Below are 144,179 nucleotides of genomic sequence, written 5' to 3' on the forward strand. Positions count from 1 at the left end.
ATTCACTGACTTCAGCCTCCCGTGGAAAAGAGGCCTAACAGAACTGCTTAAAAGCATATGGTGCACAGGTTTACCATGCAGCTCCAAATCTGTGGAACACACTCCCACCATTATTCTGAGAAAATCCAATGCTGAACATCTTTTTTTAAAAAATAATCTAATTCCATTCATTTGCTGGTGCCTATGAGAGGTTAACACTTTAGTTTAAAAAAACTATTGTCTCCCACCACCTTTGTCAGGGGGAGCAATAACAACACAAACTGTGATACAATCTCTTTATATGACAGGTTTGTAAGTAGCCAGTCGAATATGACCCATTATTTTGTCAATAAACCTATTCCAAGTCTTCCTCCCAACCTTTTGGTCACACTAAATGCTTTTGCAATGTATTTTCCAGAGTATGTCCACATTTCTGCGTATACTGTCCAGAAACAAATCCGTTAGAGAGCTATACAAGGAAATGCCCATTGAACAACATGGGGAGTGTGTTAGCATGCATTGGTATGTAGCTATACCTTAGATTTCACCCCTCCATAAACCTACAACCCCCCCCCCCCCTCTTCCCCTGAACTGAACCACAAGTGTGTTGGCTGGCCCAGCTCTTACTTCTCTCTTACTTCCCTTGCCCGTCATAGGTAGCTACAGATACCCCTTAGTATTAGGTGGCCAGGTGTACCCTCAATATTAAGTAGCTAGAAGTGCCCCAAGTATTAGATAGCTAGGGGACCCTCAGTATTGAGCAGCTAGAGGTGCCTCTGACTGAAGGGAGATCTTGTCAGTGGAATGCCGAGAGCTGGACTCTTCATAGGGAAAGATGGAGGCGCTCAGGAAAGGGAACATGTAGACTAGTGATTACAGTGCCTTATGGTGAATTTGGCACTGCATAACAGGCCTTACGATGTCACCTAAGAATAGAATTTGCCCCTTTTGAAAGCTTTGTAAAGCAATTTAATAAGGGAATAGTGTTACTTGGCTGTATATTCTTCACTCACACTGCAAAGCCTAGAAGGCAATGCTGCTACTGATGATGGCAGGTCTGCACTTTCCGCTAGCACCTGTCTGCTTACTGGACTATAAATGAGTCTGATGCCCTTCAGTTAAATGTCTGAAAACATTAGATTTGCAGAATTACATGCAACAACAGAAACTCAGCTGATTCTTCCTGTGCAGAGGATTATGGGAAGGCGACTGAGAGACTCCAGGCAGTTACTAGCAGCAATTTAAAATACATTTAATTATTTTATTTATGGATACATAACTGGATCAAATAATGTTGGTGTTTTTATATTTTCCCTAGGAATCACTTTAACCGTCAAATGCAATGTAAAAGCTACTATCTGACATAAATGAAGTTATACATTGGAACATTTCTGACCAGATGTAGAGTGCAGCTAAATAAAGGTTATTATACCTGCAGCAGAAGTCCAATAATGCTTAGAAAAGTTCCAGAAATGCCAGCAGCTACGCCCAGAGGCCCTGCATTACCTGTACCTGCTTGTCCAGTGCATTCACCACATCCACATGCAAGTCCACACAATGATACCCTAAGCTTCACCCGGTACACCACTGGTTCAGCACCTTTGCCTGCAGTGCAGAAAGGGCCACAGTACATTGCAAAACATCACCAAACTTTCAGTTCATGCCAGGAATATATTACAAGAGGGATTCATATAAAGCATTAGGCAGCAGTTTCCACATGTACAACTGGATCGCTTTCTTATCCTGTGAGTTGGAATAAAAAAAAAATAATCTTTATGCACAGTTATCAGTACAGGGAAGTCTCAAAGACCAACTTTTGTAATGATGTGCCTCGTAGAAGCCAATGATTAAACCTGCTTACAATACTTAAAGCAATAACTGTGAGGAAAAATAAGGAAAAAGTTAGGTACTTACCTCCCTACAGGAAAGTCTCTGGATGATCCAGAGGTCTTTCGATTCCTCCTCCACCCCACCGCTGCTCTTTGGGACCCTCTTCTGCTTTGCGGCTGCGCTCCAGTCTGTGTACAAGAACATGTACAAGTACAGCCAGCACAGCGACAAAAAAACCGCTCACGCACAGCTTTTACCTAGGTGCACAATCGGCTTCATGGTCCCCATGCATGCACAGTGCGACCACGCTTGTACATGGATGGGAGTGCAGCCGTAGGAACATGTTTTTGACGAATATGTTCAGACTATCCCAGCGTTGGAATGGTGAGGTTGAGGCGGATAGGGGAAGCCTCTGAACTATCCAGAGTTATGTTACTATCTACTGAGCTATGTATCTATCTTTTCCCTTTTCTTGTCACAGGTACACTTTTATCCTGTTACAGGCTTGCAGGGGGAATGACGTGAGGGAGAGGGAGGCGCCCCGCTTCAATAGCATTGAAATGAGGAAGTGTATATGGCGCAGTCACCGGCCTCCCTGCACCCCTTAGCAAACCACCTCTGATGATGTGAGTACAACTCGCTAAACAGCTGTTAAGTTAGGGGGGAGCATTTCCCAGCGGGGGGCTCTTCTGCATGAATCTGATACTAGAATAAAGGTAAAAGGTAACTTTAGCCTGTGCCCGTCTTAGTTTCTTATTGGTGAATGAAACAAAACTAGACTCCCGTAGATTTAAAAAAAGGGTGAATTATGTAGCAGAATTCCCACCAGTGCAGTATAGTAGGCCCAATACCTGAGTACATACTGTATGTTCCCAGCGGCTACAATTTGGGCGCAGGGAAAAGCCGAGAGATGGTTCTCCCTGTGCTAAGTAATCTCGGGGAATATAACCAATATATTTACCTACTGATTACCTAGCCTACTCCTTTAGTGGCATAATCAGGGGTCCGGCCATTGCAGGTGTTCCAACGGCTGGTAACTCTGGTTGCAAGGTTAGTGCTGCTGGTGTGTATTATGAGGTTAATTTATGACTTTGCACATGCTCAGTAGCATTTCTATGCTATTTTAATGGGTATGCTAAAATGTTGAAACACCTGTACCTGAATTACAGTGTCCTATAGATTGTAAGCCTTCAGGCAGGGTCCTCCTCCTTATGTCTCCTACCTGTTCATGCACCTCCATTACTGTACACCCATCCTATGGGTCTGAGTGAATTCATGAGTGAACTCAACTTGCCTAATCTCCATGCTCCCATCCAGTGACTGATTAAGCATTACCTTGTACTCATACTGTGCTGCATGATCTGGTTTGCATGTATTCCTGTATTGTCGTATTGCTGTATATCACCGCTAAATATTGTCTGTCACCATAACTATGTCCAGCGCAGCGTAATATGTTGGTACTTTATAAATACAATAAATAAATAACATTTTGTGTTTTTTCCCCCTGCATTGTTATAGCTGTAATTAACATTATGGTTTATGGTAGCGGTGAAAGAACCTGACTAGAATTACCTGGTGTTCATGATATACATCACAATATTTTGCGCCAGTTTTGTACTCAGTTTTCTTGTGTATTCCAGTCAATTTACTTCTGTGAATATTATATAATTATGTGCATGGTAAAGGGTTTATATGAGCACAAAATAGATTTGTGTCATCACAGTGAATTATGCTTTATTATTCCCCCTTTTGTTCTACAGGAGTCTAGTTTTTGTTTTCTTTTTTTTGTCTGACTTTGCTCTGCAGAAGCAGGTATTGAGAATTTGGTGCTCTTTTTTTAAACACAATTTTTGCAAGAAGTCACTCTATACTTCAGCTGTGTGCACTAAATTCCATTCACAATCCATTCTCACGGCAGTAGTGGGAGGGCTGTAATGTGAGGCAATCTATCTCTACTATCAGATAAATGGCTGATGAGGTAAGCTTGGAAAATCCATCAGTTAGCTGGTAACCTGCTTGTCTTGTCAGCAAACAGGGGTGCAGCTATGGTGCTATGGACCCCAGTGCAGATTTTACAATGCACCCTCAGCAGAATTTTAGTCCACAGCATTGTGCTTCCAGCCAGAATCTGATTCATTTAGGCAGCCACAGCAAGAGATGCTAGAGAACAGCTAGAGAACAGATTAAGGCCTCTTTTCCACAGGCATTTGAAGGTGGTCAGCTGCTCCGGTTTACTGGCCAGGTGCTTTCTAGTGCTTGACATGGGCGGTGGACTGACAGGCCCCCCCCCATGGAGTTGCATCTGAGCACAGCAGTTGCCAATCTGTGTATCAGGGCAACCTGGATCGCTTCACTAGCTTAATAAAACTGCAAATCTTCTAGCAGGCATCTTTGTATTTAGTTGTCTCCAAAATTTCAGCTAACGCGTGTTTTCAGGTTACTGGCCAATTCTTGTAATGTGAAGTTTTCTATAAACATTAGATAATTGTCACCTAATCTAGATATTTATGTTTGGATCAAGTGTTAGCTTTTACCAGCTGGGGCAACCTACAGGTTTTCAAATGTGTTTGACCATTTTTTGAAATGCCTGCTCTTGTTGTCAACTCCATCTGTGTATATAAGCAGGCTGGGATAACTGCTGTGTTTTTGAATCAGGTATTAGTCTAATGCCTGTACAGCTGTTGCCCATCCAACTATTTGAGATTGTAGCACCCGTTTCCTCCCCTTTCACAGCAAATTACTTATGCACACTGAGCCAGGCTTGGCAGGCATATCTTTACTGTGGCCACTGCTCAGACTAAAAAGTTGGACAGTGAATATGCCCCTCCATTAGGTGTAGAAACAGAGGCACTTGGCTTTCTTAGTACCGAATATAGTTGCTCCCTTATTTGCCTGATGAAGCAGGATTGCACCTGCGAAATGCATTGCATTGTGGAGTAGGCGAATAAAGCTAATTGTTAACTGAAATCAACAGTGCCTTTTTGGCACCTCTGTTTAAATATCTGGTGTGTATAACTAAACATCTGTATTATTGCACAGCTCATGCAGCTTTCTGCAATACGAAAAGCAAGATCTGAACCAATGTGTGTGTCCTCGGGTTATCTTTGTCATGCAGAACTACTGTATGGAGGATTCTATGGTATGGCAGTGAAAAAAAATATGCAACACAAAATAATTCAAAGAATGAGGGTGGACTGTAGAGAGGGAATGAATCTGTATTTTACATAAATGTATGGTATATATGACAAATAACTGCTACATTTTTTTCTCATTAGTGCTTAGAGTCACTAATAGATCCTTATATAATAACACAGTGCAAAAAGCCTAGATATGCAGCAACCAATCGTACTTCAACAGCTGACAGATGTAAAGCCCACTGCTGGTTGAGGTTGCAGCACACCACCACTGCTTTTTCTGCTATGTTGCTATAGAAGTCTAATAGTGCTTCCTGGAACACTGGATCACTTCACATACTCCTTATTGCTCCATACTCACAGCCTTATGGTTACTGTCATTGCTAAGGTGAGCAAACCTATATAGTGTTGATTCGTATAGCACACACACATCACACAACATGTACTTTGGTCACGCAGGAGATGAGAGAGAGGAGGCTGCTCTGGGTTTTGGCTTTGAAGTGGTAATAAGAGGGATGCTTAACACCTAGATTAACTTTCTAGTGTTTAGATAAACCAAGGCATGGCACTTTGCCATAGAACTCAATGCCAACCACTTGTCAAGAAATGAATGGGTGGCATGTGGCATATTAGTCTAACGCCCAAAGTTCTGCACAGCTTGGTAAAGGAGCTCTGCTTCTTCTGTATTCATTGAGTAAAAGCAACTTGCTTGCAATCAGACTGGTTTTGTCCCAGAATTATCATGCTTTGTAGGGTGATACTTTGCTACTTGCACTGCCGGTGCGGCCTGAGATGCTGTTAAGAGTGCTTCCATGCTTCTCTGACATACAAGTGATGCTGCATTTTTCTTATGCTCTGCAAAACATCACATATTTGCCCTTTTAATAATCAAGGCAGTATGGTGGAGTTTCCACTTCTGGTAGGATTATATCCCCTGAAAAAAAGGGGTTCTTGCCAGCAGAGCAAAGGTGATAAGGCTCTAAACCTAGTGTTGGCCCCACAGTTAAGGGAGGGTCCCGCAGACTGAGTACTAGAGACGATCATCAAGGACCCCTTGCAACGTAAGTTCAGCTATCACATTGTCCAAGTAGTTGGGATCTGGGTAGCCATGACCAGTTAGGTTTGATCCAAACTCAGTCTTGTGGTGAATCTCATTCCATACCACTGTATTGGATTCCCCCGTCGTACTGGATGTTCCAATAGAAAATATGAGACGTCTATCCCAGGCTGCTACTAGCATCCGTAATACCTAGAAACAAAGAGGACAGAGGAAAGCTTATATTAGGCTAAATATACAGTAGATGTATAGCGGGCAAACATATTTTTAACAAGCTTTAAGAGTGATTTACATGTAGATATTTTGACAGTCCTTGCCCATTTGTTGGGTCCAAGACAAGCTCAGCTTTATTTCTCAAGCGGGCAGCACACCAGCAGATGCTTCATAGCTCCATAGTTTGGTTGAAAGAAGACATCTATCCATCAAGTTCAACCAGGAAAAAAAAAAAAATCACCGTCTTGAACTCGCACATATCCCAGTTGATCCAGATAAAGGTAAAAAACCTTTACAGGCTTGGGCCAATTGGCCTTCAAGTGCACTGAGCACCATATGTATAAAAATATTTTAAATTAACCATTTGGTAATTCTTGTAGGCTACAACGTCACTCCAGTGTTTCATTTTACATGAGGCAAAATATTTGTGCTTGTCATCTTAGCATTTGTTTCTGTACACTAGTAATAAGCTGAAAACAGCCTGTACCTTATTGGCACTCTTTGGACTTGATTCACTAAGACAAATAGCACGCCTTATCAAAGTTAACACGCCTTATCAAAGTTAACACACCTTATCAGAGTAGCATAGCGAACTTATGCCTGCTAATTGGCAATGACGAGAGCTCCACTTGTCCTACCCTGAGCCCCTGCGTGTTCGTAGCGCTTGCTATGCTACTCTTATAAGGTGCGTTAACTTTGATAAGGTATGCTATTTGTCTTAGTGAATCAAGCCCTTTATCACTTATAAACACCAGTCTTCCTCTGTATAGCTGGCCAATGAGATACTTATTCTGACTCGCATGTAAATTTTATGTGAATTGCAAACTGAGCCAAAATTCATTTGCTGAAGATTTTGATTGGCCTAAACCAAACTGTATGCTATAATATTTGCTTTATTTTGCATGTAAGCTGTGGTTATTATTGCCTATCTCTATTCCTGTGTATAATGGTCACCACAGTACTCACCTTCCTCCCTTTATCATTATCCGGCAGGTAACAGTGGCGTGGGAATCCTCTGGCTGTGAACTTCCGGCCTGGGTTGGGATGCTCGGGTCCCTGGCAAGAGTGACAACAGTTAATAAATGTTACATAAAAATAACAGCCCTGGATGAGTTGAAAAGATAAGATTCATAATAACACTGATGTAATGTAACACTTTTGTAATTATTAGAATTTATTCTAACATATATGGTAAATATCTGCACACTGCCTATGTGAGTATATTCACAGTAAAAAAAATGTTTTTTACTAGAATTCACATGGAACAGTTTGTTGTGTCTCATAAGCGCCAATGCAAATGCCAGCTAACAAGCACCCAGTTAGTGATTTAAGCACATGATGCGCAACGGTGTGCACCAGATAGTAGACAGTCAGCTAGTAGGAGCTATACGCCAGCTATAAATACAGATTAAATAATAGGTACTTTGAGTAGCCAATCGCCCATTAGTAGACGATCGGTTACATTGGCTACTTTAGAGTCCATTGTTTGAACATTGGTAGTTAGTGTAAGGGGATAGGAAGGGAGAATAGAGTTAGGCACTAGGAGGGTGGGTTAGTGTTAGGCACTAGGAGGGTGGGTTAGTGTTAGGCACTAGTGTGTGTGTGGGGAGGGGGGGGGGGGGAGGTAGTGAGAACAGACGCTGGGCGAGTCTATAGTAATCCAGGAAAAGAACTAGTCCCGGCAGAACTCAACCCTTCTGCCGGGACTAGTTCTTTTCCTGGATGATTGAAGCTGAGGAGTGATGGACCTCTAACCCGGATAGGACTCCCCAACAGATATACCATTTTTATCCCAGAGGCGGGCAGATACCATACAGATTGCGAGTCTATAGTAAATCATCAGTAATATGACATTATCGATATTTGAACTATCAAAGCAAATGTGATCAGCATTGAAACCCCCTCAGTGTGCTATGATACCTTTTCAAGCATACACTATGGCCCTTATTCAATTCACTTTTTCTCTTAAGTTTTCTTCTATGTGATATTTTCACATGTTATCAATAAAATGCCTTTTAAGCCACCAGTGAGCAAGACAATGCTCAGAATAATTTTTACACTACTTCTTCACCTACTCTTTGGTTTCAATTACAGGGTTCTCCTAGGAGAAAAGTCAAGAGAAAAAGTGGATTGAATGAAGGTCTATGACATAGTTAAGGGCTCTGCCTTTGACATGGGAGACCAGTGGTTGAATCCTGACTAGGGTCAGTTCCTATTCAGTAAGGAGTCCTTGAGCAAGACTCCCTAGCACTGCAGGGTGGCCTCTATAAAACTTTGACACAATGAACTCAATTCACATACATAAGGAATCATACACATTATTATACAGCAAAGGATCATAAACATAAATCTAAAAAGAAAATGGAAAATGAAAGCAGGAATGGATTTTGTATGTCTGTGAATTATCCTGACAAAGGAGGGGTACCTGCATCCCGCTGGGGATGTCATACACAATGCGGATAGTCTTGTACTCTGGGTACCCCGGCAAAGAGTGTGGAATGACATGGAACTCCATCTTCCCTGGAGGCTGTGTGCCCGTCTTCTCTCCATAGATTGCTTTACAGGTGGGGCACTGCAAGCTGCCATCCTGCACAGGAAAACATCACAAGTGTGAGGAGGATGACAATAACATACAGCTCGGGTATTGCATACAGTAGATGATTTGCTTACAGACATCAGATGAGAGAAGCATACAAGAACCACAAATGTATTGAGATGTTAGATAGTTCTCTTATGGACTGGACCATTTCATGCACGCTATGTACAAGCATCCCCCCACTATAACTCTGCTCTGGGAGAATATAATCAGCCTGGTAGTATTTTTCTTCTTCCTTGAATCAGAATCATATTACCCCTTACTTGGCCCCTCTGCCTCTGTAGCAATGAATAGGTCTGCTGGGCCAAGCCCAGGCTGCTATACGGTCATCCATATTCACTGGCAGCAAACTCTATCTGGCTGCTTGATTGAGTCTGATGTCTCACACCGAGTCTTTACCAAGCGTAAAAACTGTGTTGTTCAGAAGCACCCAAAGACCAATCATCTACTGTATATTCTTTACATAGAGCCATAGCTCCCAACTGATTGTCCCTCTTTTGGAGGGACAGTCCCTCTTTGGGAACCAAATTTCTCTGTCCCTCTTCCTTATTTTTCCCACTTTCAGGACTGATGTACAGATCTGTGATAATATATGTATTTTTCTACAGCAATAATTGTTTTACTGACTCTAAACTTTCTATTCCCATCAATTAAATTGATACATTTCTTGTTTTTAAAAGTTAAAATGAAGAAAAACGAAAGATAATAGGTAGGATCAATGTGGTTTGAATAATAAAATGACATCCTTTGATACTGAATTCTTTGTGATATGCAAGGAGAGGGGTGTGCTGGGGGCGTGGTTAGGGGTGTGACAGAGGCATGTCTTAAAGAGACTGAAGCCTCATTAAATCACAGTTTTTTCTTCACAATGCTGTTAAGCATGATTGCCCCCTCTGAAACGCCGCATTCCCGCGGCTGAAATCTCAATTAATCCCCTTAAAACCCCAGGGCAAAAATCGAAGACTTTCCTGGTCCTGGATTTTGCTGCCAGGGGAGGCAGAGCTTTGGGCTGTAGCTCTGCCTCCATTCATGTCAATCTGCGCTGATCACTGCCTCTCCCCGCCCCTCTCTGTGAAGGAAGACTGAGAGAGGCGGGGAGAGGCGGAGATCCACACAGATTGACAGAGTAGAGGCAGAGCTACAACCCAAAGCTCTGCCTCTACATGGAATCGCTGCCCTAATCTCCCCCTGGGGATTTTGGTAGGATTAATTGGGACTGCAGCCACGGGGATGTGGCGTTTCAGGTAGGACAATCATGCCTGAAAGGATTGTGAAGAAAAAACAGTGATTTAGGGCCGCTTCAGACTCTCTTTAAAGTGTACCTCCTTCTTATCTCAAAAAGTTGGGAGGTATGATAGAGCTGTTAACTTCACAGAGACCAGATATTCCTACAATTTTACAAATCAATTCTCTGCTTTCAAATGATTGCTGCATAAACTCTAACCACAGAAAAGCTCTAAAAATATAATCTTTAAAGAACCACTATCATGAAAACCTATAAATATAAGCCCTCCCCAGAATGTAAGCCCTAGCAGCAGCTTACATGACACCAACAGTCCTGTATATGTGTCAGGCAATTTGTGTTTTTGTTGGAGCCAGCCCTCCTGATCTGTGGTGATAAGCATCAGCAGCACTTCACCTCTTCACCTTTTCCCAGGACACACAGCTTATCCTAGCATAGCTCTGGGGAGCCTGACAGAGTTCTCTGTCTGCAAGAAATAGACTCTTACCAACATGATCAGCATAATCAATTTCTGTATTGTATTGTATAGAATTCACATGATTTACCGTGCTTTATTTTCGAAAGCAGAAGTTGCATAGTCCAACTGCCAGAATTGTGTGCATAGGTATAGGCATGCTGCCTGGCATCTTTGTGTAGGTCCTTTCCAGGGAATGCTTTTGAAAACACACTACCGCAATCATGAAAAATTGCAAATTGTAAGATTTAAGCACCCCAGGACAGTAAGGGTGGGGGGGGTTAAGGGTCAGGCGCCACCAGGAGGTTTTAGTCCCCAAATTCTAGACCAAAATTTCAGGTTAGCAATGTTACTGTGGAAACTGTTTAAAACTTTTTTTCTTGTTTGGCGTTATTCTTGGGTGTCCCCTCGGAGAGATCTGACATCCTGTCTCTGGGACCTCAATGGATCTCCGTGACTTGGTAGTCTTGGGGACCAGAAATTGAGCCCAGTAATTAAAACTAGTTGGGTATTCTAACTTGTCCCACACTACAAAAATGTTTTAAAAACTGGCTTTAAAGGCACCAATTTTCCTGTAGTTTAACTGAATATATTATTACTGGTAGGTAGTCCCTAAAAGTTAATAGATGGGTTTTATTGTTCTGTCAGAATGCCAACATTGTTTCTGTTACTATGGAAGGATAGTTGACTTAATGAATTATTTTGCATTGAGGGTAGAGGGGATTCTCCTTTCCTGAGCATTCCTCTCCTTACCTTGTTGCCATTGTTATACATGGCCACCAGGCACAGAACGTGATACATGTGATTACATTTCCCCAGCTTTCCGACCAGGTCTGCGCGGATCCCTTTGTGAGTGAGGACGCCCTCATAGCCAGACGCAGTGACCAGACGTTCCATACAGATGGTGCAGTCCTAAAACAGCAAAAGAAAATTGTAATGATATGAAGCATCATGCAAACTTTTGTGATCATTTTAGGGGATGTGAGATGTATGCTGGTGGCGTCTGAGAGGGACCACACTGGCCAGGCTCTGCTGGGACATATTTTTCAGGCCTCCTATTACTTCATATTATACTAAGTATCACCTCCACTATGTTTGTAGTTTGAGTTTTCCATCTGTGCTGCTCTTATATACATCCTAATGTTTGGACACTTGTTATACCAAGGATGGCCAAGAAAATGCAAATAATTTAGAGTTGATGCAAACTTTATTGTAATTGTATGCAAATGTATCTAGCTTAAAAATTGACCAATCAAATGCAACCACTGTTTATCTGGTGCATTTTCAAGCTACATGAATTTGCATAAAATTAACACATCTGCATCAGCTTGGAATTATTTGCATCTCATTAACATAGCCCTGGTTATCACTTACGTTTTTTTATTTGGCACTGAACAATAGGGTCAAGCAAGATTAGCTATGTGAGAAGCAAAACTGTCCCCGAGCGAGAGAAGGCCTGGGCTGTGGCACAGAGGGCTAACTTACCTACATCACTTCCTCTAGCCATTGCACTGCACACTGCTCTCCATCCTCCCGACTGTGAAAGCAGAAGTGCTGGGAAGATGGAGAGCTTCCCGCAAATCTTGCTCATCCCTACTGAAGACTTTTGGAGACTGGGATAAGGTAGAGTATTTTGATTCATTTATGCTCTGTTCATTCTTTTTTATATGGATAGGTGCACTTTTTGAATTATTTGTTTGCATTGTGCATTTGAATGATAGTTCATGGTCAGTGGACACACCGGATCACTAAACCCAGGTTCCACTTGTTCTGGGGACCTTTTGTGTCCCAATGATTGTGAATATGAATATTTATCTCATGTTTGCATTATTGTGATAGGTGTTTTTTTCCTGCATACTTGTACACGGTACAGCCCACACATATAGCTGATTAAACTATACCTGAGATTGGTAAATATGGAATACATGTCATATGGTTCTTACGGCAGCTGCCAGTTGGGTTGGGTTTTTTTTGGGTGGGAAGGGGGGTTGCAATAAAGATTATTAGATGTATTAGTAGAGCAGTTGTCAAGATATCATTCCTTGTTTAGAAACCGAGGAAAAAAAGGCTGGGGCACTGTCCGTGTTCAACAGCTTCTGAATGACAACTAATTGCAGTGACAAGGACCCTTGTTCACACGTTCACTTGGACAGAGCCCGGACCCATTTTCCTTTGGTTTCTCAGGCTAAATCTGCTTTTCCAGCAAATGCTCTGTAAACAGGGAGACCTGCCTTCAGCAGCAATGAGTTAAGATTAACTATTTTGCTGCCATGCCCCATCCCCAGCTCCATGGAGTGCCAGGTATCCTTCTTTTGATTTATCCCCTTATTCAGTTTCAAAATATGAATGTGACCTGCAGTTAGCTATGAACAGGCCAGTCCAGCTGTTGCACTTACCTCATCTGGTGGAGACTTCACTTTCTGTATGTATCGTCGCACAACTTCTTCTGGATTCTTGCCTGTTAATGTTAGGGAGATACTTTTATTGACCACACTGGACCAACAGAAATTTGCCTTCTTAAAACAGAAGGTACATGAGATTATTCAGGATGGAGTGAGCATGTGAGGTCTCCCACAATGCAGCACTCCTGTCCTCTTCAGCCCCCTACACACTCCTAAAGGTGGCCACACACGACACAATAAAATGATCCGATTTTACGGCAATTCGATAAAAATGATCAGATCTCCCAAAAAAATCGAAAGCTTTTTTTTCATTCGACTGAAAAATCCGATCGCCCGATTACCCGTTTTCTTCGATTTTTATCGATCTGGAATGCCAGATATTTTTCTTCAATCTTTCTAAAGATTGTATGGTGTGTGTTAGATTGTCAACTTATTAATATACACACCCTAGCAATTTTGTCAGCGTTTTCAATCATTTTTATCATAACTGGGGAAAAATGTAACATACGTGTGTGGTACATTGGTCAGATCTTTGAAATGTTACAATCAGTGAGAAAAAATGATTGCAATTCTTACATTGAACAGATATTTAAAAAATTGTATGGTGTGTTGCCACCTTAAGAGTTCTGGTTCACCATGAGCTTGCTTAGCAATCTGTCACACTGAATTACTGCATTTTAACTCAGAAGCTTTCCTATGCACTCCAGCCAAGGAGATCGGTGGTACTGCATTAGGCTTATTTATCGTAGGAACTACCAGACAGACTATCATTGGAAGATAAACGTAATTATTTAAGCTTGGACTGAATTGTTAGCGTACACTTTATATTTCAAATAGGGCAAAAAAACCTGAAAATATTCTCAATCAGGTTAAACTACACTGAGGAACTTTTTTTTTCTTTTTTTTACCAACTAGACTGGATTGATTGTTGTCTTTGTGCCTTGTGCAGAGCCTTCACCTCATTTCCCAGTAAACTATGCCACATAGGGAACAGGAAGTAAATAGAAAGCCCACAAATCAGGAAACAGCAATAAAGGCTGTTTCACATTGCAAGAGCTTTTGATTTTAAAAGCTACTGCTAATGCAATGCTATGAGATTGTTCTCACTTGAGCGATGTACTTTTATAAAAATCCCCCATAGCATTGCATTAGCAAGAGCTATTAAAATCACTAGCTCTTAAAAAGCTCTTGCAGTGTGAACCAGGCATAAAAAGCAATTTCTAGCAGGATCTTTTTTGTGTTTTTATTGCTGTTTGTGACATTCTCCTGTACTTCCCATCATAGTGAAATGTGTTACAGAAATTGTAAGGAAATCCTAACAACAAGAACACAGATAACAGTATAAAAAGTTTTCTAAAATTTCCTTTATGAATAACTAAAAAGCTCTTATTAAAGTTCCAACTGCAATCACAAACACTGGTGCGCACGACAGCCGGGGGCCCCAGCCTCTCTTAGGCTGCCACTTGGAACAAAGCTTTCTCAAAAAAATCATCTTATTCCAGAATAGAAATGTCTAAATAAGACATTAGACTAAACACTATATTGTGCACATTTGCACATAACTGCATGTTCTATCTACCATAATACGTTTTGCTGGGCACCCTCTCAACAGACACAACTATTGTCTCTACCTTCACCGCTTAAAAGCCTCTGGCAGGGCCCACTCCCCTAGAGTTTCCAGCTTGATTATGCAACCTCACTATCTGACAACCCTCTAGTGCAGGGCTTTTCAACCTTTTCACTGTACCACTTGTATCGCCTAAAAAATTTCACGTACCACCAGTGTGCTTGCGCAGTAGATCTAACCTGATCAGGCTCAGCTGTTTCCACCGGACCCCGAGCGGAAAGTCGCTACTGTGCACGTGCTCGCACAGAGAAGGAGATCTTCGGGGGTTCCCGGAGGCTTCCCCCTCACGAGGTAAGTACCACCCAGGGGCACTTTTTTCTTACAGGTACACTTTAAGAAAATGAGGGCATATGGGAGGAGAATTGCAGGAGGCATTGGTGGGGAAAAGGATTCAATTTATATTGATAGCCTACAGATTGCCATTACTGGCAGTCTGCAGGTAGACAGCCAATATCGGTAGCCTCCCCCTCCACCAGAGAGCTGGGCAGTGACTCACCACAAAGTTTGGTTCTCCCTTGCTCGCTCCTTGCAGTGCTGCCCTGCGGAATAGTTCACACCTCAGATCAGTGGTAATCTGGCCGCAGTGAAGAGATAGCCAGGCAAACGGTGCACAGTGATGGCACGTCTACTTCAAATACAATAAAGTGACATCACTGTTCACTTCCAGTATTTGAAGTATACTACTTCTGTATTTGAAGTATACCTGCCGTCATTGTGCACCATTCGCCTGTCTGTCTCCATATGTCGCAGGGCAGCACAGCAAGGAGCAGGACAGGACCAGGACAAGTGGCAGGCGGGCAAATAAGTGACAGGCAAACTTGGAGTGTACCACCTGGCCAACAGCAAAGTACCACTGGTGGTATGCGTACCACAGGTTGAAAAGCCCTGCTCTAGTGGACTAGAAGAGACTCTATTTCGAAAAAATACACTGAACTACTGTTATCAAAGACATTTGCATGATATAGTTTTGTTGTGAGTTCCTTGTATGTCCTACCTTGTATATTAACCCATTTATCTATTGTGCAACTCTGCATAATATGTTGGCGCCTTATAAATACAATAAATACAATAAATAATAATATCTCCTACTACTACGGGGAACCAAAGGCCGACCAGGGAAAGCTATATAGTGATGGGGGACCACTAGACCACCAGGGAATGCATACATTAGTAAGGAATTGATCACTCACGTTTTGGTTTAACAAACATTTTTTTGGAACTCTGTTCACAATATTTTGGAACATTGTCACGTTTTTCAACAATTCAGACAAAACAGCATCAATAAGGTTAGGCAAAAATATTGAGTGATAGGACCAGGTCATTGTTTTGACTTATTCCAAAGGTGTTCAGGGAGGTAAGGGTCTGGGCCCTGTACAGGCAAGTCATTTTTTTTCACCTAACGCACTGTATACCATTTCCTCATGCAGCTAGTTTTGTGCATAGCAGAATGGTTGAGTAAAATAAGAGACCATGCTAAAACAATGTGTAATCCAATTCATTTTTTCTCCTAGGGGATATTTTCACATCTCATCAATCAAATGTTTTTTAAGTCACCAGCAAGCAAGAAAATAGAATAATTTTTGACAGTACTTTTAACCTACTGTTTGGTATTTTTTCAAATACAGAGTGCTGAAAACTTATTTTAAACAGAAGATTAAAAATTTCTCCTAGGTGAAAATTTAGGGTAAAAAGTTCATTGAATAAAGGTCCTATGACTTATACTTCTACACATTAGGTAAAAGAAAAATTATTTTAAGCAGAAGATGAAAAAATATCTCCTTGGAGAAAACTGAGTGAATTGGATTGGGCCAAAAGCTGGACGCACAATTCTCTAGAACGTCACTGGATGCTAACATAAATGAACAAACCACGAAAAACAACTCCCTATCATTAATAATCCACCACCAAACTTTACAGTTGGCACTATTAATGCAAACAGGCAGCGTTATGCTGGCAGTAGATAAACCCATATTAGTCTGTCATACTCAACACTTATTGTTTCTTCACTCCAGAGAACATGTTTCCAATGCACCAGAGTCTTAGGACTCTTTTATAGTGTACGCTGAAAAACTGATCTGTTTTTACTGATCAGATGTTCCATAGCAGTGCATTGTGAAAAAGCTTCATTTTTCCAGTGTACAGCGTGAAAGAGGCCATAGGGGAAACATGGACAATACCATCACCTGGGCTGAACCTCAGTTGTCCTTTCAGTTATAACTGAAAGCAACAGATGCAGTGTGAAAAGTGAAAGGAGTCTTCTGTTGTGTGTTCTACATTGTCCATGGTGATTTTATGTGCAACTGCTCAGCCATAGAAAATCATGAAACTCATGACAGACAGTTTTTAGCCTGATGTTGTTGGAAAGGGGCATTTTTTTGTGTGCAAAATGCTTCAGAGAAAGCACTGGAGCTCCCCATGCTGTAAGTCTGTGTGGTCACATGACTGACCTGTTGCACATAGAGGTTCTGTTCCACATTAACAGAGCTCACTAATGGCCCATACTCACGAGGGACTTTTGTCGCCTCAACACGCGGCGCGCGCGTCTTGCGGGACAGGTCGCCCGTGAATATGGGCCGCGCGCACCCCGAACTGTCGCCTGGAACGGGCGCGCAACCCGAACTGTCGCCCGTCGCTGATGTCGCCAGGCGATTGAAATGTTCAATCGCCTGGCGAAGGTCGCCGCCGCAACTCCGCCGCAGCTGTCGCTAGTCCGCGTGAGTACGCGGACTAGCGACAGCAACCTCCATTGGGATACGCATAGCTTCCGGCGGGGGGAGGAGGAACGTCGGCGACAGCTTCCGTCGCGGCCGCTGGTCCCTCTTCCGCGTGTGTATGCGGAGGGACGTGGCGACGAGCTGTCGCCGGCCTGTCGCCCACACGCTCACGTGTGCTGGCGACAGGCTACTTTTGCTGCCCGTGAGTATGGGCCATAACAGTTGACTGGGGCCTGTCCAGCAGACCAAATATTTGATGAACTGAATTGCTGAAAAGGTGGCATCCTTCCACATTGCCACAGTGACTGCCACTAAGCTCCTCAGTATTCTACTTCAAATGCTCATGTAAAGTAACTACTCACTTGGTTTCTACGCAAGCAGAGTGATCATACTTGTGGCCAAGCAGTGCAACTGAATATGTTTTGTAGCATAAACAGTGCAGAAGTTCTGTAGCGTAAACAATACAGAATCAGCAGTTTGGAACTCTCACTAGAATCCTTTTGTTTCCTCTTCCAAATAGTGATTTGTTAAATCATGTTGTAAAGCTGTGCTTCAAAAGAAGAAATCCTCTTTGCAATGTTGAGTTTAAGTATAGGTAATCCTCAGGACAGATTAGAAACCATCCCTAAAGATCTAAACTGCCAAATGTTTTTGAAGCTTAAATGCGCTATGCAAGTCTGTAAACCTGCATGAGAAACAAAGCGGTCTGAAGTGCTTCCAACTAGCCTCCCTATATAGGTAAGCAATAGGGAGAGTTCCCCATGTCTGGTACACTGTGCAGAGATATTCATAATGCCAGTGCTCAGACTCCCGAGAATCTGCTCCTGACAAGTGGTACAAGGGAGGATTTTAATTATATCCACATCTGCATAGAAAGAGTGAGCAGACTTTATAGATTGCAGAGAAGGAATCTGTATCTGTACTATCCTATAGTCAAATGTCTCCACTGTGCATTGTCAGTTACGAGCAATTAATACAACAGTACTCCTATAGCTCCAGGGTAGCCAACAATTTTATTAACCTGATGGCCTACTCCCCTCCCAGTAAGTGTAAGATTTGTTGTTTTTTGTTGTAAACAGTGGTGGTCTCTTAATGCAGAGCTTTGTAGTTCCCTGGTCACCTGCGTAGCACTGCCTTCTGGGAGGGGAGGCATAGCTAAGATGGCACTTTAAACCTCACCCAACAACAAGAACAATGGTGACGCATGTTAATGAGGTGTCACTTAACTCTCCCTATCTTCTGATGCTGCCATAAACTTATTTTAGACCTCTACCAATAACATACGGTGTTGTCAAGATACACTCATCAATGGCAGTCAAAGGTTTAACCTTCCTGGCGGTAACCCCGAATGTAGTTCGGGGTCAGCCGCGCAGGAGGATTTCTCAGGCCCTGCTGGGCCGATTTGCATAATTTTTTTTTGTTACATGCAGCTAGCACTTTTCTAGCTGCGTGTGCATACCGATCGACGCCGCTCCGCGCTGATTCGCCGCTACCAAGACGCCGCCCCTTCCCCCTCAGACCCCTTGCGCAGCCTGGCCTATCAGCGCTAGGCAGCGCTGAGGGGTGGATCGGGACTCCCAATGACGTCACAACGTCAATGACGTCAGTGACATCATCCTGCCCGTCGCCATGGCGATGGGGGAAGCCCTCCAGGAAATCATGTTCTTTGAACGGGATTTCCTGATCGCAGATCGCCGGAGGCAATCGCAGCGGGTGGGGGGATGCCGCTGCACAGCGGCTATAATGTAGCGAGCCCTGGGCTCGATACATGATTTAAAAAAAAAAAAAATTTAAAAAATGCTGCGCTGCCCCCTGCCGGTTTTTAATAGACCGCCAGGAGGGTTAAAGGACAACTGAAGTGAGAAGAATATGGAGGCTGCCATATCGATTTCCTTTTAAACCATACCAGTTAGTTGCCTGGCAGCCTTGCTGATCTATTTGGCTCCGGTGGTATCTGAATAACACCGGAAACAAGCATGTGGCTAATCTTGTCAGATCTGACAATAATGTCAGAAACTCCTGATCTGCTGCATGCTTGTTCAGGGTCTATGGCTAAAAGTAAAAGTATTAGAGGCAAAGCATCAGCAGGGCAGCCAGTCAACTGGTATTTTTTTTAAAAGGAAATAAATATGGCAGCCTTCTTATCCCTCTCAGTTCAGTTGTCCTTTAAAGACAACACTCTTGACCCCATAGCTGTAAATCTGTCCCTATAATTATCTCCTACAAAAATAAGCCAGTATCCTAGAGAATGATGAAAACGTCTGCAGCTGATAATCTGCAAAAAAAAATTTCTTGAAGAAAAGATCCATTCCAAAGGTTATTCCAGGGCCCAATCCCCAGACACCGCATAGAGTTCTCATTTAAGAGCAACATCGCAGGAGTGGGGAAGTTCAGCTCTGAAGAGAAGGCTGCAGATTTTCCTAATAACACTCTGCTATTTCACTGGCATGGATGAGCCCACTTTAGTGCAGCACTGAGGTGACATATAGTGACATATACAGTAGGTGACATAAAGAAGAATGTACTAAATCAGTGTTTCTCAACATTTTATTGGTATGTACCCCTTTTAAAACCCTGTACTCACCAAGTACCCCCTAACATAGTAAACATTATCACAAGTACCCCCTTGACAAATATATATTTAATTGTAGTACATGATAATTGGTTCTAAACAATTTCCAAGCATTTACCATTGCTTTTAATTAGCCAAAACACTAATTTGGTGCTGTTTAAATAAGATTTTATAATTTTCTAAGACTCTTAATTTGTTATTCTTGGTTAAGTATAATCAAGCCTGAGTACCCCCTGGCACCATCAGAAGTACCCCCTGGGGTACGCGTACCACACGTTGAGAACCTAGGTACTAAATTACTCAGGATACCCGCTTTTACGTTATCCTGGTTTCAGCATTAGTAACACTTATTTACAGTATATTTCTATATTACTGTATGTTGGTATATAGCCCCACCCTCCTAGTGATGTTTTAGCCTAGGCTATGATGTCATGAATCATTAGCAGAGACAACGTAACACCTTGGTCAAACTTCAAAGAAATTGATGAAGAAGTCACATCAAGCATCCTCCTTCACGTCCGCCTAACTACCTGTGACCTGGATCCTGGCCCAACACAGTTCATGTTGAACTGCCCCGACCTGTTCGTACCGGTATTCCTCAAAATTGTTAACTGTTCCTTACAATCAGGGATATTTCCTGCTTTACTGAAGGAAGCAATCATCAGGCCTCTCCTCAAAAAAACCCTCCCTGGACCCAGATGCAATGACCAGCTACAGACCTGTCTCTAACCTCCCCTTTCTGGGCAAGCTAATTGAAAAAGCTGTATACCTCCAGTTAGAAGCCAGAATCCTACAAAATAACAGTTATGACCCATTCCAGTCTGGCTTCAGGAAACACCACAGCACTGAAACTGCCCTCATCCAAATATGCAACCACCTGCTCATGGCAAGAGACAGAGGAGAGTGCTTGATCCTCATACTGCTAGACCTTTCTGCAGCCTTTGACACAGTTGACCATGACATCTTGATAAACAGGCTACAGGAATACTGCGGCATTGATGGCATAGTATTCAGTGGTTCCAATCCTTCTTGAGTGGCAGAACCCACAAAGTGTCTATGGGGCCCTTCCTGTCCACCCCTGTAACACTTAAGTATGGGGTGCCCCAGGGCTCAATCCTCTCTCCCCTGCTTTTCACGATTTACATGCTACCGTTGGGAAAACTAATCCAAAAACATGGCCTGACATACCACTGCTATGCAGATGACACCCAACTATATCTTTCCTTCAAGCCTGGTGTGACAGACCCAACTCTAACTATAAACGCCTGCTTACGTGAACTACAGCAATGGATGAATGACAACTGGCTGAAACTAAATGCAGACAAAACTGAAGTCCTTCTGATTGGAGGGCAGAGCATGATAACAAAACAACTTAACTTGCAGTCTTCACCACTGGGAATAGGAGGCACGGATCTACGCAGCTCTGATCATGTGCGTAGCCTGGGAGTTCTAATTGATGGGGATTTAAACTTCAGAACTCAAATCTCTGCTGTGGTGAAATCATCCTATTTTCACCTGAAGAACATTGCAAAAATCAAGCACCTCATACCCCCAGAAGATCTGCCAACGCCTGTCCACGCCTTCATCACATCCCGACTAGACTACTGCAATGCTCTCTACACTGGCCTTCCACAAAAGGTCTTGTACCGCCTACAGCTGATACAGAATACTGCTGCCAGACTGCTAACCAACCAACCCCGTCACTGCCACATAACGCCAGTCCTGCATTCCCTTCACTGGCTACCTATAGAATGGAGGGTCCTATTCAAGATCGGCCTACTGACATTTAAATCCCTGAATAATCTAGGCCCTGGATACATGAAAGATATGTTACAGCTGCGTAGCAATCCCCGCATTCTCAGATCCACAGGTTCTAATAATCTAGTCATACCCAGAGTCCACTTGAAAACTTTTGGTCCCAGAGCCTTCTGTCATGCTGCCCCTACGTTTTGGAACTCCTTACCTCAACAGATCAGGACAGCCCCATCCCTGGACGTGTTTAAATCCAGACTGAAAACCCACCTGTTCAGTCTGGCATTTGCAGAAATATAACTTTTGTTGTGTGAATACTTCATCCTACTAATTACTGAATCTGAGAGGGCCTAAGCGCTTTGAGTCCTATGGGAGAAAAGCGCTATAGAAATGTTATTGTATTGTATTGTATGAATCAGTCTCCTTCTAGTGCACTCTGGGAGACCAGGTATTGTTTCTGTTCTCTTTGGAACGCACAGTAAACAAACATATCACCATGATGCACCTTGTCAGCAGTAAAGATGTTGCCACCAGTCATAAATGTATGAATGTAAATCAGGGTGAGGAAAGATGTTACAATAGGCAAACACTGACTAAATAATTTATAAATTAATATTGTAAAAATAAGTGATTTTATTCATTACGTTATATTCAGTAAAGTACCTCTTTAAGGATAGAGTAATATATAACCCCTCTAGACCAGAAGCTGCTTTCACTGTCTGGTGTCAGCGTATTATCTGACTGTCCATTAATCAAACCCCTCATACTCCCTAGATAAGCGAAAGTGGTCATACTTTTCTTCAGATGCTTCTTCTTGGTCTTTCTGCAGATACCGCTGATGCCACTGACAGGTTTGATATCCTCTTTGCTGACGGGAGGGGGGTGCAGAATGGGTTTAGGGGCTCTGGTTAGGCAAACCGGCAATCCAGCAGCACACATCAGAATTCCAGTCATACCTGCGAAAAGGAAAAAGGTGCTCAACAAATCTGTACACAGAATGAACTCCACAGATATATGCTCTCATACTCAAATAGCTACTGCTAAGTTTCTATTCACATGAGGGCAATATGACGTCTGTATCGTCCACATGCCTGCAGGCCAGATAGGGATGTGCTTCTCTCCCAGGGACCCCTTCTCTCCCCACCTCACTTTCCTCCATCAGTGAGATTTAATACAGGGAAATATGATTTGCACAGCTCATTTAGAAGATCCACAAGAGCATGGTGGGGAACTGGACATTGCCTGCAGGGCAAAATCTGGCAAGAAGACTTGCATCAGATTGTGTATATAACCCTTATATAGCAGAAATGCAGCTTACACAGTAATTCTTCATGACAGTATGGTGAAGACTATATATAGCAGAACAAGGCTTGCATATGTATACATATTTTATTTATACTGGAAACCAAATTATCTAAATTATTTTAAAATACTATGGGTTTTTAGTATTATATGCACTTTTTATTATATGCACAATTGTTTGATATTCTCATATTCTCACATGACTACCTTCCTGTCTTATAAACCTCTGCTCATTTCACATACTGGTAATGGTACATATACAGTCCATGCTGCTTATATATGGTCTGTGATGTATAGTAATATCAATCAATCCAGTGGGAACCACTTCTTTGGGTCATTCCGCTACTGTGGTGACATAGAAGTTATATGAAAAGCGTAGGGCGATGCAAATCACTCCTTATCCCCATGGAGGTGAAGAATGCTTCCTGAAGTGTTGGATTATTGCCCTCTGATATCCTACATTTTACAAAGTCATTTATACTAATCTGCATAGTCCTGATTCAGTCCAAAGCATGACTCTGTGAGGTGTGCTATGAACTAGCAGTTCTGGTTTATACAAAAACCACACTAAAACAAATAGTTAATTCAGTTCCACCCCAAAAAAATGCACTATGTATGCCAAAGTCCAAACAAGGAAAAACACAGGGTTTTTTAGGAACAAATTCACGGTTTATTCTCCAATCATAAATCTTCTAAGTTGCACATATACAGTATGGACACGATTCAGAAATCCAATTTCACAAGAGAGACTGCCTTGAGTTCTGGATTCATGCTTGGTCTATGTGGTCATAAATGAAAGATTTACATGACTACAGCTGTGTATTATGAATGATCCTGCTTTCTGTACCTGTACTGGAAGTAATGACCTGAAGTTATCTTCTGTATTGTGTGTTTTTTAGTAAGGCTCAATAAGGCCAGTCTTACTTTGCTTTTCTGGATGGTTACCCCTCTTCTTACCCTCCTGGAAGCTGCTCTGGCCCCCTATTGCACACCTCCTTATGTTGGAATGTGCATGCACATGATGACATAATAGCCCACAATATGTAAGGGAACTAGGCTGTTCCAACAAGCCCAACCAGCCTTGTGCACCAATCCAGGTGAGGGGGAGGATGTGTAGAGGAGGAGGGAGACTATGTACATGTCACCCCCCCCCCCCCACCCTCAACACTAAGTGAACTGTAATTCAAGGTTTTAGTAACCTCAGCCATATAGTCACATGATATGATACAACAGGATCAGTATTCAGCAGATCTCAACCATGGAATCAACCGCAGAAGAAAAGCAAAGCAATTGATCATAGCATACCAAAAAGAAACAGGGATTGCACTCACAAATGTAGATCATATATCAGCTTTGTACGATATGTGTTTTCATCTGGCCTGGGCTGATAAATTAATATGGAATTCCACCAGTCCAATCCAGGAGCTATCAGGAAGTTCTTAGGAGCTGGTTAGGGATAACCTTAGGAGCCAGCGATAATTTTAAGGAGCTGTGCATAACTGATTCATCCAGCCCTCTGCTTGTAAGAGTATAAATCAGGCACATTCCTTTCTGGTGCAAGGTAGTGAATGATATACAGTATGTAGGATGATGAGTAAGAGTCAGAATCACAGCTAGCTACTACTGATGTGTATTTCTATTAAAAAAACATGTGTATACAGGTCCTTCTCAAAAAATTTGCATATTGTGATAAAGTTCATTATTTACTGTAATGTACAGCGTTTTCTGGCACACTTTTTCCTTCCCACAGACTTCCCACTGAGGTGCCTTGATACAGCACTCTGGGAACAGCCTATTCATTCAGAAATTTATTTCTGTGTCTTACCTTGTTGCTTGAGGGTGTCAACGATGGCCTTCTGGACAGCAGTCAGATTGGCAGTCTTACCCATGATTGCGGTTTTGAGTAATGAACCAGGCTGGGAGTTTTTAAAAGCCTCAGGAATCTTTTGCAGGTGTTTAGAGTTAATTAGATGATTCAGCTGATTAGGTTAATAGCTCATTTAGAGAACCTTTTCATTATATGCTAATTTTTTGAGATAGGAATTTTGGGTTTTCATGAGCTGTATGCCAAAATCATCAATATTAAAACAATAAAAGGCTTTGAACTACTTCAGTTGTGTGTAATGAATCTAAAATCTATGAAAGTCTAAAGTTTATCAGTACATTACAGAAAATAATGAACTTTATCACAATATGCTAATTTTTTGAGAAGGACTTGTACATTCATGAGGTTAAGCTCTGAGTTGACAATACCCCCATCCCACCTCTCTCTCCAGTATGCCTGTGCTCTGACTGGGAAAGTTCTGTATAGGTGTTACTGTCCCATGGTCCAGTGAAGTGGCCTGTTCTCATTGGCTGTGTAAGCATCCTGTCTCCCCCTCCCCACATCATTGTGTCACTCGAGGTGCAGGAATGCAAACATTAGTGTGTGCCAATCAGCAGCTATCTCTGTGGTCTGCACTCCTACATGGCACATAGTATTGAAGGGGTACTCCACTACCATTGTTTGGCAGCACTCCATCTCAATGAAAGATGGTGTTCTACTGAAGAAGTGTATTTAAACCAATGTCTGGTTACAGCTTAGTGCTGTGACTTCTGAACAGCATGTGGTTGCTTGAGACTTTGCTCTTGACTTCCAGGTTTCACCCTTGTTGCGAAACCAACTTCACCTGATATCCATCTGCCTTGACCCTAGCTACAAGTCCTGACATAGCTTATTACCAGCAGCCTTGACCTCAGCAACCTTGATTTGTCCTGATATCTCCTACTGTGGCTTGCCTGTCACTTTCCTCTAGTGAAATAAGCCTGGGGCTATGGGAAGCAAAAAATATGGTGTCCACTAGGAGTCCTAGCCCATTATCTCAAGCAGATTGCTCAGATAAAAAAAGACGAGGGGCTCCTTAGACTTCACACCTTGCGTAAAACCCATGTAGGTATGTAAAAGTTAATGATTCAGTAAGCACTTCACGATAGTACAAATGTATACATTTACTGTAGACATTTTAAGTCCAACATTCTGGGGCCTCTCAAGGACCTCTTTCTGAAGAACCAAAAATTGGAGTACGGCTGCAACTGCTTGCAGCGGGCTTCACATTCCTATTGGGCAAGCGCGTCTGGCTACATCTCTGCGCCATTTTTTAATAGGTCCTTGTGAGGTCTCTGAAACATACAATAAATATATCAAGTGTTCACTATTGTGGCTTGCTTACTGAATCATATGCAATTAACTTTTTCTCCTGAGTTTTCTACTATGAGATAATTTTTCATCTTCTCTTTAAAATAACCTTTCAGCACTTTGTAATTGAAAAATCAAAAAGTAGGTGAAAAAGTACTGTCAAAACTATTTGAGTATTTCCTTGCTTGCTGGTGGTTTAAAAAAACATTATATTGACAAGGTCTGAAAATATCATGTAACAGAAAACTCAGGAGAAACCGTGAATTGATGGACCCTTAACTTCTTAACTTTTACATACTGAATGAGGATGACACCATCTACTCTTTGATTATGAGTACCCACCAGGGCCAAACACCATTAGGATTGTAGGACACAAAACCCAAGCTTCTAGACGCTAAATGGGGTCACCCAGGACATTTCATACAATTGGTGGGTGGCTGTGTTTTGTTTTGTTTTAATGGCGGGGGGGGGGGGGGGGGCATTTGTCTCTGCCCCCAATAGGAGAATACCAAAGAGTGACTTAGAAGGGTGTAATATAGAACTCAACTTTCTCAATGTAGTTTATTTGAATTTCAAGCAGTTATAAGATGCTTCTGAGGGAATGGAGTTGCCAAGATTTTGCATATTATTTGAGGTCACTGTGAATAGCTAGGCATAAGAGTATGGGCTTGTTACTCTTTTTTTTTTTACACATCTGGACCAATACTGTGACTGGTAGAAAACCTGAGCACTCCCCTATTACAGTAACTGTTAGGAACCATGTGGAATAACTGTGTTACATGTATGTTTTACATGCTTGCATACAAGCTGGAATAGGATTTGCCATTAATTCCAGCAATTTATAGCACTGAACTAGTGGTATTGCCTTTTTCTCAACAACAGTGCAGTTTCTCCTGGGAGAAACACAGCATCATTAGGGGGCTTCACTCATCATCTACCAAAAGCTAAAATATCAGATTTCAGTGGAAAGAGTCTAGGTGGCCACAGTCCAGTATCTGCATGGGGCCTATCCACAGTCATCACACACATTTCCAGCAGTAAGGCTCCATATAACTGACCTGCCAGAGCCGGGTGCACAGGGCCTGTTCCATTAAGATTCTTCACAGGGAGAGCAGGTACGCTGCAAGAGAATAAACAACAACATAAACTTTGCATATATGAGGAATGAGTGACAGCAAATAAGTATTTCTGAATGAGGAAATAAGTTGTACAGAATTTGTCAATTCTTTTTTTTTACCCCAGGTCAGTTGAAGCCATCAAATAAATACTGTAATCACTCAACAGATAGCAGTGTCACTCACAGAAAAGACAGTGAGAATATTACTATTATTATTTAGTATTTATATAGTGTCGACATCTTCCGCAGCGCTGTACAGAGTATATTGTCTTGCCATTTAACTGTCCCTCAGACAGGCTCACAATATAATCCCTACCATACCCATATGTCTATGTATGTACCGTGTAGTGTATGTATTGTAGTCTAGGGCCAGTTTTAGGAAAAGCCAATTAACGTATCTGTACATTTTTGGGAGGTGGGAGGAAACTGGAGTGCCCAGAGGAAACCCACACAGATACAGAGAGAACATACAAACCCCATGCAGATGGTGTCCTGACTGGGATTCAAACCAAGGACCCAGTACTGCTAAACGAGAGCGCTAACCATTACGCCACTGTGCTGCCCATATGAATATGTTAAAAAGGATACTGAAATAGCATGTGCATAAGCTCTTACAGGTTTTTGATGCTAAATAATGTGGAGAAAAAAGTGGAGGGTGTTCTAGCCTGGCAGGGTGATGAACATCACCTGGCAGTCAAGGACCAGCTAGAGGAACTCACCAGTGGTCATGTGACAACTTTTTTAGATGAACCAATCACTAGCAGCTGCAGTATACAGCACCCAGTGCATTCAAGATGATAGAGAGTTATTGTTCTGCCCCAGACCTCAACACACTACTATCTAAAGTCCCTGACTTTCTATCCACTGTATCTATATTCATGTCATCCCGTTTCCTATAACTCAAATCATCATAAGATTTGAGGGACAAATAGTGCCTTTCCTTTGGCACCAAAATGGCAGAAATGTCTCTGGCTCACGGTGACTATCAACAGGTACTTTACTACCCTAGGAATGTTATAGATGTTAGCTAGCCATACAATCGTTAATAATGGCCTTCTGGAAAGCAATCAATCACTCCCTGATCAAAAGTCAACCATCTAGTACTAATTGATATAACTACCTTGTCCACTCAATCTTAGATTCCTGTGGAAAACTGCTTTAAGGCTGTTGATTCCTTTTTTTACGTACTCGCTTAACAATCATTTTCCTACACACCGGATCACCCTTCCAAATGATAAACAGCCTGAAATCAGTTGAAATATGACTGAGCATGATGGTGGCTATAGGCCACCAATATATTTGATTAAATTGGCCAGTTAAATCAACTCATGCATGACCAGTCTTAGTGCCACAGAATGGCATCCTCCATGAGATGCGTGTCCAGCTTAAAGACAAGTTCAATTTAAGGGCTCATTATTTTCTCTATAATTTTGAAACTATGCAATTAATCTCTGCTTAGGGGAGATAAATAACAATGCCGCCATTGTCACATAACACCAACTATGTCACACCGCCCACAACCTCAGATCAAAAGGATCCAATAACTTGACCACCCCAGAGTTCAACTAAAAACCTTTGGAGCCAGAGCTTTCTGTCATGCTGCCTCAACCCTGTGGAACGCCATGCCAAACTTAATCAAGACAGCGCTAACCCTGGACATGTTTAAATCAAAACTAAAAATGTATCTGTTTAGTCTGGCATTTATGATCACATTACTTTTTGTACTGTATGCATCACTAAGTACTGATATGAGAGAAGCTAGAAAGCTCATGCTCTTTGGGTCCTACAGAAGAAAAGTGCTTTATAAATGTTTCATTGTTGTTGCTGTCGTCTTTGTCTGGATATAAAAACATACTGAAAATGAAACGTTTTTGCAGTAGTAAAAAAAAAAAAACACCAGCAGACATGACCTACTGCATGAGACTGGAGATGAGGTAGATATTACATTTAATAATTTATTGTTATAGGTGCACTATATATGACAAGAACTACCTCCCGTTGCAGAGAAGACCTTTCTCAAGTTCAGCTTTCTTTTTAGTTCTACACAGTAGCAGATAAGTGGTGGCAATTTCTCTTACCGTCCTCGCAGTGTAATCTTCATACTGGTCAGGTTGTGCAGGCATAGATCCAGGTGAGGCTTTCTAGTAGGACTCAATACTGGAAAGTCTAAGCTGGATATATATATTTATACCTGTGTCTGATCGCTTGTCCCCCCCCCCCCCCTCTCCTCGGTGTGACATCACACAGTGCGTAAAGCCAGCTTCCTGACAAAGACACCACCTGCTCACCCCATTGATAAACCAGGATTATGGGAGATTAAGGGCTGAACGCTGGATCGCAGACACGTAGCAGATACACAGCTATTTATATACACAAATGTACAGACAAATGATCAGAATTGCCTCTCCCGTCATAAGTCAGGAAACTGTGCTCAGTATATTCCTCTGCACACAAAACTGCTTACGGAAGAGACTATTGGCCCTGAGGAACTCACAGAGTACAGCTGACGTTATTCCAGAAACCGGCAAAGTCCGGTAATCAGAATCACTTTTTACCCGATATGACTCCAGGAAGCTGAAATCTGATTGCATGCTATGGGTTACTCTTTGCTCTGGTTATTGGATAAAACTACACATAGATTTCAGATGGTAAGATGAGCAAAGCGCAATACAACATCAGAATATCCTACTTAGGAAAGAGCTGTATAGGGACATGCATGCTCAGCTTGGGTATGCATACAAGTTCATTTCTATTCAGGAGTGAGGGGGAGTAGACAAGAAACATCTGCCACCAGCCTAACCTTGAGGAAACACATATCCAATATTGTCCATTTCATTTTCGTCATATTTAGGGGTTAGGGAAGGGATGTCAAATGGCCAAGTAGAGATCTGATCGTTTACCATCCTAATTGTAAAAGATTGGGAGGAGATCCTCTGATACCTATATTACAGCTGAAGATACCTATATTAAACTCACTGGAGACAGTGTGACATTTGTTGCATCTTGCTAGGCAGTGCTGATGTTTATCTTTGTTCCTTCAGCTGCCTGAAAAACTGGCTAAAGGTGCCCATACACTCGTCAGATTGGCAGCAGATAGATAAGAAATGCATCTGATGATCTATCTGATGCGTTTTTAGTACATTTTTTACCAGGATAGAATTCCGAATAGATTTCAGTTTGAAATCTATTGGAATTCTATCTGATGGCATTTGTTTGCCATCAGATTTCCATTAAGGCCAATGCAAACTGATAAGCAATCTCATCAGATCGACCTAGATTTTCCATCCTGCCAGCTCAATGGAAATCCATCGAAATCGATCGAAATCGGCCATCGATCGGTCGATTGGCCAACCGATTTGCAAACGATCAATCGATCGATCGATCGGTCGGCCAGAAAATTGGCTGAGTGTATGGGCCCCTTAAACGGACCTTTGGTCCCGGTAAACTACAGTACTCTGATCTCCATAGGTTACAAAAAGATGTCTTACAATTCACATGGGCAAATAAAGGGGCACTTATACCTGCTAAAGCTATGTATTGGAATAAGCAACTAGGGAGTCTCTTGGTCCACAACTTTTTTTAAATACTATCCTGCATCTTAATTGGCACCATTCCATATGATATATACAGGCCGTCACTTTCCTCTCTGGGTCACCTTAGAAAATGAGAGACTTCAACCCCTCATATGGAAAGGATTGCTTTGGTCAACTTTCTTGAATCCCACTTCCTACAAATAAGCCTCATCTCTGACAGCCCATACTCTAGCATTATGGAAACACCTAAGGCAGTGATGGCTAACCTTGGCACTCCAGCTGTGACAAAACTACAAATCCCATCATGCCTCTGCCTTCCTGAGTTATGCTTAGAGTTGTCAGAGTATTGCAACGCCTCATGGGACTTGTAGTTCCACCACAGCTGGAGTGCCAAGGTTAGCCATTACTAGCCTAAGGCATACTTACCCCCTACGGTTAAGCCCTTCTCCCAGCCTTGAGAAATACAAAAATCCTGATTTTCCGGCTGGCCTCGATTCTCTTAGTTTTCTCTGGTGAAAAATTACTAAATGTACTATATATAGGCATGTGGCACCTTCGGGTAAGCTACCTGGTATACAGCAAATCGCTTCTAACTGCTCTATTCCTATAGCTGAATACTTTAGATTTCAGAAAATAAGACTACCCAACAAGAAATGGTTTGTATCCATGATACAACCAGAAAAGGAGTTCTGTCTCTCCGATATGCCCTGTAACCTGCAACTACAATCTACCTATCATTACCTGCTGGTCACTAGAATTTAGCTATCACTACCTGCTGTCCGGTAAAGTCTAATGATTGTTACCTCCTGTTCTCTGCAATTTAACGATCATTACCAGCCTGCCACTAGAATCTATCTATCACTATATGCTTGTCACTGGTATTATCCAACATTGGCATTTACTTGTTATTCTTGCTTAGTAAGTTACTATGTTCATAATAGTTTTTTTTATAGATTTTTAGAACAACTGTATTTTGATGTGTGACGTTGTGGTGTGTATGATTCTGGCTTAGTAATGGACGGGTAAAAGAAGTGTGGCACATTAATGCAGTTCACATAGGTTTGTATTACACCCAGGATTTGGCCCTGTCCGTGTCATAGGTTGTTGTGTGTATATTTTTTAGTTCAAATAGATAAATATGGGTTTGTATTTGCCTATATCCCTTAGCATCTGCTCTTCCTCGGTACCATAGCTGCTTACTAAATTTTAGTAAATATTTAGTAAGAAGCATGATGGCAATTTGAAATAAAGCCTTTTTTACTATAGGCTACCTTATTACAAATAGGGAAAGGATCAAGCTGCCAGGCATACAATATTTATTGTGAACAGACCACGTGGCCAAGCTGTAGTTAATGAAAGAAGGCACTCATACTGTATGTAACCAATATCTTTAAGATTTCTCCAAAGACGTAAATATATTATTGTAAGAAAGTTGATGAACCTGATAAATGCCTTGATGCTGTCGCCTCATTGAGAATTTGAGTTTATCCATTTCAGACAGGACCAGGTTATCCCATCAGAGTGTACAGGAGGTAAATCCGACAACACCTGAATTCACTTATGAACAGTCCAATGAGGAGTCCTGAACACTACAGATAACTAGAGGAGATCATGGCAATAACATACAATAAAATTTAGAATGCAGAATGTAGCAGTCTTTACCCAGTGGCATAGAAATGGGGCGGAGCAGAGGTTTTTGTGACTGCACCGGCCCCCTGAACCAAAGGGGCCCTTCTTCAGCCACTGTATTAACTCTTCATTGATGTTTTGTTAGTAGTTATCACCTCTATATGTGCTTTGAATAGTAGTAGCAAACTGTTCTTCTCCCCTGAATACAGGTCTCTGACACTGACTGTCCTTGGCAGATGTTGATGCTCAATATCAATTGTTCTGTATCTCTATGCTTGAGGGGGCCCCATGTAAAACTTGTACTTGGGCCCATAGCTCCTTAGCTACGCCACTGAATTTACCTATAAACAGCTTGTACAGAATAGCTTGTTCACTCACATGCTGTAGGGTTGGGGTTACCCCACAGCACATTTTCATTTATTATAAACATGTAAACAGTAACACTAGGTGCTTCTTGTATGGCCCTCCTGTATTCTGGCATGGCACCTGATCCAGTGCTCCTTTGCATCTCATCGTTTTCCCTGCTTTGTGAAATCCATTTCCTCGCCCTGCAATACTTTATAAGTAACGGGGCCGCTTTAAACCGCAGTCTATTCCTCAGAACTTCCACGTCTCCTGCTGAGCAAAGCCTTACTTGCAAAATGCAAAGTGTACTGCAGAGACTGCTGGCTTCTCACCTACAGCTAGCGATCACACATCAGACCAGTACACACTGCATGTTATTATTATTGCTTCACACTGCAGGAGAGATGTCTTATTCACAGGCTCTGCCACACAGGCTCTGCACTCTCCTCCAGCTTCCAGGCTACAGAAATGGTTTTTTAACACAGAAGCACCTGTGCTACAGTGGCAATTATTAAAGTGATAAGCTACATTTTCATAGGTTGTCAGAGAACCTCTCACTGACACTGTTCCTTCTACATTCCCAAACACAGGCTGCAGCCACTGTGAGAAGAAGCAGATTAGATTTGCATGCGGTAACTAAACAACTGAAAGCTAATGCAGGGAAAACACACAAAGTAAGCACTTTGAGTCTGTTTTGGAGGGGTCACTTTTTAAATGCATTTTTGATGCACATCAACAGAACAACCTCCCTACCTACCCCCAAGGAACACTTGGTGCCCCTGTCCCCCATGCTTAACTCCTCTCGACTCAGACTTCCCTCTCTGTAGTGAACCCCACAGCCAGGGGAATCATCTGCAGTGTTCTCCCCAGGTTTTTTTTTAGCCGGTTGCTCCACCCAGCTAATTCTGGTGAGCACCCAGCTGTCATCGGCTTGCCTCCTCCTCCCATGCTGTAAGCAGAGTTGCACTGGCCCTCCATTCCCCCCTTGCACCCCACCCGGCTACTTTTTCATGCCACCCGGCTGGAAGAAAATTCTGGGAGGAACACTGATCTGTTAAAGGTCATATCAATCACAAGTGAGGCCACAATGATCACCACATAACTGTACAATAACCACGACTCCCCTCACCCATAAGTGTGGCCACCCTGACACCCATCCTCCTTTCACAGCAACGATCATTTCACCCCAGTATAGCCATGTCTCTCCCATACAGCCTTGCCCTCCTCAGTTGTACAGTCCTTCCTTGCATAGGCAGGATACTCTGGACAGCCACTGTCCAGAGTATCCTGCCTATGCAAGGAAGGACTGTACACACATGAGTGTCAAATGCAGGAGATGGACACAAAATGAGAAGGGAGGTGGCAGCAGGGTAGAAGTGAGACTACAGTACACACTGTGACCAACAACTATGATGATGCCTTATCCCCTGCGCCACGCAGGGGATAAGGCATCATCATAGTTGTTGGTCACAGTGTGTACTGTAGTCTCACTTCTACCCTGCTGCCACCTCCCTTCTCATTTTGTGTCCATCTCCTGCATTTGACACTCATGTGATGTCAAAGTAGGCCTGATAGTAAGTTGATGTGAGGAGAAATTGGGAGAGGGGGGGGGGGTACACGAGTACATGAAAAATAGAGGCAGCAGGCAGAAGCGGCACAAAAGTGTGGTCGCATTAGCTTGGTATGCTATCCTCCAGTGCCTTCCTATGTCCTCCAATAGACCACGTCTGCACTCCTCATGCGAGATTACAGCCACAACCGCGCAGTAGCACAGAGCGGCTCGTGCACCAGCGGCTCCATCTTACAGCACAGGCGTGTCCATGCTCACAGAGTTGAAGGGGAGTGCAGTCACAATCAGAAATCCGACAAGCTCTTCTTGAATTTCTTTTGGGGGTCCGTGTGCACCAACAATGGGGGCAAAGAGGACATGAGAAGCTTCTGCAGGATTCAGAGGCTTCCTTCTTAGGTAAGTATTTATTAACCTGAAGTTTGCCTTGGGCACACTTTCAGATGCCCATTGAGAGCCCTTTTCCACAGATAGCATTCTGATCTGAAAATTGTATAGGATGTGATTTCCCAGCACTCAGGAAATTGCAGGGGTACAATGTAATCGCAATACCACTTACCTACTGCGGCAATGAGGCACAATGCAATTTTTAACACAATTTCAGTGCTTGCTGCACATAGCAAGTGTGGTCATCTTATTTGTGTGTGATTCACATATGCAGCGACTCACATATGCACCCCTTTCTCCCACAAATTGCAATTGTGCCGTACATAACGATGATCACAAGAAATCGTGCCACAATGTACAGGAAAACGCATTTGGAGAATGGAATGTGCAGTGGAAAAGGACTCTAAGGGTACAATGTCTTAGGTGATTGACTTTCCAATCTGATAATAGCAACCGGAAGGAAACATTGGACATCATCCATCAAGGTTATTAATGGGATGAAAATCTGATCATTTCAAATGGAATCAATCAACTGTACTGATAGACCACTGTCAGCCTGGGAAATACATCGAGAATACAATCAATTGTTGTTGATCAGCAACATCAACATCCTCTAATTTCAACCAATGTAATCACTATTATTTGATGGAAAATGTTACTGTTAGTGGGCACCTTTAGCAAATACGCTGCAAGGATTTGGATCACAGCTCTGTGGAGCAGCAGACAGAGACACTGTAGAAAGTGATAAAATGGAATATTCAGTGATGTTTATGCTTCTGGGAACTTAATATAAATAAAACGTAAAATAAAAAAGAACATAACTGTATGCATGAAAATATTACAAACTAATACTTCAGTGAAAAATGTCTGAAACGTTAAGAGCATGCAGAGCCCCTTAATTGAGGTATGAAGCACACGCAGTCTGGGCATAGTCTGTTTAATCATCAGATGTTAAACAAAGCTGCATACAGTCAGAGTGCTTGGCACCACTTTGCTGCAGGTGTGCCATGAAGCCTTGCATGTCTACAACACAAAAGAGGTGATTTACTAAAGCTGCAGTAAGCCAGGATGAACTGTGAGGTGGGGAAAATATGGAGCGCATCATTTATTGAGAGAGAAAGTCTGCAAACACGCTTGTTCGTGGACACTCATTGTCTCAATGCAGATGTAATAACGTTCTCTGGCCAACGCTATGGGTTTATATGCCCCAGAGGTAAAAGCAGTCATCACAAGCAAAAAGCAGCCAATCTTGCTTTACAACCATGAATTTTGTCATAAAAATGCAGATAAATCACCTGAGCCTGAAATAAATATTATAATAATATGTGAATACTATGAAAAAAAAGAATAGCTCCCTTCTCCCCCAAGGTAGCACTCCTGATATTCACATTGGGGGTCAGGGGGTAAATACTAGGGAACGTATGACTGGGGACGGTGGAGGGGGGTATAGAAAATCTTCCTCTTTCTGAAGCAAACTTGTACTAATTTAGAAGGCAAGGACCTCTTTCCCACTTCAATGTCCCCCAAAAAGGAATTGGAGTAATAGATTTGGGGCTTATAGTGCTGCCTGGTCACTCCCTTTTTTTTTTTCCAACAAAATACATTTATCGAAGCCCAAAAATGTACAATCACATCTTCATACATGAGTAAGAGTTATTTTTGGTCTCTTTGACTCCCTTATATTTTCCAAGTGGTTCTAGGTCACCATGAGCTATCTGTGAAACTCCGACTGAAATAAAAACACACATAACTGACGTTACCCTAAATTTCTGCACAAGGATATCTCTAAAGTCAGATGCTGCATAAAGCCAGGAATATAAGAAATCAAATCCATCATGTTTTCGCAGCCATAACATAAGACAAACCTATATTTAATAGATAAAAGAAGCTTTCATGGAGTCTTATGATGTGGGGTCTTACTACGGTATGTGCTCTGGTTAGGGCCAAATGTAGGCAATGAATTCCGCTTGGTAGGGAACGGCAAGAAACAAGGAGTAGCAGATATGACTCAAATAAACTGGTGAAGGATAAAAATACCCAACAAGTCTTACGTCAGCATTCAAAAGGTAGCTAGTTGCTAAAAAAAAAATCTGAAGTATCAGGGGAGACTACCATAGGTGAAGAATATAAATATACAATTCAATTTCCAGAAAAGCTGGGACACTGCATACAATTAAAGAAAACAACAACAACAAAAAACAACAACAATGTGAATAGTCAACCTATTAGATCTTTGAACTGAGGAATGTTATTGTTTTATGAAAATATATGCTTATTCTGATTTTGATGTCAGCAATAAATAAAAAAAAAACTTGGGATAGGGGCAACCAAAGACTGAAACAGTTAATAATATGAAGAAGAAAACTTGGTGTAAAATCCCACAACTAATTAGATTAATTATTGGCAACTGGACAGTAACATGACTAAGAATAAAAAAGAAGAGCAGTAAAGATTGGAAAGGTTGTGCCGTTATGTGAAACACTGTGTGGGCAGTTACTGCAACGACATAAAACTAAAAAAAAATGAAATAAAATAAAATTAGGGAATTCATAGTCTACATAATAACAAATACTTCTACTTAGTATTAGCATATTGTGAGAATCTGTAGATATCTCTGCATGCAAAGTGGCTGAATAATGTTCTGTTAAGGGCACCGCCTCTGGCAGAAGACCAGGGTTCGATTACTGGCTACCTATTCAGTAAGGAGTCCTTGGGCAAGGTTCCCTAACACTAATGGTCTATTAAAGAGAACCCGAGGTGGGTTTGAAGAATGTTATCTGCATACAGAGGCTGGATCTGCCTATACAGCCCAGCCTCTGTTGCTATCCCAAACCCCCCTAAGGTCCTCCTGCACTCTGCAATCCCTCATAAATCACAGCCACGCTGCTGACAAACAGCTTGTCAAAGCTGGCTGTGTTTATCTCTATAGTGTCAGTCTGCTGCTCTCCCCGCCTCCTGCAGAACTCCGGTCCCCGCCTGCATCCCTTCCCTCCCTGCTGATTGGAGGGAAGGGATGGGGGCAGGGACCGGAGCTATGCAGGAGGCGGGGGAGCAGCAGAGACTGACACTACAGATGTAAACACAGCCTCACAGCACGGCTGTGAATTATGGGGGATTGCAGAGTGCAGGGGGACCTTAGGGGGGTTTGGGATAGCAACAGAGGCTGGGCTGTATAGGCAGATCCAGCCTCTGTATGCAGATAACATTCTTTAAACTCACCTCGTGTTCTCTTTAAGCAAACCCCTACTGGATGCTGCTCTCAAGCGCTTTTGAGTCAAACAGGAGAAAAGCTCTATATGAATTTCAGCATTATCAGTGTTCTCCTCAGGCTCTTTTAGCCGGGTGCTCCACCCGGCTAGTTTTGTTGAGCACCCGGCAGTCATCAGCTCACCTCCTCCTATTCTGTAAGCAGAGTTGCACATAGAAGCACCGGCCCTGCATTATCTCATCTCGCCCCACCCGGCTACTTTTTCATGCCACCCGGCTACTATTTCCTGCCACCCGACTGGAAAAAATTTCTGGGGAGGACACTGCATTATTATTCATTACTATTTAAATACAAAGCTAAAAAAGTATTGTATGGCCACAATCTTGGCACTGCATTAAAAACAGACATAACTCTGCATTGTATGGTAACACAGTTCAATCCCCCCCAAAAATCTATCATACAAATATGAAACCACAATGATCCAGAAACACAGACCCCTTCTCTGGACCTGAACTAACTTAGGTTGGACTGAGGTGAGGTGGTAAAATATCTTCTGGTCTGATGAATCAAAATTTACATTTCTTTTTTGAAATCATAGACTCAATGTGATTCAGGCACTGAGACAAAGTGATTCCCTGTCCTGTATGTTTGTCATGTCAGAGATAATAATAATTAGAACAACTGGTATAAAACCAGGTATGACATTAATAAATAAAATAGAAGAAAGGCGCCATCCAATTTGAATAAGCTCTTTCATTTCTTGATATCAGCAAACAGTTGTCATAGCGACGTTTCAGGGCAGCCGCCCCTTTATCAAGCTAAGCTGTCTGTGAGCATACATACACTGACTTATAATCTCTATATACACTCACCTAAAGGATTATTAGGAACACCATACTTATATACTTTGACCCCCTTTCGCCTTCAGAACTGCCTTAATTCTACATGGCATTGATATAACAAGGTGCTGAAAGCATTCTTTAGAAATACTTAAACCCAAGAGGTAGCGCTCACAGTGACAGCTGAAAGACACCTGTTCGCCTCCTCTTAATCAATCACAAATCTTAACCCAAGAGGTGGCGCTCAAGGTGCATATATAGAGTTAACACATATAGATATACAGGCAAAATTATATCAATACAAAAATCAATGAGTCCTTGATATTAAATAAAGTCCACAATCAGTAGTAGATATTTCCAGTTCAAATGATGACCAGAGTAAGTTCCAGCAATTCAATATCTCAGGCATTGACCACCACCAGCACCCTTTTGTGTGCCACTCACCGAATTGACTGACCACCAGGTCAATATGAGCCTTGGGACAATTCCCAGGTCGTCCCCCACCTTTCCGACCACACCAACAATCCACTTTAGTCCCAGAAGGTTTCTTCAGTTTCAATCACCTCAAAGAAAGCTCCACATAGTGTGATACCGTATAAAAATGTATTTATTTTAAAACCATATTGCACTCACATGTTTAGAAGGAATAAAATCGCATAGAGTTTGAAACGGGCTCTCCCCCGTGAGGTTGGCCAAGGCTGGCAGGCTGCAGATCCGCCGGGCTCTCTCCCACCACCGCCGCGCGCTCGGTGTATAGTGGATTCCCTTCCGCGTTCCGCCTCGCCGCCTCCACGCCAGTCCGTTTCGCTTCAGTCCCGCTTCCGCATCAGGCTCCGCCCTATCGATTTCGTCACACAGTGACTCATCAGGGGCATGGAGCCTGATGCGTACTGCGGGGATTCTTATGGGACAATGCGCATTTCGCGCATGCTCCCTCCATAGTTCCCTTAGCCTGCAAGCCCGCCATCTAGTGTTCAATTTGTATATTACACCAAATACAAATACTATTACAGGCCTCATCTACTAATACTGTCCTATTAATACAATAATTAAAATCAAAATTCCTAAAACAAGAAACATTACATGTACCCCATCTGAGGTGAGAAAAAACCTTCAATTGAAGCATACTACAATGCCTGCGTGTGCTAAAGATAATTATCTGCATAAAATTGTCTGCGGGGTTGCATGTATTGTGTGGTAATCCACTCCTGCCATCTACCAAATTATTAGGCTACACCCCTCCCCTCTACCCCCACCCTCATCTACCCTTCAATCCCTAACCTATGGGCTTTCCCGACCAGAAAAAACAGGATAGGATACCGACACACCCATGCACACCCCTTTCACTATATATTCCCCACAGAATACAAAACAACTCCGATCCAATCCTATGGTCACCATAAACGTCAATGTACCCTTCAGGGCAGAGATGCATGATTGCATCTATACCCCTACAAGACCATGAGCATGAATATACCCTCCAGGACAGGAGTGCACGAAGATACATGCACCCCTAATGACATCATAACCGGCCCGATTTTGGCCATACCAGGTTTTAGAGTGCATGCACACACATCACACTCCTAGTCACCTAGAAAACAGACCAGATCAATGTCTATATTCAGGCCATCAGGTCTAAGTGTACCCATCCTATGGATCCACCTAGTTTCTTCCTGCGATACCCTTTTAAGTTTGTTACACCCCCTCCAGTTAGGGATAATTTTCTGAAGTCCACAGAAGGATAATTCTTTGGGGTTGCAGTCATGATGACTACCAAAGTGAGCTGATACCCCATGATTGGGATATCCTTTATTAATGTTGCGAACATGCTCCCCCATCCTTTCCTTGAGGGTTCGGGTGGTCCTACCTATGTACTGCCATCCACATCTGCACCAGGCAAGGTATACGACAAATCGGTCATTACAAGTGATGAATTCCTGAATCTTAAAGCTCCTCCCATTACTGAATGATACGACCCTATCGGTTTTTACCCCTTTAGCCTCCCTGCAGGCCTTACATGCCCTGCATGGAAAGAACCCCGCTGTTTGCCACCCCTGCATGCGTGGAGTCTTTTTTGGCTCCACACAGCTCGGTGCTAGTATTTGTTTTAAATTTTGGGCCTTTCTATAGATGAATTTTGGCCTATTTGGGATAATATTCCTAAGAGTGAGGTCTGTCTCCAAAATCCCCCAATGATGTTGTATTATATTTTGAAGTTGTCTATACTGGGTATTAAATCCTGTGATGAAGGCCAAATCAAATTCACCCCCATTCTTTTCCCCTTCCTTTTCTCCCAGCAAGACCTGTCTATCCATGGCTCCAATCCTTTCTATTTCACTCTCCAGTACATCTTTCATATACCCCTTCTCCATGAATCTATTTTTCAAAATCTCCGCCTGCATGAAGTAATCCTGTGTCTTTGAGCAATTTCGCTTCATCCTTAGGAATTGTCCCTTAGGGATTGCCTTAATCCAGGCTGGATGATGGCAGCTACTTGTGGATATATAACCATTTCTATCAGTTTCTTTGAAGAAACTTTTGGTACCCATAAAATGCCCATCCCGCATTATCTCTAGATCCAGGAATTTTATCGAATCCCTACCAGATTGCATAGTGAGGGAAATACCCAGGTTGTTGTTGTTGAGTTTATTAAGGAAAAGTTCCAAATTTGCCTCTCCACCCCCCCATATAAAAAACAGGTCATCAATAAATCTCCGCCATATTCTGACCGGCCCCCCATTCTCCAGCACAGATTGTTCCCATTTCCCCATGAATAAATTGGCCAGACTTGGGGCATAACTTGCCCCCATGGCGCATCCTTTTGTCTGACTGTAAAAAACGCCATCATGCCAAAAATAATTGCGTTCTAAAGCGAATTTAAGTAACCTCAGGATATATATTCTCTGGTCATCTTTGATTTTCCCCTGTCGTTTAAAGAAATAATCAACCGCCTCCAGTCCAAGTTCATGCCTAATGTTAGTGTACAATGATGATACATCCATTGTCACCATAATATCCTCCTCATTCAGTTCTTCCCCCTGTATAACCTGAAGCATGTGCTTCGTGTCCCTGAGTATATTGGGCAGGTCCTCCACCAAGGGTTTTAAAAACTCATCCAGGTATTGTCCCAACCTATGTGTGACCGATCCTATCCCGCTAATTATGGGACGTCCAGGGGGTTCAGTTTTATTTTTATGCATTTTTGGAACCTGATAGATAATAGGTATCCTCGGTACATCAGGTACAATATATTTAAATTCCTCATCAGTGATAAGCCCCCTGTCCATCCCCTCCCTGAGTATTTCCCTCAACTCTCCCATGTACTTACCTGTAGGGTCTCCCTTCATGCGGGCATAGGCCTCTTTATCTCCTACCAACTTATCTAATTCAGTTTTGTATTGGGTCTTGTTTAGAACCACCACCCCTCCCCCCTTATCAGCTGGTCTTACAACCAGCCCTTTACCCTCCAACATTTCCTTTGCCATTTCCCTAATCTGTCCATTTTTTTGCTCAGGTATTTTGTTCATGTCCCTGATAACCATGTTTTTGAATACTTCAATAGCATTATAGTTTGTATCCTGTGGATTAAATGTAGATCTAGTTTGCAAATTGGTGTGTACATAGCCATCAGAGACATTCGTGGGGTTTCGTTGAGGGCGTCCTGCAAAATATTTTTTTAAATGCAATTTACGTGCAAATTTGTTTATGTCAATATACGTTGTGAATTTGTCCATACCTTGCCTGGGTGCATGTTTCAATCCCTTGTCCAAAATTTCTAACTCTTTGGTGCTCAAGTCTGTGCCACTGATATTGAACACCCCCTCCCCTATTATTGTCTCATCCGTTTTGCCCCTCTTACCCCCCCTTGTGCCTCGTCTTGCTCTCTTTTTCCATAGTGACTTTGATGCATGTTGTACCCTCCCCCCTCTAGCCTCCATTCCCTCTCCCTGAACATGTGAGTGCAATATGGTTTTAAAATAAATACATTTTTATACGGTATCACACTATGTGGAGCTTTCTTTGAGGTGATTGAAACTGAAGAAACCTTCTGGGACTAAAGTGGATTGTTGGTGTGGTCGGAAAGGTGGGGGACGACCTGGGAATTGTCCCAAGGCTCATATTGACCTGGTGGTCAGTCAATTCGGTGAGTGGCACACAAAAGGGTGCTGGTGGTGGTCAATGCCTGAGATATTGAATTGCTGGAACTTACTCTGGTCATCATTTGAACTGGAAATATCTACTACTGATTGTGGACTTTATTTAATATCAAGGACTCATTGATTTTTGTATTGATATAATTTTGCCTGTATATCTATATGTGTTAACTCTAGGGGCTTGATTCACAAAGCGGTGATAACTCAGTTATCACGCCTAAAAGACTTTAGGCGTGATAACCTTTGCACCACTGAGTTATCACCGATTTTTGCTCTAACTCGCGCGAAGTTTCCGCGCGTACGTGCGCGCGCAAAGTCTCATAGGGCTTAATGGGAGCTTCGCGCGAAGCGGGGACGCTGCGCGCGCGCGCGTGCGCGGTTGCGCGCACAAAACTTTGCACGCGGAAAATTCGCGCGAGTTGCTTCTTATCATGCCTAAAGTGAGTTTAGGCGTGATAAGGGGCTTTTCACTGGCGTGCAAACACTTTGCACCGCTTTGTGAATCAGGCCCAATATATGCACCTTGAGCGCCACCTCTTGGGTTAAGATTTGTGATTGATTAAGAGGAGGCGAACAGGTGTCTTTCAGCTGTCACTGTGAGCGCTACCTCTTGGGTTTAAGTATTTGATTGTGAAGAGGGGCGAACCAGTATTTTTTTCTCCCTGCAGACGCAAATAGCAGAAGCTCATCCCACTGTAATATAGAACATTTTTATATTCTGATCACAAGTTTAGAGTATTTGCAGGGATGGATGCCTTTGAGCATAGAGAGCGTAGAATTATCAATCTTGATGAGATCTTTATTGATAGTGGCGAAATAGGGGGCACTATGGAACAGGAGTTTAGGAAACTCCAGACGGTCATGATGAAGGAACAAAGCACTTGGTGGGACCTGGCCGCACTTACAAAGTATGATAAAGAGGGTATTATACCCAAGAGGCTGAGATGGGATATGACAGCTAATGATGGTGAGGATGATGAAGAAAATGATAAGGAGTGGGAGGAATTCTTTGATAAGTGCGGGCAGGGCCTAGTGAAGTTGCTGATGAAAAGGAAAAATAAGAGACTGGAGAGATTGGGAGGGGAGATAGAGGGAATAAAAACCAAGATGACCCCTCTAAATAACTCAGAGGAGTATAAAACTAGATCAAAAAAGTTAGGGGAGTTTCTGGAAAAGAATGAAAAAGAAATCAGAGTAGAGAAACAAAAAAAGTTCCAAAGGGATGCTGACGCCACACGGAAAAAGGAAACCTATAGATGGCAAATAAAGAAAAAAGAAGAGGTAAAAGCTGCAGAGCTATTGGCTAAGGCAGAGCAGATCACACAACAGAAACAAAGGGTACACATAGAGGAACAGCAAGGTGAACATAGACCAGGACCAAAAATTACACATGGACCAAACACAGAACAGGGGGTGGGATATGGTCACTATGGGGAGGAGGGTAGGGGAGGGTGGGGTGGCAATAGGGGATGGGGGGGGGGGGAGTAGGGGGACACATAGAAGTCCGTACAGAGCACCGGATAGGGGACAGGGGAGAGGGTATAGAAATGTGTCTAATAATCAGTATAATGTACCTGTCTTCAATCGATATGACCCCATAAGGCAGCAACAACAAATGGAGCCTTTTTTAGAGATGGCCCCCAGATACGGGGAGAGGGAATGGAGGCTAGAGGGGGGAGGGTACAACATGCATCAAAGTCACTATGGAAAAAGAGAGCAAGACGAGGCACAAGGGGGGGTAAGAGGGGCAAAACGGATGAGACAATAATAGGGGAGGGGGTGTTCAATATCAGTGGCACAGACTTGAGCACCAAAGAGTTAGAAATTTTGGACAAGGGATTGAAACATGCACCCAGGCAAGGTATGGACAAATTCACAACGTATATTGACATAAACAAATTTGCACGTAAATTGCATTTAAAAAAATATTTTGCAGGACGCCCTCAACGAAACCCCACGAATGTCTCTGATGGCTATGTACACACCAATTTGCAAACTAGATCTACATTTAATCCACAGGATACAAACTATAATGCTATTGAAGTATTCAAAAACATGGTTATCAGGGACATGAACAAAATACCTGAGCAAAAAAATGGACAGATTAGGGAAATGGCAAAGGAAATGTTGGAGGGTAAAGGGCTGGTTGTAAGACCAGCTGATAAGGGGGGAGGGGTGGTGGTTCTAAACAAGACCCAATACAAAACTGAATTAGATAAGTTGGTAGGAGATAAAGAGGCCTATGCCCGCAAGAAGGGAGACCCTACAGGTAAGTACATGGGAGAGTTGAGGGAAATACTCAGGGAGGGGATGGACAGGGGGCTTATCACTGATGAGGAATTTAAATATATTGTACCTGATGTACCGAGGATACCTATTATCTATCAGGTTCCAAAAATGCATAAAAATAAAACTGAACCCCCTGGACGTCCCATAATTAGCGGGATAGGATCGGTCACACATAGGTTGGGACAATACCTGGATGAGTTTTTAAAACCCTTGGTGGAGGACCTGCCCAATATACTCAGGGACACGAAGCACATGCTTCAGGTTATACAGGGGGAAGAACTGAATGAGGAGGATATTATGGTGACAATGGATGTATCATCATTGTACACTAACATTAGGCATGAACTTGGACTGGAGGCGGTTGATTATTTCTTTAAACGACAGGGGAAAATCAAAGATGACCAGAGAATATATATCCTGAGGTTACTTAAATTCGCTTTAGAACGCAATTATTTTTGGCATGATGGCGTTTTTTACAGTCAGACAAAAGGATGCGCCATGGGGGCAAGTTATGCCCCAAGTCTGGCCAATTTATTCATGGGGAAATGGGAACAATCTGTGCTGGAGAATGGGGGGCCGGTCAGAATATGGCGGAGATTTATTGATGACCTGTTTTTTATATGGGGGGGTGGAGAGGCAAATTTGGAACTTTTCCTTACTCAACTCAACAACAACAACCTGGGTATTTCCCTCACTATGCAATCTGGTAGGGATTCGATAAAATTCCTGGATCTAGAGATAATGCGGGATGGGCATTTTATGGGTACCAAAAGTTTCTTCAAAGAAACTGATAGAAATGGTTATATATCCACAAGTAGCTGCCACCATCCAGCCTGGATTAAGGCAATCCCTAAGGGACAATTCCTAAGGATGAAGCGAAATTGCTCAAAGACACAGGATTACTTCATGCAGGCGGAGATTTTAAAAAATAGATTCATGGAGAAGGGGTATATGAAAGATGTACTGGAGAGTGAAATAGAAAGGATTGGAGCCATGGATAGACAGGTCTTGCTGGGAGAAAAGGAAGGGGAAAAGAATGGGGGTGAATTTGATTTGGCCTTCATCACAGGATTTAATACCCAGTATAGACAACTTCAAAATATAATACAACATCATTGGGGGATTTTGGAGACAGACCTCACTCTTAGGAATATTATCCCAAATAGGCCAAAATTCATCTATAGAAAGGCCCAAAATTTAAAACAAATACTAGCACCGAGCTGTGTGGAGCCAAAAAAGACTCCACGCATGCAGGGGTGGCAAACAGCGGGGTTCTTTCCATGCAGGGCATGTAAGGCCTGCAGGGAGGCTAAAGGGGTAAAAACCGATAGGGTCGTATCATTCAGTAATGGGAGGAGCTTTAGGATTCAGGAATTCATCACTTGTAATGACCGATTTGTCGTATACCTTGCCTGGTGCAGATGTGGATGGCAGTACATAGGTAGGACCACCCGAACCCTCAAGGAAAGGATGGGGGAGCATGTTCGCAACATTAATAAAGGATATCCCAATCATGGGGTATCAGCTCACTTTGGTAGTCATCATGACTGCAACCCCAAAGAATTATCCTTCTGTGGACTTCAGAAATTATCCCTAACTGGAGGGGGTGTAACAAACTTAAAAGGGTATCGCAGGAAGAAACTAGGTGGATCCATAGGATGGGTACACTTAGACCTGATGGCCTGAATATAGACATTGATCTGGTCTGTTTTCTAGGTGACTAGGAGTGTGATGTGTGTGCATGCACTCTAAAACCTGGTATGGCCAAAATCGGGCCGGTTATGATGTCATTAGGGGTGTATGTATCTTCGTGCACTCCTGTCCTGGAGGGTATATTCATGCTCATGGTCTTGTAGGGGTATAGATGCAATCATGCATCTCTGCCCTGAAGGGTACATTGACGTTTATGGTGACCATAGGATTGGATCGGAGTTGTTTTGTATTCTGTGGGGAATATATAGTGAAAGGGGTGTGCATGGGTGTGTGGGTATCCTATCCTGTTTTTTCTGGTCAGGAAAGCCCATAGGTTAGGGATTGAAGGGTAGATGAAGGTGGGGGTAGAGGGGAGGGGTGTAGCCTAATAATTTGGTAGATGGCAGGAGTGGATTACCACACAATACATGCAACCCCGCAGACAATTTTATGCAGATAATTATCTTTAGCACACGCAGGCATTGTAGTATGCTTCAATTGAAGGTTTTTTCTCACCTCAGATGGGGTACATGTAATGTTTCTTGTTTTAGGAATTTTGATTTTAATTATTGTATTGATAGGACAGTATTAGTAGATGAGGCCTGTAATAGTATTTGTATTTGGTGTAATATACAAATTGAACACTAGATGGCGGGCTTGCAGGCTAAGGGAACTATGGAGGGAGCATGCGCGAAATGCGCATTGTCCCATAAGAATCCCCGCAGTACGCATCAGGCTCCATGCCCCTGATGAGTCACTGTGTGACGAAATCGATAGGGCGGAGCCTGATGCGGAAGCGGGACTGAAGCGAAACGGACTGGCGTGGAGGCGGCGAGGCGGAACGCGGAAGGGAATCCACTATACACCGAGCGCGCGGCGGTGGTGGGAGAGAGCCCGGCGGATCTGCAGCCTGCCAGCCTTGGCCAACCTCACGGGGGAGAGCCCGTTTCAAACTCTATGCGATTTTATTCCTTCTGAACATGTGAGTGCAATATAGTTTTAAAATAAATACATTTTTATACGGTATCACACTATGTGGAGCTTTCTTTGAGGTGATTGAAACTGAAGAAACCTTCTGGGACTAAAGTGGATTGTTGGTGTGGTCGGAAAGGTGGGGGACGACCTGGGAATTGTCCCAAGGCTCATATTGACCTGGTGGTCAGTCAATTCGGTGAGTGGCACACAAAAGGGTGCTGGTGGTGGTCAATGCCTGAGATATTGAATTGCTGGAACTTACTCTGGTCATCATTTGAACTGGAAATATCTACTACTGATTGTGGACTTTATTTTAATATCAAGGACTCATTGATTTTTGTATTGATATAATTTTGCCTGTATATCTATATGTGTTAACTCTATATATGCACCTTGAGCGCCACCTCTTGGGTTAAGATTCTTTAGAAATGTTGGCCCATTTTGATAGGATAGCATCTTGCAGTTGATGGGAGATTTGTGGGATGCACATCCAGGGCACAAAGCTCCTGTTCCATGACATCCCAAATATGCTGTATTGGTTTGAGATCTGGTGACTGTGGGGGCCATTTTAGTATAGTGAACTCATTGTGATGTTCAAGAAACCAATTTGAAATGAATCGAGCTTTATGACATGGTGCATTATCCTGCTGGAAGTAGCCATCAGAGGGTGGGTACATGGTGATCATGAAGGGATGGACATGGTCAGAAACAATGCTCAGGTAGCCCGTGGCATTTAAACGATGCCCATTTGGCACTAAGGGCCCTAAAGTGTGCCAAGAAAACATCTCCCACACCATTACACCACCACCACCGCCAGCCTGCATAGTGATAACAAGGCATGAAGGATTCATGTTCTCATTCTGTTTACACCAAATTCTGACTCTATCGAGACTCATCAGACCAGGCAACATTTTTTCCAGTTTTCAACTGTGCAATTTTAGTGAGCTCGTGCAAATTGTAGCCTCTTTTTCCTATTTGTAGTGGAGATGAGTGGTACCCGGTGGGGTCTTCTGCTGTTGTAGCCCATCCGCCTCAAGGTTGTGCGTGTTGTGGCTTCACAAATGCTTTGCTTTATACCTCAGTTGTAACAAGTGGTTATTTCAGTAGACGTTGCTCTTCTATCAGCTTGAATCAGTCGGCCCATTCTCCTCTGACCACTAGTATCAACAAGGCATTTTCGCCCACAGGACTGCCGCATACTGGATGTTTTTCCCTTTTCACAACATTCATTGTAAACCCTAGAAATGGCTGTATGTGAAAATCCAAGTAACTGAGCAGATTGTGAAATACTCAGACCGGCCCATCTGGCACCAACAACCATGCCACGCTCAAAACTGCTTAAATCATCTTTCTTTCCCATTCTGACATTCAGTTTGTAGTTCAGGAGATTGTCTTGACCAGGACCACACCTCTAAATGCACTGAAGCAACTGCCATGTGATTGATTGATTGATTAGATAATTGCATTCATGAGAAATTGAACAGGTGTTCATAATAATCCTTTAGGTGAGTGTATACCCAGCATGCAGAGTTAGCGACCAATCACCATTGTGCGAATCATAAATCATATGGTCCATCCTCAGAGCGGACCTGATGGGATACTACATTGGTCGCACTGTATAGGTACGTTTGAATGGAACAAACCCACACCTTCCACTCACCAATGGCTGAAACTCTCCCAAGATGCCTCCTAGCCAAGAATATGCAGCTAGTGGAGACAAGCCCTTAGGTAGCTAGTGGGGGGGTTAGATAGTTAGTTTGTGGGGGGTTAAGGGTTAGGTAGGTAGTTTGTGTGTGTGTGGGGGGGGGGGTTAAGAGTTAAGTGTTAGGAAGGTAGTTTGTGTGTGTGTGTGCGTGGGGGGTTAAAGGTTAAGTGTTAGGAAGGTAGTTTGTGAGGTGGGGGGTTTAAGGGTTAGTTGTCAGGTGGGGAGGGTTTTGTGTGAGAGTAGGGTTAGGTTTGGACATAGTAAAATAACGGTATTTAATATTTTACTATCAGCATTACCAGGCACCCAAATTTCCAGGCACTTTTATTTGACAGACGCATCTTAAAAGTGCACCCAAAATCAGTACACATGGGGAAGGATCTCTTCTGAACAAGATATCATGTACCAATCCCTGCCCTGCTGGGAGACAGAGCATTGCCGACACTGTACAGAAGCGGCATCAGCCTCTGCATGTTGCTATGTGGGGAGGTGTTTAGGGACAAGTGTCATGTGGCCGAGCGCAATGAGATCGTGCGATGCTCATGAGATGGGGATTGCTAAAGATCCATCATGCCAGATCTTTGTCAGATGTTATGTGGCCGCTCTGCACAAGCTGGTCTGACTCCAGATTCTCGGCCATAGTGGTCACTATCGTCCACCATGCCCGGGTTCATACCAGTGTGTGTACGTAGCTTTGTAGTGTTGCTACCCAATCTCTTTATTCAGTATATCACACTACCTGACAGTTCTTTTTAGCAGGAACACTGGATCATTGCTTGACAACCTTAAGCTTCCTGTAAAGCTGGATTATGCATTAAACTTGGAAAAAGTAAATGCATGATAATAACACATCACAGCGACACACGAGAACCTTTTGTTATTTATAATAAAGAGTATGGAGGAGTGTCAGACTTCAAATAACTTATACCTAGATCTATTCTGATCAAATTAAATACGCTTAGCATATAGATACAAGCAGGCATGAGCGTTGGCAACAGAAGGTATTTTGGCCTACAGCACAAGTAAGAAAGTTATATATAAATCTATCATTCATCCAGTTGTCACCTACACCAACAAAGTATGAGTAATCACAAAGAAAGATGAAGAGGCCTTTATTAGAAATGCAGTGTGCTAAGAATACCCCATGGACCTGTGCAGGCCCATCAAGCATGGCAAATTTAAACAAACACTAAGCTGTATTGAGTAAATGATGGACTTCTCATTTTCACCAAAGTTAGAAGAGTAAACAATTATGCTGTATTGGCAAGTTAGACCCCATGATAAAGATTGGGAATGTTTTCTGTTAAAAACAAGAAGGAACAGTTCTGGCTGACCACATAAAATATGACATCCTAAGATCTCAGCAACTAATGAACTTGATGGTGCAGCCACAGCTAATGAGCCATAGGGTGGGGCAGGGGTGTCAAACTCAAATACAAAGTGGGCCGAAATTGTACACTGGGATCTAACCGCGGGTCAACCTCAGTGTCTACTGGCCACCTTCTTCTCTTATAAAGTTCCCAGGTGTCTAATGGCCCCCCGCCAACTCCTATACAGTTCCCTGGTGTCTAGTGGTCCTCCCTTCCCTATATAGTTCCCTGTTGTCTAGAGCCCCCCCACCCTCCCCTATACAGTTCCCTAGTGTTTAGTGCTTTAGTAACTCCCCCTACCTCCCCCTTATGGCATCCCTGGTGTTCTACGGCTTCAACTCCAATATAGCTTTCCTGGTGGTCTAGAGTCGGCCAAACCTAATGCAAATTGGGGAAACCACTTGTGGGCCAAATTTAATGTCTCTGAGGGCCAGATTTGGCCTGCAGGACAGAGTTTGACATGTATGGGGTAGGGGTATTTCTGGCTTTTCTTTTTGGTTCTTGCTAATTAGGTGCTTATCCTAAAGAAAACATGAGCTAGCCTCAGCTGGACTCTAGAATTTAGTGTTCTAGAAGATGTCTCACAAGGAACTTATACATTTTTAATGAATTGAAGATTCCCAGAAATGTATAAATATAAGGTAATCCATTTATCCTCAGCAAACAGCCCCACTAGTATACACTCATTATGCAGATGTTAATTATTTAAAGGGAACCCCAGGTAATAGTGATGTGGAGGCTGCCATATTTATTTCCTTTTAAACAATGCAAGTTGCCTGGTTGTGATGCTGATCCTGTGGCTCTACAGGTGCCCATTAACGGTACAACCTCCCAAACAATCAATCAGATTAAGTGCCGATCGATCGACAAATGAACGATCATTTTATTGATTGTTTCATCAATTTGAATTTCAGAGTGATTCCTTTGGTCTGATAGAATTGCTTATTATTTTCTCTCCGTTGGTGGGCCCGGACAATCATTTATGATTGATCACAAAAATCAGATGGTTGATTGTTCGGAAGATAGTACTGTTAATGGGCACCTTAATAGTCTTATCCATAGACCCTGAACAAGCATGGAGATCTGATGCTCTGACTCAAGTCTGACAAGATTAGCTGCTTGTTTGTTTCAGGGTTGTGACTCAGGCACTACTGTTGCCAGAAGGAATAATGGGATGCCATGCCAGGCAGCTGGTAATGTGTAAAAGGAAATAAATGTGGCAGCCACGATATCCCTCACACTTCCGGTTCACTTTAAGTACATGATGAAATTGTGCTTTGTCTTCAAAACCTCTATGTAAGCATACAATAATGAACCAAGACAATACTGTACAATATAATATTCATTAAAGACAATACTCGCTGTGGGCCTGGCACATAAACAATTCACCTCTGCATAGTGGCTGTCTATTCACTAGAGTCATTCCACATGAGTCTTGTTGAATCCTCTCCCTGAACACTAAAGAGCGTTCTGTTGAATCATATTTTTTGGGCTATCACTCCCCCCATGTGATTTCAAGAGGACCATGGTCATGACATCACACTGTGGGTTGGGGTTTCACCACAATATCAGCCATACAGACGCTCTGATGATCTGTTTGAGAAAAGGTAAATATTTTTCATGGGAAAGGGGTTACCAGCTAATGATTGGAATGAAGTTCAATCCTTGGTTACAGTTCCTCTTTCAACCTCCCATCCCAAGCCTTCTAGCTGAAGTTAACTCCGTTTTATGGGATACGGCTGGTTTTGAGATAATTGTATTAAAATATGATTATTTTTTTATGGAAAAACCACCAGGAAAACAAGTGCCAAGTTGCTTGTGTAATTGAGTGCTTAGACTTATAATGCCTTATGTCTGCAGTGCTGTAAAATATTTTACCATCGCAAGTCACAAGCTTGTAACATTTTACGAATGCAGCATTGCTTAAAGACCACAGGAAACCCTGAGCACTGCACCCGCAGTACGCTGAGCAGAACGAGGATCAGGCAATGCTGTGTGAAGGATTCAGCTTGTATGAAACCAGATATAGGACAGCAAAGCAATTCCCATATGAGTAGCCATCTGCTTTAAACAATACCCAAAACTGCGTATCACTCTATGCTACAGCCTTCTGTATATAGGTTACACTGTGTTTTATGATAATACAAGGGACCTTTACAGCCTGCGGTGGGGATTCAGTTGCTATGTGCTGCACCTGAGCTCTGCTACCATGGCAACAAGCAGCAAACAGTGAGCAATGTTTGAGCGTGCGTGTGTCTATGTATATGTGCATCGTGTGTGTTGTGCTTTGTGCGTTTGTGTAGAAGAAGAGAACATAATTCTTGGCAGCCTTATACCATGAAAAATAAGATGCCAACAGTGAATTTCATGAATGCAAAAATGTGAGCTGTAACCTGTTTCTGGGGAAGTCCATCTAAAAAGGACTTCTAAGCAACTACCAAAGAAAATCTGAAAACCACCTGCGAATGTATAGGGAAATCTAGGAACATGCACACATACTGATGTCCTTTGCAGAAATTAGCACCTGAAATCCTGATACAGAATAATAGCAGCAATATCTAACACCACACCAGCGTAAAGACAGGGAGATGTGCTTTGTAAATAACTATTTGTTTTACACATCTCAGGTCGATCAAAGGGATGATTTACTGCAGAATGATGCTGCAAACCTAAACCTCTCTACCTATTTTACAGCTAATGTAGTTAAAGTGGCAAACATAAAACAACAGGGTTGATTTACTGAAGTGCTCCTGCATAGCTTAGACCATCCATGTTCAACTCTGGCAGTCAATTATGGCCGTCAGAGCCATCAAAGTTGGCCCTCAAGTGGTTTACCCACTTTGCATTATGTTTGATCCACTCTAGACTACTAGACTACCAGAGAAGCTATGTTGGAGATGAAGCCCTAGCTCACCAGGGAATCCATATAGGAAGTAGTGAGAAAGCACTAGACACCAGGGAACTGTTTCATGGTAGGAAGGGGACCACTAGACACCAGGGAACTATTTAAGGGTGGGAGGGGGCCACTAGACACCAAGAAACTGTTTATAGGTGGGAGGGGGACCCCTAGATACTGGGGGACTGTTTAGAGGTGGGACGGTGGACCACTAGACACCAGTGAACTATATAGGGGAGGGAGGGGCCACTAGACAATAGGGAACTGTATAGGGGAGGGTGGACCACTAAACACACCAGGGAACTGTATAGGGAAGGGAATAGGGCCGCTAAACACCAGGGAACTGTATCGGGGAGGGAGGAGGACCACTAGACGCCAGTGAACTATATAGGGGAGGGAGGGGCCACTAGACAATAGGGAACTGTATAGGGGAGGGTGGACCACTAAACACACCAGGGAACTGTATAGAGAAGGAAATAGGGCCGCTAAACACCAGGGAACTGTATAGGGGAGGGAGGAGGTCCACTAGACACCAACAAACTGTAAAGGGGAGGAAGGGGGCCATTAAATACCACAATATAAGGGAAGGAGGTTATTTTAAGGGTTGGCCCGCGTGAGAGAGTACACAGAACTGCAATAACTCTAAGTCGCTAGCCTTTCAGCAATCCATACTGCATTCTGAAATTACCTATGACTGACAGAGGTGCAAACTTTGGCTAACTAATAAACAATTAAAAAAATCCACTCCATGTTTTCTGGATATTGACCGCTACATTCATAGTGTATATGGTGTATGTACTGTAAGCTGCAAAGTAAATAATACAGACTGGCCTGTGTCACTTATAACCAGAAACAGATTTACCCTGAACCTTAAGTGGGTCCCGAAAATCTTGCTGGACTTCCAGCTATAAAAGTACACACTATGCACTTTTACCAACAGTTTTATCTGTGAAATAAAGCGAAACAGTGCACCGGATGGGTCGTTTGGAAACGGCGTGGGCACAGGACAGCTGCACGGGGCTGGCAGAAGCCCCAAGTAATTGAAACTTTTTGTTTTTACATACTTCAGGTTCCCTTTAAGTTTGGTTTGGTAAATAATTAACTAGGCAGGGTTTATACTGAATGGGACTGAAGGCAGCACTGTATCTTATCACTCTATACGATATAAAACACACGTTTCTTCAGTGGAATAAAATGGCCTTGGTGCTTTATTATAGGTTTTTCATATATATAACTACTGTAATTAATAAATTTACTGTGATGAACTTTATCCACAGCACATCAACTCAACATGTAAACACATTCTTCACCTGCCTAGACTTCATAGGCAGTTCACGTGTCAGACCAGTACACCCCAATTGAAAAAGTGACAAACCCCCATAATTTACAGCACCACAACAAAAATGTAGGGCTGGGACTGGGAGTGCGTCTTCCACGGTTGTCTGGCAGAAACTAAGGGACCTCAGCAACCTGCAGTCTGACCTTAGCACCGACTCCTGCCCTCCTGGCTGACCATTCACCTGTGAGTGTTGATCCGATGGATGGCTCCACAGGATGCTACTTGACTGAGGAATATACAACAGTTCGCTAGGAGCGAAAAATAGCCCACAACTATTTTCCCTCAGGCTGCCTCAATCCCATGCTAATGTGCCCTTTTTCTCACTGTGATGGGCATGATGAGCTCCTTGCAAACTTGACAGTATTTTGTTTTACTTACACTTTAAATCATTTATAATAGACTTTTTATGGGTAGAACCTTGCCTTCCTGGCTTACCGTACATATGCATACTGTATATACTCTCTTTGTCCTTCTCTACCCTTGGACATTTATCAGCAGGACTGACTACCTGCCTTAGTTCTGCAGTGTGTTTGCCTCTGCATACAAGTCAACAATTTTTCATTCCAATGTAGGTGACCCCTTTTCTGCAGGATCTTGCAAGTGAAACAGAATTAATTATTTGCAAGCCTTCATTAGAAAACGTTGTGTATGGCCTTCAGTCCTGCTATTCCTTGCTGAAATATCAGATTTTCCTGTTCTGTTTATTATAATACTGGCTCATGCATATTCATCATATGCTTAGGCTTATTTATTCATAATTTATTATGAACCCATACCAGTGAAGCAGCTGCACTCTATCCTGTTCAGTTTACAGGACATTAAAGCCATGTCAAGGATTTTTCTCTAATTCAGTGTATAAAGGTATATATATATATATACACAGTGGGTTACAAAAGAGTTCGGCCCCCTTGAAGTTTTCCACATTTTGTCACATTACTGCCACAAACATGCATCAATTTTATTGGAATTCCATGTGAAAGACCAATACAAAGTGGTGTACACAGGAGAAGTGGAACGAAAACCGAACATGATTCCAAACATTTTTTTTACAAATCAATAGCTGCAAAGTGGGGTGTGCGTAATTATTCGGCCCCCTGAGTCAATACTTTGTAGAACCACCTTTTGCTGCAATTACAGCTGCCACTCTTTTAGGGTATGTCTCTACCAGCTTTGCACATCTAGAAACTGAAATCCTTGCCCATTCTTCTTTGAAAAACAGCTCCAGCTCAGTCAGATTAGATGGACAGAGTTTGTGAACAGCAGTTTTCAGATCTTGCCACAGATTCTCGATTGGATTTAGATCTGGATTTTGACTGGGCCATTCTAACACATGAATATGTTTTGTTTTAAACTATTCCATTGTTGCCCTGGCTTTATGTTTAGGGTCATTGTCCTGCTGGAAGGTGAACCTCCGCCCCAGTCTCAAGTCTTTTGCAGTCTCCAAGAGGTCTTCTTCCAAGTTTGCCCTATATTTGGCTCCATCCACCTTCCCATCAACTCTGACCAGCTTCCCTGTCCCTGCTGAAGAGATGCACCCCCCGAGCATGATGCTGCCACCACCATATTTGACAGTGGGGATGGTGTGTTCAGAGTGATGTGCAGTGTTAGTTTTCCGCCACACATAGCGTTTTGCATTTTGGCCTTATAGGGATAGAGCCGCCTAACGCAGCTCACTCTACCGTCCTTTCTTGCAGCACCATACGTTGTGTTAGGTGCACGTTATGCGACCTTAACGTGGCACCTAACGCAACGTCTTGGTGTGCAAGTAGCCTTACAGTTGTGCCATACTCCTTCCATTTCTGAATGATCGCTTGAACAGTGCTCTGTGGGATGTTCAAGGCTTTGGAAATCTTTTTGTAGTCTAAGCCTGCTTTAAATTTCTCAATAACTTGATCCCTGACCCGTCTGGTGTGTTCTTTGGACTTCATGGTGTTGTTGCTCCCAATATTCTCTTAGACAACCTCTGAGGCCCTCACAGAGCAGCTGTATTTGTACTGACATTAGATTACACACAGGTGCACTCTATTTAGTCATTAGCACTCATCAAGCAATGTCTATCAGATCAAAGGGGGCCGAATAATTATGCACACACCACTTTGCAGTTATTTATTTGTAAAAAATGTTTGGAATCATGTATGATTTTCGTTCCACTTCTCATGTGTACACCACTTTGTGTTGGTCTTTCATGTGGAATTCCAATAAAATTGATTCATGTTTGTGGCAGTAATATGACAAAATGTGGAAAACTTCAAGGGGGCCGAATACTTTTGCAACCCACTGGATATAGATATATATATAGATATAGATATATATATATATATATATATATATATATATATATATATATACACACACATCTGATTTTACACCCGATTGTTGTTTAAACCTGTCGTTTGACCGACTTGTCTCGCAAACAACAAGTCGTTCAAACCACTTGTACACACAGGCCAACAAAACAGCTGATATGTTAATGTCAGCTAATTTTTCAGAATCAGAATAATTTATTTCGCCAAGTACAACGGGAGTTGTATCCGGAATTATTTTTGGCACATACAGGGTCGGTGATGGTACGGTACAGTATCAGACATGCAGTAGATATACACTTGAGTGGAATAACACATACAGTGTAGTATACAATAGTAGGCATATACATAGCAACAAAAACTAGAGGGGTCCTAGTGCTGTGTGAGCGGAGCTGCCACCCTCATTGGCGGCGCTCAACTACTCTACAGCAACTCAGATGCCCGCATAATGTCCGACAGTACATAGAGAAGGAGAGAAAAAGAGAGAAGAAATGGAGAAACAAAGGAAGAAAGAGAGAGAATGAGAAGGATAGTTAAGCCAGAGAGAGACAGAGTTCAGAGATTCCTGAGGCCTGTTGTCTAGCTGGTTGGTGTTGTGGCTGGTTGATCACATGGCTGCACTCAGAAATCCAGCCCCAGCTTGCGGTCTAGTTCAGCAAAGAATCTGTGTTATCAGCTTCGATTTGCGTATAAGTGGTAGTGGTGGTAGCATTCAGTAAGGCATCCCCTAGTATCAGTAATGTTGCCCTACAGCAAGTAGAATTGCCATTCCGTGGCAGCAGCAGTGGACAGAGACACATGGCAGCAAAACAGGTGCAGCCCACGTGGACAGGCCAGACCCAGGTCTTCTGGCTGATCGGAGAGGTGAAGGAGCTGGAGCTGGAGTCTCAGAGCGCAGCCGCTGGCGGGTGGCAATCCCATCAGTGGCACTATGAGCGGGGGGACCCGGTGGTGGAGGGTGGAAGGTTCCTAGTGATGGAGTTCACTAGATGGTGACGGAGGCTGTACCAAGCCTCCCAAGATGATCCAGTGGGCAGCGGCAGCAGTGGGTCCACATCTGGATTTTCCTGACTAGGGGAGGGTGCTGATTGGTTGAACCCGGCGTGTTCTGCAAGCAAGGGTGACATGCCGCTCGAACAGCTGATAGAGGCGGCAGCGCGACTGATGGAAGTCCTGTGTCTCGTCTCCCCTTTGCTGATCAGCTGATGTAGCCGATCAGCTGATGGAGTCCCGGCAAAACTTGTGTCCAGATCCGTTGCGGTGGTTGGCAGCCTACATGGTGTCATCCCTTGTGGCTGGAATGTGTGGAGGACGGGGGCCTCTCTGCAGGGAGCTGTCTTGACGAGCTGCAGGGCCATGGTGGAATTGATGCGGGTGGCAATGCCGGTGGACTGGCAGCAGCGGCGGTAGATCAGCAAGTTTCGTCCTGCTCCCTCATGTCTGCTGCGGTGCTTTCTGGGTCCTGCACGTGGGCCCTGAACAGCTGATGTTCTTGTCGTCCTGCAGACTGCGACCCGATGGCTTGTGCAGAGCAAGACCAGCATGCCCATGTCTTCCACATCCTACTTCAGCGTGAAGAGGAGCTAGGAGGTGAGTAGAGTGAGAGATTACATTTAAAAAAGAAAAGTCCGGAGCCCTGTGGCCACGGCATCTGAGTCCGGCGCCATCTTGTGTAATTTACATGTCGTCTGTAATGATCTGCTCTGCTGTCTGCACAGGAAGAACAGCTTTTTGACCATTTTTTAGGTCTGAGTGCTGCAGGTCCCTGTAAAAGAGACCTGTCTTCACTCTGCAAGTTGCAGAGTTGCTGTTCTGGTGAGGAATTTGCATCCACTTGTCATGCAAATTGCTTAGCTGGTTCCTTTGATGGCTTGTAGTATAAATACCACTTCCTCCCAGAATTCTCTGCTGGTCATGAAGGTTTGTTCCTGCTACTTATCTGGAGTCTCAGCCCTTTGCTTATTGCTTGCTAATATTGCTATCTTAGAGTAGTTCCTTGGGAGTGCCCTTGCATTCCTTCTAGCTTAGTGAGGTCGTATTATCTGTATTGCCTTGTTCTGTCTTTCTGTCGCGATTGCTCTGTCGCCAGCGGCGGTCGACAGAAAATCGCTGTCTGTTTGGATCGCATTCGCCCTAGCGTTAGAGGCGGTGGATCTCTCTGTGTTCTTTTGTTAGTCAGGGTTGGCGCGTTTTGTCACTGTTGCGCTTTTCATGTGGAGACCGTGCCATTAACGTGTTTTGTCGCTGTTGCGCTTCTTGTGCGGCGACCACGTTTAGCGAGTGCTTTTGTTATTTTCCTTGGCGTTCTGATTGTTATGGTTTGCTGTGTCTTTCTTACTACACCTATGCTCTGTCTTTACTCAGTCTTGTGTCGCTATTAGCAATCGCCATTCCTGCGATTGCTTTCCCAATTGGTCTTCGCTGGTGTGTGTTCACCGTCGCCGGGTGGCGACTAGATTGGTGGACATACATACATTCTGTCTCTGTGCTCACTCTCTCTCACTGGGGGCTATCTTGCCCTGTATTGCTTCCCCTCGTACAATTCCCCACTGGCATCTGTGGCAGTGCAGAGGGTTTATTCCTCTGCACTCCACAGCTCCATCTGCCGGTGGGAATTCCCCTCTACAGGTGCAGTGCACCAAAGCTGGGTTCTGTTATTCAGACGCTTGTGGAAGATTTCCGCAGTGTCAGCGCACATCTTGTGCGCTGACCACGGAGATAATTCTGCAATCGTTACATCGACTGGTCAGTGGACTGGATAGAACAATGGACCAGATCAAACGACTGATCAAAAGACTTTTCTGTTTGAATGGCCATTACTTGTACAAACGACTCCGTCGTTTGTACACACGTACGGACCTAAAGGCGCGTACACACGCCATACTGTATCAAACGACGGGTCCTCCAGATGTGCTACTGTCGGCAGAACGTCCGCCCAGCAGGAGGGTCTGAAGGACCCGTCGTTTGCTACAGTATGGCGTGTGTACGCGCCTTAATTGTTGTTTAAATGACAGTTGGTCCAACGGATCCACCAAGCGGATCAGTCAACACTGCTGCTATCAGTCTAACGATCGTACGCACACATCCAACTGTCGTTCAAATGACTGGTTTGAACGACAAGTCATTTGGAAAAATCAGACGTGTGTACGTACCTTTATAGTCATTTATTTTACCAATAAACAAAGGTCTGTGCAGCCAAAATACACAAAGGACTACACAACACAGTGTATACATAAAGCTGTAGTTTAGGCTTGTGTTTTTAATGCTTATTTTCTGGGACTTCATATTTGACAATGTGCAATAGATAACACCTCTCAGGCCACCAAGTCAATATCCAGGAGCGGAACGATAACTGGTGGACCAGAGACCTTCATATGAAAACAAAATAATGGTTGGCTTCTACTGTAAACGCATGTTCCTTTATTTAAAAAAAATAATAGAAAGAAAATAATCCAAGTTCTATAAAGTCAAGGCCAGAGCTACCATAGGAAAAAATGGGCAATTGCCCCAGGGCCCCAGAGCCTGTAGGGGCCCCCAAGGTGTCCCTCCCCATCTTTACTGTTGCTCCCCAGGGACTCTGCAGAGTCTGTTAAGTTGGGAGGTGATTGGGGGAGGGTCAGCAGTCAGCTCAGGGGCCCAGGAGGGAAATTTGGCTGCAACAAAGGGGCCCTAATGACGCTTTTTGGTCGGGGGGTGTCTGTTGGGGGGCCCCCAGGCTAATTTTGCCCTAGGGCCCAATTGTTACTTGAACCGGCCCTGTATAAAGTAGATAACACCGCTCAGACAACCAAGTCAATATCCATCCAGGATGCGACATTGTATTGCGCATAAACCATTTTTGCATTGGGGTCTGCTCACACTGCAAGAAAAAACGCTGCGTGTTCCGGAACGCAAAAGGTGCAAAATCAGACGGTGAATGCATCCTATGTTATTAATAACATCAGAATCTTTAACCTTGCTTTCAGTGACTGCAGCATTGCTGTTGTGACCTCATCTGAAGGTGGTGGCACCCACTGCAAAAGGTACACAGATACGGAACCCAGCTAATACATTACAATGGTTCCTTTCTTAGGATGAGTTCTTACTTGCCAAAAAATCTTTTTAACAACTAATTTATAGATTTGTACTTGCTGTCTGGAGTTGCTCCTTAATACTGTTTACACAAAGCTCTACCGTAAAGATTGCTTTATTTTAAATGTGGTGCTAAATACAAGGCATTGGCAGGAGATACACATCTAAAAGGTGTTTGATATGCAGATATTTCTTTGAAGAGCTCTTTGATTTACATATTTTGTGTTAGAAGAATCATCCAACCATGGGCGCAATATAATCATTTCTGTAGTTTGGGAAAAGGCAAATGATGGTATAAAAGAAAATGTTACAATGTGTACTTGTTTCCTCCACATATTGTTACAGCCGACTTGCATCTAAAGTGGATAGCCAGAAATGACAACCGGAGGAGCCTGAATATCCAGAGATTCTATTATTCAGGCTCTTCTTGTCTTCTGGGGACACGTGTGTCACCCACCCTCTACCCTTTGAAGACATGGCAGTGGCATGGAGAGCTGTGAGTGTACCATAGAGCATTGTGAGATGAAGGTTGTGGGAGGGGTTGGAACTGGTCTGCCACTCAACTTTCCTTTTATTTAACTCTATTGCATAGGGGATGGGTAGGAATGGGTGTCAGCACCCAAGCTCCACGTTCTGAAGATAGTGCAAGCAGGACCTAAATGCTTCCCCTCCCTCCAACACCCTCAAAATTAATAGCCACAATGGTTTGTATTAGGGAAGTTTTTATGCATTGGGGGTTCACCATTCTGTGTAGGGGAGATAGTGAGGTGAAATATAATAATCCTTTGAGAAGAAAACAAAGAGCCACCAACCTTGCAGAGAATTTCTGCTTTTATGTTTAACCCGCTGCACATAATTGTATGTTTAGAGCGGACCAGAACTCTTGCACAGCACACAATGAAAACTCTTTAATCCAAATATAGTTGCTAAAGAAATTCACTGCACTGTGCTCTGTGTTTGTTTAGCTAGATCAAAGGGTCCAATTAGCTCTTATAGCAGCTGTGAATCAGAGTGCATGCCTGTACAGAAATCACTAAAGCTTTTCAGTTCTCCCAGGAGAGAGATACCAAGTTAAATCTTAAGTTTTTTTGTAGGATTTCCATAAATTGTAATGTAGATTGTTTTTCTCCCTAAAGGTTATCATGCTGTAGCTAATCTTTTAGAGCAGAGAGGAAGTTCTGTTATTAGATACACTTTAAAGGGAACCTTAACTGTAATAAAAAAAAACGGGTTTAACTTACCTGGGGCTTCTACCAGCCCCCTGCAGCCTCCCTGTGCCCATGCTGTCACTAAATGTCCCTCTAGTCCCCCGCAGCAATCCTCTTCCAGCCCTCCAACTAGCGAGTCGACAGGCCTCTGTGCATGCACGGTAGTGTGCGTCCTCGATCACACTCCCATTGACGGGAGCATTCTGTGCATGCACATAAGATATTTTTTCGTACTGCGCATGCACAGAGTGCTCCCGTCCACAGGAGCACAATTAGGAAGCGCGCATAGGAACAAAAGTAAGGTACTGCGGGGGACAGGTCTGTCCCGGTCCAGACACAGGGCGGCTGCAGGGGGCTGGTAGAAGCCCCAGGTCAGTTTAACTTTTTTTTATACATTTAAGGTTTAAGTTGACTTTGTAGCTGGCCATTGTCTACTTATCAGGTACTGCTTCAGCAAAACTGGCTACTGTGCCAAATGGGGCCTTACTGAGCCTTAGGAAATCCGTAATAAGAATAAAACTATAGAGTCAACTACTAACTCCTCTGTCCTTACCCCTACATGACAGCTGAATGGCCCTGGCCAGATAATTACATCACCACAGTCAGAGTACAGTACAGTCAAAGTACAGTCAGCATAGCAGGTGAGGCATGGTATAGGGCATGGTATGGCATAGGGTGTAGGTGTTGGGCCACCGAACCAGGAAGTCCAAACTACCACATTAACTCACCAGGGCTTGGAAAAGCCTTGCTTGTAACAGCAACTCACGTTGCTAAGTTGGCAAGGCTGAATAGTATATAGTACAGTTTACAGTCATGCAGATCTCTGCAGCTTAGGTCCTCAATACATGGTACGCATTCCCTTGATGGTACTTGGGTTGATTTTGAGGAGTACTTGAACTTTTCATAGTCAATCTATTACAGTGAGCTTTGGTATGAAAAATGATAAGTCATGTATAAATAAATAAGTCTTAATAAGTATTATTTGTTAATCAAAAGCGGAAATGAATATTTGAAAAGCATTCATACACAAATATGGAGTACTCCTGAAAATAGATGTGTATCAAGGGGTACTTAAGATGATGTTATTCACAATGGGGGGTACTTGTCATACTCCATCTTTCGTAAAAGGGTACATGCTGGATTAATGTTGAGAAATGCTGCTCTACAGGATTGCTTTACAATGAACACAGCTTCACTTCATTCTTTAGTAAAGCACTTCACAAGCCTGGCTATATGTGAATAGAAAAGGAATTAAACTTTCCATTCTATTTCTGCAGTTTTTAAATGATAAAGTAACACAATTTCATGACTTACCCTGGAGGAATTGATGCTCTGCTGCTTGACCCGCTTGTTCTCTGGCTCTGCACTCCTGGTCTGTTAAGATTGTTCTGTCCTGGGTATGGGGCAGATCCTGGTACACTCTGACTTCTAGAAAATCCAGCATTATTTCTTATTCCTCCTGCGGGGCGGCCTCCTTCCCCTGTTCTGCTCCATCCAGTGCCTCCACCACTGAATGTATTGCTCTGCCTTAACCCTGGTGGGTGTACCGGGGGAGGAGGTGGAGGTGGCAAGTTGGGGGGAGGCCCAGGGGTGACCTTGACTTTCTGTGAGGCTAGGATAGCATTGGATGCTGCTCTAGTACTATTAACTAAGATACACTGTGGGCAGGAGCATGGTAGCCCAGAGCCAGAGCCCACTGGCCATGACTGGGACTTAGGTATAGACCCCATAGTGAGAGGGTATGCTAAATCCATGCGTCTTCTCAGCCGCCGCTTTCGATGAGTCTGGCGATTAACTTGACACATGCTCTGGAAATGCACTAAGTAACAGAAGCCAAGAGTGGTAAGATCCAGCCAAGGGTGCTGTTTCTCATAAGCATTCTGGATGGCAATGCATATTTCTGTATCATAAGGAGTCCAGGATCCAGCATCATTCTCCCATTCCCATACTATGCCCTTACCAGGGGCAGATGATGGCTCAAAGAAATTGCGCCTTACAGGGCGAACAGTACCTGGTAAGAAAAAGAAATTTATATTACCGCAAAACATGCATAAAAGTTAAAAGATCATAGACGTGTTAGTATTTACAATATTTCAACAACTCGAAATAAAAACAAACAAAATCACGAATAAACCTACTTTTTTGAAAAATCATTGTAGACAACATTGTAGACAACATTGATTATTATTATTATAACTTTTTTTATAACATAAATTCACCTTACAACAAGTATTGCTTTAAAGGTGGCCATACGTCAGACAACTTGGCTTCCAAGTTGCCATATATCAGGCGACTTGGCATCGGATCAGATGAAAATCGGTGCCACCAAGCGCATGCCCGATCGACAGTGTGACCAATTTCGGGCTGAAATTATTAGTATTGATCGGATGTGCTGCAAGATGTAGGGCCGACATGCTCGATTGGGTGTGCTGCGGTAACGGTGTGCAATATCAGGAGGAGCGCCAAATACGACGGATCCCCCTGCTGTGTCCCCCCTAGTGTAAAATGTGCCCCTCAGTGCCCCATGCAGTATACAGTAGCAAGAAAAAGGATCTGAACTATTTGGAATTATATGGATTTCTACGCAAATTGGTCATAAAATGTGATCTGATCTTCCTCTAAGTCACAACAATAGACAATCACAGTCCGCTTAAACTAATACCACACAAATAATTAAATGTTTCCATGTTTTTATTGAACACACCATGTAAACATTCACAGTGCAGGTGGAAAAAGTATGTGAACTCTTGCTTGAATCTCCTTTGGCAGCAATAACTTCTACCAAACGTTTTCTGTGGTTGCGGATCAGACGTGCACAACGGTCAGGAGTAATTCTTGACCGTTCCTCTTTACCGAACTGTTTCAGTTCAGCAATATTCTTGGGATGTCTGGTGTAAATCGTTTTCTTGAGGTCATGCCACAGCATCTCAATCGGTTTGAGGTCAGGACTCTGAGTGAGCCACTCCAGAAGGCGTATTTTCTTCTGTTTAAGCCATTCTGTTGTTGATTTACTTCTATGCTTTGGGTCGTTGCCCTGTTGCAACACCCATCTTCTGCTGAGCTTCAGCTGGTGGACAGATGGCCTTAAGTTCTCCTGCAAAATGTCTTGATAAACTTTGGAATTAATTTTTCCTCCGATGATAGAAATCCATCCACGCCCTGATGCAGCAAAGCAGTCCCAAACCATGATGCCCCCACCACCATACTTCACAGTTGGGATGAGGTTTTGATGTTGGTGTGCTTTGCCTCTTTTTCTCCACACATAGAGGTTGATTCACTACAGCAGCGCAGATTAATGACAGCAGCGAGTGTTATAATCCCCTGCGCACTTAGATGAAGATCAGATCACATTTTATGAGCAATTTGTGCAGAAATCCATATAATTCCAAAGGGTTCACATACTTTTTCTTGATACTGTACATTACCTTTCAGTGTCCACAGCTGGATCCACGCTCTGTCCTCCATGCACATACATGCGCCCCACATAGTTGCCAACGTAACATGGGCACGTGTGGACACTGACAGGTAAAGTATACTGCATGAGGGAAATTTTACATTAGGGGGAACAGTGACAAGGCCAGCGAGGCAGCAGACGTGGCATCAAAAGGCCAATTCCCAAGAGATTTCATTTCAGCTAAAATTGATCAGATATTGGCCTGCCGTGTATGTGCAGGCAATAGCTTTCTCTCTGATCAGATTCGATCAGAGAGAGATCTGTCTCTTGGCCGATTTGTCCATACATCGTCTGACATATGGGTACCTTAACAGTTTGAAAAATAACCTAAACTTACAGTACACATCTTTATAAGACAGGGTGCCTTTGCTGTATCCTGTGGTAATTGGTAAGTATCATTAAAGAAAGTGAGGTGGACCTCTGAGGACAAGAATGCTGAAAGCAGGTCCACAGCACCATGACACTGTGACATTGCACCATGGTTGCAGTAGCGCATAGAGCGAACGGCAATCTTTAGGACAGAGAGACATAACAAGAGATGACAATTAAAAGTTGACTGCCAAATTCTGTTTCTGCTGATCATTTCTCCTGAACTTACAATTTCCCTGCTGCAAAGTGCGGATGAATTCTGCTTGACAAAGCAACGTGTTTAAGCACCTATATCTTGGCAGAGGAACACTAAAGGTGACTGAATGTGGTGCCAGCGTTGGATAAGATAACTGCAGCTTTTCAGGGTGTCGATAGCGTAAGTGTAGAGTTTATGTTGCAGTGACCCTAGGCTTATTGTCAGCACTAGGTACAGGCAGGGTTAATATTATGGTCAGAGATAGGTTAGAGGGAGGGTATGGTTAACTCTTAGATATGCCAGCTATTTTTAAAAAAGCTACACGCCAGTGTCAGCTATGTTTGTCCAGTAGAGTCTCATTTATCCGGCACAAGCGGGGATTGCCTGATGTGTTCTTGCCGGATGCTTGAGAATTCAAGCAACCAGTGTTAAAATTAACACTAATACCCACCCAGTGAAAGGCAGAGTGGGTGTGCGCAGCTGTAATCACTTGAGAATTCTCCGGGTGCCGGTTTGCTTCAGTCCTGTAGCTCACAGCGGCTTTGCTGCATCCTCAATGCATGGCTTTGATGTATCACGTGACCCGATGCGAGTCAGGTGACACGCCAGGGAGCCGTACAAGGACTCCGCAAAGCCACTGGGAGCTGCAGGAGAGAAGAAGATCCCGGAGCATTCATAAGTCACTTCTGCTGTACACAACTCTGCAAACGGTGTTAAGCTACATACTCACGGGGGGCAATTGTCCCCCGTAGCATGCGCGCACGCGAACAGGGAGCGACAGCTTCCTGCCGGCGACAGCTGTCCACACGTCTCGCCAGAAAGGCAGAGACACGGCGGAAGCTGTTTGTGAATAGAGCATCCCCCGGCCGGATGCTCCATTCACTCGCGTAGGTCTCCTGTCGCTAGCCTGCGTACTCACGCAGGACTAGCTACAGTTCCGGCGAAGTCGCGGCGACAGCTGTAGCCGGCGATTGAACATGTCAATCGCCTGGCGACAGCTCCGACGGGCGACGGTTCGGGGCGCGCGCGTTATACACACGGGCGACCTGTCGCCACAACACGCACGTGCCACGTGGCTGCGGCGACGGCCGTACCCCGTGTGTATGGGCCTTTAGGAATGCCTCCATTCTCCCCAGTCAGGCATGCAGGTTGGTTGAGACTGCCTGATGCCCAAGTTGTTCCAGTTGACCGGGACTCTTAAATGTCTTGTCCAAATCTACATGTACCAAAGTCTACATTAGTCGGTAAGATTGTTATTAAGGTGCGAATACATTTTTTCAAGGGATTGGATGACAATTGGGAGATAAATATATCTGCAGCTTTATTTGGAATTCAGGATAACCAGGTTAAACCTGAGGTATACGATTAGAAAGCAATGGCTTAAATCCTCCATCCCCCAAACTAAACTATGGCTATCTTTTATGGAACATACGATTAGTAAGGAGGCTGAACCGCGTGTGGGATCTCCAACAATACTAACTTACTACCTTGGGTATCTACAGTATGTGGCCAGAGATAAAACATATTTGGAGGAAAACCACAGTTGGCAACTCAACAACAACCCCCCCCCCCACCACCTCCCACCCCCTTCTTAGGTCCGCAAGATCTATTTCTTGAAGTACTAAATGGTCCTTCCCTACCTATAACTCATTTTAAACACAAGCTCCCTGTCCCCGGATATGAATGAAGTTTTCATGCTAGTATGTGTGGCTGCACATGATGTTGGTGGGCACCTTGCAGGTGCTATCAGTTAGTGGCACGCCCCAGAATATGATTGAAGATTGTATATAAGTACGAGTAGCTGTACATGATGTTATTAGGTACCACCTGCCTAGTTTTATCAGGTAGTGACACAATAGGGCAACGGTTCTCAAACCGTGGGCGGACGTAGAAGAACAGAACAATCAGAGCCACCCCACTCCCAGACTTTGAGCTGTGCCGCTCACTCCTGGCTGGGACTCTTATAGTCACGGCAGTTAAGTTATGCTCACACCATCATAGTGACTTCATAAGTTCGGCTCACAACCTTCCCCTGTGTGGCGTGGTGTGGGGGGCAGGGGATTGTTGGCGATCTGAGGTGAAGGACACGTTTCTGCCGGGGGGGATCTCAGGCCCACATATGTTTCCTGGTGGGATGGGCACTCACTTTTATGTTTCCAGGGGGGCTGGTTTTCTTTCAGGTCCACACATGATGCATGCTGGGGAGTTGCCTTCAGGCCCCATGGTTTTTACCTGGGGGGTTGCTCTTGGGTCCCACTCATGAAGTTACCTGAAGACTTAGGGATTGCTCTCAGGCCAAACATGCATGATATTTTTTATTTATATTCGTTATCTGTGATGTAGCGAACCACAGCAATCATTGTTTCATCAATTTGTGGCAAAAACTGATTCAAATTACAATTGAGTGGTAAATTTTGGTTGATCGGACGCAGCAGATGATCGATGGCGCATAGTGGTTCCTTGAAAAAGTTTCAAAATTGCCAAGGGTGCCTTCATCTGAAAAAGTTTGAGAACCACTGCAATAACATATGTTCCAGATAATGAATGAAGATTGTATATAAGTATGAGTGGCTGCACATGATGTTGGCAGGCACCTGGCAGGTGCTATCAGGTAGTGGCACAATAGGGTATGTAATAAAATAAAGGTATAACTCCCCAATGGAATATATGTGCATATATGAACGTATAGAAATATATATAGGGCTTGATTCACAAAAGAGTGATGATAGCACGGCCGTTTTTGCGAGCAATTGCAAATTTTCACGCGCAAATGATATCCTTTTCACGAGCAAATTCTACTTGCATGCAAAAACGCTATCGTTTGCACGTGAAAATTTGTGATCAAGCGAAAACGTGAAAATGTGCATGAAAATGGACGTGCTATCAGTTAGCACTCGTTTGTGAATCAAGCCCATAGATGTGTATATTTTCTGTTTTGCTCTGGAATTATTTAATAAATAAATAGCAAACAATCATGCAACTGTCTTCCCAATACTGGGAACAAGCTGATGAAGTCTATTCAACTAGCTGGGCCACTAGTGCTCTGTGCAGCTGTTAGCGGGAAAATAATATCTTGGACATCTGTGGCATATGGGTGCGAAAAAAAAACAGACTTATGCATACTGTATAAACCTAAAGAAGTCAGCAGCAGTCTTAGGGCCCGTTTCCACTATCGCAAATTCGCATGCGTTTGCCGCATGCAAATTCGCATAGCCAATACAAGTGGATGGGACTGTTTCCACTTGTCAGGATTTCTAAGCGTTTTCGTCCGCATGAAAAATCCGCATGCCAGGGCCATCAGAATTTGCATACCGCACGCGAATTCGCATGAAATCAGTGGAAAAGCACACAGGCACTGCCATGGTTAAATTCGCATACAGCGTCATTCATGCGAATTTGCATCCGCATGCAAATTTTTACCGCGGTGATTCGCACCACACAAGTGGAAACGGGCCCTACGGGTTAATACATTTCAGCATAAAATCAATCAAACCTCAATAGTACCGCAGCTAACCCAGATCCAGTAAAGCTACTATAAAGTGATTATAACGTGACTATCATACATTATGATGACACAATATAACTTTAGAGTATTTTTTTGTCATGCTTTCTGATGGTTCTTGGTCAGTGCAGACACATCAACCAATGTCAAGAACCATCTTATGTGCATACAAGGCTTTAGGCATGAAAAGAAAATACCGTCTGAAGTTTTTTTTTTGTTCACTACCATAGTGTCAACCCTTTTAATGCCCTGAAGTTTTTCTGTTGTGTAAATATATAGCGTGATAGGCAGGCATAAACCCTTGTGTCCTTGATGTACTGTATATATAAACAGCACTTGACAAGTTTATAAATGTCATTTAAGCCACTACAAGTGTTTTTTGCCTAAGGGCCATTTAGGCTATGACTAGTCCTGTGTGTATAGGTCCATCCATATACATATGTACATTAGAGTATATATAAGTGCTAATTTTTACACACACACTCCAGTCTCCTCTGAGTCTGCAGATCTGCAGCAAGAACAACAAGCAGATAATTAATAATCCTGTTGGGAAGAGTGTGTGCTGTGTATGAGCTGAATCAGTCCCCAAGGGCCAGTCTGTTTAAAGAGTCCCTGGGCAGGAGAACAGGCTTCTCTTGGCCTTTGTGGTATAACTAGCAGTATTGTGTTACATGCTGTATCATATGTTGCACTGCATTCCCTTGCAATATACATGGAGACATAAAGAATGGATAATCACTGAAGAATGTAGAGAAGATAACCGTGTGATACATCTGCAACATATAATATTATGATGGAATCAATAGTTTTACTTGGGCATTGTTCTACTCTGATTTTAATGTTTGTATATTTTATCATTTTAAATCCCACTCTTTTGTATTTTGAATACTATTAGCTAACATAAATAATTATTTAAATCTGTGCAGTTTGTGATGACTATACATGAAATAGCAGTGACCTGCAAAAACCAACTAGTATTAATGTTTTACGTCAAGTAACTGATTAAAAAATACCAGATACCAGGAGGACTAGAAAATTGTCCACTTTGGATGTGAAAACTGCAAACTGGAGTCATAATAGTGTTAAAGTACCACAGAATTGGGGGAATAAACTGATTCAAGCCCATAGGGGTTGCTCGTTGTCTGTTTTCATTTTTGTAGACTGTAAATTTTATAATTTTTTTAAATCCTAGAAATATACAGGATAGAAATTAGTCAGCAGAATCTGTTGGGATTCAGTTTCCTTAGAATACTTTTTAACATGCTTAAAGAGAACACGGTGTGAGAGGAAGACAGAGGCTGCCATCTTCATTCATTTATAAACAATGCCAGTTGCTTGGCTATCATGCTCTGAACTTATAACGCCGCTTACCACACTGCAATGATAACCCTAAATTTTATAATTTTTTTAAATCTCGGTTGGGCACATGACATCTGTACAATGACTGATTCTGACAATGACTTAACGCCTCTGGAATATGAGTCCAAAATCCAACTGTTATTTTTACAGCGCTGATTAGCAACCGAAACAAGGATTATGACTGGTTGTTATGGCATGAAGTACAATGAAGTACTTCACATGAGCAATTTTGAAGAAGGAAATTTGGGATAGGCACCCATAGAAAACATCAGTAAAATTGTGAAATTTGGGTGCCGCACAGGAGAATAGCAGCATGCACCACATTGATGTTTTTAAGTAAAAATCAAATCACACAAATGGAAAAATAGCACCATGATTACTATGTTAATCACTGTGCCCTGGTGAACCGTAAATCTCATCGAAACAAAGCACGTAGTAAAGGTAATTTACAACCCAGGCCTAAATCTATGCATGCACCTGCAATAATTGCTGCCAGAAGCCATCACTTCTGATAGATTTGGCTACTGGTTCTGTTCTGTTCTCTGGAGTGAGGAGGGGAAGTACAATGGGGAGGTGTCCTGCTGCAGACTTGAAGAAGGTTTGTGATTGTCTTAGGTTAAAGTCTAGCTAGAGCAAGACTTTCTGCAATAAATCCAGGACACGCTGTGAGTCACTGCAAGTATGTACTCATTTTTAATTACAGTAGAGTCACGGTTATCTGGAACTCAACTAACTAGCAGTCTCAACTTACCAGCACAAATCACCGGCACTATTCACAGTGGTAAAGGCCAACTTTTTAAGCTGTTTGGGGCTCTGCTGTGTTTAAATACTGGGTTCCACAGCTCCACCAAGGTTAATCTACTTTCAGTTACTGTATTTTAACATTTAATACAAAGTATATGGTATGTATTTAGAGTGGGGTATAGCACTGTATTCGCAAGGTCTGTTTTTAACATTCAGTCTCAAGCAGCCGTAAAGCACACTTAACCAGCATCAGCCATTCCCTGTCCATGCCAGATAACCAAGACTCTACTGTAATAATTCTGGCCTGGTTTGTTAGATTATATAGGTCCATTGTTCTCCAGCTCAAGGCAACCCTAAGTATGGTAAATCAGGGTCACAGTGCTCTAGCTGGAGGGACGATTAGACTTCAGCCAGCACTTAAAGAGAACCCGAGGTGAGATTTAATTATGTTAGTGGGGCACAGAGGCTGGTTGTGCACACTAACACCAGCCTCTGTTGCCCCATGGTGTGCCTCCAGGACCCCCCTGCGCGCTGCTATAGTCTCCGCAGTGCTAGCGACACACAGCGTGTCGCCAGCACAATGTTTACCTATGCCGTGTCAGTCAGCACCGCTCCCCCGCCTCCTCTGCATCGTCGCTACCCGCCCGCGTCCCTTCCCTCCAATCAGCGGGAGGGAAGGGACGCGGGCGGGTAGCGCCGATACAGAGGAGGCGGGGGTGCGGGACTAACAGACACGGCATAGGTAAACATTGTGCTGGCGACACGCTGTGTGTCGCTAGCACTGTGGAGGGGATAGCGGCGCGCAGGGGGGTCCTGGAGGCACACCATGGGGCAACAGAGGCTGGTGTTAGTGTGCACAACCAGCCTCTGTGCCTCACTAACATAATTAAATCCCACCTCGGGTTCTCTTTAAGAAATATCCAATAGGAAAAATGAGACTATTTTCCCACTGGGGCATTGCAATAATTATCCTCCAAAAGCATGATTGCAGTACAAAAGGAGGGTAAAAGTTGCATTGTGTGTTACACATGTAATGCGATGCATACAGTGAAGTATACAGCACATATAAAGTAAGTTACTGCAACTGGTAATGCACACTTTATGCTGTACTGCACTGCATGCATCGCGTTAGAGGAATAATCAGGGAAACATAAAATAAAAACGAGCTTTACTTACCTTCCTCTAGTCCCTGGCAGCCGATCTGTGCCCTCGCCGCAGCTCCCAGTCTCCAGGTCGGCATCTTCTGCGCCTGTGAGAGCGCAGCTTTCAATCACTCGCACGTGGTCTGGAGTGTTCTGCGCAGGCACATAATTACTGCACTTGTGCAGAACACTCCAGACCATGTGCGAGTGATTGACAGCAGCGCTCGCTAAGGTGCAGTAGATGCCGACCTGGCAGCTTCTGCACCGTAGGGGATCGGGAGTCACCCGGAGCTGTGGCGAGGGCACAGGAAGGCTGCCAGGGGCTGGAGGAGGCCCCGGGTAAGCAAAGCTCATTTTTTTTTTTATTTTCCCCCTGATGATTCCTTTAAGGTAACATATTCCCGTTGCACCGCACTGCTAATGCATCGAAAATGAATGTGCCATTACCATAAAATATGATTATATTGTCTGGCGCAACAAACTGCAATGTCCTAATGGGAAAGTAGCCTAAGAGCCAGTTTACAGTGTTCAGTTGCGTTGTAGAATAATTCTTCAGGTCAACTCACTGCCCATACAATTTTATGGGGCTGTTCACAGTACTGCATTTTGCCGGACCCTGCTCTGCTAAGGCTGTGGATTAGCGTCTATGTCCAGTCTCCATTGCAGTTCACACTCATTATAATGCATGCGTTACGGAACTGACCACTGGGGATCCAGCCTAAAAGTTTTTCAGCACATTATAAAAAATCTTGCATTTCTCCTTTCTTTGGCATCGACTACCTCAGCTTCTAAAGGTGCGGAGCTTTCTATTACAGTGAAACTAGGTTTATCTGTATTTAAAAATACCTATGAACACCTGGGCCTGGGTTCCTAGAAATATACAGGATAGAAATTAGTCAGCAGAATCTGTTGGGATTCAGTTTCCTTAGAATACTTTTCAACATGCCTAAAGAGAACACGGTGTGAGAGGAAGACAGAGGCTGCCATCTTCATTCCTTTATAAACAATGCCAGTTGCTTGGCTGTCATGCTCTGAACTTATAACGCCGCTTACCACACTGCAATGATAAGCCTATGAGACGTAACTTACAGCTAAACAATATATGGTAGGATGAATATGAGGAAAGTCCATCCAGCCGCTCTCCCCCCAGCTGTATGTGAACCCCCTGGGCCTGTGGTAAATGCTGCAGGCTTACCTGTTACCTCAGCATGACTTCTCGCTTTCTCCAGTGTCTAGCATCTTTTGGCCACTGTGAATGCCTGTACTACGTGACAACGCCACGTCAGTGTTCTCCCCAGGCTCTTTTAGCTGGGTGCTCCACCCAGCTAAATTTGATGACCACCTGGCTATCATCAGCCCATCTCCTCATCTGCCTCCTATGCTTTAAGCAGAGAAGTACCAGCCTGTCATTATCCTGTAGTGCCCCACCCGGCTACTTTTTCATGCCACCCGGCTGGAGAAAATTTCTGGGAAGAACAATGCACACGTATAGATTTCATACTGGAATGTATTGGAAATCTGTCTGCAGTGTGTGGGCAGATAAGAGATCCCTCTCTGATCAGATTCCATCAGAGAGGGATCTATCTGATGACCCATTGTCTAATATATGGCCACCTTTCATCACCCAATAGCATTCATATTCATATTCTGGAGTGGTTTGATAGTCTATCCAGCCTGCTCAGATTAGATAATATTTGTCATATATATTTCTTTCAACTAGTATGGTTTCTTGTGAACTTTAGTCCTTAGTTTTTACACACCTGCTACAAGCGAGTGGAGTCAGACCAGAGTCAAAGCATCTGATTTGCATGCTCATTCTGGACCACTGCCTTAAAGTACGAGGCCACATTCAAAGTGGCTGTTGCAGTCCTTGTGACAGCAGGAACGCAATGCAATGGATAGAGACAAGGCACGTTATGCTCACCATGTGTCAGGTACAGTGAAGCATACAGTCAATGGAAAGTATGCTTCACTTTTACTGTCAACACACTTACTGTTTTGTGGTAACGCACTGCATGCAGTGTGTTTCGAATGATTCTGCAACCCGTTATACCGCAACACTCCCACAGCTCTGTGAACGTGCGTTAATGCAATGCACCGCTGTGAACGTGGCGTCAGCACAGAATTCAGGTAACTGCCATTGTTTATTAGAGAATGAGATGGCAGCCTCCATATTCCTATCACTTTAGGTTCCCTTGACCTCTTTCTAGATTGAGATATAATGTTCTGACATTATCATCCTTGTGTGTTTTTAATTTTACAATACCAGCAGTTAGTCTTTCTTCCGCCTGACTTTTTCAAGAGTCATTGAGTGAGCTTCCTCCTGACACTCACAGAGCTGCAATGAACACAGCCTGTGGAACCATGAGCATCAGCATGCAGTTGTTGGTTTGTTTACTAAGATACAACAGAGTAGTAACTTACTGCAATAGACAGTAAAAGATCTCTGCACAATGAACCAACTAAATACCTCTCAAACTGACAAAACAATAAAACTATGTAATACAAACAATGCACATTACAGAAGGAGAACAGAGGGTGTTCTTAAGAACCTTGCAAAATTACTTGCCAACAAAAGGAAATATACTTCAAGTGAAATAAGCAATACCGGTACCTTAATTTCAGCACTGCTAATTGTCAGGATTAATGGGAAACATTGCTTACCTTATTTTTGAGCATATAATATACAGTATGTAACCAATCTACAGTGAACCTAACAGAGACTATTTGGGAGTACCAAAGCTAATGTCAGTTCCTCAGTTACTGCAGGTGTGGAAAATAAGTAACAGATATTGTATGCTCTATGCATGAAATTATTCATGTAGGAAATAGAAAATACCTGGATAAGCTACACTGCGAACAGAGTACAAATTCCATAATTTAAATGAATTCACTTTACAAATTCTCAGGCCACTTTCACACCAAGATTGTTTGATTGCGTTACGTTACCTTTTTTTATCGCAGGGTAATGCTAAAGCAATGAAAACCTATGGGGCATTCCAGATCGGATGAGGTGCGACGCGCATACTATATGACATGACAGCGACAGTGCATTATCAATGAACATAAGCGGCAACATGCGTTGCGCAGAAGTGTATTTTGTCAATACACTTCTGTGCAATTTTTTTTTCGGCCACAGGATGTGAGCACTAGAGAGCTTGCAGCCAAAAGTGAGGTTACCGTGCATTGCCGCAGTAATCTTCGAAGCCTATTTTTAACATTGCGGTCCGATCAGCTGATCGCACCGCACCTATAATGATTGTTGCTGGCGTGAAACCGGCCTCAAGGAAATAACTAAAAGTAAAGAAATCAAGAATCTGTATTACTATAAAAGAACAGTATAGATAATAACTTTTATGTATAAACATGATTATTCTGCCTATAACCCTGGAATTTTTCAGGAAGGTGTGGTTATAGGTTCAGCAAAATCAGGCTGGAGATGCTGTATAATGTAATGGCGTTAGTCAAATTGTGCAATCCTGTAAAATCAAGTTTCTCAGCCCAATATAACTTTAAGGAGGTAAATAAGTGTGGGAAGTGAGTTGTAAAAGCACCTAGATTACTATAAAGCAGGTAAATAACCATATGATCCAGAGTCTCTCACATACTTTGCATGGTTAATTTACACTTGCAAATGAAAACTGATTTGCACAAAATTTGAATTCTAATAGCCTTGTTTTAACATGGAGTATGCCGTGTTCAAATAAAATAGCTTTGTGTTTAGTTTTTCTACCAGTCTTACACATTGCCAAAAAAAATACTACTGAAGGGTAACAAGAGTAGTTTTTCAGAATATAGCAAAAAAATCTTTAAAGCGGTTCTCCCAGATAAAAGTAAAGAAAGTAAAGGCATTGTTGCATTGCCCACTAACAGCAGAGCTGCTTTTATCCTGTCTCCTATAATAATAAGTTTTTAAACTATCTGAATTCAACTGCCTGAAATTGAATTTCAAGTTGAAAGCAGTGATCACATGATCAATGCTCCCTGCTTATCGGTTGAAATGTTCTCCCCATGGGGCGGGGCCTCAGTTCCGTGTAATATCAGATCCAGAGTTTAAAGAGGAACTTCAGCCTAAACAAACATACTGTCATTAAGTTACATTAGTTATGTTAATTAAAATAGATAGTATAATCTCTTACCCACCCTGTTTTAAAAGAACAGGCAAATGTTTGTGATTTCATGAGGGCAGCCATCTTTTTGGTTGAGAGGAGGTGACAGGGAGCATGAGACACAGTTCCAACTGTCCTGTGTCCTGATCACCCCTCCCAGTTGCTAGGCAAGGAGAACAACAATATCAGAAATCCCATCATGCTTTACACAGCATCAGGGGAAAAAATGCCTGGGCAGATTTCTTTGAGGGGGTGGAGCTTAGCTAAAAATGCAGCTAAACATGAGGCTTTGGAAAGAAAAACAAAAATTCTGATGTTGCAAAACTGTTAAAGAAACACCAAGCCTTTTCAGTTCTGCTAAGTAGATTTTTAGTCTGGAAGTTCACTTTAAACTTACCGTACGTTCATGCTATGCAGTGGAATCAGTGCAGTATAGAGGATTAAAGTGGATCCGAGATGAAAAACTAACTTTAACATGTAACTTGTCTATATAACTTATCAAAAGTTTAGATAGTTTACACAGCAAATCTAGCTGCAAACAGCTTCAACTGTTTATGATAATTTACTCCTGCGATACAATGACAGCAGCCATGTTTTGTTTGTCACATTACACACAGGCAAGCTGATAGCATCTCCAGCCCTCAGCCTGTGACACATTCAGTCCCCTCTCCTCCTCCCTCCTCCCCTCTGCCTCTGAAATCTTTAGCTAGTAACCTCCTCCTCCTCTTGCCCAGACTGAGCTCGCATAAGCCCTTGATACAGTGCCAAGACACTCTGAAAAAGCTGTGGGCGAGGCTTGTTTAGTTTATAGGGAATTAGAGTATTACAAAAAACAAAAAAAAGTATTTGGCTTGAGGAATGCCCTATAAAATACTGTATATGTAAGGAACACAATTATGCAATAATTAAGTAAAAGTTTATCGCGGATCCACTTTAAGGTATGGCTGTGAATGTCCTAAAGCTGTTTGTGTAGCAGTCTCTCACTGTGGAGTTAATCTTTTGCTGCATTTTGTCACAGTGTCAAAGTCATTTTGGTTCCATTCTCTTGTGTAGTTTTTCAATAATTAGAGCTAGTTCTCAGACCAGGCACCACTCACATCAAGGCAGCAAACTCCCTCTAAAGCAAAATAGCAGTGGTCACCAACCATTTCTGGGTGAGTCTACAGCCAGCAAGCTGAATTCTGGTCAGAGTTCAAAAGAACAATATTTATCAATCTGATAATCAGGAGGCACCTATACTCTACTAGCACTGCTAATGAGGCACTTTATATTGACCTGCGGAAGCAGGCCAGTACCCATGAAATGCGTTGTTTAATTGTGTTCTGAATAAATATTTTTCCAGTTGAACTGATGTTCTTATTTTCTGACGAGGTAAGCCTCTCTTTCTGATATTGGACGTTATGTACTCTATACATCGGGTACTTCCATCCCACTATTTACCATGATAAAAAGGTGTTCCTTTTAAAGGTCCTAGTAATGACATCACTATGGAGAAGTCATCACTATTCAAGCCTCCTGCAGTCATAGCCCCCTGGTCATGGCCCTCTCTATTTGGTGAATGGAATAAAAATATTTTATTGAGGTTTAGCATATAAAAGAGTGATTGATATCTCTGACCTTCAACTGTTCCCAGCTGATATCTCTGGGCAGCTATTGTTTATACTACGCACTGCAGTTTTAATTGAAAGCTGCTGAGAATATGATGGCGCCCAAAAAGGTTTTCTACTATAAAATGCAGAGATCATTTTTCTTATAATCTGTGACACGAGGAGTAATTTCATTTCAAAAGTTCAATTCTGTTCAAAGAGATTACTTTTTTTTGCAATCAGCAGAAATGCAAGGCTTGCAACATGTAAATCCACTATTCTACTGTAAATCCACTATTTTATATATCACTCACAGGGAACACACACCACTATCTTAGTTTTGAATATGAAAAATAGGGTTAAATTGTAAAAACTATGAAATATAAATCAACCCGTAAGCCTCTCATTTCATCACAATTTCTGATGAATGTTGCAAAGAACTTCTGATTTTCGCTAACAGCGAGTAGCCTTTTCCCAAGTGTTCCAGCAGGAAGTGACTTCACTGATTAAGAGCCTGAGCCCACTAACGCATTTGTGTCCACTTCTGTCCACTTTTCAGCATGAGTAACACTGATGTGTTGCTGAAAAGAGGACAGGAGGGGACACAAATGTGTTAGTGGGCTTAGGCCCTCATAGAGGCGCACACTGCACTGCGAAACTGTAAGCACTTCTCCCTTGTATGCTCTGCAGAAATAGTAAATGGCAGTCCTTGTTTAGATTGGTGGTCACTCACTTGCAAAAGATCTCCTATGACATGACAGCAGCTACATGCTACAGAGGTCACAACACTGTAGCAATGTAACATTACGAAGGTCACTTAGTATCTTATAACATGACAAAGGTCACTCAGTTATCATTGCAGCTACCATGAATTCACTGTTACCATTACATAAGTCTTTCTGTTTGATTTATCATGGCAGCGGTTACTCCCTAATTTATCACATGGTAGCAGTGTACAGAATCTCTGAAGCAGGCAGTCATTCTACCTACTGTATTATGACAAGGTTCACTCAGACACAAGTAATATAGCAGCAGTCAGCAATAGGACAGCAGTCACTTGGTCTCCTTATCATTGCGCCCTATCATCGCAAATGTCAGTTCTGTAATATGTCAATGGTCACTCATCGTCTTGTAATATGCCTGAAAAGATATTCAGGGCCCGATCCAGTTCACTTTTTCTTCCACGTTTTCTCCTAGGAGATAAATTTTTATCTCCTGTTTAAAATAAATTTTCAGCATTCTGCAACTGAAAAAGTACCAAAAAGTAGGTTGAAAAGTACTGTCAAAATTATTCTGAGTATTTTCTTGCTTGCTGGTGGTTTAAAGGGCATTTTACTGATAAGATGTGAAAATATCACCTAGGGGAAAACTTGAAATGAAAACTTGAAAACTTGAGAAAAGTGAATTGGATCAGTCCTTCAGTGTCTTATATCACTTGTATCACAGCAGCAAGTTTCCTGCATTATATTAAAGAGGAACTGTCGCAAACATCTTAAAAGTTAAAACACATAAGAATAAAAAGTACAATTCTTCCAGAGTAAAATGAGCCATACATTACTTTTCTCCTATGTTGCTGTTACAGTAGGTAGTAGAAATCTGACATTACCGACAGGTTTTGGGTTAGTCCATCTCTTCATGGAGGATTCTCAGCATGGCCTTTATTCTTTATAAAGACATTCCCTGAAAAAGTTTTATACATAGATGCTGGCCAGCCTCGCTGCTCGCTGTACACTTTTTTGACAGCTGGACAGAGAAACTGCCATTCACTAAGTGCATTTAAAAATAAAGAAAACCCTGAAAAACCTTGAGGAACCCCTCCCCCCATGAGAAGATGGGCTAGTCCAAAAACTGTCGGTAATGTCAGATTTTTACTACATATTATAAGTGACAGCAACATAGGAGAAAAGTAATGTATGGCTCATTTTACTCTGCAAGAAATGTACTTCTTATTTGTATATGTTTATATGCATTTTAAATTTAAAGATTTTTGCATCAGAGGTCCTTTAATGAACTGTACTTTTCCTGTGTTATGGCGCCAATGAGTTGTTATAACATAGCAGGAGGCACTTGGTCACGTGCATGAAAAAGAGGCGCTGGGAAATTTAGGCGCCCAATTTCAGCATGTACCGATATTCTACATTGTTAGACTGAAAATTGTGAAATATCTGTAAATAATACCGATATTTTACAACTAACTCTAACCCTATTCTTCCACTGAGCCTTCCCTCTACTGATGCCTAACCTAAAACTCCCCCCTGCTGCCTAACTTTAACCCCTCCCCCACACCTAACCTTAAAGCACCCCCATGCCTAACCTTAACAGCCCCCTCCGCAGCAAAAAAACTAAAGCTATTGGGCAATCCATAGGCACCCACTGAAAATATCGGGAAGAGTGTGAAAATTGGGTGCCGCATTAGGGCTGATACTCTTCGCAATATTCCAATGAACGCCTATGGAACCCCCAAATCTCTGCTGCCAAATTTCCTGCTTCCCACTCCTGTTTCACAAATCTCAACATTTCTGTACAGGGATGCTAGAAATGAGTGTCTCCTTTCTAGCAAAATTTGTAGTGGTCTTCGCTCCCTTGAAAAAGGGGAAACACAGTACGGGTGTGGTCAGAGCAGAATCATCCACCAGGCAACCTAGGTAAGTGACTGGGGCCCAGTAGGTGTAAGGGGGCCCGACTGCCATTTTTCTCTCATCTTAGATTACCAAAAGCACCAAAGCTACTGCCATGCTTAGGGCCCCATTTCATCTTAATTCATCTCTGGGTGTGGTCAGGAATTGGTTCCCTTTATGATATTGCGACCTATTGCAATGCCCTCTATTCTTGCCCTGCTATAATAGTGTCTGTCACAAGAGCCCCACTGGCCGTGAACACGCAAAACCGTCCGATCCGATTCTAGCACACAGATTGAGAGCTATGGACGCAATCTGCGTAGAATTGGCGGAGTTTGAGCGTCACGACGCAGTAGGGAGCCTGTGAGGTTACGAAAATACACTTTTACTCCAACCCAGGGGTAGATTTGCCACCATCTCTGTTTTCTATCAGCCCAGAGAAAACTGCTAACTGGCTATAGACCTGTGAAACAAACAACCGGTTAAAACTGTGCAATTCCTATCTATCTATCAAAACAGTAGCGTCCCTTCGGAAGTTTAGGTCTCGTCTGGGTATACTGAATAGAAGGTTTTACTGAGAGGTAAAGACCTTTTAAAAAGCCTTTATTTGTTACAATATAAATAATTAATATATACAGACAATCGTGAACAATTAAACGATGAGAGACAGTGATAACACAGTACATAAAAGAAAAAGGGATAAAAAGAACGAATACTTATGATTCTGTGGAAAGTCCGTTCGGGAAAAGACAAAGTTCCTTTGTTGCAGTTAGTTCGCAATATGGCCGAACCACATGGCCGTTGCTCCGCCTGCAAGATGGCCACTGCTATTTCCCCAAGCAGTGGCAGTCTTTTCGGTATGATGGAAAGTGGGGGAATTGGCTGGGGGTCCTCATGCAATCAGTTTTGAGCACTGACATTTCTGGGCGGAGTCTCAAGCTCAGCCCAGGGGCGTGTCAGGCAGTGAGTTCTCAGGGGAGGAACTTCCAGCCATCCACAAAATATGTCCAATTTCATACCCCGCCGGGGTTTTGTCGCACATGCAAACCGATTTCATATTCAGATTGGGCTGAGAATACACGTTCATAGGACATCAAACTTGCAATATTTGGGGCGCACGGGGACCCCATTATTCATATCTCAGCCCCTGCTCGGGTTACCTGGCTATGTCTAGTATCACCATATTCTACAGAATTAGGGAAACAAAATTATGTAATTTTCATATTCCTCCCATGGATGGTATTTGCAAAATGTGACAAAGTTATCAACACCATGCATTCCATACTCAGTTTAGTCGGTGCCGTCAAGACTGGGAGGAATGTAGGTGTCAATAGACCTCATGCTGTGCTAGCTTCCCCTGTTGAATAGACTCTGTTGGTATTTCAGCTCTGCCCAATTAGCACATTAGTGTCACCAGAGCTTTTCCGGGAGCCTTAACAGGATTTCTTGCTAAACCAGGTTGCTTTAGCCATATGCTAACGCAGGCCCATTCAGCCCTCATGGCAAAAGGGGGGGGGGAAGGCAGGAAGGAAAAACTTCTATTTTAAAAATAAAGAATGTCAGTTTTCCGATCACGGTTGCGATCGGACACTCGGCCGCGAATCCTCGGACGACTGGGCGTCGCCCGGCGTCACACCTCCCCCTTCCCGAGCTCTGCTCAGGGAGGTGTCAACAGGACGCCTTCCGTAGCAGCTATTGGCGCTGTTGGGTCGGGTTCCCCCTGACACCGCGACAGCCCATCAGCGTTTTGGTGTCGGCTGCCTGCTTTGTGTTGGATCGTAAAGTCGTACTGCTGCAATGACAGGCTCCACCGTAGGAGCTTGCCGTTGGTTCCAGCAGTACGGTTTAGCCAACTCAGGGGATTGTGATCAGTGACGATCGTGAAGGAGCGGCCGTACAGATACGACTGCAGTTTCTGTAGGGCCCACACGATCGCCAGGCACTCCTTTTCAGTTGTGGAGTAGGCTACCTCTCGGGGCAGGAGCTTCCGGCTCAGGTAGAGGATAGGGTGTTCATCCCCCTTTCCATCCACCTGGCTGAGGACTGCGCCGAGACCGTAGTCAGAGGCATCGGTTTGCACCACAAACCGACGACTGAAGTCTGGGGCCTGAAGCACAGGGGCGCTTGCGAGGGCCTGCTTCAAGGCCTGGAAGGCATTCTCGCAAGCGGGGGTCCAGCTAACAACCTTGGGGTGCTTCTTGCTAGTGGCATCGGTCAGGGGCTTCGCCAGTGTACTATAGGCGGGAACAAATTTCCTATAGTAGCCGGCGGTCCCCAGGAACGCCTGGACCTGCTTTTTCGTGATAGGTCGAGGCCATGCCAGGATGGCGTCCACCTTTCCCGTGTCAGGTTTCAGGGTGTTACCCCCCACCCGGTGACCTAAGTACTGCACCTCGGTCATGCCAATCTGACACTTACTCGGTTTAACCGTCAGATTGGCCATGGCCAGCCTCTCTAGTACCTGGGACAGGTGTTTGAGGTGTTCTTCCCAGGTGGGGCTGAACACCGCAATGTCATCCAGATACGCTACAGCGAACCCTTGCATTCCCTCTAGCAGGTCGTTCACGGCCCGCTGAAACGTGGCGGGGGCGTTCTTCATCCCAAAGGGCATCATCGTGAACTCGAAGAGGCCGAAAGGGGTGATGAAGGCCGACTTTTGCCTCGCGTCAGGTGCAAGTGGTATCTGCCAATACCCCTGGCTCAGATCCATGATTGATAGGTACCTGGCTGATGCCAGTGTATCTAGCAGCTCATCAATGCGAGGCATGGGGTAGGCGTCTGTAGTGGTGATGGCGTTCAGTTTCCTGTAGTCTACGCAGAACCGAGTTGTCTGGTCCTTCTTGGGGACCAGGACAACAGGGGCTGCCCAGGCACTACTGGACTTTTGAACCACCCCTAACTCCAGCATCTCCCTCACCTCCTTCTGCATGTCCGCCTGTACCTCGGGAGAGACACGGTAAGCGGATTGCCTGATGGGGGGATGGGTACCTGTATCTACCCCATGCACCGCCATACTGGTCCGCCCCGGGATACCGGAGAAGGTGTGCTGGTACTGGCCCAGCACCTTCTGTAACTGCTCTTGCTGGGCTGAGGCGAGCTGTGGATTGACGTTTAGGTCGCCGTCCACATCTCGTACGTCAGCCAGCAGGTCTAACAGGGGGTCTGCCTCTCCCTGCTCTAACCGGCTGCACACTGGCAGCGCATACTGGGTCCTGTCATGGTGGGCCTTCAGCATGTTTACATGAAAGCTCTTCTGCTTCCTGCCCCCCATGTTCACTAGATACGTCAGAGGGTTTAACCGCTGCACTACAGTAAAAGGCCCCTCCCAGGCTGCTTGCAGCTTGTTCTGCCTCACGGGAAGAAGGGCATATACCTTGTCACCCACATCAAATGACCGCTCTCCAGCAGTGCGGTCGTACCATGCTTTTTGTTTGGCCTGAGCCTGGGCCAGGTTGTTGGTCACTACTGCGGACAGGGACTCCATTTTGTCCCTGAACTTGAGGACGTAATCGACCACGGAGACATCAGTGGGGTCGCCCTTGCCCTCCCATGTCTCCCGCATCAATTGTAAGGGTCCTCGGACATTCCTCCCATACAGGAGTTCAAACGGGGAAAACCCGGTTGACTCCTGCGGCACCTCCCTGTACGCAAACAACAGATGAGGCAGGTATCGTTCCCAGTCCCCACCTTGCGACTCAACAAACGTGGTCAGCATTTGCTTCAGCGTCCCGTTGAACCGTTCACACAGTCCATTGGTCTGCGGGTGGTAGGGACTGGAGACAATGTGCGTCATGTGTATCTTTTTGCACAGGGCCTCCATGAGTTCGGACATAAACTGGGATCCCTGATCGGAGAGCATCTCCGCAGGGAACCCGACTCGGGAGAAAATGTTAAGTAGCGCGTCTGCTACCTTGTCCGCCCTCAGGGAGGAAAGCGCCATGGCCTCAGGATAGCGGGTGGCGTAATCCACCACCGTCAGGATGTACCTTTTGCCACTGCTGCTGGGAGTGGGCAATGGTCCAATTATGTCGACTGCCACTCTGTGAAAGGGCTCACCTATGATTGGCAGTGGACACAAGGGAGCCTTGCGGGGGTTCCCAGCCCGTTTTACCTTTTGGCAAACAGTACATGAGCGGCAATAGTTGGTCACATCGATCCGCATCCTGGGCCAGTAGAAATGACCCTGGATACGGTCAAGTGTCTTGTGGATTCCCAAGTGCCCTGCCAGGGGAATGTCATGTGCGGACTTCAGCACATGCCCCCGGAAGGCACTGGGTACCACAAGCAACTTGGTACCCACACTTGTTTCACCTTCGGTGGGCTGTACAGGCTCGCTGTACAGCTTACCACCTTCCCAATATACCTTGAAGGTATCTTCATTCGTGAGGGGCTCCGAAGCCTGTCTTCTGAGTGCCTCGAGGCTAGGGTCAGTCTGGAGTGCTTGCACAAATGCAGCACTCTCGCTCTCAGCCAGCTGGCCCGTGGCATATGCAGTTAGTGGCTGAAGGCTACCATCCCTGTGGTCAGAGGAGGGGGAGGAGGCCGGAACCTCTTCCACCTGCTCTGAGCCCAGGTTCTGAGCAGCGCGGCTGCGTGTTACTGCCAGTACAGGTACACCTTCAGACTGGCACATACTGGCATTACTCACATCCTGGCTGCATGCATGAATTACAGTGACAGGTACAACAACATTTTCATCACAAACAATCGGTATATCAAACACAGGTACCTGTGACACAGGTACTATTGGACTCGGTACCCCTGGACTGGGCACATTCAACCCACCTCCCCCCTGTTCTTGCCCCTTGGTGCAAAGTACCTTAGTGTGGGCGGAGAGTCCGTCTCCCTCCTGGCAGTCTGAGGGGCTTGGGGCAGGTTCATAATAGGACACAAGCTTGCCCAGGTCGGTCCCCAACAAAACTGGGACCGGCAGTTGGTCCAGGACCCCAACAACCTTCTCTTGAACCCCCACCCCCCAATCGATGGACACCCGAGCCTGGGGAATGCGAGAAAGAGTGCCCCCCACTCCAGTGAGGGTAAGGTATTTGTCAGGGAGGATATTTTCCGTCGGGACCAGGTGCGCACGCACCTGGGTGACATCCGCTCCAGTGTCGCGGAAACCGGTAACAAGCTGGTCGTTCACTGTAACCAGCTGGTGGTTGCTCGTAGCGGAGTGGATCCCTCTCCCACCTGCGAACATGACGTTGTTGGGTGCTCCCGGCTGGGGTGCGCTGGCTGGCGGCAGTTGCCGTGGGCGAGGTGTAGGTGGTGCAGGAGCTGGCGCTGTCTGCCTCCGCTCCGGGCAGTTAAACTTCATGTGTCCGGGCTTGCGGCAAAAGTGACAGGTGATGCCCTCTGTTACTGCAGGCCTGGACGCAGCAGCTGCGCTGGAGGGCCTCTGGGGCGCACGGCTCACAGAGGTAGGAGAGTCTGCAAAATTGTGGGACTGACCTCCTCTCCAGCTAGATGGGGCAGTCCTGCGGGTCTCCGGCACCCTGGTCGTTGCAAAGGTCTCAGCGAGGTCTGCAGCGACCGTCGCTGACGCCGGTCGGCGCTCCAGCACAAACTGGCGTACATCAGCCGGGCAAATGTTCAGAAACTGCTCCAGGACGATTAAGTCCTCCAGGACACCGTAAGACCCTTTAGTGAGGCCTAGCGTCCACTGGCGGAGTGTGGTGAGCAGACTGCTGACCACATCTTGATAAGAATCAGTAGATTTTTTCTGCCAGGACCTGAACCTTTTCCGGTAGGCTTCTGGCGTCAGCTGGTACTTAGTGATTATAGCCTCCTTTATAGCGGTATAATCATTGTCCTTTTCCACAGGCAGCTCTGAGAAAGCATCAAGCGCTTTGTAGCGCAGCAAGGGTGTCAGATGTCTGGCCCACTGGTCTTGGGACAGACGATACTGACGGCAGGCCTTTTCGAAAGACCTCAAAAACAAGTCAATGTCAGTGTCTTTTTCGATAATAGCAAATTTAAATTTTGCACTTACTGGAGCGGCAGTCCCTTCAGCAGGGAGGCTGGGCGTTGAACTCCGGCTGGCTTGCTGCACTTTCGCCATGTTCAGCTCATGCTGTCGTCTCTCCCGCGCCTCTGCAGATTGGCGTTCCTCTCGCTTTTGCTCCGCCATGTACTGCAGGTACTTGTCCACATCAGTTTCCATCAGCTTTTGCAATGCCTGCTGCATTACTGGATCAACATAACTGGACAGTCCAGTACTGGCCGGTTCCAGGCGAGTACTTTCAGGGGTTCTGGGGTCGGGGATCACACTGACAGCCTCCTGCGTATCTGTTGCCGCATTGCCCGCGGGTTGCTCAACCTCGGTACGCACAGGATCTTCAGTCTCTGGTTCCCCTCGACTTGCGTTAGATGAGCCGGTGTCCTCCACAGTGGACACCTCCAGCGTCCGCAGATTCTGGCTATCCCATCGGTACAAGTCCGTTATCAGGTCCTGCTGTTTCTTGCCGCGGATGTCCATGCCTCTCGCCTCGCACAGACTCTGCAGGTCGGATAGGACCATGACCTTGTAATTCCCGGACATTTCCATGCCAAATAAAAGAAAACTTAGGGGAGGGGTACTGGTTACACAGTCTCTCTGTATATATGAAAAATATATTGCACTCAGTCACTACCAACGAATTAGTTCGTTTCTCGATAGGGCTAATTCGATAGCCCTACCTGAGATACTATCAGCACACACAGATCCCAAACGCTGCCGACCACTGTCACAAGAGCCCCACTGGCCGTGAACACGCAAAACCGTCCGATCCGATTCTAGCACACAGATTGAGAGCTATGGACGCAATCTGCGTAGAATTGGCGGAGTTTGAGCGTCACGACGCAGTAGGGAGCCTGTGAGGTTACGAAAATACACTTTTACTCCAACCCAGGGGTAGATTTGCCACCATCTCTGTTTTCTATCAGCCCAGAGAAAACTGCTAACTGGCTATAGACCTGTGAAACAAACAACCGGTTAAAACTGTGCAATTCCTATCTATCTATCAAAACAGTAGCGTCCCTTCGGAAGTTTAGGTCTCGTCTGGGTATACTGAATAGAAGGTTTTACTGAGAGGTAAAGACCTTTTAAAAAGCCTTTATTTGTTACAATATAAATAATTAATATATACAGACAATCGTGAACAATTAAACGATGAGAGACAGTGATAACACAGTACATAAAAGAAAAAGGGATAAAAAGAACGAATACTTATGATTCTGTGGAAAGTCCGTTCGGGAAAAGACAAAGTTCCTTTGTTGCAGTTAGTTCGCAATATGGCCGAACCACATGGCCGTTGCTCCGCCTGCAAGATGGCCACTGCTATTTCCCCAAGCAGTGGCAGTCTTTTCGGTATGATGGAAAGTGGGGGAATTGGCTGGGGGTCCTCATGCAATCAGTTTTGAGCACTGACATTTCTGGGCGGAGTCTCAAGCTCAGCCCAGGGGCGTGTCAGGCAGTGAGTTCTCAGGGGAGGAACTTCCAGCCATCCACAAAATATGTCCAATTTCATACCCCGCCGGGGTTTTGTCGCACATGCAAACCGATTTCATATTCAGATTGGGCTGAGAATACACGTTCATAGGACATCAAACTTGCAATATTTGGGGCGCACGGGGACCCCATTATTCATATCTCAGCCCCTGCTCGGGTTACCTGGCTATGTCTAGTATCACCATATTCTACAGAATTAGGGAAACAAAATTATGTAATTTTCATATTCCTCCCATGGATGGTATTTGCAAAATGTGACAAAGTTATCAACACCATGCATTCCATACTCAGTTTAGTCGGTGCCGTCAAGACTGGGAGGAATGTAGGTGTCAATAGACCTCATGCTGTGCTAGCTTCCCCTGTTGAATAGACTCTGTTGGTATTTCAGCTCTGCCCAATTAGCACATTAGTGTCACCAGAGCTTTTCCGGGAGCCTTAACAGGATTTCTTGCTAAACCAGGTTGCTTTAGCCATATGCTAACGCAGGCCCATTCAGCCCTCATGGCAAAAGGGGGGGGGGGAAGGCAGGAAGGAAAAACTTCTATTTTAAAAATAAAGAATGTCAGTTTTCCGATCACGGTTGCGATCGGACACTCGGCCGCGAATCCTCGGACGACTGGGCGTCGCCCGGCGTCACAGTGTCCTTGTGGGTTCTAAGTGTTGGTAAGGCTCAGGTCAATAGAGGAAGCTTTGTGCTGGATCAAGCTACACATAGTCAGAATCGGCTTCATTCTGATTGATTACTGATCTGATCTGATTTCTACCGATCAACAAGTGCAAGGAACTTAATGATCAATATTACCCAAATGATTTTCAGTACGGGAAATATTGATCATTTGTCAAATGAAGCCTACATTGTTTATGCCTAGATTAAGTGCTATACACAGATCGGTCCTAAATTCAACAGGGATGGATAAATGTGCTGTATATGTATCCATATTACAATAAATAATTTGACAGACTGGTCTTTAACAACCAGTCTGTACATATGCCCTTTTCTCTTGAGAGTCCCCACGAAAACCCCTTTGAATGAAGCTTGGTTTTCCACCCTGTGACGGGCTTCTTGACAGTAGCAAAAAGATACATCTTAGATAGATGCAGCTCATTGATCTGAATTCCCCCTGCAGTGAAACACATGTCCTTACAATAAGGACATGTTTCATTCATCTGTATGGATGAGAAGAGTAGTCACTGCCACACAGCTAAGGTGATCACGGGAGGCATTGATGACAGGCAGAAAGTGCACAGCGTTTCCTAAACGGGATGCCATGACTAAGTTAGAGGTCTGAAGCCAATGCCTCCTTCAGGGCTGAGTCACACCAGCATGTAAGATGGGTATAGACACCTTTCCCCACTCCCCATCACAATCCTCTCCTTTGCTTGCTGCACCAACTATTGCATCACATGGCCATGGGTGTTATTGTGACTCTGAAGTCAGTGCACTAGGCTGGCTGAAAAAGGACTGCAATCTTTCTCCTTTGCCTGCATAGCTCTGTGATGGAGGGGCACTGTAATGAGGGGGATCACTAACAAGACGACTATAATGTAGGACTTTATAAATAGGTGGATTATAATGGAGCGGTGGAGAAACAATAACTGGAGGTATTATAATAGCTGAGCCTCAGCTTGGCTTAGCTACAGACCTGCACTGTACCTACTCCTACCTATTGCCTGATGAAGTGGGGTCATACCTGCGAAACGCATTGCATTTTCCCCTGGAGTATGTAAATAAATTTGTTTGCTAAACTTTTTGGCATATCTTGGGGTTGATTCACTAAACTGTGCTATGACAAACAGCACGCATTATAAGAAATAGCACGCCTTATCAGAGATAGCACGCCTTATCAAAGTTAACACGCCTTATCAGAGTAGCGTAGTGAGCGCTATGAACTTATGCCTGCTAATTGGCAATGGCACTCGTCCTGCCCTGAGCCCCTGCGGGTTCGTAGCGCTCGCTATACTACTCTGATAAGGCATGTTAAATGTGATAACGCGTGTTATCTTTGATAAGGTGTGCTATCTCTGATAAGGCATGCTATTTATCATAGCACGGTTTAGTGAACCAACCCCCTTGTGTCTGTTTGGAGTAGGTAAGTAGACCACTGCCTCCACAAATTTTAAGCCTTTTAGACATTTTTATTCTTCTGGTGCCTCTGTATCCCTGTTACATTGTTCTAAGTCCACCTTTGGTGGTGGGGTATCATCCCCTTTTTTCCTGATCTACGGAGAGCGACTTCTTAATCCTGATTGAGGTTAGGTCTAATCTCCTCACCTGCTATTGCAGTGGTTGCCTTTGAGGTAACCCTGCTTTGTGAGTATATTTGTATTTACTCTACCAATTTCATCCCATATTACCAGTACATACTACACTATATTTGGCTCTTGGTGTCCCTATCTTTATTACAGTAAAATGGACTTTGTGGACAGGCCATGAGAAAGCATGGGTCCATTCTACATGTATGTTGATGCACAGCTGACCAATCTGTAAAAGGGAACTAGTGTGAAGTTAGTTATGTTGGAAGCTGGAGCCACTTCATAAACGTATCATGGTTACGCGCTCATCATTCAACCACCCTGGCGGTTTATTTTTTTGCGTCGCTCGGCCACGGGAGGGTTTTTTTAACCTATTTTTTTCCTCATGTAGCTAGCCTAGCACTAGCAACATGATTCCCCCCTCCCTGCAGCATCCCTCCCACCCCTCCGATAACCGCCGGCGATCATACCCAACAGGAAATCCCGCTCTGAACTGCAAAGTGCTAGCTGCGTGTTTTTAAAAAAAAAATGTAAAAAAAGACCCACCAGGGGCTGAGCAATCCACCGCGACGGTAATGGACGAGCTGAGCTCGTCCATACCACTAAGGTGGTTAAATGTTGACAGCAACAGTATGACATTACCAGCCTTTAAAATAATGAAACAATAAAATAATCTCAAACAACTAGCCTAAACCTCTTCTGCCATTACAACTAGCCAGAACCTCTTCTGACATTACAACTAGCCAGAACCTCTTCGGCCATTACAACTAGCCAGAACTTCTTCTGCCATTACAACTAGCCAGAACCTCTTCGGCCATTACAACTAGCCAGAACCTCTTCGGCCATTACAACTAGCCAGAACTTCTTCTGCCATTACAACTAGCCAGAACCTCTTCGGCCATTACAACTAGCCAGAACTTCTTCTGCCATTACAACTAGCCAGAACCTCTTCTGCCATTACAACTAGCCAGAACTTCTTCTGCCATTACAACTAGCCAGAACTTCTTCTGACATTACAACTAGTCAGAACCTCTTCTGACATTACAACTAGCCAGAACCTCTTCTGCCATTATAACTAGTCAGAACCTCTTCTGCCATTACAGCTAGTCAGAACCTCTTCTTACATTACAACTAGCCAGAACCTCTTCTGACATTACAACTAGCCAGAACCTCTTCGGCCATTACAACTAGCCAGAACTTCTTCTGCCATTACAACTAGCCAGAACCTCTTCGGCCATTACAACTAGCCAGAACCTCTTCGGCCATTACAACTAGCCAGAACTTCTTCTGCCATTACAACTAGCCAGAACCTCTTCGGCCATTACAACTAGCCAGAACTTCTTCTGCCATTACAACTAGCCAGAACCTCTTCTGCCATTACAACTAGCCAGAACTTCTTCTGCCATTACAACTAGCCAGAACTTCTTCTGACATTACAACTAGTCAGAACCTCTTCTGACATTACAACTAGCCAGAACCTCTTCTGCCATTATAACTAGTCAGAACCTCTTCTGCCATTACAGCTAGTCAGAACCTCTTCTTACATTACAACTAGCCAGAACCTCTTCTGCCATTACAACTATCCAGAACCTCATGTGACTTTATAATAATATTATGATACCAAAAATCAACAGGCTGAACTCTGGGAAGTAATTTCAGCTAATATAGAAAGAGTTAAGAGGACCTATGAGTGCTTTGTTTACTGTGCACTTATAGGCCCACAGTAACACATCTGACACAGTAAGGGCAATATTTATATTAAATAATGCATACTTACCTAGCCAAATCAATTTTTTTTCCAGATTCCTATCTCATTTTCTTATCGCTACTGCCAAGGAAACAGATGTCAATACAGAAACTCTGCCCCCTTTCAGTCTCTCCTGATGGTGTTTTGTAGATTTTATGAGGTTGAGTTTCTTACTCCGAATGGTATTTGGATACCCAGTTGACCCCTGCTTATTTTTAAAGGATATACATATATATATATATCCTTTAAAAATACACACACACACACTTTATATATTGCAATTGACACTCCCCCTCCCCCTGCACACACACACAAAATCACTTAACCAACCTATCACATGTGTAGAGGGCAAAATGGATGTGCCAGAACAGCCTGACACTCCCAGCTGTTAGCCATGCATATTTCAGCCCATACCACTCACTGGATTGGCATGGGGATGAAGAGCTCACCTCATCCACGAATTCGGCAATCCGCGTGGTTGCAAAAAAAAAATCCGCATTCGGCCCCGCCGCATGCGGATTTTCGTCCGCATCCACGCAACCACGCGGATTTTCTGACGTGAATGGCGTAATCACGCGTGGATTCCTGCCCGGAGGCGGATTTTCTTTTAACGTTAATAACAAAGCCCCCATACATGCTACAATCCCCCAAATTGCATGGATTATCGAGGTGATAAGGGGCAACATAACATAAAAAATTCCCCCAAAAATTTTTTTCTAGAGAAAATGGATTTTAAAGAGACTCCGTAACAAAAATTGCATCCTGTTTTTTATCATCCTACAAGTTCCAAAAGCTATTCTAATGTGTTCTGGCTAACTGCAGCACTTTCTACTAATACAGTCTCTGTAATAAATCAATGTATCTTTCCCCTGTCAGACTTGTCGGCCTGTGTCTGGAAGGCTGCCAAGTTCTTCAGTGTTGTGGTTCTGCTATGAACTCCCCTTTATGCACACTGCCTGTGTGTTATTTAGGATTAGAGCAGCTTCTCTCTTCTCTCTCTTATCTTTTACAAGCTGGATAAATCGTCCTCTGAGCTGGCTGGGCTTTCACATACTTAGGAATTACAAACAAGGGCAAAGCTGTTTGCAGGAAGAAAAGAGCAGCCTGAAACTTCAGTGCATGGGGGAAAGAAACACACAAATGATCTCTTGAGATTCAAAAGGAAGGCTGTATACAGCCTGCTTGTGTTTGGATGTATTTTCTATGTGTGGACATACTGTACATCAACCTACCTCCTGTTTTGGTGGCCATTTTGTTTGTTTACAAACAAACTTTTAAAAACTGTTTTTAACCACTTTTAATGCGGCGAGGAGCGGCGAAATTGTGACAGAGGGTAATAGGAGATGTCCCCTAACGCACTGGTAAGTTTACTTTTGAGCGATTTTAACAATACAGATTCTCTAAAGTGAAATCAACACTTTAAATGGGGCTATTAATTGGTAATAAGTGGTTTTAAAAAGGGATATACGCGTTAAGCAGTCAAAGAGGTGAAGGCGAGTTCCAATGGCACTTGGCGGCGAAGGTACCGCTGGAGGAGGATGAGTGGCTGACGCCAAAAAGACCCCAGAGAGGTTTTTGTAAAAAATGTTTTTGTTTTTTTTGCAGCATTTAGCAATGACATCGCAGCAGAGTTGTCAGTGGACACGGGCAGTGTGAACGCAGAGTGCAGTGGTGGTAGCGACTGAATCAGGAGAAGGACTATGCGGGCGGTCAGTTCAGCAGCACAGAAGGACCAAGGCAACATACTGGTAGTAGTAGTAGCAGCACAGCGTCATAGTGCTGGCCAAAAAATTAAATGCACCCGGTGACCCGGGCAGTGTGAACTCAGACAGAGTACATTGGTGGAAGCGACTGAGTCAGGAGGAGGAGGACAATGCGGGCGGTCAGTTCAGCAGCAGCAGCACAGAAGGACCATGGCAACATACTGGTGGTAGTAGTAGTAGCACAGTATCATAGTGCTGGCCAAAAAATTAAATGCACCCGGTGACCCGGGCAGTGTGAACGCAGAGTGCAGCAGCGGGAAGCGACTGAGTCAGGAGGAGGAGGACAATGCGGGCGGTCAGTTCAGCAGCAGCAGCACAGAAGGACCATGCCAACATACTGGTGGTAGTAGTAGCAGTAGCAGCACAGCGTCATAGTGCTGGCCAAAAAATTAAATGCACCCGGTGACCCGGGCAGTGATAACGCAGACAGAGTACATTGGTGGTACCGTGGTAGCGACTGAGTCAGGAGGAGGAGGAGGACAAAGCGGGCGTTCATTTCAGCAGCAGCAGCAAAGAAGGACCATGGCAACATACTGGTGGTAGTAGTAGCAGCACAGCGTCATAGTGCTGGCCAAAAAATTAAATGCACCCGGTGACCCGGGCAGTGATAACGCAGACAGAGTACATTGGTGGAAGCGACTGAGTCAGGAGGAGGACAATGCGGGCGGTCAGTTCAGCAGCACAGAAGGACCATGGCAACATACTGGTGGTAGTAGTAGTAGCACAGCGTCATAGTGCTGGCCAAAAAATTAAATGCACCCAGTGACCTGGGCAGTGTGAACGCAGAGTGTAGTAGCGACTGAGTCAGGAGGACAAAGCGGGCGGTCAGTTCAGCAGCTCAGAAGGAGGACCATGGCAACTTACTGGTAGTAGTACCATAACACCAAAAAATTAACCAAGGTAGGCACTAGGCAGGTAGTAACTGTCTTTATAAAGGCAGGCATAGTTAACAACAGCACATGCAGCAGCCACTTCATGTCCCCCTGTGTCCGACAATAGGGGCCAGGAACTCACCTTCCACCCAAGCCTGGTTGATTTTCAGGAAGGTGAGTTTGTCCACAGATGCGTGGGAGAGCCGAGAGCGCTTCTCTGTGACCACGCCACCGGCCGCACTAAAGCATCTCTCTGAGAGGACACTGGAAGGAGGGCAGGATAGGAGTTCCAGGGCGTACTGGGAAAGCTCGCTCCAGATGTCCAGTCTCTTGACCCAGTACTCCAAGGGGTCCACGGGGCTGTCGATGTCATTGAGCCCGCTGGATGACCCCATATAGTCAGACACCATGGTGGTCAGTCGTTGCTTGTGCTGGTTGGTGGTGGATGCTGTGGCGGGCACCTCTGTTCTGGGCTGCTGCACTGCATACAGGCTCTTGCTTAGGCTCTTCAGGTCTCCGGGGCGCCAGTTGCTGCTGCTGCTGCTGGTGGTTGTTGTTGTGCTGCTAGTGGCAATGGCAGGCACCTCTTGCTGGCTTGGCAGAGCAGTTACAGTGGGGGTGGAAGGCTGGGGGAATGCTTCCCGTAGTCTGCGCACAAGGGCCTCCTTCAACTCCCTTGTGCGTTGCTCGGTGGTGGATGGCGTCATTAAGTCTCCCAGCTTCCCCTTCAGACGGGGATCAAGCATCAAGGTAATCCAGATGTCCTCCCTTGAACGCATCTGGATCACCCGGGGGTCCCTGCGAAGGCAGCGCAACATGTGCACAGCCATGGGAAACAAGTGGGCCCTGCCAGCAAGATCTTCCTTGTCCTCGCCATTGTCCCATAACGCATGCCTGTCCTCTTCCTGTGCCATGTCGTTGTCCTCCTCAAACCGCCATCCACGTACAACGCCTGCTGCACTCTGCTCCTCCTCCTCCTCCTCATTCAGGTTAGGGACCTCCAACTCTTCCACTACCTGCTGTGAGCCCTCCTCTGAGCTGGACTGTGCTGCCATCTGCTCCTGTTCTTCCAACTGCCTCAGGGCTTCATCCCCACGCTCAATTAAATTGTCCATTGCCTGCTCCAGTAGACAAACCAAGGGCACCCACTGGCACACAGAGGCCCGCTCCTCACTGACCATCTTGGTTGCCTCCAGGAAGGGACTCAGCACCAGGCATACTTGCTGCATCAGTGTCCACTGAGTGGCAGTAATCATGGGGACTTGCTGGTTGCTGGGGACACTTGGGTCTAGCATGTAGGCCCTAAGAGCCAGCCTGTGCTGACACAGCTGCTCCAACATGGCCAGAGTCGAAATCCAGCGAACTGGCATGTCGATGATCATCCGGTGTTGTGGCCTTCCATACTGCTGCTGTAAGGTGGACAAGAGTGCAGAGGCAGTGGCTGACAGGCGGAAAAAGTGTATCACCGCCCGGGCATCCTGCAGCAGCTCGCTCATCCCCTGGTAGGTGCGCAAGAAGCGCTGCACCACAAGATTGAGCACGTGGGCCAAGCAGGGGATGTGCTGGAGGTTTCCCTGCTGCACTGCTGCCACCAGGTTGGCCCCGTTATCGGCTGCCACATACCCCACTTCCAGGCCTCTGGGGGTCAGCCACCTCCGCTCCTGCTTCCTGAGGGTGGCCAGGACGTTGGTGGCCGTAAGCCTCTCCTTCCCCAGGGTCACCAATTTTAAAAGGGCTTGGCAGTGCCGAGGCTTGGCGCTGCTGCTGCTGCTGCTGCTGCCGAGGCGGGCTTGCTTTCCGGGTGCAGAGGGAGTGTCGTGACAGGACCCTTCTGCATCCCCCCTGATCCCGCGTGGTGGCACCACTAGCTGGGCTGATGCGCTCTTGTCCTCCCTCCCTTCCATCAGTGTCACCCAGTGGGCCGTAAAGGACAGGTAGCGACCTGTCCCAAATCTGCTACTCTACGAGTCCATGGTCACGTGGACCCGCTTGCCCACAGAGTAGTCCAGGGAACGGGCCATGTTTTCCACCGCAAACTTGTGGAGTGCTGGGATCGCGCTCCTGCTGAAATAGTGGCGACTGGGGACTTGCCACTCGGGGATGCCAAATTGGAGCAGCGTCCGCATGGCGCTCCCCTCCTGCACCAGGGAGTAGGGAAGCAGCTGTGATGCCATGGCCCAGGCCAGCAAGCCATTTAGTTTGCGGATCCGCCTGTGGCTTGAAGGCAGAGGCTTGGTCAGACCCTGAAAGGTGTCGCTCAGCAGGGTCTGACGACGCTGGGATGCAGGGGAGACAGAGGAGAGAGACGAACACTGGCTGCCAGCCTCAATGTCTGTGTCCTGAGTAGCCGAGGTGGAAGAGCGCTTGAGCGCTACTACTGCTGCTGCTGTGGGGGATTCACGACCCTGAGGGAGGGATGATGCTGCTGCGCTGGTGGACCTTCTGCTCTCAGGAACCCCTGCCAGCAGTGCCTGCTTCCTCTTAAAGTCCGCATACTCGCGGCAGTGGCGGCTTCTCAGGTGGCCCTGGAGGGATGAGGTACCCATCTTGCTCAGACTTTTCCCACGGCTCAATCTTTTGCTGCATAACCTGCACACCGCATACCTTTTGTCATCAGTACATTCCTCAAAGCAATCCCACACTGGTGACTTTAATTTACTGCGGCCCCCACTAGCAGAGGGTGCAGCGGAACAATGTGTGGTAGTAGTTGCCGGGGGTTGCATGGTGGTGGTGCCGGCTGAAGCAGTGTCCTGTCTACTTCCTCCACGCCCACTGCTGCCGATGCCCCTGCCCCTGCCTGACATATGGCGATATCCTTGCCTAGGCCGAGGTGACTCGTCATCCTGCTCTGCCTCTGACCATTCTTCCACGGACTCAGCAGGCTGCACATAGTTAGGGTCCACAACGTCGTCATCATCAGCAGCATCATCATAATCCAGCTCTTCCTCTGACTCCCCCGCCTCCTCTTCTGTCCCTACATCCCCAGACACAGACCCCTCTTCTTCATCACCAGAACTCAACAACGCTTGTGATTGTGGCCCGATCTCAATCTCTGCCACATCAGTCCAGAGTAAGTCCTGAGCGTCTTGCATCAGCAGGTTCCCAGAAGCCGGACTGAGGGACAGAACGCTGTCATCCTGGGAGGGCTGCTGATCAGTGGGTGCTGGGGTGGATGTCACAACAAGCGTGGGACGTTGGCTGCTGCTGCTGCTTGGAGTGGTGCTCACAGTAGAGGTCTGGGAGGAAGTCATGATGTCCATGAGTACGTCAGGTTCCATTTGCTCAACCATCACACGGGGACCAGAAACTTTAAAATATTTGGACAATGGCGTCCGCTGACTCGGCCCAGGCTTTGCTGCCCCCCTTTCTGCTGCATCACGACCACGTACAGCTGGGCGTCCTCTCCCTGGATGTGGAGCAGTCCCAGAAGTGGCTGAGGCAATTGAACTCCCTTTCCTCTCACCCCGCGAAACCCTGCCAGACATGTTGCTAGTAATGAATCACTGGATGCAGTGGGCACAGTACAAGGTCACTGAAGGATGCAGTGGGCACAGTACAACGGCACTGAAGGATGCAGTGGGCACAGTACAAGGTCACTGAAGGATGCAGTGGGCACAGCAGTGGGCACTGGATATACAACTAGGTCACTGAAGGATGCAGTGGGCACAGTACAAGGTCACTGAAGGATGCAGTGGGCACAGCAGTGGGCACTGGATATACAACTAGGTCACTGAAGGATGCAGTGGGCACAGTACAAGGTCACTGAAGGATGCAGTGGGCACAGTACAAGGTCACTGAAGGATGCAGTGGGCACAGCAGTGGGCACTGGATATACAACTAGGTCACTGAAGGATGCAGTGGGCACAGTACAAGGTCACTGAAGGATGCAGTGGGCACAGTACAAGGTCACTGAAGGATGCAGTGGGCACAGCAGTGGGCACTGGATATACAACTAGGTCACTGAAGGATGCAGTGGGCACAGTACAAGGTCACTGAAGGATGCAGTGGGCACAGTACAAGGTCACTGAAGGATGCAGTGGGCACAGCAGTGGGCACTGGATATACAACTAGGTCACTGAAGGATGCAGTGGGCACAGTACAAGGTCACTGAAGGATGCAGTGGGCACAGCAGTGGGCACTGGATATACAACTAGGTCACTGAAGGATGCAGTGGGCACAGTACAAGGTCACTGAAGGATGCAGTGGGCACAGCAGTGGGCACTGGATATACAACTAGGTCACTGAAGGATGCAGTGGGCACAGTACAAGGTCACTGAAGCATGCAGTGGGCACAGCAGTGGGCACTGGATATACAACTAGGTCACTGAAAGATGCAGTGGGCACACAAGGATGTCACACTGTGTAATGAGATGCTCATATGCCAGCGAGCGAGCAGTGGGCACTGGGCACGGCACAAGGTCACTGACAGAATGAATGAACAGCGCTGGCAGAGAGTGGCGGCGCCGGCGGTGTGACTGGCTGCCTGCAAATAGTACAAGTGTATAACTGTCACTGGAATATGCAAGTGAACACTGCAGCTGCACTTACCTGCCTGCCTGCACTACACACAGATAAGCCCCACTCCCACTACACTGACTACACTGCAGCACTGAACCTGCCTGCACTACACACAGTTAAATAATCACTAGACTCCCACACTCCCACTACACTACACTGACTACAACTAACTACAGCAATCACTCACTGACTAGCTAACTGTGTACAGTATAAGAGCAGTGTTAGCAAAAAAAACGCTTTGTTTTTAACACAATAAATGCACTTGCTCAAACAACAATGGCCTGGAGATAATCCTCTCAGCACCACAGTCTAGCAAGGACAGAGCTTTTCCATCATGGCCGCCGCTTTATATTCAGGAGGGGAGGGCATAGCTCCCCTCCTGTGATTGGTTGCTAGGGCCTGGCTGGGGCACTCTGATTGGCCTTCAATGTGTCACTTCCGCATAGTTTGACGCATTTCCGCAAACCACAACTTCAGCACCGGGTTTCACGAGCGTGAATGCGGATTTCTGTCCGCATTCACGCGAAGCCGAAGTAGATTTGCGTGGTTGAAAATCTATTCACGGCTTAGCGTGTCCGAGGTGGAATGCGTCAAAATGGTCGTGAATCCACGCGTAAGCGTGATCACGATCTGGCGGTGAGCACCACTGGAGCTCAGAGCCTTGGCGCATGTTTCATGCAATGCCATTATAGAGCAAGTGCACATATGCACTACGGTGTGACATGCCGATACTGGGGTGGCCCCTGAAGTGTAGACAGAGCTGGTTTACCATCAGCTCACCGCAGTGGGGGAGGATAGTAAGTCTCAGCAGGTGCAGCCATGCTGTCCAGAGTGACTGTATTTCAGTGTAAATTTCACCTGCCTAAACAGTTTATTCACTAAAATATGCAATCATTTAGCACAGTCCTCAGAAATACATTCAAAATTTGAGTCACATGATTGTTGGCTTCTGATTCCTGCAAAGAAATATTTGCTTGTTAAGGCAGGCACCCTCATAGCACTGACATAACACAAAATGACTGAATGGTGCCTGCCTTGGTACTTGATTTTGTTGTACTTGGAAAAAAAGAGAAAAATGGTTAGATGTATAAGCAAATAGCCGAAAGATCATTTTGCACAGGGTGGTAGATTTATTTGGCATCAGCAAACTTTTTCACCTACTAATGTTAGTTGTTGAGAACCTGTTGCCTGCTTGTAACCATTTTTTTGGGTGGTAGTGGTGGGGGGAGGGAGGGAGAAGGGTGGGTTAATAGTATAATCTAGCATATGTAAGTATATCTGTAACCTCTAAGCCTTCTTGTTCTTATTCCTTGTTTTTTTTTTTATTTATTGTGTACTAATAAAGCTCCGAGGGGCTAACTAGGTAATCCTTACCATAGTCATATGTTCATCGCAGTCTAATGCCAAGTACACATGCTTAATCAGTGTAGCCCATTAGGATCAAGCTCAAGTTCCTCCTTTAGGACTGCTTCACACTACAACAGCTTTTTGAGCGCTAGTGATTTTGAAAAGCTCTTGCTAATGCAATGCTCTGGAGGATTTTTACAAAATCGCATCTCTCCAGTGAGAACACACACATGGGATAACATTAGCAAGATCTTTTAAAATCACAAAATGCTTAGGAAAGCTCTTGTAGTGTGAATTAGCTCTTAAAGTGTACCTTAGGTGACATCTGACATGAAGAGATGAACATGTGTATGTACAGTGCCAAGTATACAAATAACTAGACTGTGTTCCTTTTTTTCTTTTTCTGCTAGGAAGAGTTAAACAATAAGCTATGCAACTAGTTGGACTATTGCAATACTTACTGATAACACATTACAGCCATACAACACTTTAATAGGAGAGAAAAGATTCGGAGTGCAGGTGATGGATAAAAAAGGTCATTAGCTTATATATTTTAGCTCTGGGACCAGGGCCAGATTTACCATAAGGCATTGTAGGCACGTGCCTACAGGCACCTGATGATGGAAAGGTGGCTCAGTCACTTCCCTGAGTGCCTCCCTCTCTCTTTCTCTATGCAGAGTCCTGATGAGAGTGTAAATAGGAGGTTACTTACCCAGCTCTCGGCATTCCACTGAGGAGATCTTCCTTCAGTTGGGAGCACCTCTAGCTACCTAATACTTGGGGGCACCTCTAGCTACTTAATTTTGAGGGTACTTCTGGCTACCTAACACTTGGAGGCACCTGTAGCTATCTATGATGGGCAAGGGAAGTAGGGGAGAAGTGACAGCTGGGCCAGCCAGCACACTTGCGGTGTGGTTCGGTGGGGGTTTGTAGGTTCATGGAGGGTGAAGTCTAAGGTGCCAGGACATCTGTGCCTATAGGCTCCCGTGAGGTAAATCCGGGCCTGTCTGGGACGCTGAAAGACTGTGTCCTTGAGCAGAGACAATGAAACTCTTAACCTACTGTTACAGGTTTTAAGCAGAAAACAAAATGGTGGTTTATAAAAAGAACAAAAACATTTTTAGGAGTAGGAGGATATATACAACTGTTTATCTCATGAGTTTATTTTCATCTCAGGTTTGCTTTAACCTCCTTGGCGGTAACCCCGTGTGTGACACGGGGTAAGCCGCCGGAGGGTGCCGCTCAGGCCCTGCTGGGCCGATTTACTTAATTTTTTTTTTGCTGGACGCAGCTAGCACTTTGCTAGCTGCGCCAGCACCCCGATCGCCGCCGCCGCGCGCCCGATCGCCGCTATCCGGTGCGGCGCGCGGCCCCCCCCCCAGACCCCGAGCGCTGCCTGGCCAATCAGTGCCAGGCAGCGCCGAGGGGTGGATCGGGTCTCCCAATGACGTCCCGACGTCGCTGACGTCGGTGACGTCATCCCGCCCCGTCGCCATGCCGACGGGGGAAGCCCTCCAGGAAATCCCGTTCTTTGAACGGGATTTCCTGATCGGTGATCGCCGAAGGCGATCGAAGCGGGCGGGGGGATGCCGCTGAGCAGCGGCTATCATGTAGCGAGCCCTCGGCTCGCTACATGATAAAAAAAAAAAAAAATTTAAAAAAAACTGTTGCGCTTCCCCCTGGCGGTATTTTTTATACCGCCAAGGGGGTTAATTAGCCAAAACTTCATATTGGTTTGCGGTGCCCTATAATTGGTGGTTTATATCTGCTATACATCCTTCTGATCCTAACAGGGGCATAGCAATAGGGGGTGCAGAGGTAGCCACCACATTGGAGCCCTTGGGCCAGAGGGGCCCCAAAATGCCCTCCCTCAACTACAGTATTAGCTCTCTATTGGTCCTGTGCTGGTAATAATCCCTTCTATGGATACTTAGAATAGTAACGATCACTAACAAACTGTTCCCCATCCCTTTCTTGCACCTCTGACACTGTGGAAATCCTTGGCAGGTTTGGTGCGCCGTGTCAATTGTTATGTATAGAGTGCTTGGGGGGGCCCCATTGTAAAACTTGCATCGGGGCCCACAGCTCATTAGCTACGCCACAATTCACCAGGCAAACAATGGCTCCATCATCATCTTCCAAGACTGTGCATTCCATTTCCATTTAAACAGGCCTCAAACAGCTGAAATTGCTCTTTATATAAATGATTGCACCCGTAGGAGAAGGTGAAAATGTTCTTGCCAGTTTCTGAGCAGACATGCTTTGCCTGATCCAAAAAAGAAGACTAAGGGCCCGTTTCCATTAGTGTGGTGCAATTTCTTTGAAGAAAATGCATAAACGAATTTGCATGCGGATGCAAATTTTCATGCGAATTGCATGTGTTTTCGTGTATCTTTGTAAGTATGCGAATTTAACCATATCAGTGCCTGTGTGCTTTTACATTGATTTTACACAAAAACGTATGCGAATTCATATGAAAATTTGCATAGCAAAAACGCATGCATATTTCCTATTTATTACATTACATGCGAATCACACAGTAGCCTTGCGGTGTGTGAATTCTGATGGCTCTGCTGTGCAGATTTTTTCTGCACTGTAAAATGCTGAGTTTTTCTGACAAGTGGAAACAGGCCCAATGACAATTATTGGCTATGCGAATACGCATGCAGATTCGCTCTAGTGGAAACGGACCCTGGCCTCTTTTCCACGGACTGTTAATAGGCAGTGAAATGCCTTTCAAACTCTCACAATTGCTCACAGCAGCCTGGTAACTGCTTGCTGAGCACATAGCTCAAAAGTCCCTAGAAAAGAGGCCTCAATCATGTGCATTTTTTGCTTGTTCTCACAAATTACCGACTACAAGCTCCATATGTATGTGTTTAGCACTTGTGATGTTCCCAACTAAATCAGGACCCTGTAAAGTGCAGATTTAACAAAATACCTTTTTAATAGTTTTTGAAAAGAATAAGGGAGGGATTACACTTGTGCCTGCGGAAACCGCAGAAGATTCCCAGCAAACATTTTGCCACACAATTGTGCATTTTAATGCATACAGTAGCCAGTAATTTCAATAGGCAAAGCTGTGCGTAAAAATGATGCAGGTTGTATCTTTTTCTAAATGCTATGCAGAATCGCAGATGCCGCCTGAAAACGCAGCAGTCACATTTAAAATCGTTAAATGGGTTTTTCATTGCAGCAAAACGCTAAATTAGTGCCTTGAGTTTATCTTCAAATGTTACAAAGGTATAAGGTACATTTATTCTGACAATTACCTGTGTCCTGGCGGTACTGATGCATGGTCTGCAGGTCAATCACATATGGCGTTAGCTGAGTGTCCACCTGTCCTAATGCCACTCTTCCACGGCCATCTTCTCGCAAGGCATTCTCAATATGATGGCACACCGTTGCTGTATATGGCCTCCAGCGGCCATGCTCATTCAACCACTCCCAGACGACAACTCGCGGAGGTGCCCCCTGACCTCCAAAATTCTGACCAGCTACTGGCATTAAGATACCAGGGCGTGACATGGCCAGCAGAGTCTTCTGCTGCTGAGTCAAACAAGATGAGGGAGTGTGTTGCAAAGTGTTGAATACAGAGTTTTAAATAAAGCTGCAGAGAGGGCTTGATGGTTAAATTATACATTCAAATTTAGCTTTCACGACTGGCGCAAGCAACATAAATGGTAAACACTACATCAATCAGTGAATTTGATAAAGCTGGTCAAAATGGAGTCTCAGGTTTGTTTGTTTTTCCTTTTTTTTAGCAGATGTCAATCTGGCCAGACCAACTGCATTTGTGGCCCAATTATAAAGGGTCCATCAAAGACCACAAGAATTACGCTTGCTTTGCCTCTTCCTCGGCCCTCAGTGTTCAATGTCATTATGCCTTCTAAGACCTTTCAAACTGCATTAATGGCAAAATGAACAGTCCTGTCAATTGTCAGCTCTTGTGGTGGTAGGTCCATAAGCCAGACATGTCTTATTCTGAGGATTTGGGTTCCTACAAAAGACACATAAAGAAAATGATATAATGTGCTGTATTTATATAATTGATTGCATGCACTATCACACTGCAATGCTCAATACATGCACAATTTTTGACATAATAAATACACCAAAAATGCTGCTTGTATCTTCATCCCAGCTAGCTAGCTCCCCACACAATACATGAACGCAATACAATGAAAGCAGTTCAGCAAACAATGTGCTTCAGAAGACACAAAACAGGAAAAAAATGGTGTATGTTATCTGTGCAGACATAAGTGTATAATGAGCAGAACACCATAAACTGATTTCACAGAGGAACACAGTATCCTGCTAAGGCAACAGATACATACAAACATGAATTAGCCCACCATCTCTCCAAGGCCATGTATGCAGGGAAGGATCCCCAGCCCCCATCATTATACATATTTATGTGATTACACAGGCAGCGCTGGCATTAATAGCTCTCTATAGCATACAGTGCTGGATGCATGGTACATATGTGTGACAGACATTATGGAGAAGTGTGTGCTATGAAGGTACTCACTGTGCTTTCCTCCAGCAGCCGGTGATTAGAGCATACATTGCCGCTTGGGGTCTGATCTCCCCTGGGAGATGCTCTGATGGCAGGGCGCACTGTGCGGGGATGCTGCTTGCTAGGCTAGTGATGCTGAATGGAGCTGCTCCTGGCAGGGTACCGGGTGGGTGTGCTTAGCTAGGCTCGCCTGCGGACTGCTGCGGTCATTTCTGGTGATCGCCAAGTGTATTGAGGCGCATCTGTAGTTCATGGAATAGATGCTTGCTTGGTGTTCAGTTTTAGAGCAGCGCAAACTCCCAAAGGGTGGGGTGAACAGGCTAAGTTCCCTCGGCTGAGAAGACAAGAGGGGGGTTTACCTCCAATCCGTGGCTAGGAGAGGGGCTGCGACCCCCAGGCTTGTACCCTCTGCTGTGCTAGTGGAGAATGGAAGCCGGGTTGGGGTTTTGCTATGTGAGTGCATTCAGGATCCAGACACGACCCTGGTCATTCTGTCACCTTATTCTTCCTTCTGTTGTGGTGACTATCATTGTCAGCAGCCCCTCTCTGTACCTCTCCTCCATTCCTCACTGTACAACCTGTGCAGCACTGTGTGCAGTCCTCCCTCTGCTGCTCCTCGCTCTGCCTCCCATGTCTCCCCAGTCACCGAGTCCTTCCCTCTGCATCCATCTCCCTATGTCTGCCTATATGTCTCAGCAGTGCAGCCTCTGCAGCTACTCCAGGGAAAACAAATGCCACTTGTTCTGAAGACAAGGGAACACACCGGGGGACGCTTCAGGCTGCAACAGCTCTATTATGTATTGCTGGTGGTAATGCCTGATAATCTCTAATATACTAATGCATCATGGTTTCAGTACATTGCCTTGTACAGCGCAGCTAAAGCCGGAGACCGTGCGGCCATTAGACGTGACCTAGTAGGGGAGAAGTAGGGCACAGATGTTGCCTGCTGGGGTATTATAGTGCAGCAGTGGCACATACAGCGCAGCGACTAGGAGGTCCGGTCAGGTATGACTATGGCCAGGCTCTGGCACGCCCCTTTCTAGTTGTGCTGCTGCAGGAAGGACGTGTTGCTCTCGCTGTACTGTATATACAGAGTGCAGGGAGAGAACACAGCTTGCTGACCCACGCTTTCCTGCTACCTTTCCACACGCACTCAGTGACATGGGGGAATATTACGTATGCTCACAGCATTAGGGCATTTATGATAAGATTGAGCCTATTATGCATTTCCTGACAGTTATCTTAACTGAAATTGTGTCAAAAAGCACATATTTTCCCAGTTGAAGCCCATCACAGCGGACCTGAAATGCAGAGGCTGTCAGAATAGATGCGGGCACGACGGTTGTTTTCCCCTTTCGACTTCCAATAGCTCCATTTACTTAGGAATGTATATTTATGGTGCACTGAGGATGAACTCCATGTCACTGCAATGCATTTGTAACAGCAGGCTTTGAGTTCAATCTGCAAATAGGGAACCAGTCAGTCGTTCACTTCTGCTTGGTCATGTGTAGTATAGTGTGTGCACTGAGAAAATCCTGCATGCTTCATGTAGGATCCACTGACCTGTATGTTTCCATTGGGTTTATAAGGCAACATGCCTAAAATACATATAAAGTGTATCAATGCAACATATTTTTACAGCATCTGTAGAGAGAACAAAGTTAAGCTATGTTCATATTATAAATCGCAAGCGCTGAGCTTTTTCGTGCGTGATTTTTTTCAAGCAATTCACTGAGTTTTCTGAGCATTGGGTGATTTTGTGTAAGTGCTTTTGATGAGCGATTGAGAGTTTCACTTCCTAGTGTCAAAGCAATATACTGACAGTAATGACTCAAGGCACACCTCTTAAAAGGACGGCTCGTTTATTTTCATCAAGAAGCTTGTTGATGAGGCATGTGTAGGAGACAAATGCTACAATTTCACTAGTTACAATGACTTTTATCAGTTACAGTTATGCAAAAATATACATGCCTCTGGGCAGTTCAGGATGTCCATCAGTGTTACAAAAACCAATCACAGTTCAATAATCAGTGCAGACATGAAGCAGTTAACATTTAATTCTTAGAACTCTCCACCCATATTATAATGAGTTTCACCACCCACTGTTCTCTTACTCAACCTTCTGTTTAAGGTCACAAGGGGAAGTGGTCCAGTCTGGACAACACATCACTTGTCTAAATCTGTCCTTGGGGCCTCTTTTCCACTAAAAGTCAAGGAAGCTAGGACATTGCAAAATAACGGTAAATCTACTATTAGGACATGCTCAAGAACAGCCAGTGTCCCTGAACACGTACACATTTTGTGGCCTTCTTCTAACTGAAATGATTTATACATCACCAAATGGAGCTATATGAACAAAATGTCCGTTATATAAACTAGACGGGTATCACAGCTTTGTCACTCCCTCCTCTAGTTCATCCCTGTGAACTACTCATATTAAAAAGTTTTTATCACAGTATTCTTGTAGTCAGGGCCTTCAGCTATATCACCTCTGGCTCTGTGGTACATATGTTGTAGTGCCATCCTCTTCACCTTAATAAGAGCCACCTTTTTGGCTAAGAACTCATCTTAAGGCAGTGCATCCTCTTCACCTTAGTCAGAGCCACCTTTTGGCTAAAAACTCATCTTAAGGCAGTGCATCCTCTTCACCTTAGTCAGAGCCACCTTTTGGCTAAAAACTCCTCTTAAGGCGGTGCATTCTGGTGGAACGTTTATTATGGTTCCTGCCAGGATGTATCAAGTAGATTCCTTTGATCCTTTCAAGTACAGCAGGTGATGATGTCAGGACAAGAGTGCTCTTGTATTGATCTGTAGTGATGCAATCGTAGAGCGATGTTTTACTAAGGATTCATCTGTCTTTGTCTTTCCCAGCTGGGGTCTTTCTTCCCTTGCACCCTTAGGACCTCTTGCCTTTTATTGTAGAACATTATGAACATGAGGTAGATTTTAAATCAGGAGGTAGAGTTCATACCACAGACCTTGATCCATAAGTGTCTTCTTGGTGATAAGCTGAGGCACAATATGTCTTGTTGAGGTAGAAGGGTAGAACCATAGGGAGATACAACAATAATGCATAAAGAAGGAAATTAACTCATTGAGAGGCATGTGATTTTTTTTTTTTTTTTTTTTTTTTTTTTTTTTTTTTTTTTTTTTTTTTACAGTTGCAAATGCCGTCCCTTTTAATCTCTTATTTTGTTTATATATATATATGTTTGTATGATTATTATAAAGTATAACACCAAGTAAGTATAGTAGCAATTAAATCACAATAATAAGTTGATTTAGTAGGGAATTACAATACCTAACAAACCTACCCTTTCATCCATGACAGACTTATCCCGCCCCTCACCTGGTAGTCTGACCACCAGCTGCATAGTTCAGGATAAGCCTGTATTGATTATATTGGTTTCATTCATACCTAGGTTATATGGTTTTCTCCTTTCATGGAGGGCTTCTACTACTTCCATTTACTCATTTCCATGCACTTCCTTTTAACTAAGGGAACATGAGAAAGTTTAAACTACCCATATAACATTTAGATATATTCTTCACCTTGCGAAACTACCACCAAAACATCCCTGGGTTTCTGTTGTTTCTTACTCATTTTAGCACCTAATCTTTTGATTTTACAAAACACAAGTACCTGGAAAATGTATAGTAAACATGTAAGGACAATGAGCACCACTACTGGATGGAGCATGAGGTTCAGAAAGGCACTTGCCTTTGGACTATACCCAAATAGACTTTCCCACCATGATACTTTAGCATCTTGTTCTAGAGCATGTGAGACTTGTACTAGTTTCTCACGATCGTGCTCCAAACGCACTGTTGCTTGCCTTTCTGAAGCTCTGAGTGTTTTTATGATCTCATCTTCCCTCCCAAAATCCAATAACCATCCTTTCAATTCTGCTCCAAATCCTAAAGGAATTTTTTGTAAACGGACAGGTGTATCAGGCTTGATGTCTAGTCTTTTTTCAGGTGTTATGGGTGTACGTCCCTTCTGCTGTGCCAGATCAACTCCCAGGACTGGGCCAGTGGTACAGTACACCCCTCTGGTCAGTGTTCCACTCTGAGTACAATTGAATGTATATACTGCATAAGAGGTGGCATTCTCCATTTGATACCAGCACCAATAACCCTGTCCTAGGTACTTCATCCGGCTCGGCATCTTCTCTTTTGCATCCATCAAGCATGATCCTTCCTCATCCCAACATTGTTGCCTTATAATCCTGTTTTGCTGTCCTTGACATAACAGTACATTTTCCTTTCTCCAACACCCATCTGTGTCTAACAACCTGGGCTCACCTTCTTCATAAATCATTATGTCATGGTTTACTCTGGGAAGCAAAACTACACCTGCTGACAAAACAGAACCCAAATTTACCACTGTATAAGCTTGATGCTCCTCACCTGCAACTGGCACTAAAGAAGAAATAGTGCATGTGAGGTTTTGACACCCATGGAATTGAGTAAGCCACCATTTTTCATGCGTCATTGCAAATTTAGGAACAGATCTCTCAGCTTGTCTACGCAAATTTATGGGAAAGTGACCAGCATGCAGTGAGGTTATCATTAGCTTTAGATCCTGTGATAGTTCAGATTGAACCTGTGTACAAGACAATGCTAATTGGACTTCTTCCTGCTGTTTAACCAGACCTGCTACTAACCCTTTAAATTTCTGCTTCATTACCTCTGACAGTGAGGCTGTAGCATCAATGTGATCATGTTGTAGATTTTCTAACACATGATTTATATCTAACTGAGTTTTCACTCCCTCCCCTACATGTTGAGCCAGCCCTCCAAGTTTATTTCTTAATACTTCTAAATCCATAGTATTTAAGGCCCCTAGACCAAGACCTCCCGCCCCCAGAGCTTTATCCATCAAATCCCTTTTAGACTTATGGTGACTATACCCTGATTCCAACCATCCTTTCAACATGTAGATCTGATTTTTAATATATACACCACACCTCCTGTCCCACATATCTACCCTAAAATCAGTTAATGTTACTCTCCACGTGTACAAAACAAACTTTGTATCCAACAATACTGCCCAAGGTGAGGCCAGTTGAGGGACTATTAGGTCTGCTATTTTGACAGCTGGGACTTTACATATATTTGGATTCATTTTTACAGGGACCACAACATCCTTTTCTCTTTCCACCCGGACTATAGTTGCACATACCTGGCCTCTCCCTTCCCATGTATACCACCCTCGTTTATTTATTGATGGATTGTTCACACCAGGGACTGGACTTTCTCTGTTCAACTGGACAGATTGGGTAAAAGTCCAGCATCCTTCATCTGACTCATCGCAGAAAGGCCAAACAAATGGTCCATCCAAGTTTAAATCCAAATCTAACTCATAGCCATGAGGGTCTTTCCAGTCTGTGGTGTGATACAATCCTCTCAATCCTTCAGACATGGGAACCCCATACATCCATTCATTTACCTTTGGTGTGTCTATTCCGTTACACAGTACTTCCCATTTCCACGGGTTTGGTCCATTAAAGACAAGAGATTGGTTAGATGCCCAATGTGCTGTGTCAATAATATAGTGACCCTCAATGTCTGATGTACAGGCTTCTCTCATGATCCTCATCATATACTGTTGTACTGTTACACCTTCTTTTGGAGTGATATGCTCAAATTTCTTATTTCTAGCATCTGTTTGTACGTGCAACACCAGGGTGCTTGCATATGCATTAAGTCTAACTTTCTCATTATGTGTGTACCAGGTGGCCTGTTGGACTACACTGCAGTTGAGTCCAAATATAAGTCTCTCTTGAGTCAGGTATGTAAGTGGATCTACTGTTCCAAAGTACTCAGGGGCTCGAGTAAGCAAGAACTCCATGATTCCATCTGCTGGATCATAACATTTATTTAATAGAGTACCTTGCACGGGTTCAGGTTGGTCATAGAATATTTTCCTATATTGTCTTGTCTCACCCACATTATATACCACATACACTATATACCAGTCATCATACCCTCCTCTTGTTGGGTCCTCAGGATGTAACCTGTCTTTCTCACACCTTACTATCATCAAGTCATCCGATCTCCCATTGTCTAAATCAGTAGATAAGTCTTTTAAATCGTCACCGTCAAGTATCTCAGAATCTGGGTTGTCTGTGTCTGCAATAAAAATCCCTGGCATAGTACATGTGTCTATTTCTGGGTCCTCATCTGCCTCACAGTCAGGGACAAGTCTGTCTTGAACATATGTCAAAAAGAAAGTGATCTCTGGTTTCCCACCCAGCCTTTTTTTAAGATGCTCCTGAAAAGGAGGAATCATTCTGTGGTACATAGTATTACACAGTTCGTCCAAGGTATGCCAGTATGTGTCTATCACCAGGGGTGGATGAATTGGCCTAGCGTGCTCAAAATAGTGCAGGCTAGCAGGACTCATTCCCTTTGTACCGTGTACATGCATATACCCTCGGTAAAAAAGTGGATATCTTGGCACTAGTTTCCCCTGTTTACACTCAACCCTATGCAAGTGGGCAGGATCCCAGCCTTGTGGTTTCACCCCCCACTCACCATATGATGCTGGTGGCACCCAAGGTTGCTGGTGGTGGCTAGAGGTAGTTTGTCCCTCAGCACCTTTGAACATACATGACAAACAACATGCAAGACAGACTAACATAGATGCCCCTGGTGGCATGTTTGCATTAATCACTTTTGCGTATCTTCTTGCAATGAGAAGCATGGATCCAGGGAATTTTTCCTTCTAATTTTACTGAAGTAGAGGTGGTTAATAGGACTTGGTAAGGTCCATCAAACCTGTTTTCCAACCCTTTCCTTTGGAATCTTTTTACTACCACCCAGTCTCCAGGTTTCAGTGAATGGGATCCTGTATCGGACTCAGGATCTGGAATAGAGGAGAAAACTTGTCCATGCAATTTTGTAAGCAAATTATGTAACTCTTGTACATACATTTTCAGTGAGCAATGCATCATTTTCATTTCCTGTGGGAAGAATAGACCCGTGGGTGCTGGTCTCCCAAACAAAATTTCATAAGGGGTGAGTTTCTCTGGACCCCTAGGTGTATGCCTCATTGATTTCAGGACCAGTGGCAAAGCCTGTATCCATGTAAGCTTAGTTTTTTCACACATTTTGGATAATCTGTTTTTGATTATCCCATTGTATCTCTCCACCTTACCTGATGCTTGTGGATGGTATGGAGTGTGAAATCTTTGTTCCACCTGTAGCCCTTCCAGCACTTCGGTCATTACTTGTCCTGTAAAATGTGTACCCCTATCAGATTCCAGAGTCTCAAATATTCCATATCTGCACACAATTTCTTGTAACAGTTTTTTCGCTGTGGCAGAAGCTGTGGCCTGTGCAACAGGCCATGCTTCCACCCAGCCAGAGAAGATGTCAACACATACCAGTACATACTGGAACTGCTGACACTTAGGCAACTGGATATAGTCAATTTGCAGCCTCTGGAATGGATACAGAGGCCTAGGCAAGTGTTTAGTGGGTGTCTTGACAAGCTTACCAGGATTGTGTTTTTGACATGTTTCACATGTTTGACAGAATCTCTCTGCCACTGTGGAGACTCCTGGGGCTACCCAGTATTTTGTGATGAGGCTGATTATTGCATCCTTCGCCAAGTGTGATGGGCCATGTGACACCTCCACTAGGTAGTGATACAAAGTGGGAGGGGCACAGTACCTGCCATCTGCATGGCTCCACAGGCCATCTATTTCACTACATCCTTGTTCCTCCCATTTTTGTCTCATCTGTTTTTCAGTCTGGGTTTGTAAGTTTTTAAGAACAGTTAAATCCATGTACTCGCCTTCCCCTTGTGGGGGGCTGACCACATAGATCTCTGTAATCATGGTGCCATGTAAGGCAGCATCCTTAGCCGCCATGTCAGCTTTGTTATTCCCTAATGAAATCTCATCTGTACCTTTTGTGTGTGCCTCACATTTTATTACTGCCACTTCCGTTGGGCCCCACAGAGACTCCAAGACCCTTTTGATTAATTCAGCGTGTTTGATAGGCTTACCATTTGTTGTCAAGAAACCTCTCATCCTCCACAATTGACCGAAATCATGACAGATCCCGTATCCATACCTGGAGTCCAAGTACACATTTAACCTTTGGCCTTTGCCAATGATGCAAGCCTGCATCAATGCCATTAGTTCTGCTACTTGAGCTGAACAGCTGCTTGGTAACTTACCTTGAAAAAGGACATCATCTTTGGTAACCACAGAGTATCCTGTAACAGGTTGCCCTTCTGAATAGTATCGGGACCCGTCAATAAAAACTGTGAGGTCTGCATGGTCAAGGGGAGTATCTTTCACTCGTCCTACCTCCTCATAGTAGTCATCTATCATTTCTTCACATCCCTGATCCCATCCATTTGAGCCATTTTTAAAGGATATTGGGGCAATCTCGGGATAGCTGAGTTTGGTTTCAATTTTATTTTAACTGGTGAACTGTTTATCATGAATCCTATCTTTCCCTCCTTTGACCATACCTCAGGGTTCACTATTTCTGACAAATCACTTGGTAAACTTTCTTCTGTCCCTGTACGCTGGACTAAGGAACAAAGGGCAATGATGCTATCCCAGGTTTCTCTAACAGGGTCAAGCTGTGTTTCAGACACTGAGGGTATGGTCACTTCCACTCCATTTTCGGTGAAAGATATTTGTGCTCTCATCTGGGTGAGTAAGTCTTTTCCCAGCAAGTTGCAGGGAACAGAATCACTCAACAATAGGGAGGCTTCAGTATGAAAAGGCCCAATTTGTATTTTTGTGGGCACTGTTTCTAACAATGGGTATGTAATACCTCCTCATCCCACAGCATTTGTGGAACCTTGTATGGGTAGTTCAATTTCATTAGATCGCAGCACTGATCGTGAGGCTCCTGTATCTAAAAGACAATTTACAGTTTGGTCATTAAGCTTCATTTCCACATAAGCATTTCCTTTGCCTGTGGTGGAAATGACAGGCAGAGCGGTTAGTCAGTCAGATGAAGAGTCGGGCACTATGTCAGTGTCCCTATTCCTCTGTGTCATGTTACGCTTTCCCTGAGGTGTGTAGTTACACTGTTTGACGAGATGTCCTGGGTCCCCACATCTATAGCACACCCGTAGTTGCCTACGGGGTGGGGGTGGCTCCCTTTGTGTCTCCCTCAATTTATCCCCTCCACTTACAATATAAATTTTCTGAGGCTTTTTTCCTCTGCATCCAGTATGTTTCTCTCTATGGCTGTAGCCAGAGATAACAAAGAGGAGAGTGGTTTGTCTCTCCAATCTGGATTGGCAATCATCAATTTTTCTCGAATTTTACCTTTCAGCCCTGTCATGAAATTATGCAGTACCACTGGTTTAAGGTCTTCACTAGTGATGTTACACCCAGCTGATTCGATTGCTTGTTTAAACTTATTGTAATAAGCCATGCAATCCTCATTTGCAGCTTGGGTCACAGAGGATACATTGGACCATGATCGAGGGGGGTAAACAGTCTTGATCAACGTGGCAAGGGCACTTGTCCAAAAGTGTCCCTCCTCAATTGAGTCCTGTGCTACCTCCCTTGGGATAAATGTTTTGCTGACTACTTCCTCAAGATCCCCTTCCCCACACACTCGTTTGATAATTTGGAACATGTCACTCCATGTAGCTTTGTAGCATGTCTGAGTATCTACTATTTCCTTTGCAAACTTAGCTGGATCAGTTCTTGGATGGGGTATGGTACTCAGGAGTCCCTTCATTTCTGCGGGTGTCCAGGGTATATGGTGTCTAACAGTACCTGTCTGGTTACCCTGATTATCTGATAGCACTTGCTCTCTAACAGGGAATACAAGCTCAGGTGAATGAGGACCCTCTTCCCAACTAGGAGCAGCAGGAGATCGTGACAGGTTGACACTGCTCCTTGGCCTACTTGAAGTTTGCTGTATCTGTGGTTGATTAAGGAAACTTATGTCATTTTTAAAAGGGTTAGTGTCACTTACCCTGCATGGCTGGCTGTTGCTGTTGGTGTTGCCTGGCTGTTGCTGCGGTGTTAAAGGGATTGTATGTGGATTTAACTGTAAAGTGCCTTGAAAAGTGCCGCTTAGACCACCAGGGTGGGCCATTTCCATACCTCCATTCCCAGGGATGGGTGTGGCAGTAAATGTAGATTCAAGATCAATGAGAGGGGGTGCCACCTCCCCTCCTGGGTTGTAGTGGCTCAGATGTTGTTGCCACCCAGGTGATGGCAAGCTTGGTAGTCTCACCATGCTAGTGGATTGTGAGGATAGTGGAGCATGACAGAAACTAGATTCATTGCTTATCTGGGATGGAACTGAGGGGTAAGCCAGGGGTGACAGTTGAAACTGCCAGGGGTAATTGCTAGCACTATCAATATGAGTTGGCATTCGCCCACAAAGGGGCAAATATGGACTACCATTCAACATATGCTGAAGGGGAAGTGGCCTGTCATATGGGGCTGGGGTATATCCATGGGGAATACTCCCTACTACTTTACTTGTTCTATAAGCTGGTGGTGGTGTTTCCTCCCTTAGCTGTGTAGGAGCTGTGGGTTTGTTTAACTCATTAGTCAGTCCTGAATACAACGAGGATTGGCATACAGCTGTAGAGTCATCTCTCTCTCTGTCAGGTTGTATGTGGGCCAGCCTGTCACTGCTATTGTGTGTTGTCTCTAATGAGGTCTGCGTTAGCTGTCCGTTGTCGCTGTGTGCCTGTACTTCCTCTTTCCCAGTGAGATCAACTGGTGGCCGTGTGTCAGCACTGTCATCAAGAGCTTCTGCAGCAGCTCTATATTTCACATGCCGAGACACGGCCTTATCAGTCCGCCTACGAGAAGACCTGGACATAAGTGCTGTCCAAGCCTGATGTGCTCCCATATCCAGCACATCAGTGTCTTCAGTCTCCTCATCTTCTAGCTGTGGTGACCCTCCTGCGCCTGATTGTTTTACTGTCATGATGGTGACGTCTTCGGATCGGCGAATCGCCTCCATCATCCACCTACTCCATGCTTCTCGCTCGTTTGGGCGAGTCATCCTTACCCTATGGACATCCCACAAATTTTCCCACACCTTTGGTTTAAAAGTTCCCTTTCTGGCATATTTCTGGTTAGTCCATCGCTCCCAGTCCTCCAAGTATCGGGAGACCCACGGTCCATACTTGCTACACATCTCTTCTCGCGGCGTCAAATGCTGCGGCTCACCGCGATTTGACGCTCGCTTCTGAGCAATTGAATTCCCCATAATATGGACTATGTGTTCCCCTTGAATTCCAAGCAATTCTCACACCAGAGATGGCCAATCTCTGGTTTCGCCTGGGAGCAACTTGAGCAACAGGTTCTCTCCCTGTTGCTACCGTGTGAACCACTAAGCACACTGGAGTCAGCCAATCCCGTCACCCCTCTGTTGATTTTCACAAGGGTCAGCAAGGTTTTACTGATGTTATTCAGCACTATTGTGCTCACTCCTAGCACACAGTAGAGGGAGTCACAATAATCACTGTCTCACGTGGTCTGGCAATATTGTGCTCACTCCAGCACACAGTAGAGGGAGTCACAATAGTCACACTGTCTCACGTGGTCTGGCAAACAGCAAGGTTTTATGTTTGTTATTCAGCAATATTGTGCTCACTCCTAGCACACAGTAGAGGGAGTCACAATAATCACTGTCTCACGTGGTCTGGCAATATTGTGCTCACTCCAGCACACAGTAGAGGGAGTCACAATAGTCACACTGTCTCACGTGGTCTGGCAAACAGCAAGGTTTTATGTTTGTTATTCAGCAATATTGTGCTCACTCCTAGCACACAGTAGAGGGAGTCACAATAATCACTGTCTCACGTGGTCTGGCAACATTGTGCTCACTCCAGCACACAGTAGAGGGAGTCACAATAGTCACACTGTCTCACGTGGTCTGGCAAACAGCAAGGTTTTATGTTTGTTATTCAGCAATATTGTGCTCACTCCTAGCACACAGTAGAGGGAGTCACAATAATCACTGTCTCACGTGGTCTGGCAATATTGTGCTCACTCCAGCACACAGTAGAGGGAGTCACAATAGTCACACTGTCTCACGTGGTCTGGCAAACAGTTATGTTTGTCCTTGCTGCCCAACTGGTCACCCGATCCTTTACTGTTGCCCAGTAGGCATTGGTCTGGTGAACATTGCCAACCCTGTGAAATCCAAACTGCAATAATTGTGCGGGTGACAAACACTTAGATCTGGCTGAGTGGACCCTTCACTGGCTTGGTCTGATAGAGGGTCCCCTCCCGATGGACTAACCTCGACACCACCATCTACAATCTCTATTGAATGGCAACTGACCGAGTCTAACTGATTGGGCTTTTCTCTGAAGTGGCACTGAGTTTGCTCTCCTGATGCCCTGATACCAAAACCGAACCTCAATGCTCTCTCTGACTCAGCCCTGGTTCCGTATACTTCAACCAAATCAGGACAACACAACTCCCTCCAGCGACAATAACACCAGGCAACCACTAGAAACACCACAGCGCAGGCTGCAACAGCAAACCCATAAGTCCACACACCACAGCCTTGTTCAGAATAGGGCGTATATTCTATGGTCATTTAGTCAAAGGAAGAAACCTGCCAGCGGCATCACCAGTTTAGCCAGTAATTTATGCAGAGTAATTTATGTAGAGTTCATATTTACAGATTTTCGGGTTTTTGAGTTATTTGAGCCCGTCCAACCCTCAGATAGCGCTCAACACTTTCCTGCACCTGTGGGATAGGGCGGTGGCAGGGAGCAATTATTGGCAGACTCTCAAACTCGTCAGATTCCGCTGAGCTTTCTGAGTCCTGTGCCTGTTCCCCTGGTATCTGAGGATTGGATAGGCTCCAGGGTGCATTCAGCACTGGCCGAAATTTAATGCCTAATTCGCTGCACTCCCAGGGTGCTGAATACAAAGGAAATGTATAGCTGCCTGGTGGCTGCAGCGAGCCAGGTGGCTTGTAAGATTCTATCACAACTGGCTTACGTTTATCTAGAAAGGTGTTTGGGATACCACAGGTTATTCTTCCTCTGACCAAATAACCAACAATACTAGATATTTTTCGTAACGGTGTTAGGCACTCAGGACATGTGTAAAATTTCTTATACAGTGTTGTACAAGCCGGACACAAAGCTGGTAAATTCACTCTCCTCCTCTCCATTCATCATCCCAGCGCACCGCAGTGACTAGCTGGCTAAATGCCTTCCACCGCGATGTATCACTGATATTTTATGCTATTAAGGTGACCAATGGAAAGGAGAAAACAACCCACCAACATATACTGGTGAACACAATGATCAGCACTAAGTGTAAGCACCTATATCTTGACCAACAAAATACTTTCACTATATGCAACAGAAACTTGATAAGAACAACACAGTTTGACCTTATTTTCAGATTACACTCTGCCGAGAACACCTCGTGTCCCTATATGTTAATTTACTAACATTACTGATAGTCAGCGATACCAATTAAGAATCCTATTTTACTCTAAAGTTCTGTTAGGGATGTCCGAAGTGTCTCAACAGTATGTATCCTGAGGCGATGCTTAGAACACAAATAATGGCATGAGTCATTCACACATTTACATCAGAAACTGCAGTACAGTAATATATCACTTATGCTTATTCTCTATATTTTTCAAGCAGCAAGCTAGTTAACAAAAAGACATGGTATACACACAAAAAAAATTATAAAACATACCAGAACATACCACATTCTAGGACTAGGAGGAAGCCGTCAGAAGGAGATCCATATCAGATATCGGCCGAGCAGAGGATGAATTCGCACGCAGCACAGGGGTGCAATATCAGATTTAAGGTAATAAAGCTCACCTTTTACAGCGCTGTGAAGATCCAATACTTGGACCCCTGAGCTGATGCTAGTCCGGTCTCCGCTCTCCCAAAATCAAAAGGATCCCTTCAGAGATGTGCCACAAAGTCAATTTATAGTTCTATTGTGCCCGTCATTCTCCACCAAAACTGTCAAAGCAATATACTGACAGTAATGACTCAAGGCACACCTCTTAAAAGGACGGCTCGTTTATTTTCATCAAGAAGCTTGTTGATGAGGCATGTGTAGGAGACAAATGCTACAATTTCACTAGTTACAATGACTTTTATCAGTTACAGTTATGCAAAAATATACATGCCTCTGGGCAGTTCAGGATGTCCATCAGTGTTACAAAAACCAATCACAGTTCAATAATCAGTGCAGACATGAAGCAGTTAACATTTAATTCTTAGAACTCTCCACCCATATTATAATGAGTTTCACCACCCACTGTTCTCTTACTCAACCTTCTGTTTAAGGTCACAAGGGGAAGTGGTCCAGTCTGGACAACACATCACTTGTCTAAATCTGTCCTTGGGGCCTCTTTTCCACTAAAAGTCAAGGAAGCTAGGACATTGCAAAATAACGGTAAATCTACTATTAGGACATGCTCAAGAACAGCCAGTGTCCCTGAACACGTACACATTTTGTGGCCTTCTTCTAACTGAAATGATTTATACATCACCAAATGGAGCTATATGAACAAAATGTCCGTTATATAAACTAGACGGGTATCACAGCTTTGTCACTAGCGTTAGTCAGGAAGTAAACTCTTTGACCATAAAAATAATAAATGCAATGTATTTATTCTTAAAAGTGCTCAGGAAATCGCTTTTTCAAGCACTTAGCGATTTCCCTATACCTTCCATTGAGTCAAAGCGCTCAGAAAATGGTACAGGCAGCGCTTTTTCGAACCACTCATATGTGAACCCTCTCATAGGAAATCATTGCACAAGCACTTTTAGGGTGACGCTCATAGTGTGAACAAGCCCTTACAGATTGCCCAGCAAGCTCATGGTGAACCAGAACTAGGAGTGTGTAAGGGGCTACAAAGGAACAAAAAGCTCTCTTACTAAAATGTTATGCAAAACAAAGTGTATTTTGTCTACTGACCATAATAATCTTTTTTTCAACTATCCAGCAGAGGGGTAACTACAAGTCATGCCCCACTGCAGAATTGTTATAGGTTTGTCATCCCTGCACATGTTTGAACAATACATCTTCTCTCATCCTCCATGGATATGAGGGACACAGCAATGTATTGTACTGTCACACATAACCTGCAGGTGCTTCTGTTTGTACCAGCTGACTTCTACAATCCCCCACACTGCATGAATAGTGCAACCCCGTCCTTGTGCTCCTCCACTCAAGTACAAATGTCTGCTTGTTACAGTGAAGAAAAGGGAAAAAATAATGAGGGGAGTGGTCTGGTCAGGAACAAGCTGGACCCTATGGCTGCTATCAGGGGCATAACTATAGGGGTGCAGCTCCTGCAGCTGCAGGAAGGGACAGAGCTGTGGGTGGCCCTAACTACTAACCTTCCCTCCCTCTAGTACAGGGCCCATGCTCCACATCAGATGTTTTTGTGGCTACACTGGTTATGGGTGTGACGATCATGATGGCCACACTTGTTTTATGACCCTTGTATGATGTGCCCCAGGCTGTGAGGGTCACCAAGGGTAGGCAAGGGATGTGAGCATTGGAGAGCCCCATCAACGTTTTGCCAAGGTTCCTCATGACTTGTAGTTACGCCCCTGGCTGCTATAGTTAGGCCCTTGTGCACATGAAGCCCAGACCAATCAGTGTGCTTGGCTGTTCATTGATTTTGGTGTATCAGGAGCACTTAGCTACCTAGACTCCCAACCACATAAGTGTGTATTATCTGTTCTGGACCATTCATGCATGACCGTTTTTTTGTTAGCATTATCAATAGGATTACTTAAAGAAGAACTGTCGCGAAAATCTTAAAATTTAAAACACATACAAATAAGAAGTACGTTTCTCCCAGAGAAAAATTAGCTGTAAATAACCTTTTTTCCTATGTTGCTGTTACTTTCAGTAGGTTGTAGAAATCTGACAGAACTGACATGTTTTGGACTAGTCTATATCCTTATGGGGGATTCTCATTATGTTAATTATTATTTATAAAGACAGTCCCTGAAAAGGAGTTATACATAGATGCTGGCCAGCCTCCCTGCTTGCTGCACACTATTTTGGCAGTTTGACGGAGCAACCGCCATTCACTAAGTGCTTTTAAAAATAAAGAAAACCCTGAGAACCCCCCTATGAGAAGATGGGCTAGTCTAAAATCTGTCGGTAATGTCAGATTTCTACTACCTACTGTAAGTGACAGCAACATAGAAGAAAAGTAATTTATGGCTCATTTTACTCTGGGAAAAATGTACTTCTTATTTGTATGGGTTTTAAATTTTAAGATTTTCGTGACAGTTCCTCTTTAAACTGCAGTATAGTAAAGCAACCACAAGATGTCACTGCCTGTAATGTAATTTGATGATCTTTATGGTATTGTGGTTTCCTGTATTCTTTCTGTGTTCCTCTCTGTTCTTTGTAAGCTGCATTACCTGATGGTTGTGTATGATTTATCTCTGCATATTTTCTTCAGCAAAGAGTTCTATATCAGGTGCCCATCTGAGTGTACCTACCACTCTGTTCCATCAATTTCAACTAATCTATTCTCTCCATTGCAGTACTGGAGCACAAAGTCCCATCTTGTACAATTCTTCTGGATACCACATATAGAACGTATGCCGCAAGACACAATAGCAGTCTATAGAAATGGACTACATCCGTTCTTACTAGTTCAAGCATGAGAAATGTCTCCTGTCTGCACTCAACAACTGGGTATAATAAATAAAAAGGCAGATACATGAACACTAGCCAGCAATTAAATAGTAACATAGTTATTTTGGTTGAAAAAAGACATACGTCCATCGAGTTCAACCAGTATAAAGTACAACACCAGCCTGCTCCCTCACATATCCCTGTTGATCCAGAGGAAGGCGAAAAAACCCTTACAAGGCATGGCCCAATTAGCCCCAAAAGGGAAAAATTCCTTCCCGACTCCAGATGGCAATCAGATAAAATCCCTGGATCAACATCATTAGGCATTACCTAGTAATTGTAGCCATGGTTGTCTTTCAACGCAAGGAAAGCATCTAAGCCCCCTTTAAATGCAGGTATAGAGTTTGCCATAACGACTTCCTGTGGCAATGCATTCCACATCTTAATCACTCTTACTGTAAAGAACCCTTTCCTAAATAAATGGCTAAAACATTTTCCCTCCATGCGCAGATCATGTCCTCTAGTCCTTTGAGAAGGCCTAGGGACAAAAAGCTCATCCGCCAAGCTATTATATTGCCCTCTGATGTATTTATACATGTTAATTAGATCCCCTCTATTAGGCGTCTTTTCTCTAGACTAAATAAACCCAGTTTATCTAACCTTTCTTGGTAAGCGAGACCTTCCATCCCACGTATCAAAGTGCCTGTCTTTTCTCTCCTTATCGCTCCACGTATCAATTTTGTTGCTCGTCTCTGCACCTGCTCTAAAACTGCAATATATTTTTTGTAATGTGGTGCCCAGAACTGAATTCCATGTTCCAGATGTGGCCTTACTAGAGAGATAAACAGGGGCAATATTATGCTAGCATCTCGAGTTTTTGATTCCCTTTTAATGCATCCCAAAATTTTGTTAGCTTTAGCTGCAGCGGCTTGGCATTGAGTACGATTATTTAACTTGTTTTCGATGAGTACTCCAAAGTCCTTCTCCAAGTTTGATGTCCCCAACTGTATCCCATTTATTTTGTATGGTGCTAGACCATTGGTACGACCAAAATGCATGACTTTACATTTTTCAACATTGAATTTCATCTGCCATTTATGTGCCCATATAGCCATTCTATCCAGATAGGATGTCGGTTATAGAGTAAAATATAAGTGAGAGTGAAATGTAAGGGAGCGTGCTGTCTTTACGGTAAGGGTAAGTTGTGGGGTTAGGGATGAGGTGGGGAAATCCAAGGTCATTACCAAGAACCTCCGTTTTTTATCAGTGTAAAGAGGAACTGTAGTGAAAAGGGGGGAAAAATAAATCAATACATTGCAAAGTGAGAAGTTAAAGAATAGAAGAGAGATGAAGAAATGATTGATATTCACAATGTAATTTTTCCATGTTGTTTGATCCACAATCAGCCTGCACGTAATCATCTTTACTACTGGCAGACATGTAAAAAAACAGACAGCATCAACCGCCATTATCTATCACCGCCATAACAATGCGAAAGGCTGAAAGATTTTTTTTTAATAGATATACATATGCACAGGGAGATACTGGTTGCTTGGCAGTTAAAAAAAAGCCGTTATTTCCCTCAACGCAACGTGGTTCACAGACAGCAAACTCTCAGGACCATAGTCATGACATCACACTGTGGGAGGAGTTTTACCACAATTTCAGCCATACTGACCCCCCCCCTCACTCAGCCAAGGCGGTCATTAACAACGGCCTCTGCTGAGAATCCAGCATGTGTACAACAGCCCCCAATCCCTTTTGGCTGCTCTGCTTCAGCCAAGGGCATTATTCTCTCCACTTACTCCGCCCGCCATGTGATATCAACCCCCACATAAGAACACGTTGTTAGCCTGCAGACTAACGACCCGTCTCTCAGCCTCTGCCACGCATGTTGCCTGAGGGATTGGGTACTGATCCATGACAGGCGACATGCCTTGTATGAGTGTACAAGGCTTGAGTGAAGTATAGTAGGTGGGTCCCTAGAATGTGCACTGAAGCTTCTTCAGCTATGTCTGAGGATGATTACAGACTTCAGGTGAATAAAAGTATCTAATATAGCCGAGCAGTCATCTATGGTTGCCCACCAGGGTGGGGACTCCTGTCTACAGCTACTGTAACACTTAAAAACACCTGCAAAGCCAAGTTCCAAAGCTTCCGCTTAACTAACAGACTTTTAACCAGAAACACTAGTGGCCTCAATTCACAGAGCTTTACCAAACACTTTATCAAACGTTTGATAATTTTCCTCATGGGCAAAATCTAATTTTGAATTCACTAAACGTGTTATAGATTTATCAAATGTTTTATCGATGAAATGATCAATAAATCTATAACACCTTAGTGAATTCAAAATTAGATTTTACCCATGAGGAAAATTATCAAACGTTTGATAAAGTGTTTGATAAAGCTCTGTGAATTGAGGCCACTGTTACTGGTGTGCTCTTCTGGATGGGAAGCAATGTGCCGTCTTCTTTTACTACTCTCAATGATGCACATTTGAAGCTCTAAAGGGCCACATTAAATGGCAAGGAGGGCTGCATTCGGCCTATGGACCTTGAGTTTGACCCCCGTGCTTTACAACAATGTCCTGTGTGTTGCTGTGAATTGTATTGGGAAGAAAGTGCATGGGAGTCCTCATCACTGTCTGCTGGAATTTAAAGCAGGCTAAATTGCTTCCTATATAACCAATTCTTCTTAATGACACCTATAAATAAATTCCTTTCAACAGCAAGGCTTGTTATGCAACAGAGCAAGGGGAGGAACTGGGGAAGTGCAGCACAGAAACAGTGATGCTGGTTGGGGGGTCCATTGCCTTCATCCCTGTCCAGCACAATGGCACATCAGAGAGGGCTTCCTGTACTCTGCACAATCTATGAGACACTCTTGCTTTCTAGAAACCGTGCTTTCTTTATTCAGGGCAGCTTTCTTGGCCTGGCTTTAGCTCTGCTTTAATGTAAGGTGGCAGAGGACTGTTGTTCTGGACACTTTTGTTAGTAGCGATGTATGCAGGGGCGTAGCAATAGGGGGTGCAACGGTAGCGACCGCATCGGCGCCCTTGGGCCAGAGGGGCCCCGAAGGGCCCTCCCTCAACTACAGTATTAGCTCTCTATTGGTCCTGTGCTCATAATAATCACTTCTGTATATACATTGAGTAGTGGTAATCATTAACAAGTTCTTCTCTATCCCCTTCTTGCACCTCTGACACTGTAGTTGCCATTGGCAGGTTTTGGTGCGCCGTCTCAATTGTTATGTATAGAGTGCCTGGGGGGCCCCATTGTAAAACTTGCATCGGGGCCCACAGCTCCTTAGCTACGCCACTGGATGTATGGGGTTGATTCACAAAACTTATCTCCTGAATCATCTCACATTAGTAATTAACTCAATATTTATTTATCCTGGGGCCTTCAGTGCACAGTAATATTACTGGTACTTACACCAGCAGGGTACCGCATGTTAAGCAAGTGTCGGAACACCCGTCACCATAGCGACATTCACGTTACACTCATGGGTCACGCTAACTGCACTTTGCTGGCGTTAGTACCAGTAATATAGCTACCTCCGCACAGCAATATTACTATCGGTGCATGGATCAAGCAACTTACAGCATGTCCTAACTTATGATTTATCTCTCCTTATCTGACCTATCTAATGATTTATCTTACTGACCTCTTAACTAAACTAATGAATTATCTCTCCTGGCAGGCAGCTGTTCATGGAAGATGAGATCACATGATAGCAGAAAACTGGTGAGGAACAGCACAAGGCTAGTAGACTTGCTGATGATGATACTGCAAGCAGACTCTGTCTAGGACTTCTACGTGACAAGATTCCATTAGGTAAAAAGAAACTGAATGAAAAAAAAATGTTTGTACATATTGCACCCAATAAATAAAATACTCGGTAAATAAAATACAGCAATACTACCTAGCAAATCCTCACCTACTGTTGAACATTTTTGATGAGTAGGTTGTCCAGGCTACCACCATCTTGAAAAACACAATCACAAAGATGATTTTTTCCTACTTCCTCAGCACATTCCATTTTAGTCAGCAAGGTTTTTTCTGATGAAATCTACATGGTGGGAGTATCTCTGTACCCGCCACCATCATTGGTTTGGAAAAAGTTATTATAATACAACATTGAATTTGCTGCTGAGGTAACAGCTGGCAGGCCGCAAAATTTACATTAGGCTTTTACATGACTATTTTTTACAAATTACATCATATTGTATCCTGTTTTTCTAACTCTAGGATTATATCATACGGGACTGTATTTTACTATTATATATTAACCTCCTCAGCTGTAATCTCGAGTCAGGCTCGGGACGGAAAACTGTAGCTTAGATTGTTAATCCCATGCCCGAGTGAGTTATATGCAGGAGCTGCTGCAGATCTGTCTGTAGTATGTTTTGTTTTCTTGGTTTTAGGGTCTAAAAGCTTGTCTAAAAGCTTGACATTATGAAGGCTACACAGTGAAAAAAGCAGAAAATGAATTACCTCATTTTCAAAACAACATTGAGAGGAACATTATAAAAGCAGATAATTTTCAAGAAAAAAACAACAACACAGGAACCATTGGAAAGCCATGGAGCTATCCATTTAGCCATTTTTGAGAAGTACACAAAAAACCCAAACTCTTACATAGTTATTTGGGTTGAAAAAATACATACGTCCATCTAGTTCAACCAGAGAACAAAGTACAACACCAGCCTGCTCCCTCACATATCCCTGTTGATCCAGAGGAAGGCAAAAAAAATACTTACAAGGCATGGTCCAATTAGCCCCAAAAGGGAAAAAAATATTTCCCGACTCCAGATGGCAATCAGATAAAACCCTGGATCAACATCATTGGGCATTACCTAGTAATTGTAACCATGGATGTCTTTCAACGCAAGGAAAGCATCTAAGCCCCCTTTAAATGCAGGTATAGAATTTGCCATAACTTCTTCCTGTGGCAATGCATTCCACATCTTAAGCACTCTTACTGTAAAGAACCCTTTCCTAAATAAATGGCTAAAACGTTTTTCTTCCATGCACAGATCATGTCCTCTAGTCCTTTGAAAAGGCCTAGGGACAAAAAGCTCATCCGCCAAGCTATTATATTGCCCTCTGATGTATTTATACATGTTAATTAGATCCCCTCTAAGGCATCTTTTCTCTAGACTAAATAAATTCCGTTTATCTAACCTTTCTTGGTAAGTGAGACCTTCCATCCCACGTATCAATTTTGTTGCTCGTCTCTGCACCTGCTCTAAAACTGCAATATCTTTCCTGTAATGTGGTGCCCAGAACTGAATTCCATATTCCAGATGTGGCCTTACTAGAGAGTTAAAGAGAACTCGAGGTGGGAATTACTAATACTATTGGGGCACAGAGGCTGGTTGCGCACACTAAGACCAGCCTCTGTTGCCCCATCGTGTGCCTCCATGTCCCCCCTGCTCTCCGCTATAGACCCCGCAGTGCTGGCGACACGCAGCGTGTCGCCAGCACAATGTTTACCTTAGCGCTGTCTGTCAGCGCCGCTCCACCGCATCCTCCGCATCGGCGCACCCGCCCGTGTCCCTTCCCTCCCGCTGATAGGAGGGAAGTGACGCGGGCGGGTAGCGGCGATGCGGAGTAGGCGGGGGAGCGGCGCTGACTGACAGCGCTAAGGTAAACATTGTGCTGGCGACACGCTGCGTGTCGCCAGCACTGGGTCTATAGCGGCGAGCAGGGGGGACATGGAGGCACACGATGGGGCAACAGAGGCTGGTCTTAGTGTGCGCAACCAGCCTATTAGTAATTTCCACCTCGGGTTCTCTTTAAACAGGGGCAATATTATGCTAGCATCTCGAGTTTTTATTTCCCTTTCAGTGTATCCCAAAATGTTATCAGCTTTAGCTGCTGCGGCTTGGCATTGAATACGATTATTTAACTTGTTGTCGATGAGTACTCCTAAGTCCTTCTCCAAGTTTGATGTCCCCAACTGTATCCCATTTACTTTGTATGGTGCTAGACCATTGGTAGGACCAAAATGCATGACCTTACATTTTTAAACATTGAATTTCATCTGCCGTTTATGTGCCCATATAGCCATCCTATCCAGATCCTGTTGCAATATGTCATTGTCTTCCTGAGGGTTGATGATTCTGCACAATTTTGTATCATCTGCAAAAAATAGCAACATTGCTTTCTACTGCATCTACTAGGTTATTAATAAATAAATTGAAGAGCACTGGACCCAGTACAGACCCCTGTGGGGCCCCACTGCCAACAGTCATCCATTTTGAGTATGATCCATTGACCACAACTCTTTGTTTTCTGTCCAATAGCCAGTTCCCTTTCCATGCACACAGACTCTTCCCCCTCTAACACCTTTAAAGAAAAACTTAAGTCAGGAAAAAAAATGACATTTACTCACCCGGGGCATCCCTCAGCCCCCCGAAGCTGGATGGTGCCCTCGCAGCCCCGCTCCGATCATCCTGTCCCCGCCAGCTGCTACTTCTGGGTTCGGCGACAGCCGCCGACAGGCTGGGAACGCGGCTGATTTTCCGCGTTCCCAGCCGCTATATCACCCTCTATGCTGCTATAGCGTATATATATACGCTATAGCAGCATAGAGGGTGATATAGCGGCTGGGAACGCGGAAAATCAGCCACGTTCCCAGCCTGTCGGCGGCTGTCGCCGAACCCAGAAGTAGCCGCCGGCGGGGACAGGATGATCAGAGCGGGGCTGCGAGGGCACCATCCAGCTTCGGGGGGCTGAGGGATGCCCCGGGTGAGTAAATGTCATTTTCTTTTCCTGACTTAAGTTTTCCTTTAAAGATTGGTAGGCCAGTGATGAAATTACAGTATATCATAAACAAAATAAATATGAACATCATATAAACATATTTATCTGTCTTTTTTTGGTTTTTTTTTTTAACATTAAACAGGAAAGGGAAAGGAAAGAAGGGAAAGGAAAGGACACAGGTTTTGACATTAAAAGCATAAAGATCATGCAAACACCACTTCACCTCCAGTTCTGTCTCTTAACAGTTCTTCACAATGATCATCAAACATTAAATAAAGGCTATATCTAGTTGGCCCAGAGTCCCCTACAACTGTTCCACAATGTACTAAGTGGAGTATTTGAAGGACTCCATGAACTGTTTGAGCTGCTTGTCATCAAATAGGTGGAGAAAGTAGGATGTCCATTTACCAAATAATTTCTTAGCACCTTTTCCTGATGGAGTAAAGCCTCTAACTTATCTAACAGTAGCAAGTGACTCAGTTTGTCATGTAGATCAAGAAGAGATGGCAGTGTTGCATAAATCCATCGATTGAAATGTAGTTTTTTTTTTGCCAGCTAAGAAAATGTGCTATCCTAGGAATTGAGTTGTTTGTGGCTACTGATGGATTACTTTGATGTGGGGGTTCTACCGAGTGAAACAGATATAGCATAGGGGCTAACGCTAGGCTCTTTTTACAGATACTCTTAATACTGTAGTTAACCGAGGTCTAGAACTTTTGAATGGAACATTCCCATACACAGTGCTAGTAGCATCTATCAACTTGCACTTGGGGCTGGTATTAACATAGCCCGGAGGAGGGTTCTTGTAGAAGTGATACTTGGGTTCGATTCATAAAAGGCTGTGTGAAAAAAAAACCTTGTTGGTAAAAAAAAGCATTCGGTATTGCAGCCTTTTGTATGCTAATTCATAAAAATGTTCACAGGTGCGGTAGAAGTTTGGTAAATTACCGAAGCCCATTTACAAAAACCTGTTCGTAACAGCAGAAGAGGGTGGAGTGTCTTTGTGTTGTTACATGCCGTTGTACTGCAATGAGGCCAATACAATAGTAAGAATCATCCCCCCATCCCTTTAGAATGTTCATGTTTGTTTATACTGCCTCTGCTTGCTCTGAATCTGTCTATTAGCCTTTCTTGACATTTTATTTAATTGCCACAGCTTAGAAGAACTTCCACGAGACTTTACACATGCCATTATTAGGTGATTTCCCCACTAGCTTCTCCGCATCTTCAAACAGGAACCTAAGAGGTTAAACGGCCGAACGGCCGCAGGGGAAGCCTCTTTTGTTCCGTGATCTCCCTGCTCGCTGCCTGGGGGTAGAAAAGCTAGACCTGCCAGAGAAGCCTGCGGGTCCTATCAGATGCGATCATCAGGACTTGCAGCAGACAGGGACTGTTTCTATTGGCTACCTGCTCCTGTCAGTCACAGCTCTCATTGCTTCTGCTTAAGTAAGTCACGGCTCTCAGCACAGTCTCGCACAGACTCCACAATCTTTTTGCCACATCAAAGCAGCCGGTAATGTTTCGTGGCTTTACTGCATGTTGAAGGCTTTATGAATTGACATTTACTGCACAAATCGGTAATTTACCTCACTGCTTGGTAATTTCAGCCCTTATGTGGTAACAGCGTTTATGAATTGACATTTTCCTAAGTGCTAGATAAAGTCAGCGGTTTTCTGCATTACCGAATGCGGTAATACTTTATGGATCGATTTTATTGTGCATAAAAACAGGAAAGACTACCACACAGTACAAAATGGCCCTCTGATAGCTGTACAAGCAGCAAACAGGAAAGAAGATTTAGAAAGCTTCAGCATTGTTGTCCCATATGTTTTTTTTTTTTTTTTAGCAACATCCTGGAGTGAGCATCCTACAGTGAAGGAAGACGGGCATCTTTCCATGTGGAAATTGTATGGCCTGGATAGGAAAACTTATCTAATCCAAGTTAGACTTCTACAGATTCTCAGCCCGCAAGCTAGCTATCTCCATACTGTGATCAGGAGCCATGGTGCTGAAATACCTAAAAAAAAGGCTACTGCCACTTCAAGAAAGAGACTGTTTCTAACCTTCAGAACAGGATATGCTCCTGGGAAGGAAGAGTGGAAATGTCCTGGCTGGTGTTGGTCTACTGGACGGGATCAGTGAATAATGGCGCACAGCACCTATGCATAAAAATGGCGCCGCATTAAAAAGATACGCTTATTGCTATTTATCGTTAGTACTGCATAATAATGGCGCACAGGGAAAAAAGAAGAGAAACGGCACACACTAACGTTATTTATCAATAGTGGCACACACTAACGTTATTTATCAATAGTGGCACACACTAACGTTATTTATCAATAGCGTCCTACATAAGCCAAACTGCAGACGTAATTTAACTGCAAAACGGGGAATGGATTTAATGTAACACTGTCAAGGTTAGGGTTAGGCACCACTGGGGGGGTCTTAGGGTTAAGCACCATCAGGGGGGTCTTAGGGTTAGGCACCACCAGGGGGGTCTTAGGGTTAGGCACCACCAGGGGGGTAGTTAGTGTTAGGCACCACCAGGGGGGTGGTTAGGATTAGGCACCACCAGGGGGATCTTAGGGTTAGGCACCACCAGGGGGGTCTTAGGGTTAAGCACCAACCAGGGGGGTCTTAGGGTTAGGCACCACCAGGGGGGTCTTAGGGTTAGGCACCACCAGGGGGGTATTAGGGTTAGGCACCACCAGGGGGGTTTAGGGGTTAGGGATAGGTACAGAGAGGGTTCTGTGTGTTAACGGTAAATAACAATAAGGCTTTAACGTTAAATAACAATAAGTCTTTAACGTTAAATAGCGATAAGCGGCAAACGAATTAGCGGCAACACCGTGCGCCATTATTCGCAGGCGCCATTTTCAGATGGATGCCTACTGGAAAGTCTGGGACAGATGTCTCTTGAAATAATCAGGAATGCAGTTATTTAGTGGATTATAGGATGGCTGGTGCTCCCGATGGGGTAGGTTTGAATTTAAACCTGAAGGATCCAGCACAGGTGCAAAGCTGTACGATTCCTGATAGTCTGATGTATCACCCTTGTGACAGTCCTCTTGTCGGTGTTTTGGCATGCGTCTCATGTAAAAAGGCTAAATTGATACCTTATTGTTAAATCTCCTTTGGGATGCTTTTCCTTAACCTCCCCTAATTTGACCCACTTTCTGACACTTAACCCTAACCTCCTCGCTAATGATAATCCCTTTCTGATGTCTAGCCCCTTACCCCTCCCATAAACAGTGATTATATCTAACTGATATAAGTGTGAAGAAGTACTAGAGATAAGGTTATTTGCGTCAGGGAGTGCTCTGCAATTACCCTGTTTTATAAAGGGGTTACATACTATAATGAAGTTGAGAAACAGTAGGTAAATGATGCTCTTCTACAGGACTCTTACCCTAACCCAGCCTCTCTCAACCTTCTTATCCTGGGGGAACCCTTGAGGCAGGGAACACACTTGTCTTTCAGTTTTCTGCGCGCGTTTTCCTGCATACTTTTTCTGCACACCAAGAGTGTCTCTATGCAGGAAAACGCGCGCATTTTTTCACAGCAGCTAATGTACAGTAATTGATATGGAAAACTGACAAAATGTGCAGAATCATGATGCAGAATGTCAGTTTTTTTTCTGCACGCGAAAAACTTATTAAGTGTGTACTAGCCCATTGATTAACATGAGTTTTTCTGTGCAGAGAACGTGTACGAAAACAGTCAGGTGTGTTCCCTGCCTCAAAGAATCTTTTGGATCTCAAGGAACCCCTGCATTAATGCGGGGTCTTTTAAAGTGTGTGAGGTTATTCATTGTAGTAGCCGTTAAACTCTGCCTCCAAATTGGCATGTAAAGCCCCGCCCCACACTGTCACAAAGCTCCGCCTCCACAGGCACAGGCTTCCTCTGTGCAGCTGGGGGAGCCCTGAGGAGGTGAGCAAATTCATCACTCAGCTGCTCTGCATTGGGAGGCTCCTTTCATCCCCCTGCATTAGGGGTCTCACTGGTTATCTATACTGGGGGGGGGGGGGGCTCCCCATATGGGGGGCTCTCTGGCTACCTATACTGGGGGGGGCTCTCTGGCGACCTATACAGGGGGCTGTCTGTTCTCCTATACTGTGGGGCTCTCTGGCTACCTATATGAGGGCTCTCTGGTTACATATACTGAGGGTGATCTCCAGTTTCTAATACTGGGGTGATCTCTGGATCTGGGGGGGGGGGGGGGGGGGCTTTTTAGCTACCTGGAGACCCTCAGCAACCTACTTTGTTTTTACTCACTTCACAGCACCCTCGAACCAGCTCTCACTCTTTCCCCCAAACCTTTATTAATGTTGTGCACACGCGTGCACTGTAACTGTTGCTGTTAATGATCGTGTATCAGTTGTTTGGGCAACAGTTTGGGGCATTAGTGCTATACAGGCACATAACACAATGGAGCATATTCACTAAATAGCGTTTCAATTTCCATACACAGGCAGTGCTACATATGCCAGTTATCTAAGTAATGTGCATGTTGCCAGTGTATAACGAGCTATAAAGCTGTAGTAAATAACAGTGAAATTGCTGTGCGCTTCATACGAACTGCAATTTTACCTCTATTTAGTGAATATGACCCAATGCACACATTTGTTGCTCATTTGAGGGTATCTGTAATGACCCACTGTGTGGGGGTCGAAATTCCTGGGGGGGGGGGGGGGAGCAAAGTTTCAGGGCATTGTGACACCTAAGGCAAGCCCTGAATGGAAAACAGCCCAGGTGCCATACATTTCTGTTGAACACATGGCCAGTGTCACTACAATTCAGCAGTGTGCCCAAGCCCTTAAAATTAGCTAGCTCAAAACCTTATGAAACGTGATCAAAGGCAAAAAAAACTGCTGGGTGTCCTAACAGTGCGCACATTTTCAAATGTTCTTATACGCTCCAGAAATAATAAACACAATTATTAAAATGGTTTGTGATTGTATGTGTCATAAAGTGTGTGTGTATGTGTGTATGTGTGTGTGTGCGTGTGCTGATGTCTCTGCGCAGTGCTTGATTTAGGCTCTGTTAATTAAATCTGAATGTTATGTTGTTTTATGAAATGTTGATTTTCTGCTTACCTCATCAGAGCCTCTTATAGGAGAGCTCCATTGAATAGCCAGTGGGTGGCAGCACTAACACAGCAATTGACATTGACCTCATAAAGCAAGTCACAGTTTTTGCTTGATACTTGTCCTGAAACTCTCACAGAAAACATTTAAGATATCTTCAGTTATTTTCTAAAATTTGGCAAGAATAAACTGAAAATATAGCTGGCCTGGCACAGTCACCGTGGAGTCTAGCTTCAGGTAGGTTTAATGCTTGTACCATAAATGATAATTTGACTAAATCATACATTTTGCACTTTTTGACATGAGAGAGAGGGACATGTGGGAATATTTGGGGGAAGGACATGCCACAGCCACACCTATAATTTTAACAGTTTATAAACAATAACTTACAATTTTCTTAGTGTTAATTGATAACACAAAAAGGTGTCAAATCTGCATTAGATTATTGTGTGGCAAAACCAAAATCCAGGTGTAATTAAATAATTAGAACTGGAAGAAATTGTTAAAAAAGAAAGAAAAAAAGTAAAAAAAAGAAAAGAAATAAAAGCAGGAAAAAAATCAAAGACAAATTGAAAATAAATACGTAGTAAAAAAAAAAGAGACCAAGATCTTGGTCCGATGTGTCAGATCTAGTAGGCTCATAGTTCTACTTTCCAACAGCCTCCTCATCCCCTACATTTGCCTCAACACCCTAGATTCTTGTTTTAGGATTGCCATAATACTGTAGTTTGTATCATGTTAAATCTTTTAAATCCTCTCACAGGGCCCAAGTCAAGACATATTTGTGGGACAATTGATGAGCTTCTAGGGCCAGTTCTTCCATGTATCTAATTTGTTTAATTGCTTCAAACCAATCAGCAAGGGAAGGGACTTTGGTAGATTTCCAAAGTCGAGATATGCTTAAAGAGAACCTGTACTGAGTAAAAATATTTAAAATAAACACATGAGGTAACTTCAAATGAAAATTACAGAGTTACCTTGCCATCAGTTCCTCTCAGAAGCTCACCATTTTCTTCTGACAATAATCCCTTCCATTTCTGACAATATTTTGTCAGATCTGAAATATATCAGTTGCTGTCAGTAAAATATCAGTTGCTGTCAGTTATAGCTGAGAGGAAAACGGATGTACCAGGCAATGTCCATGTTTCCCTATGGCTCAAGTGGGGGATGTTACAGTTTAACTATGTGCTGACCAGAAAGCTGTTATGGGTAATGGCTATTTTCAAAATGGAGGACGGAAAATTCCCTTGATCATAGTGAACAAATAGGACGCAGGACAGGAGAAAGACACTGAGGAGTAGACTACATGGAAGGTAAGTATGACTTGTGTATGCCTATTTTGACTTTTATTTTCAGTACAGGTTTTCTTTAAGGGGCCCATACACTGGTCGCTTTTAGCCATCGATCGATTCTATAGAATAGATCGATCAGAAATTGATTCTATCAAATTCCCCATTCGATCGATTTGTTGCCAATTTCAATCGATTTTGATCGATTTTATCTATCTGACAGGATGGAAGATCTAGGTCGATCTGCTGCTGGCAGCAGATCAATGGCCCATAGAGTTGCATTGGATCTAATGGTCCAATAATGCATTTAGATCGATTTTCCATAGATTTCCAATAGATTTCATTCTGAAATCTATTGGAAATCTGTTCCTAGTGTGTGGCACACATCAGACAGATTCCTGTCAGATTCTACTTGACAAGCATCTGACAGAAATCTATCTGATTGTCGAATCTGCTGTAAATCTATAAGTGCATGGCCACCTTTAGTTTTACTGCTGTAAGTAGGTGTCGGCCTGGAGACTTACGAAAAGGATCATGAGATCTGAGACCAATATGTAAGTACATTATATTCCCACCATATTTGGAGAATCGTGCCTCTTTGTGAACCACATCTCCAACATGAGTCTAGGACACTTGGGAACATTTGATGTAGGAGTGCTGGGGTCTTGTACCACTGAGATACCACCTTATAAGCTGTCTCCTGGATTTCTGGAAGCTATTGAGCTTTTTTGTGTAAGTTGAAGACATTTCATCAGCTGTCAGTTGGAATCTGCGTACCCAGCTCTTCTGCCCAGGCCTTATGTGAGTTTATCTCTTTATCTAAAATCTTCCCTTTGACCAAATTATGTACCGTAACTTAAATATATCGCGAGGGAAGCTGTTTTTAGCACTTAAAAATTCTTCAAAAGGAGTAAGCGTTCTCATATTTAGTCCATCTTTATATTTCAAATTCAATTTTAGGAAAAAGAAAGTGTCCCAAGTACAGTAGAATCTCATTATAACTCTGATATTGCAAACCTCTGGCCATAGTGAACTTAGTCCCCAGGTCCCGACCATGCGCCTGTATGAATAGGCAATGCATGACGAATACTGATATAGTAAACTTCTGATTTAGTACAATAATTGGCCAGATTCCTTGGAGTTTATTATAAAGGGAATCTACTGTAGTATGGCTAGTTGAGAAGCCTAGTTCCTGTATGCTTAGGATTTTATCCTGGCCAGATAGCAAATTTCTGACCCTTTAACAAGCAGCAGATTAAAAAGAGACGGGCCTGATTTTAAAGAATCAAGTGATGTATTTAAGGGTATCAGCTGGTCCCAATAGGAGAAAACTCTGTGACCTTTGAGTAAGTTATCTCTTGTTGCAAGTGTGCTTTTAGCAAGGGGACAACAGATATGTCAGACTAATTTCCTCTCATTTGGAGAAACCCACGGCACGAGGCGTAGTCTGGTTTGGCTTATTTCATCTTCTAGAAGAACCCAAAACATGGTATCTGTAATGGATTGCGGAGACACCGCCGCGCGGTCTGACAGTGAGGCGGCCGAGGCCGCGTTCCGACCGGCGGTCTCTCCGCAGCAGCGTGCGCCTGGTTTGTCTGAGCCTAGTAGTGCACACAGATGGAGAGCTACGCCCGCGCGCGCTAACAGGCAAGCCCTTTATGCCAATAGGAGAGGGATCAATTGATCTGGACGATCAGCTGATCCCAGCGCAGCGGGTGATTGGCTGAATAGGACTGGGCGGCGCTGAGGAGCGCTCTGCTATATATACTTCTTCCCTGTCAGTTGCCAGTCGTCTGCCGTTGCGAATGCTTATGTGTTAGTGCTCGGACCATAGTCAGATCCTTCAGTGTGGTTGAGCCAAGTGGACCTGGGAATCCACACTTGGCAAGATTACTGTGTTATTATTGTGTTATACTTCAGACTAGTTCCAGGGTGTTGAGACCACGGACCTCACACCCAAGACTAGGGATACTGTGTCATTCTTGTGTTATACTTCAGACTAGTTCCAGGGTGTTGAGACCACGGACCTCACACCCAAGACTAGGGATACTGTGTCATTCTTGTGTTATACTTCAGACTAGTTCCAGGGTGTTGAGACCACGGACCTCACACCCAAGACTAGGGATACTGTGTCATTCTTGTGTTATGCTTCAGACTAGTTCCAGGGTGTTGAGACCACGGACCTCACACCCAAGACTAGGGATACTGTGTCATTCTTGTGTCACCCTAGTTCCAGGGTGTTGAGACCACGGACCTCACACTCAAGACTAGGGATACTGTGTCATTCCTGTGTTATACTTCAGACTAGTTCCAGGGTGTTGAGACCACGGACCTCACATCCAAGACTAGGGCTTTGTTTGATATCTGTTATGACCTATTGCTTTCCTGACCCTCCTTCTGCTCTCTGATTCGGTACCTACGCATATCTGATTACCAGTTGCCAACCCTGCCTGTCCCTGGTTACCGAATCAGTCTTCTGTCTCTGTACCTTATCTGCTCGTGTGTTACCGACCCGGCCTGGCCGATCTCTCTAACTGTCACTCACTCCTTGGGTGTTCAGTTCCTTGTACTATCTGGAACACCCCCCCCCCCCCCCCCCCCCCGCTGGGGTGTCCAGTAACTGCAGAGACTCCCTGGCTCTAAAGGGATCTCTCTGCAACCCAGTCAGGGACCCCATCTCTTAGGTGTCCTTTGACTGCAGTAGAGTCTGATTCCCAGCATTCAGGGAATCACTGGCTCATAGACTGTCACACCAAACACTTACACTTTGTCAGGTGTCCAGAGGTTAGCTATACTTGTATTATTGGTGATTCTGCAGATCATCAATAATCAGGTCTATATCTGGACGTGTTTAAATCCAGACTGAAAACCCACCTGTTCAGTCTGGCATTTGCAGAAATATAACTTTTGTTGTGTGAATACTTCATCCTACTAATTACTGAATCTGAGAGAGCCTAAGCGCTTTGAGTCCTATGGGAGAAAAGCGCTATAGAAATGTTATTGTATTGTATTGTATTGTATTCTTGGTGATACTGCAGATCACCAATAATCAGATTCTCTCTGTGTGCTGACACCGATCGTTACAGTATCTCTATTAAGTAGTCAGTCTAAAAATCTCAATTGGGGGCAATACTTTACATTTTTCAGAGGGGGAAAGCTAGATTATCAATGTAATCCTCGGGTGGGTATTGGCCCAAATAACTTGTTTCCAAATTGTCTCCAAATGCCTATAAGTGATTTACCAAGTGTTCCTGGGGTTGGCCACTGGCATGTCAATAGTTAATAGTAAGTTATATGTTACATAGTTAGGTTGAAAAAAAACCATACGTAGTTTGAGTTCACCTGGTAAATATGGTATAACACCAGCCTGCACCCTCACATATCTCAGTTGATCCAGAGGAAGGCGAAAAAAAACCTTACAAGGTTCTGACCAATTAGCCCTAAAGGGGGAAAAATTCCTTTCCGACTCCTGATTGCAATCAGATAAAATCCCTGGATCAACTCTAATGGGAATTATCAATTAATTATAGACATGGATGTCCTTCAATGCAAGGAAAACATCCAAGCCCCCTTTAAACGCAGATCTAAAATGTGCCATAACTACTTCCTGTATTATAAACCAAGTTAGGCCTCGTTCACATCATTTAGCGCAGATGGCTGTGCGATCGGAACGCAACGCGTCCAATCGCACGCCATCTGCGCTCCTATGCGCTGCGCTGCAGATCCCATTCATTATGAATGGGATCTGCGCTGCGATTCACAAAAATGCGTGCAGTACGCGAAAGCGCAATCGCGGTGCCACGCAGCGCATATGATGGGAACGGTAGAAGGGCTGTCTATGCCCTTCTACCGTTCTTGCGTGTCGCACACTATACGCACTGCCAAAATGCGCACGGCAGCGCGTATAGTCTGAACGAGGCCTTAAAGTGGAGCTCCTTATAGGGCCCACTTCACAAATTCTATGTTTTTCCCTGCTGCTCCCCACAACCTCACTCACAATTATACTCTCCCATACTCCCTCCTCTTACTGTCAAGACCCCACTTACATTATGCTTCCCCTTCCTACTTCCCAGTGTTTTACTATGGATTTTTTTCCTACTCCAGCCCCAGCATAACCCACTATGCTTCCTCCCACTCTTTTTGCACTGTAACCAAACCAGGGCTCCAGTATGCTTCACATCCATAGGGCATGGCTATGCTATTCCCCTCTCCCCCACCTGGCCTCCATTATGCTTCACTCTTCATCTCCCAACACTGCAAAGCTGCACTATGCTTACCTCCTCTTACCCATACCCAGCAGAGCTCTACTTGTTATATGCTTCTAGATGTTCAGTGGGGCTGTACTCCAGGATACTTAAAGAGAATCTGTATTCTGAAATTCTTACAATAAAAAGCATACCATTCTATTCATTATTTTCTCCTGGGTCCCTCTTTGCCGCTCCCCGCCGCGATCCTGGCTTTTAATCGCCAGTTTTAGGCAGTGTTTACAAACAAAAAACATGGCCGCTAACCAGGGCGTGAAGTTTTTATGTGTGTGTATATATATATATATATATATATATATATATATATATATATATATATATATAGGATCTTCTAAAAAAATTAGCATATTGTGATAAAGTTCATTATTTTCTATAATGTACTGATAAACATTAGACTTTCATATATTTTATTCAAATACACACAATTAAAGTAGTTCAAGCCTTTTAGTGTTTTAATATTGATGATTTTGGCTTACAGCTCATGAAAACCCAAATTTCCTATCGCAAAAAATTAGCATATTTCGTCCGACCAATAAAAGAAAAGTGTTTTTAAAACAAAAAAAGTCAACCTTCAAATAATTATGTTCAGTTATGCACTCAATACTTGGTCGGGAATCCTTTTGCAGAAATGACTGCTTCAATGCGGCATGGCATGGAGGCAATCAGCCTGTGGCACTGCTCAGGTGTTATGGAGGCCCAGGATGCTTCGATAGCGGCCTTAAGCTCATCCAGAGTGTTGGGTTATGCGTCTCTCAACTTTCTCTTCACAATATCCCACAGATTCTCTATGGGATTCAGGTCAGGAGAGTTGGCAAGCCAATTGAGCACAGTAATACCATGGTCAGCAAACCATTTACCAGTGGTTTTGGCACTGTGAGCAGGTGCCAGGTCATGCTGAAAAATGAAATCTTTATCTCCACAAAGCTTTTCAGCAGATGGAAGCATGAAGTGCTCCAAAATCTCCTGATAGCTAGTTGCATTGACCTGGCCCTTGATAAAACACAGTGGACCAACACCAGCAGCTGACATGGCACCCCAGATCATCACTGACTGTGGGTACTTGACACTGGACTTCAGGCATTTTGGCATTTCCCTCTCCCCAGTCTTCCTTCAGACTCTGGCACCTTGCTTTCCGAATGACATGTAAAAGTTGCTTTTTATCCGAAAAAAATACTTTGGACCACTGAGCAACAGTCCAGTGCTGCTTCTCTGTAGCCCAGGTCAGGCGCTTCTGCTGCTGTTTCTGGTTCAAAAGTGGGTTCATGCTTCCATCTGCTAAAAAGCTTTATGGAGATGAAGATTTCATTTTTCAGCATGACCTGGCACCTGCTTACAGTGCCAAAACCACTGGTAAATGGTTTACTGACCATGGTATTACTGTGCTCAATTGGCCTGCCAACTCTCCTGACCTGAACCCCATAGAGAATCTGTGGGATATTGGGAAGAGAAAGTTGAGGGACGCAAGACCCAACACTCTGGATGAGCTTAAGGCCGCTATCGAAGCATCCTGGGCCTCCATAACACCTGAGCAGTGCCACAGGCTGATTGCCTCCATGCCACGCCGCATTGAAGCAGTCATTTCTGCAAAAGGATTCCCGACCAAGTATTGAGTGCATAACTGAACATAATTATTTGAAGGCTGACTTTTTTTGTTTTAAAAACACTTTTCTTTTATTGGTCGGATGAAATATGCTAATTTTTTGAGATAGGAAATTTGGGTTTTCATGAGCTGTATGCCAAAATTATCAATATTAAAACAATAAAAGGCTTGAACTACTTCAGTTGTGTGTATTTAAATCTAAAATATATGAAAGTCTAATGTTTATCAGTACATTACAGAAAATAATGAACTTTATCACAATATGCTAATTTTTTGAGAAGATTCGGTATATATATATATAATGTTACAGTATACTTCAAGTTTTTATTACATAGTGAATTATCTGCACTCCAGTCTGGATTTCTCATTTCCCACAGTTCTTGTAATGATCTGCTCTGCTGTCTGCACAGGCAGGCAGCTTTTTGACCATTTTTCAGGTCTGTATGCTGTAGGTCCCTGGAAAGGAGACCTGTCTTCACTCTGCAAGTTTCAGACTTGCTGTTCTGGTGAGGGATTTGCATTCACTCATCTGGTTATTGATAGCTCTGCCTCTCTTGAAGGCTTGCAGTATAAATACCATTTCCTCCCAGAATTCCCTGCTGGTCATAAAAGTTTGGTTCTGCTGGTCTTACCTTGAGTTTCAGCCCATCTGCTGATTGTTTGCTAATATTGCTTTAGAGTAGTTATCCTTGGGAGTGCCCTAGCATTCCTTCTAGTGCAGTCAGATTGTTAAATATTTGTATGGCCTACTTCTGTCTTGTCTTATCTGTTGCGACTGCACTTTCTCCAACGGTAGCTGATAGTGAATCGCTCTGTCTGTTTGGATCGCATTCGCCCTAGCGGTAGAGGTGGTGGATCCTCCTGTACTCTGTCTTGGAGTGTAAGCCAGAGCAGCGGTTGCTACTGGTTGCTCCATCTGTCTGTCTGTTTGGATTGCATTTGCCTTGGCGGTAGAGGCGGTGGATCCTTCTGACCTATGTTCCTGGAGTGTGGGCCTGAGCTTTTGTCTGGTGTGAACGCTTGCTGTTGTCTGGTGTTAGGCAACCGATTAGCAAAGCGTTCTCGCCATCTGTTTGTCTTTTTGTTCTGTGTTCAATAGTTAGTTAGGGTTGGTATGCTTTGTCGCTGTTGCGCTTAACGTGCGGCGACCATGAATTGAACGCGCTTTGTCGCTATTGCGCTTAACGTGTGGTGACCGCGTTTAGCTAGTCCAGTCTGTTCCTTTGTGTTGGATTACAGTTTGTTAATTGGTTCTGTCTTTATTCATTCTACGATCTGTCTTTATTCAGTCTTGTGTCTTTATTAGCAATTGCTATTCTTGCGATTGCTTTCTCACTTTGGTCTTCGCTGTTGTATGTCAACCGTCGCCGGGTGGCAACTAGATTGGTGGACATACATACATTTTGTCTCTGTGCTCACTCTCTCTCGAGAGGCTATCTTGTCCTGTATTGCTTCACTTCATATAATTTCTATCTGGCATCTGTGGCTGTGCAGAGGGTTTATTCCTCTGCACTCTACAGCTCCATCTGCCGGTTGGAATTCCTCTCTACAGGTGCATTTGCACCAAAGCTGGGTTCCCTTATTTAAACACTTGTGGAGGGTTTCTGCAGTGTCGGCGCACAGGTTGTGCGCTGACCACGGAGATAATTCCACATTTGTTACAGTTCTCAGCATGTGACGGGCAGCTCCTTTCCCCCTCAGAGAGCTTTGTCTGTGAGGAGTAAACAAAGCACACAGAGCCTGGAGGGGGTGTGCAGGGGGCGTGCATAACTGCTCCCTATCACAGCAGCAACAGCACATTCCTCCCTGGGTCGACAAAGCTTGACAAAGAAAAGATAAGATATATTACAGAGACAGTGCAACTAGAAAAGGCTGCAGTAATCCAGACCACATTAGAACAGGTATAGGAACTTACAGGATAAAATAAGGCTGAAATTTTTGTTACAGAGTCTCTTTAATGGGCAGCTACTGGAGTTTCACTCCCACGCTGCCCCTTTGAAACAATTAAGCCCCCAGGAGGGAAGGAGGGAGAAAGTCATAGATACAGAGAGTTGAAGTAACCTGTCATTATGTCAAAGGTAATAAAAGTTGTGTTCAAAAAAGGTTTACTGAGTTATTTATCTTACATCAGCAACATGCAAAACTGTAGACTTTAATGCACAATCCTCTTGATGCAGATGTCAGTTGATTATGTAATTGTAATGATCCGCTTAGCTGTATGCACAGGGAGACAGCTGTTTGACCATTCCTTAAGTCTGAGGGCTGCAGGTCTCTGGAAA

General features: G+C 44.2%; 1 protein-coding gene across 1 annotated transcript; it reads right to left on the reverse strand.

Annotated features, from left to right (window-relative positions):
• Positions 1 to 570: 570 nt before the first annotated feature.
• DTX1 (deltex E3 ubiquitin ligase 1) lies at positions 571 to 107,247 on the reverse strand. The gene is made up of 10 exons (XM_068240030.1): positions 106,277 to 107,247; positions 105,018 to 105,745; positions 63,992 to 64,688; positions 27,109 to 27,170; positions 22,368 to 22,529; positions 12,903 to 12,964; positions 11,260 to 11,418; positions 8,639 to 8,800; positions 7,180 to 7,269; positions 571 to 6,192 (listed from the first exon to the last, which is right to left on the reverse strand). Exons 2-10 carry the CDS (start codon positions 105,271 to 105,273, stop codon positions 5,974 to 5,976), a joined length of 1,869 nt encoding a protein of 622 aa, XP_068096131.1. The 5' UTR covers positions 105,274 to 105,745; positions 106,277 to 107,247; the 3' UTR covers positions 571 to 5,973.
• Positions 107,248 to 144,179: the final 36,932 nt, after the last annotated feature.

This window comes from Hyperolius riggenbachi, chromosome 1 (genome assembly GCF_040937935.1).
Source record: "Hyperolius riggenbachi isolate aHypRig1 chromosome 1, aHypRig1.pri, whole genome shotgun sequence".
Classification (NCBI taxonomy): domain Eukaryota; kingdom Metazoa; phylum Chordata; class Amphibia; order Anura; family Hyperoliidae; genus Hyperolius; species Hyperolius riggenbachi.

What these genes read in the sequence shown, in the direction of transcription:
- DTX1 (XM_068240030.1), bottom strand. Translation starts at nt 105,273, where the DNA reads ATGTCACGCCCTGGTATCTTAATGCCAGTAGCTGGTCAGAATTTTGGA. An exon ending in TCAGTACCGCCAGGACACAG is followed by an intron (nt 64,689 to 105,017) that starts GTAATTGTCAGA and finishes TTTTCTTACCAG; the next exon opens with GTACTGTTCGCCCTGTAAGG. An exon ending in AGAGCATCAATTCCTCCAGG is followed by an intron (nt 27,171 to 63,991) that starts GTAAGTCATGAA and finishes ATTCTCTTGCAG; the next exon opens with CGTACCTGCTCTCCCTGTGA.